Below are 121,896 nucleotides of genomic sequence, written 5' to 3'. Positions count from 1 at the left end.
TTTGCACAGGAAAAATTGGCAACAATTGCAGTTATGTATGTGTAATTTAACATTTTAAATTATAACTGATAATAGAAAAGTGTTTTAACTATACTATTCATATTTGAAAAGTCATAATCTTAAAAATCCCTATCAATTTGTGTTTTTCTAATATGTCAGCCATGTATTTCTAGCAACAGATGAGAAACAATGTAAATAATCCTTAAATAGAAATTTCAATTTACCCTTTACATAATTTTATACAGAGGACACAGAAACTACATTATTGAAAACAGCAGTACAGGTAGTCCTCAATTTACAACCATAATTGAGCCCAAAATTTCCTGTTGTTAAGTGAAACAATTGTTAAGGAGTTTTGCCTCATTTTATAACTTTTCTTGCCACAGTTGTTAAGTGAATCACTGAAATTGTTAGTCACAGTTAATTCAATCAGGGTTCCCCATTGATTTTTGCTGGTCAGAAAGTCCTAAAAAAATGATCACATGACCCCAATATGAGTCAGATGCCAAGCATTTGAATCTTGATCATGTGACCAAAGGGATGTTGCAACGGTCATAAGTATGAAAAGTGGTCCCAAGTCCCTTTTTCAATGCCTGTTCATAAGTGAACAGAATGAACAGTCACTAAATGAACTGTTGTTAGTTGAGGACTACTTGTAATTCCTATTGCCTTTATTCTGCCTAGTGTCTGCTATCAAAGTCCTAAAGTTGTTTGTGCAGTGGTTGTTCTTCCAATTTAAAGAACTAAGAACGTTGTGTCCTGCAAAGTCTATGAGAGTCAGATACGCTAGGTAGGCAGGTAAGACCAATACCAGGATCGCTTATTAGTTTAGACAGCCACTTGGTTTGGAAATGAAGCCAATGACACCAGAGAATTACAACTTGATAGGCTGAGGAATTGAGTCTAAATGCCTGAACCTTTCTGTATGCTACGTATTTAAGTATAATTTAAACATCAACAAGTTTCCAAGGATCTTGTGCCTGCCTGCACTACTTATCATTATCAATATATCAATTATGCTATATACCATGTACAAAATTAGGTTTATAATTCACAAATATAAATTTCTCATTTAAAAAAATATAATTCATTTGCAACCAAAGCAGCCATAAATAAAACTTTTTATTCTTGATGTAATTTACAAGCTACCAGGTATCATGTATTGTACACTGGTCACTTTAAAATTGATGGAGTCACAGAATAGTCCAGACCGAACAGAAAACTGTTCATGAAGTAAAAGATCTTAAGTTAAAAGTGAAATAATACGTAACAGGTAAGTGGCAAAAAAGCAGGTTTGCCAAAATAAATCAGACTTGTAATGTTGCACAAATTCTGGCTGACTAGGAACTGAGTACCATGCGATTCTCAGTAATATTGTCTGCAGTCTGGCTAATTTCTGTACAATCCGCTTCTTTTCTTACATTATTAAAATGAAAGAGTTAAAACTATAGCAGCAACAAGCAAATCCTGTGACAGGAAGGCAAGGATTAAGAATAAAAACAGTTTATACAGTGTGCTTAAGAAGGTCTTCCGTATATTATCTTCCATCAGCTGGAGTTCGGCTGAGGACAACATGATTCGGGCAAAACGCTCACACAGTTCATTGGTAGAATAAGAAGGTAATTTTCGGTGAGTCATTGAAGCTTTTAATTTCTGTAGAACAATCTAGCAATTTTGGCAGAAAATCCGTCAATTTTTCTTGTAATTAGCTGTAAAGAAAAAAATGTAGGTTGGAATTATTTTTCCTCAATTATCAAGGAGCAAGCAAAACATCTTATAAGATATCTCAGTGATGACTGATTCTAGCTAGTTATAAAACTGCTTCCTGTGACTGCAAATCCATATGGTACTCTGATGAGAATAATTATTGCATTATAACGAGCAAGGTTAATAATAAGAACAACTTTCCAGTGTCAGCCTATCCACTAAAGCTAATGGATCGTTCAATGGATCACCTCATGACAACTTAACAAGAGGTTTTAACAGTAAAACATGGTGTATGTCAAGTGTTATCATACAGAGTTTGTATCCTTACCAAATGTAAATAATACAATACATTAAATTTAATACCACATTTTGGACTATAAGATGCATTGGAGTAAAAGATGCACCAAGAGGTAAAAAAATTTTAAAAGGTTTTGCCCTCCCTGGCCCCCAGGAGCACTCTATAGGCCTCCCAAACCCTCTGCACACCGTTTTTTTGGGGGGGAAAGGGGGGGGCATGTAGATAGTTGAGAGGCATGTAAGTGCTCCTAGGGGCTGGGGAGGGCAAAAATGTGACACATTGGGGGCTTTGGGGAAAAAAAATGGGCATACAGAGGTCGTGGGAGGCCTGTAGAATGCTCCTGGCAGCTGAGGAGGGCAAAAACACAGAGCCCAAAAAAGCCCCCTTTTTTGCAAAAAAAAGAGGGGTGTGAAGAGGATTGTGGGAGGTTGAAGAGTACTCCTGGGTCCTGGGAAGGGCAAAAACAGCCCTGTTTTTGTGAAAAACAGGCCTATTTTCCGCTCGTTTTGCCCTCCTGGCCCCTGGGAGCACTTTGCAGGCCTCCCAAAACCTTCCATTTTTTGCGAAAAACTGGATGCGTTGGGCAGGGTTTCGGGCCAAATATGGTGTATTCAGTGTAAGATGCACCCAGATTTTCACCCTCTTTTCTGGGGGGGAAAAGGTGTGTCTTATGTTCCAAAAAATACGGTAAGTATGTGTTTTGCTTTTTGGTCAACCTGACAGATTGTGCCTATTAATGGTAAAATATGTTAAATTTTTCATCATGACAACCCAATTTCTCTCCCCATTTCCAATACATTAACTTTAAGGATATATTAAAATCACTCCTACCTAAATAGAAATTCAAGATATTTTGCTTTGTATTCAAGTAATATGTGCAAATTCAAGAAATGCAATTTGTTCAAGCAAATTATAATCATATAATTTGTATATACTGTATATCTAAAAAGTTATATCTAGAGGGAACTTACGCTCCATTTCTTGTCCAAGGTATGAACACCACCTGTTTCTCATATCTTCCACAGCAACAATATCCTTTTCCTCCGTTTCATCCACCAGCAATAATGGTAGACAAGGGACGATAAGCTCATTCATAATTTCCAGGCCCTTATTTACCTGTTGATCATCTCCAGATTCAAACTGTGCAGCAGCACACCTCATTTAGTTTCTTCATGCAATAAAAAACAACCACAACAGTAAATATTTATACTACTTCCAGAGAGATCCAATTTTTCAAATAGACATTTTTCCTCATACAAAGGTATAGAGTTACCTTCAGTATAAGTAATAAACAACTGTAACAAAAACGCAAAACAGTCCAAATAACATGATACCAAACTAAATTGAAAAGCCTAAAGTTGGCTCAATCCTCTCGTCTTAATAGCAAGATTGGTATTAAATTTCATACAATTATTGAGAGTGATTTTGAACTGATTATGATTTTATTAAAAAAAATAAAAATTATACCCTACTGGAATCATGGGAATCAAATATTAATTTTACTTACCAGCAAACATTCTCTTCTGTAATGGGATATCAGTCTTCATCATGCCCCCTATACAAACCATTTGCTGATAGTTCTTTATTCTTGTGATATGCACATATTAGATATAACAAAGCTTCTTTAAAACTAGAAAACAAAAATATTTTCAATGCCATTAAGATCATTTTTATAATAATGTATATACATTTGAAGTATGCCATCATATAACCAATATTTATACATATACAAAACACTGGAATAAACAACACATTGCTTAAATCTTTATATTGGAAAGAAAAAGTACAGTGGGGCCATCCATCTAATCCATCCATCCATTCAATGCAGGGGTGATTTCCGGCTGCTGGTTTGCACAGGGATGCACTGTGCACACGCGCTTCATGCACACTACATGCACAGTACTAAAAAAGTTTCTGCGCATGCACAGAAGCAAAAAACAAGATGGCAGCGCCTATGGTGCTGCCAAGAGAACTGGTTTGGGGGGTGTGGCAGGCCAAGTTACTACCTACTCGGTCAAACCAGTAGGAATCCACCTCTGATCCAATGTATGAAAAGCTGGCATTGTATGTGGCGTTTTTAGGGAAAAGTCTGTGTTGTTTTAATATGCCAGATATTTTCCTAGGCATTGTATAGAGTACCTATGCATTATGCAGAATGACAAGAACTATACAGGCAAAGTATGAAAGGGAATCATGAAAAGGGTTAGGGTTGGTGTTGAAGGTGTATCTATTTAGTCAAGTACAACTCTTGGCAATTCTATGACCCAGATCACATTTCGTGATCTTGCACTATTTGAGTTTTTCTAACCCTAACCCTAACCCCCTTCATTGAAACATGTATATGAAAATGAGAGAAGAATTGTAAAATAAAGAATAGAACTTTTTTATGAAAAGAGAGAGAAAAATATCAGTACCAATCTACTTATTGCAACAAGGAAGGCTAGAATGGCATTTTATCAGGAGAATTTTATACTTTGCTGGTTTGCCTTTTGGCATTTCATAGAATGCTTACGAAACATGTGAAATATTCATACTCCGAAGTTCTATTTTTGGCATTCTATAAAATGTCTAATTTCACACATTGACGGTAACATACAAAATTTCATCTATCATCTTTCTCTCTCTCTCTGTCTCCTAGTACCAGCACCTGAAATTATAGTTGGAAAACAATCAGTGTATGCCCATAGGAACAGTTTTGTATAAGGATACTTAAGTGTCTGAACCTTTTACATTTTCAATATTTGTGCATGACTTAAATGAGCTTTATTGTTTTATTATTTTACTATTTTTGTGAATAATAACTGAACATTGCTTCTGTCATAGGCTTCTCTACCCTTTTACATATTAATTTATCTTTTGGTTTGGGGTTCTGTTCCAATTTCTTTCACAAGCATTTTCTGTTTTGTTAGAAATAAAAAATATAGTTTAGAAAAAGAAAAATAGAAAAACAAGAAACAGAATCCACTGGTCATTGTTTATAGAAGAAATTAAAATTTGCCCGCTCTGGAATTGTACTCACTTATACATCCTCATCCTTTAAAGAATATAACTGATACACTGTCTACATTAGGAATCCTTCACCATTAAGATTAGTTGCAGTGGAGAAAAATCTGAAAACTTTGTACTATTTTATAAATTTTCTAAATTTAATACAGTATTTGTAATGTTTCAATATAATAATCTTTCCTTGGGGGTATACAGTAGCTTCAAATATATTGTATAACTTTAATAAGTGTTTGGATTCTCTTACTTCCTCTTTTGAAAATGTTCCAATCCCACCATGAGATATATTGTTGTCTCTCTGAAATTTATGTATTCTTGGTGCCACCACTGCACAGAAATGACAAAAAGAGAAATAAATATTAAATTCACTAATGTCACGTACTTAAGGCAAATCTGCAAAAACTCTGCAGCCATTCACATCAATGAGAAAAACCAATAGTTTTTAAAAGTACAATACATTTTACTGACTTGATTTTTTAAAATATGTCTTCCACTCCTTTTTAATTCCTGTTTTACACATAAAAATAACTGCAAGAAATTTAAAATTAAAACCAGGTAGTTCTAGCCACTAGTTTTATAAAAATGTCCAACAATTGGTTATAAATTAATTGTGGCTGTATTGAAGCTTTTGTCTATTCTGTAGATTAAAATACAATTTACTAAACAAGTTTCAAAGCAGAAGCCTAACCTCATAATCTTCCATGTTGACTTCATCTGGTTTTATCATTTGAAGTTTGGCTTGAGCCACTTTCATCACATTACGGCACCTTAGGAAGTAAAAGAAAATGAATTAATGAAGATAATATTAGTCATGCTTCAGAGCAACAAACATAATTGTAACATTCCAGGCAAAGAATTCATAGCTTTGGTTTCAGATATATCTGCTATCCCCTACATTTATTTTACAATAACATCAACCTATTTACAGGGGTGGTGCCATGGTGAAGTATTACAGACTGACTGAGTCTGCCCACTGCCAGGAGTTTGATCCTAACCAGTTCAAGGTTGATTCAGCTTTTCATCTTTCCAAGGTCAGTAAAATGAGGACCCAGATTGTTGGGGGAAATATGCTGACTCTGTAAACCACTTAGAAGTTCTGTAAAGCACTATGAAACAGTATATAAGTTTAAGTGCTATTGCTATTGCGAACAAGGGTGTATTTTGGTGTGTGAAAGGGTCAGCTTGACTTTTACATCTATACTAAGTTAAACACAATGTAGTGTCACAAGGTGGGTCTACAGTTGCAGTATGACAGTTTTTCTTAAAGTTTTGAGTATTACTGAAAATGAAACAATAGTTCTTTCAAACAAGAATACATATGACTTCATATATATTTCATATATATTCCTAGGGTGTGGATGGAATGTTCAACATATAAAACATATTAATAATACACTTTATTTCACTAACATTTAGCATAAATAAAACATTAACTACATTCAAATTTGGTAATGGAATAGTCTGGATCAATATGAATTAGAAAAAATAACTTTTTTTTACAGAATATTTTTTTTAAAGCTGATCCATTTAAACCAATGATACTTACAGTTCTTTACTCCTTAAGAATCTTTGTTTAAATTTTTTTGATGCAAGCCTGCTTACAAAATTACCTTTCATCAAAGCTTAAATTGTGATCTGCAAACTGCTCCAACAATGTTCGCTCAATTATTTTCTTTGGGGCCTGATTCTGGATGAAGTATACAATTGCATGATGCAAACGATAATCACGCTCAGGTGGTGTGTCTTCTTGGGCCAGTTTGAGTAATCTTGCATATTCAAATTTTATTGCCTTAATACAAAATGAAAGTGGATGTTATTGAACTGTCCATTTTCAAAACTAAAGATCTTATTGTATTAAAACATATGGGCCATAGGCATATTAAAATTATATATAAATGTTAAAAATAACAAACAGGTTGAATTGTGTGATTGAACAACCTTTAAAATATAGACTGCAATTAGCATTTCTTTAGAAATAATGTTGGATTACAAATTTTGTTTTTGTGTTAACGTATAACAAAAATCTATTTAAATTAAATCTATTTTTTTTTATTTCTAAGTAAAATGAATTTTTTTAAAAATAAGAAAGCATAGTATCAGACCAATGTTTTATACTACACTGCATAGTCGAAACATTTAATCAAATTTAGTTCTATATTAGCACTGGACTGCATCCAAACAGTGTTTAATAAATATGCATCTGCTAGAGTACAATTAACAAGTTACAATACATACAATCTTTATACACAAAGCATAGAAAAGAACTACTGAAGTATTTTTAAACAAATGAAAAATAAACAGATTCATTAAGAATGTGCTGTCATTGTCTCCTATACAGTCATATACAACACTAATACAATTAAAAATATGACACATAGACATAAAACAAAAACGTAATATATCATTGAATCAATACAATTTGAAATACGCATCTGGAATCTTATTTGTTTAGGAATATAGCTCAGTTTCATAACATATATATTTATAATGAAGATAATGTGATCATTTCCATGCAGATTTGCTAAGCTATGTTTTAACTGAAAAGCAAGTGTGTTTTGGATTTATATGGTAGGCTAAAACAAGTTTATAAGTATACATATGATTCTTTTATCACTCCTTTGTGCTGCTATGCAAATATCAAGGAAGATCTTAATTATTTCTGTTTCACATTAAAGCTGAACCAGGAAATGACTGTTAACAGTTTTGGAACTACGCTTGATATAATGCATCCATTTATTATATTTTGAGTTAAATATACTCAGATTTTAGTAAAAAAAATAAACAAACATGTAATAATATAAAATGCATGTGTAAGAGAAAAGCTGTGAAATGCTTCAGAGATATATCATTAATCTTTATTACACATACTATCTTCTATAATGGAGTAGAAACAAGAAAATAAAGAAAATTTCTTGCATTATGGGAATAATCCATATTCCATCGGCTCCAATCAGCTTTCATTGTCATTTTATTTACACATGTAACTTTTCTGAGGTCGTATCTCTTAGGGATTCATAATCCTTCCTTTTATTAATTTCTTCAGCTATCTCTAATGCAAATTTCTTTATTTAGCTTCCATAATTAGAACAAGAATATGAATTCCATACCATGTTACAGGAACATTGAATTCATTGATCTTCCACTTTAAGATAAATTTAGAATAAATTTTACACTTAACTTTTAGAATGATCCAAACCAGTGGTTCTCAACCTTCCCAATGCCGCGACCCTTTAATACAGTTCCTCATGTTGTGGTGACCCCCAATGTTTGTAATGTTTGTTTGTTTGTAATGTTTATTAACATTTGTAGGCCGCCCTTTTCCCTGAGGGGACTCAGGGCGGCTCACATAAAATCAGGGAGGGGAAGTACAAACAGTGACATAGACACATATAATAAAAGTAATAAGCAACATACATTCATCATTCGGGAGGGGCAACTATCCTTGTCCCCAGGCCTGACGGGCTAGCCAGTTCTTAAGGGCTGTGCGGAAGGCCTGGACGGTGGTGAGGGTACGAATCTCCACGGGGAGTTCGTTCCAAAGGGTTGGGGCTACTACTGAGAAGGCCCTCCTCCTTGTAGTTGCCAGCCGGCACCGGCCGGCCGATGGAATACGGAGGAGGCCCAATCTGTGAGATCTAATTGGTCGCAGGGAGGTAATTGGCGGTAACCCCCAACCATAGGAACCAGTGTCTCGATTCCTAAGACCATCGAAAATATGTGTTTTCTCATGGCCTTAGGCCGGGGTCTGCAATCTTAAACACTCAAAGAGCCACTTGGGCTCATTTCCCAGAGAAAACAACGGGAGCCACAAAATCTGAGTCGGCATGGCCAACTCGATGTTACTCACTGCCACCAAGTCACCTGACTCCCCTCTAGCCATGGCTTCCCAGGTTTTGTGGCTGTTTTCTTTTCTATGGGAAATACACACACACACATTTCTCCCTCTGCCCTTCTCTCTTTCTCCCTCTCCCATCTCTCTCTTTCTCCCTATCTCCCTCCCCCCAATCTCTTTACCTGTTTCTCCCACCTCCATTTCTCTCATTCACCTCTCCCATCTCTTTTTCTCTCTCCCTCCCTCCCTCCCTCCCTCTCATCTCTTTCTCTCTCCATTTCTCTCTTTCACTATCTCCCTTCCTCTCCCTCTCATTTCTCTCCCACCCTCTTCCCAACTCTTTCTCCCTCTCTCCCTCCCGGCTATCTCTCCCTTCTTCTCCCCATCTCTTTCTTTCTCCCTCTCTCTCCCTTCTCTGTCTCTCTCTCCCTGCTGAGGAACAATCGCCAGCCATGGTGGAAGCCTCCCTTCAGGTGGCTTCCTCTCCCTCTCACAATCCCCCAGCCTTGCTGTGTCATCCCTCCCCCTCCCATGAGAGGAGGAGGAGAGGGAGGAGGAGGAGGGTCACCAGAGCCTTAGTGAAGAAGCGAAGCAGCCCTGTACCTCACTTTGCACCACATTCGCCCATTAGGCAGCCTTCTCTTTCTGCAACTTCAAGTTTGAGCTTGTGCCCTCCGCTCTCAGCCAAAGACATGGAGGACACAGCAAGGTCATGGCTGAAGCCTTAGTGCAGGAGAGAAGCCACATCCTTTTGTGCTCTGTCAAGACCCTTCTTAAGCAAACAGCCAGCCGCCCCGCACACACCTTTGCTGCGCTTTGGAGCTCGCTTTTGGGGGGGTCTCCTCATGTGTGCCCACCCTCCCAGCCCCACCACAGCTGGTCAGGGGGTTGTGAGAGGAGGAAGAGGGGGTCGCACAAGAGGAAGTCTCGGCCGGGAAACGGGGGACGGACGGGAAGGAGCACCGCTTCCCGCCGCTGCCTCAAACCAGGTGAGGAGGCGGAGGGTTGGCAGGGCACATGGGAAAGCGTGCGAGGGGTGCAGGACGGGCACCAAAGTGAGCTGGCGGGTCACTGGGGAGTCCAAGATGCGGAGCAGTGCTTCGAGGTTCTGACGCTCCAGGCCCGATGGAAAGCAGAGCACCGCGGCCAGACGATCCGGTGAGATGGGCAGGGGCTGCTGGGCAGCTCTCCCTCTGCCTGTTCCCATGGCGACCACTTCCTGAGCTCCACTGAGCTGCCTCATCTGTAATACTCCAGGTCCCGCTTGTAGTGCCGGTTGAAGTAGGGCTTGGTGCTGAGGGCACACACGCCTGGGTGGCCGCGGATGAACTCCAGCACGGTGCAGGTGCCTCCCATGTTGACACCCCCAATCAGCGCATGCGGGAGCCTTTTGGCCACTGCTGCCTTGGCCTGGTTGCTCCCACCGCCCCTATCGCCCACCGGCCAGCCAAGGGGCGGAAGGTGGGTAGACGCGTCACTTCTGCAGAAGTTTCTTTGGGCAGTGGGCACTGTCAGGGGGTGGCTGGGGGAGTGCAGCAGAGGAGTAGCAGGCTGTAGCAGAGGCAGGTGCCCGAGAACGAGGGCAACACGCCCAGCAGAAGCACCCAGCAGCGCTGCAGCTGCCGCCTCTGCCAGTCGAGCGCCATGGCTCCATTTTCAGCCCCCCGACCGGCACCAATGCGGGGTCAGGGTGTGCGGGTTGTGAAAGAGCCACACTCAGGACTCTTAGGCGAAAGGGTTGGTTGACCCCCCAAAGGGGTCACGACCCACAGGTTGAGAACCGCTGATCTAAATCCACATCAATTTTGGGATCAAAACTGTATGTTTTGCATTTTACATATATGTGTTTTTATGTTTGCTATCAGCAGAAAGAAGAAGAGAAAAAAATCTTATCAGTTGTTATGTGTGCTAGGATGCATAATTTAATTCAAGCAATAAAGACTGATATATCTGTTAATCTATTGACAGATCTATGTGCTTAATAAAAAAATAGAGAAAAGAAAAGGGAGTCACCAATTCAACTGTTGTAACAAATTATTGCAAAAGGCAGGTTTAGGCAATTATAATAGAAAGCAAGTCTGTGGCTGGTTATGTTTAAAACACTTAACTTTATAGCCATAATTATTGTTTCTCCTAGTAAGTAAATGCACTAATATTATATGCAATTTCATCAATTTTCTGTGCGTGCATTACTAGATAACCACCAAACCCTTCATTTTCTCATTTAGGAAATGTATTTGCAACCTACTTTCTTAATGACTCTAAAAGATTAAAAACAGTATTAAAAAATATTAAAAACAAACCCCTATTACTTAAATCATTGTTGTTAGTACTTAATATCTGAATTAGTGTACTAATTCTTAAGCATGTATCCACTTTCTGAAATTTGTACTGAAGTTTACAATTTTACTAATCTCAAGGAAAAGTAAAAACTGCATTAAGTTATAAAAATACTACCAAGTACGGATGATGAAATTTCAACAAAAAACATTTAAATGTAAACAAACTAAAAATTCAAAGACAAATTAAAGTACAAAAACAGTCAGAAAAGGAAAAATTGAAAGTATTGATTGTACCTGAAAGAACCCTGCTTCTGGCCCACACCTGTCATATATATGCGTGGCTTTACCTATAGCCATTATAATACCTTGCATGTTCGGGGTCAGCATAACCTGTCACAGGAGATTCATATATGTATATATTGAGCAATGAAAATATAAATTCAAGTCAGTATGTGCCTTCACAGACTCATGTCATATAGCAACTGCATGCACAAACTGCAGTGGCAAATGTTTAGATTTTGCTTCAGTGGTTTAAATATAGTAGATTATATCACTTTAATTAGCTGAGCTAAATTTATGTCTGAACTAACCTCAAGCATTTAAAAATATATTTATCATTTCATGCACATGCAAATGGTTTTGTAAAGGGAAGTAAATTTTACTACAACGAGCAACGAGGCACAGTGATTTTGTTACAACTAGAATTTATATCTATATTTCTCAAAAATAATATATAAAGAATTACTAACTGTCCAAGATATTCAAACTTTCTCCAACCTTCATAAAATAAGATACAGAATGTAATGAGGGATTGTGTTTGTGTATAAAATGTGCATATATCAATCATTTTTCCTCTCTTTGATATGTGTGGCTGATTGGTATGTATTTCAATTGTGTAAACCATGTGTAAATGTTTTATTTTCCTCTTTCAAGCCTTCCAATGGGAAAACTAACTTAGTATTTCACAATCAAAAGCATCATGGTTTCTGTTTTAAGTTCTATTTCTGGAATTTCTTTTTTATTTGTTGCATTTTCCTCATTTTATTCCAGGTGTTCAAAGTGGCTTACCAGTCTATCTGCCTTTATTGAAATGCCATTTGGACAATCCCCAGAAGGAAGTTCCGCTAAATGAAAATAATGGAAAATAATGGACCTAAAGGTACCCATAGGGTTTTCACAGGCGAGAATGCATTTGAGTGTAGGTTACTCTACCAGTAATATATAAGCTTCAAGGTGAGGATCTATGGAAAGTTAGATGTCCCTGTGAGCATCTCCATGAGCGGGAACTGAACTGTGTTGATTACTTCCATAATCAAAACTGTGTACCCTTTATGGTCACCTTAACCCCCCAAAGCCTCATTTTCTTAAATACTTTTGGATGTACTGTATACAATTAATATATAATATAAGAGAGATCCTGAAAATTCCAGGAAAGAATAAAGAAACCTGGCGAGTTTCCTTGTTTTGAGAATTAAGTAAAGGGGGGGGAAAAACCTCACTATTTTAAAACAACATCAACAAACAACATCAACAAGAATGATGTTGATGTTGATACCATTATCTTAAAGGATTTTGATTTACCAACAGAAAGGTTAAAAAGCTTATGATTTAAAAAGATTTTAAATGGATAAAAGAACACTCATTTTTAACTATATGGTCGCTAAAGCTTGTGTATACAGAAACTCTAAATATTCTGAGTAAAATTTTGGAGGATGGTAACACATTACTTGACAAAGAGATCACTTTTTTGGCATATTCTAATGTGACTGGTGTATGACTTAAAAGTGGCCCTTCTTGTATACAATAACAGAGTATGATTCTTAAAGCATAGGCTGAAGTTTAATTTTTGTATCAAAACTGGCTATGCACTTTTTAGCTTTCATAACTAAAGCTTTATCTTTGAATGTATTATGTCCTGAGCTCTTTATTGTTTTATTTTTTATATCTCAAAAGATATAGGTGAGAAATATTTAGATAACAGTAATGCTTAACTGTGAATTTGTGGCTTGTATATTTAAATATTGTGAGGACACACCTTTTACCTGATTTATAATATCATAAACACAATTTGCAAGTTTTAAATGTATACATCTGAATGATCTAAGTTTAATTTTATATCATGCAAATAAATGTGCCATTAGAAACAAAGCAGCAGCAGTTTCTGGTTTGGTCAATATCAATAAACAAACTGAACTAAGTTTGTTAAAAAGCAAAAGCTAGTTAACTTCTATCATGTGCAAGCATGCCAAAGGTTTTTCAGGCACCTATGTACAGCACATGAAAGATGTAATAGTTTGTGACCAAGTTGAAGATGATACCTCATCATCATACCCCCCTTCCTCTGACTCAACCACGTAAGTCCCTATATCAGGAATCGTCACTTCTACAACTTTTTGATTTGGAGCTGTTCCAATTGGGTCATTATGAGAATTCTGTAGATTAAAAATATAAATGAAAACAAAAATCAATTTGATAATAGATTTATCAAATTATCAGATAAACTGCAATTGCAGTGAAGATGTTATCAGTCTTACTCTGTATTTAATTTTTAATTATTTGGTTTTATCAGGGAGTTATAAATATATAAAATATTTTTAAAAGCCCACAACATCTAAAAGGATACAAAACGTTTTTGGGGAAAGATTTAGCAAAGAAGTAATGGACATATTTCATACACATGGATTTTCAAGGGCAGAGATGGGATAAATATGTTAGTTGTGGGTTTATCCCAGTTTTTGTGAGTTATTCTTTAAAATGACAAAAAACCAATCACATTTATTTTACAGTTTTAACTTTATTAATTTTTTGCTGTCAAAGATGCTGTTTAACTTTTTTCCTTTCAGAGTACTCATTTAAGAATGCATAGTTTAAAATGGAAATGCTTATAAACAGAAATATGCCCACTTATCATTAATATACTGTATGTATGTAGTATATATACTTCATATTCAGAGTACAAGCAATATACAGTAGCTTTGTTTCCCTCTTTCTTAACTGTTTATGAAATAGAATAATTAATTGCTGTTGTTCAGTATTAAGTCATGTCCAATTCTTTGCAACACGGATCATATTATGCCAGACTCCATTGTCAGAATCATCAATAGGTAACCCTAAATAAATTATGCTATATCATTAGTAATAACGAACAGGCCTGCTTATTGTAATCCATATGAATGTTAACATTTTTTAATGTATGAAGACCTCCAAGGCCCCTTCCAACTCTGTCATTCTCTTATGTTCCTGTTCAATTGTATGCTATTTATTACTTCATTTAATAAACAGCTCTAGTTCCAGATGCTCTGAGCATACTTTGTATCAATAGTAAGAATAAAAACATATTTAATATAGTCAAATAAAACTCCATGTTCATTTTCATTTATATTTAGTTTGTAATTTCTTATTTGAAAGTACATATAAGCTTTTGTTATGATACTGAATTAAAAAATGTTACTCAAATTTCCTTATTAATTTTGATCTGTCCTTATCTATAGTTCCTGAATACCTTCCCCTTTGGAACAACTTCCTCCAGTACTTCTTCCTTTGAAGCATAAGATTAGTTTTAAAATGAAGTAATGTGAAATCATTTTAAATGTAAATTTCAAAGAAACTGGTACCTTGTCATTTAGGCATTTAAACCTATAAATTGATATTAGTAAGAATATAAATCCAAGAATGTAACATTTTCTGTTTCAACATATAAGACTTTGACTTCAAGTGCATCAGCATCTGCAACAAGGTCATGCCAGTTCAAGTTATGCTCAAATTTCATTTTTTGGTGGCATTTTGGCTACTTCAGGAAAATAGCCAAATACAGGTGATTTTATACAGCATTTTTTCATCTTATGAGACAACAAGTTTAATATTTCTTTTCACTCATGCAAGGCACTTGTTAGCATCCTAATATGCTATATCAAAAATCCTTTCTCTTTGTGCCAATTTAATGCTTATCGCCAGTGCTTTGGGAAAAAATACTCATGTGCTCAGTGTTCTTGTGAAGAAACTGAATCAGTGGCACACGTGCTTTTGTGCAGTCATTCTTCTCTAATCTTGGCACAGTAGCCTCTCCTAATTAAGTACTGGCTCTGAACTTGCTATTGGACTACAGCTCTGAGTTAATGAAGATGGCAAGATTTTTTTTCTGTCAGCACAGTTACTTTGCAGCTGACCAACTGTAAAATTGTTTCTAGATGTTTCTGGATGTAACATCCAAGGACATGATTTTATTATTTCTAGAATGATTATTTCTAAACTATATCTACTTGCCTGAACTTTCCATTTGAAAATTAGTTCACATAAATTATTACTATGCAGTAACAGATAGAAATATATATTTTGTTGTAACATAATAAAATCATCACTTTTCTAGTTATTTTCCTGTGATCTTGAACAGTAGAAACAACTTTGTACTTGGATATGAATCCAAGTAATGCAGAGGGCATTGTAATGAACATTAATCTCATACTTTTCCTAATTCTTTTGCCTATGTGCCAGGTCAAGAGATTTAAAAATTTGTTAAAAGCATAATTCAAACCAATTTTCAATGTCATCTGCCAAAAAGGACAGTTATTTTTACTTGTTAATAGGATACAAGCACCTAGTCTCATCAAGAAAATTTTGCAAAGAAAAGAGTTTTTCCTTGGTACATTTTTCAAAGAAATCAAGAAATAAATAAATTCAAAGCTTGCCATAATGTGACTTAATTAGCCAATAAACACCTCTCTGAGGGGGCAGAAAATCAAACAGAAACTGTTACATAAGTGTACTAAAACAGAGCTAGTGGGATTGTTTTAATGTAAGTCAAAATTTAAAAATCCATATATTAAGGATCTCACCATGTGCATAATAGTTTCAGGATTCTTATCTTCTTGTTCAGTAAATGCTTTTGTGATTGCTCGTATAGAGTCTTCTTTCAACTGTTTTGAGAAATCAGCTGTTGAGGGTTGTTCCAAATACTCTGGTTCTTCTCCCATTATTTTTGGGGGACAAAAAGGAAAAGTCTATTATAAATATGTTAGCATGGTATCTATTTGGGACTTGATTAAGCTAACAGCAAAAAGAAATATGCTGGCACATTCTATTAGTATTAGCTGCTATTTGGCATAGGTAGAGATAAGGAAATATATATATCAAGTATATCAAGTATAGATGGAGCACTCTTGTTCTTGGGCATTCATGGCACAGCAGGTTATGTTTGCTACTGTAGTGTGACAGAAGATTCACACTTTTCAATTAAATTGTTTTTCAATTAAATTATATATGTTATATTAAAGGTGGAAAAAAGATTCACACTTTGCTAGAAGAAAAAAGCATTGAAAAATGGCTTTCTTTACAAACCTTGGGCAGTAGATGACATAGGCACCCTGGGAACAGGGGATACTTTTCTTGTTGAGCTTTCAAAGAAAGCTGTGCATCCCATTCTTCTAACTCTTTTTCAAAACGTTTATTGTCTTCTTTAACAAAATCTCTTAAATCAGGAGGTAATGTATCCAATCCAAAAATCATATGCCCAGTGTCCTTGTTAAATTCTTCTATAAGAGATAAAGGTATAAGGTCATTTAGAATATCAAATATTTATGAATTTCGTCTATAGGTGACAGTTCAGACTTTATGTTAATGGGAGACTAAAGCTTTATTTAGTCTTTTTTTTAAAAAGAACTTGGTTATTTTTTAATATTATTCTTTATTTTGTTCCATCTATGCAATGGTTTGCAGGTGGGTTAGTCAACTGTTGTGAGAAGGGTCAAACACCCTTCTTATTCATCACCATCAGTGCTTTGAAAAGCTTTAGATGAACAATTTTTCAGCAAGAATTTTACCAGAATTCAGCTGGGTAGTTTCTAAAGTATATATGTGGGTAACTCTACTTTTACAGAACTGTATCGAAAGGGACTGAAGAAAATGGAAGCAATGCAATACACAGGGCACTTCTCTCCTGCCTTCCCCTATAGCTCACAATGTATCATACACGTACATACCTGCTTTACAGGGTTCTTTTCAATGAAAACTCTTTTACAGAGCCCTTTATTTACAATTCAGCAATACCAAACTGAATCACAACAAAAAATTTAAACAGGCATATTCAGATTAAACTATAGTTTACTTGCCTCTCTAGGTCTCAAGCAATATTAAATAGTGATGTTTAGTAATATGAATATTGTAATATGTTATTCACATACAGGGAGCAACACATTATATATTACCTTGTATAAAAAGTGGTTCTTTATCATTGATATACATTAAACAATAAGCACTTGCATTCCTATAACCACCAAATGAGTCACGCTCAAGCTCTTCCCAAGTAGATTTTGTCACAGAAATATCATTGTACTTCATCCACCTCTGTTGATAACTGTCAAAAATATATGCCCAATAATGTCCTGCATTAGCCTGGCCTTCATGAACTAACACCGCATGTAACCGATAAGGAACCTAAATCAAATAAAATCAAGATATGATGGATAAGCAACTCTGTCATAATAAAAATACAATAATGTTTTTCTTTTCCTGCTCATGCAAAGCTGTGCAACTACAATAGTGATGTTTCTACTGTAGACTTTCCAGGTAAATTTTGCTCCTGCCATACAGAACATTGCATATCCCTTTGAACTTATATACTGATTATGAATGGCTGAAACAAGCAATATAAAACACATGAATGAGGTATTAACTATATCTGATAAAAAAATGTCCCATGCATTTTATTTCACTCACCAATACCTGAAGGATTTCACAAGTATTGACCACTGTCATGTTTAAACAGGGTATTAATATCTAGTTTATTTATGATCCAGTTTGAAACTGTGTAAGAATTTAGCAGACTGCGTATAGCAACATGATTCTTGGGAGAATAAATGATACATTCTGTACTTTTGTTGGTAACTAGATTTACTGCTTTCTTAAAATATCAGCTTATAACTGTTTTATATCCACAGAAGTTCAAATTATGAATGGGTGAGCTAAAATAAATTACATAATGATTGTTACACAAACTGCAACTGTAAGAATCATTCTTATCTTCTGAAAAATGGAATTGGAAAGTATATGACAAGGTCTTGTTTGTGCTAAAGATTCATAATCTCCAAAAATACAGGCATTTTACATTGTGTTCATAGTAATGTAAATGTATATGTATTTAGACTCTTAACATGTACAAAATGCATCACGAATAAATGTTGTTATACAGAAAGAGTACTTACTTGCAACATTGATTTGTCAGAGTACATTAACTCAATTGTTCTCTGTATTCTAGCTATGCTTTCTTGCAAATCTAAAGTAACAAAAAAGTGTCATATTCTAAAATAATTACTGTGAATTATCTAAAATTGAATTTTTATAAATAAATTGTATCATAACATTGGCTTGTTCAATATCAATTAGTATGAAATATTATTCTATCACATATCTTTAACCATTCTCCCACTCATCCACCCATCCCTCCAATTTATAAAGTTACCATCCATTTATCCAGTGAACTCCGGGAGATGCTATATAAATTTACTTTTTATTCAAATGCTGTTGTTTTTTATTATCTAAATGTTGTTTCATTCTCAAAGTATGTATATAGTTTAAGGCAAACTCCAAATTTGTACCTCTAGTATCATTTTCCACCTCTTTTCTCCAACGGTGTAAACAGCCCTCTAGTACTGATAGCTCCTCTTCAGTTATGTGCCGTGGTGCTGGATGCATGGGTAGGTCTGGAGGAATCCGTGATTGTGTAAATGGCTTGTGTATAACTGATCGCTGGGTAGGTGCTGCACTCTGTGTTTCTGTAGAAGGCCCCTGTTGTTCTACTGTGCTACATTTGTTAAGAATACAAAAAATTGAGTGCAATGTATTTTTCCAAATATTACTTAATATTAGTAAAATTACCGTATTTTTCGGAGTATGACGCACCAAGATTTTAAACAGGCAATTTTTTTTTAAAGTAGGTAGGTAGATAGAGGGAAAGAGAGGGAGAAATACAGTAGGTAGGTAGGGAGAGAGAGAGAGAGAGAGAGAGAGAGAGAGAGAGAACGTAGGTAGGTATGTAGGTAAGTGGGATAGATAGATAGATAGATAGATAGATAGATAGATAGATAGATAGATAGATAGATAGATAGATAGAAATACAGTAGGTAGGTAGGGAGAGAGAGTTGGTAGATAGGTAAGTAGAAAGAGGGAGGGAGGGAGGGAGAGAGAAATACAATAGGTAGGGAGGGAGAGAGAGTAGGTAGGTAGAGGGATGGAGAGAGAGAGAGAAATACAGTAGGTAGGGAGGGAGAGAGTAGGTGGGTAGGTAGGTAGGTAGATAAAGGGATGGAGAGAGAGAGAGAAAAATACAATAGGTAGGTAGCAGAGGTGGGTTCCTACCAGTTTGTACCTATTCGGTAGAACCGGTTCGTCAAATCTACCGAACCAGTTAGAAGAGGTTCCACCAGTGGACCCAGAAAGCAGGCCACACCTACAGAAGAGGTTCCAAAAATTTTTGAAACCCACCACTGGTCCTTGGATATGATTATTCTACACTATCAAGCTCATATTTATAAAAGTGTCTCTGTGAAAGGTAAGGATGACTACTGCGTTTGTGGTGCAATCAGAACATTGCATGTGTTGAGGTTGTTTTAACGCAAACCAAAGATGCCTTTAGTTTACATCATATTCTTATGCATGCCAGTGCTATGCGTGAGGTAATTTACGGTGGTTCTGACAAGTGTTGTCGGCATCTTCATATACAGTCACATGGGCAGCAAGCCACTCCCATCCAGTCACATGGGTGGCAAGCCACTCCCACAAAGGAGGCCACACCCTCAGAGTAGGTTCAAACAATTTTTGAAACCCATCAATGGTAGGTAGGGACAGAGCGAGAGTAGGTAGGTAGGTAAAGGAATAGAAAGAGAGAGAAATGCAGTAAGTAAGTAGGGAGAGAGAGTAGGTAGGTAGATAGAGGGATAGAGAGAAAGAGAAATACAGTGGGTAGATAAGGAGAGAGAGAGAGTTGGTAGGTAGGTAGGTAGGTAGGTAGGTAGGTAGGTAGATAGAGGGGGAGAGAGAGAAATACAATAGGTAGGTAGGGAGAGAGAGAGAGTAGGTAGGTAGGTAGGTAGAGGGATAGAGCAAGAGAGAGAGAAATACAGTAGGTAGGTAGGGGGAGTGAGTAGGTAGGTAGGTAAAGGAATAGAGAGAAAGAGAAATACAGTAGGTAAGTAGGGAGAGAGAGAGAGAGAGAGAGAGTAGATAGGTAGGTAGGTAGGTAGAGGGAGAGGGAGAGAGAGAGAGAGAGAGAGAGAGAGGGAGAGAGAGAGAGAGAGAGAGAGATACAGTAGGTAGGTAGGGAGAGAGAAAGAGTATATAGGTAGATGTTTCCAGGTGTATTTATCCATGTGCTGGAGAAGGAATCTGAAGCACCTAACACTTGTTTCTGCTGGCACAGCGCTTGATCAATGTAATTCTCATCAATCACTCTAAGAGCTTTCCGAAAGCAAAAAAATTTTTTTTGCACTCTGCAAACATCCCCAAAATGGCCCATTTTTTTTCAAATAAAAGGCATGAATAGCCTGGGGGTGGGGGCTTGCAGAATGCTCCGGGGGGGGGGGGTGAGCAAAAAGTGGCCCGGTTTTTGTCAAAAAAAAATCCATTCATAGCCTTATGGAGGCTTATAGAGTGCTGCTGGGGGTGCAAAAATGGCCCCTTTTTTCTCATTTCTGCCTTCCCCAGCCCCCAGGAGGTCTCTGAAAGCCTCAATAAGGCTATGCACAGCCATTTTGGTGAAGGGGGCAGGGCTTCAGGAGGCAAAAAAATGCTGTATTCGATGTATAAGACACACCCAGATTTTCAGTTTCTTTTTGAGGAAAAAAGGTGCGTCTTATACTCTGAAAAATACGGTATTTTAGACTATATTATATGAACAGACCCATCAGAGGTAGTTTTACCTTGGTATTGCATGTGTTGACAAAGGACCACTAGGAACAGCACTAGTACTAAGATCCTCAATAGGAGATGTGCATACTGGTTTACTTGATGCAAACTCCAATGCATACTGTAGGACATCTACCAATGGGAATCGTTTAGGACCGGAACCGTAGCTTAAATATCTGCCAAAATATATCAAATGTTGTCATTAAAAGTGTTCTAAACACAGTCATTTTATAAACAGGATACATAACTGTGATTTCTAAGAATGAACAGTACAGGTCTACAAAAGAACACAAACAAGACAGATGCCTTTCAGCCGAGTAAAATCTTTGAGATAAGCAGCTGCCATTTAGTAGATTAAAAGATTATTTAATTGATACCTCTTGGATTATTTTAATGCCAAATGCATCAATTAAAATTAGCCTAAACTCATGAGAGACAATACGAAGAACTTCTGGCAGTGAAAGCTACCTATGATATATGAAATATAAATTTTAATAAGTCAGTAAACTAAATTCTATTATCTTCTACTGGTGAATGTTCTATGTTACCTTTCTAATCGCTGCTGCAATACTGTGAGGTATTCTTTCAGTCTCTTGATTTCATCTCTTTTTATTCGTGTAGTTTCTCTGTTTTTGTGCATATACCTATTAAAACAAAAACAATTATGATTCATCTGCAGCATAGTTTAGCAATGTGGGCACTTAGTACTTCTGCTTACCATTAGTGACATTGTTTAATTCTGGAATTTTGTGCGCAATTGAAATAGGTGAAGAAATCTGTTCTTCGTTTTCCAAATATGACATTATATTTTCAATTGGTAGATACATACATAAATAGATGGCCCTTACATGTTCATCTTAAATCATAAGGCAACTGCTTTTGAACAGCTTTTATAGGTATGGCAAGGATGGCAAACTAGTGGGAAAAAATCATGTTTATGTATTGTTTCACCTTTATCCAGATTCAAAGCTTTTATTTCCATCTCCAATATATTTGTGTATAGAATGATTAACAATATAATGCTGGATAATGAGGATTCTTAAGTCAGATGGCAATCAACATTCTACTGAGGAAAGGCTAATCATGTTTACATTTAAAGCTTTCAGAATGTTGACATATAGCAGCGATGGTGAACCTTTTTTGGGTGACCTGTCTTAAGGGGGAGGAGCGCAGGGGGGGGGCGTGCACAGGCGTGCCACACCCATAATGTAACATGCGACCCCCCCAGTGCACATGCAAACATGAGAGGCACTCCCCCCATTTTTCCATGCTTTTTTCGCCTCCCCAGGCTCCAGAGCCTTTAGAGGAGCCTGGGGAGGGTGAAAACAGCTCGCCCCCCCCCCCCCCCCCCCCCGAGACCCTTCAGAGGCTTCAGAGACCTTCAGGAGGTTTCCCTGAAGCCTCCAAAGGGCAAAAAACGACCCTATGAGCAAACCGGAAGTCCGTTCCTGAACTTCCTGTTTGCCCGTAGGGTTGGTGTTTTGCACTCTGGAGGCTTCAGGGAAACTCCTGAAGCCTCCCCAGGGAGAGGTTCTTTTCGCCCTTCCCAGGCTCCTATAAAGCCTCTGAAGCCTGGGGAGGGCGAAAAATGGCTTTTAAAAAGGCTGAACTCAGCTGGCCAGTGCGCACATGTGTGTTGGCCAGCTGACAGGGCAACACCTTGCGTGCCCTGACAAATGGCTCCGTGTTCCACCTGTGGCATGCATGCCATAGGTTCGCCATCCCGGCCATATAAGAAAGAAAACCAAAAGCTGGAAAGCAGAAACATAAAAGAATGAAAATGGGAAAGTGCAGCAGAAAGGTGAAATTAAAAAACTATAAATTGATATCTTAGGCAACAGTTAAATAAAATGGATTGATCAGAAGTTTCAATCTTTCAGTATGAAAGACTATTTCACACTATTTATTACTAAGAACTTAAAACAATGAAGGAATGCATTGCTTTTATAGTTAGGAAGTGTATAGCAAGAACAGTACTTGGTTACAATACAATCAATGATTAAATACCGATTAGATTCTGTGAACAATCCTTTAATGTGATGATCATTCCAGTTTATACTCCAATCACAGATGCAGAAGAAGCAGAGAAGTGTTATGACCAAGTTCACTTTGAAATCAGGAGACAATGCAAGCAATATGTGTTGCTTGTGACTGAAGACTGAAATGCCAAAGTTGGAAATATTAAAAGGGGAATAGAGTAGAGTAGAGTAGAGTAGAGTAGAGTAGAGTAGACTAGACTAGACTAGACTAGACTAGACTTTGGAGTCTTCTAATCCAGCTCCCTGCTCTAGCAGGAGAACCTATACAAATTTAAATAAATGAGTATCTAGTGACTTCTTAAAAACATAAATGCAGTTGGATTGTATAACTTATGAAACTGAAATGAAGGAGAAAACGTTATCAATTTCTGCCACTCTAGATGTTTCTTCCGTTAATACTATCTTAAAACACCGAACTGAAGAGCTCAGTTATAGCATCAAAGACATGGCCAGGTGCTGGCTATGGAACAGATCATAAATTACTCAGGTTTCAAGGTAAGCTAAAGAAAAAGAAAGCCAGACTATTTCCACAATAGGATCTTGAACATATACCCACCACTGACAAAGAAAACATCAGGATCACGAACCTCACTGATAAAGAACTAGAAGAATTATGGTATGAACTTAAGTAATTAAGAATGAATGTGAAACAACAATGCCAAACATGAAGAGAAGAAAACAAGCTGAATATCAGACAGCAGAAATTATCAACAAGACAGAAGTCTTGGAAAGGAACTGAGAATTTCAGAAAACTGTTAGAAAAGATAAGGAGCAGCATTACAGCAATATCAATATAGATACTGATGAGAGAAACACACAAGGAAAAACAAGGGATGCCTTTCAAATTTAATACATAAAGATCTCTGAACTTAGAAGAAGTTCCTACCTCAAATAGCTATGTTAAAGGAAGCCAATGGACAGATAATACTCTATTGGAAGAGTATATTCTAATAGCAAAAAAAGAAAATTGAATAGAGTATGCAAATTATTGCATAATATGCTTAATTTCACATGCTAATAAATAATTGTTAGGACCATCCAATATAGATTAGAGCCCTACATGGAAAAGATATGCCAAATGTCCAAACTCTAATTTTTGTCGTAAGAATAAATGGGGATGAAATGGAAAATATATTTTTCACAATACTATATTAAATTGTAGCAACTAAAAGAACTGATTATTAGATTATTATTCTCTGAATATTACATCCAAAATTATATTACCCTATCAAGTTCTATAATGAGCTATACCTGTCCAGGTATAAAACCGGAGGGAATTCTAATTTGTTGTGTATCTTTTCTGGCCTTCCCAAAGCTTGATTGAATTCAAATCTTGAGAGCTCAAGGTCAAGACCGGAGGTAACTCAGTAAACCAGTGCTGGCAGAAAATAGAAGAAAAAATGTATTTTAATCACATCAAATTTTTTAAAAGTTAACTGTCAACTTAGAACGTATTTCTATATTCTCAGAAAAAAAACATATTTTGCAACATAGATTGATACAATCGAGTCTTACCCAACTTGGTGCCCTTAGATGTGTTGGACTACCACTGTCATCCTCAAACAATATGTTCAAGCTATCCATGGTACTGGCAGATTTTTAAAAGTGGGGGAAATGATATATATGCTTTCAAATAATGCTTCTACTGTTAATAAGATCCGGAACTTAATAAAAATGGCAGTCAATTAAATATATGTTTGAACAATGTTATTCATGAAATTCATACACAAATCCAAAGTATGTTGAAACGACAATTACATTAAAGATTGAACTGTTAGCATACATTGTTTACCTTCCACAATTTTCTGAAACTAAAACCTGTTTTTAGGTTTCCATCCACTAAACTTTCATGTCAAATATTATCACAATGACTATACAAACATAGTGTGGTATCAGTACCTACACTAATATTCTTGTTTATCAAATTGGCTTTATTAAAAAGACTGTACCTTGTCCAAGGTAATAACTGATATCTCTGCAGCAATCTATTTTTATATCATGATCACAAATATGTTTGTTTATTCATTCCCTATTGATAGTTCTGTGAATTGATACTATGCAATCTGACATGTTCAAAGTTAAAAATTGATTAAAGTGCTACAATAACACGTTAAAATTGGAAACAGCACTCCAGACTTTTTTCTTTTTTTTCAGACATATATTTAATCTAATTTACTGACCTTGGAACATTATATCAAAATGTGTCAGATGCATACAAATTTCAATTTTGCAGTGTCTGTTTTTCTAGATAATGAACAGATCTGTTCTCTTATTCCAACTCACTAGGCTGAATTTTGGATGGAGTAATTGCACTGAGAAACTCTTTAGTAAAGGTGTTGTCCTAGAACCTTAGAGAAGACCAGGACAAAAAAATGGGAAAAATGTTAACTACAAAGCCCAATAATTGTGGAGATATTTTTAGACACATTTCAGAAACTAGCGCCTACTCCAAAAGTAACTTGCTAATAAACTTATGCACATATTTTAAGTAGCTACAGCATAATAGAAGTTAGCGAACAAAGTGACATTTCTATTCATTCTAGTTAAAAGATCCAAAACATTGGTCTGGGATATTACAGATAGGAGATTTCCATATCTGTTCAGACATGAAATTTTTCCTCAAGACATGACTGCCGATTTGTTGAGACAAAAATCTATGGTTTAAGTTTCTAACATAATGTTCCATATATTACAAAATTGCACATAATGGTCATTCACGTACAAAGTATGAATCCATCATGAACCAAATAAAAATATTTGACAAACTTTTAATACCCACCATACACACCTGAATGTCTTTTTCATACAATGTTAAATATTACAATAAAGAGTGGGGAGTCTTCTTAAGTCTAATGTTATTCATTTTATTAATGCATTCCTACCTGAACAACCTGGATTTTTTTATGCTGGTTCTAGTAACAACCCTGTCCTGAAGATGACACTCTAAGACACTCTATCTACATAAACAGTGAAGAACAAGAAAACATTCTGACTTATTGGATACATTTAAAACTTCAAAATTTGCATTTTCTCAATTTATCAATGGTATGATAAATTATAAGAATTCCTAGAATATCAATATCTATACATATTATCTTCAGCTCTTAAATTTGGTGTCCTTTTTTTACTATTCTTGGTCTAAATAACTAAAAATAAGATATGGCACCTAATTTCTTTTTAAATAAACTGCCATTGGTAATCGTTGAACATAATTTTTAATATCTCTGCATAATCATGATCTGTTTTCCACATAATTTGTAAAATTATACAAAGAGAACCAATTAAACAAATGTTTAAAATCATACTTAGAAAAGTGATCCTAAGGATATACATGTGTACATATTTTTCTCAATAAATAAATGAACAATGTTTTAGTTGATTAACAGATCACAGGGCATAAATATGAGGAACTATTAAAAATTCAAAAGGGTTCACAAACTTTTAAGCACCACTGTAAATATATGTCAACAAATTTGAAGGACACTGAAATTTATTCTAAACAAAATTTTGACTAATTTATTCCAATTAATATATCGAATTTCTAATACATTAATGTATTGAACGTTTCCTTGCTTCTTTAATATAGTAAAAAATAAGACCAAGATAAATAACTTTGGAATTTTTTCCACCTTTTAATAATATACATATAAGATGTATAATTTAATTGAAAAACAAACCATAACACTAAAAAACTTACAATAATGTGATTGCTTAAATATGCACACCTTCTTACAAATAAAAAGTGGCTGTTTTCAGAGTTAACCAACTGAAGGGGAGATGACCAAGCTGAGTCCAAGGGAGATACCAAGCATATTATTGGTCTCAAATTTCTTCGCCGCCCACAAGAGATCTAAGTCCAGCCACCTTGAATTCTGTTGACTTATATAAAGTCAGGTTGCTATGACTATTAGTGGTTCAGATTCTTGTAGAAATTGTTAGCAGGCATTAAATCAATATTAATTTCAATCACTTTGGGTCCTGATTTCTTGCATATTCAAATTGACGTTAAACAGAGGTCAGTACACATTTGCCAGATGAATGTGATCAAGTCCATTTAAACTTCAGGTGCTCTAGCAGGATTTTTTCTGACATTTACTGAATTGCTTTTTACAGCAAAAACCATCATCTGCAAAGAGCTTACAAAGGATCAAAGGAATCTTATTGTTGGAAGGTATTAATCAAGAGAAGGATACAAAAACAATTTCCCAGACATTGGTATATACCATAGAACACACTGAAGACAGACATCAACAAGTATAAAAAATATGGCACAACAGTGACATTACAAAGAAACTGAATGTTCCTCCAAAACTGATGAAAAAAACAAGAACACTGGGGTCTAGGAGGCTGTCAAGAGGCTACAGCATATTGAAAGGAGCTGTGGCAATTTCTCATTGTTGTACATGTGACAACAATCTCCATATCTTCATATGGGGTAAGGTGTTTTTTTCTTACAAAGAAAAACATCCAAGTCTGGCCAGATTTTGCAAAAAACCTACATCACATCTGACAAAAGCATGTGGAAAATGCTTAAGGTCTAATGAGACCAAGATTGAACCATTAATTCCAAAAAAGTATGTTGTTGCAAAAGCAACACTGCACATCACTAAAAGTACACCATATCCACAGTGAAAACATTGTGGTGGCAGCATTCTGTTTTGAGGCTGCTATTCTTCAGCTAGACAGGAGTTTTAGTCAAGGCAGAGGAAATTTTGAACAGTTGCAATATTTTGGTACAAAACTTTCAGGCCTCGCTAAAATGCTGAAGATGAAAGGAATTTCCTCTTTCAACACAACAATGACCCAAAACATACCTCCAAATCAACAAAAGGATGGCTTCACCAAAAGTAGATTAAATGGCCCAGCCAGAACCCAGACATGAATCCAATTGAAAATCAGGGGTGTCTGAAAGGGCTGATCATACGAGATCCTCTTGCAATTTGACAGATTTGGAGTAGTTTTGCAAGGGACTGCAGTCAAATATTCCCAAGGCAAGATATACCATGCTGATAGACTCCTACCAAAAGACTGAATGTTGTTAGAAAATCAAAAGGTGATTCAATGAAGTATTAGTTTAAGGGTGTGCACACTTATGAAACCATGCTACTTATGTTTTTTATAGTTATTTTTCTTTTAAAAGTTTCAGTTTGTTTTTCAATTGAATTGTACAGCTTATATGTTAAAGGTGGAAAAAATTCTTAAGTGATCTATCTTGGTCTTATTTTTTTATATCTCAAAAATCTGGCCTTTTTACATATATCCTTTAAGTCTATATGTACTGTATCTTTTTGAGTGAACATTATGTAGTGGCCATCAACACTTAATAATAAATCTGAAAGACAGAACACTCATAATAAGAGCATAGAACTACTTTTTATCAATTATCCTATTGAATTATTTTAAGAAGCTCTAGGAAGGTTAAGGAGCAGAGAATGGTTACAAGCTTTTGTTACAAGTTACAATCTCTTACCATTTTGTTCTTGAAATATTATTTTGCCCACTTCATGATTGCTTGAAGAAACACTATGCATAACCATTTCAAGTAAAAATATTTTATTTTCCATCAAATGAAACACACACAAACAAAAATTAGAAACCCTAAACAATTATAACTCTCTTTTTTTCCTGAAGTGAAGAACAATATGGAACAATGATAGGGTGTATTAAGATATAGGTCAAATGAAGCCATACAACACTTAAGCTTTAAATATGCTGTGCAAAAGGAATTAGGTTTAATGAATGATAGAACCGGAAGAAGGCCAACCCTGAACTAGGTAAGATAGCTTGAAGCCATGGCTTGAACTAAATATTGCTTAAATGATATGGAAAACTTTCTGAAGCGCTGCGGACTGAATAGAACATTATATAAAGTTTTCGCTAGGCTTTTCTCTCAAGTCAGCTGTGACTTATTTACAACCAACATTCACAGTATGGTTATATCACAAAAGATATTACACACTCTGAGAAACTACTTCCAATTTTTATATAACTATTTTGAGACAAAATATATAGACAGCTATGTAATAGTGCAGCAATTGGATGTGGAAAAACAAGATTTATTTTAACAGAACATTGATACATAAATGAATTTTAACATGTAAATTTACGCTATTATATCTTGATTTATGAATGTATTATTTTTACTTCTAGTGTGTAAATAATATAATTACTACTTTATTTATTTATTTTCATTTTAATATATGCCAGAATAAAACTGATCACTCTTAAAAGAATTTGAAACTCTGTATGAACGTAAGAATAAAGTTGTTTTGGGAACCAAGAATAGAGCATTTTGAGTAGACTAATTTATTATTTGATTACTGAGACAGTAAATCCCATTAAGCAAATCCCATTAAGAACAAAAAAATTGGCTTAACAATCCACAAATACCAGTTTTAATTAGAAGAATAGTGATGCAATGAAGAGACATTGAGAATCCAAACAATAACAACCAATAAAATTGGAAATGACAAGAGCCAGGTTGGTCTAATGATAAAGGTATCAGGCTAGAAAGCAGAGCTTTTGAGTTCTATCCCGCTTAGGCACATAAGGCAGCCAAGTGACTCTGGGCCAGTAGTTCTTTTTCAACAGACAATATCAGGCTGGGAGAAAAAGCCTACAATTCTTTTCACAATCTGTAGATCAACACTCAGTTGAACTGAAAAAAAGCATATCCTCCACATGGTCACATGCTAGGAGGAAGAAAGAATAGAAATTGGGAGTGACATAAGAATAGCAATAGCAATAGCAGTTAGACTTATATACCGCTTCATAGGGCTTTCAGCCCTCTCTAAGCGGTTTACAGAGTCAGCATATTGCCCCACAGTCTGGGTCCTCATTTTACCCACCTCAGAAGGATGGAAGGCTGAGTCAGCCCTGAGCCGGTGAGATTTGAACCGCCGAACTGCAGCTAACTGCTGAAGTAGCTGCAGTACTGCACTCTAACCACTGTGCCACCTCGGCTGCTAAGCAGAATGGCCAGAATATAAAATATGCTGATTCTGAAAAATGGGGAGTTTTTTATATGCTGAATAACATTAGGCCTTTAGCTTTTGTCCCAAAAATGTCAGGAATAATTTTTCTTAGCTAACATACTGTATTTTTCTCTTTTTACTTTCTTAACTTTCTCTGCACTTTTCTCTAAATTTGAACACCATGTAGGAATTTGCAACTAATATGAAGATATTTTCCTTTATGCTTATATATTTATAACTTTTAAGTATGCATATGTAAGTGCAAGTTGGATATAGTGGTTAAAGACATCAAGTTAGATACCAAGACTTGCCTTAGGAATAAAGCAGCTGAGTGACTGGCCCAGTTACATTTCCCTATGTACATTCACATTGGAATGCAAAAAAATAAACTTTTAGCACTTTAAATATTGCATCATATAAATTAATCTGCCACTGATTATGCTTTGACTAGTTTCTCATTTATTTGAATTTAATCATTAAAATCATCTGATTTAATATTTTATTTTATATTATAAATTGTATGAAGAGTTTTATATGATTTCATGTTTTTCTCTGATGTCAACAGTATGTTGACATCAGTTATTTTTACTAGGTATAAGTATTGACTTCACAGGGTAGAGACTAACTTGATTCTGCACCTAATAACGGCAGCAAGACTGTTGGTGGCGCTATACTGGAAGAAGGAAGACTTGCCTACAATTCAAGAATGGACATTGAAAGTTACAAACTTAGCCGAGATGGCTAAAATATCGGCATATCTTAAAGATCACTCAAATGAGAGATATAAACGAGACTGGAAAAAATGGATTGACTATATACAAAATAAATACGGGACCAAGAAATTCCAGTTAGCCTATGCTTAAGATCACAAATGATTTAAATTGTTTAAAGTTAGCTCAGCAAGAAGAAGCTAAGATCAATGTAGAGATGTCATTAATTTCTTTATTTCTTTTTTCTCAATAGATTTTAGACTGTGTTTGTTAAAAATCCATACCGTGTACGGGTTCTGGGAAGTCGGGGGAGGAGGAGGGGGTTGGGGGGGAGGGTGGAGGGAGGGAGGGAGGGGTATACATTAGGCTAGACAAGAATTTGGTGGTAAACTAGAACTATTTTGACACACAAAAAAATGTACTCCGATGTCTCACTGATTGAGGAATGATGAAATGTTTTTTTAAAAGAAAATAAACTTTTGAAACATCCAAAAAAACCCAAAAAAACCCAAAAAACCCAGTATGTTTCTAGTTCAATATTGTTTTTATTTACTTTTTTTGTGAAATTTTGATTCAATGATTCCCTATCAGGTTACTGGAACAACTGAGGATAAAATAGATAAAATAATCCTGCTTCCATATTTTAGACACAAACAGACATTCTTAAATTCCAGAATTGGTTGAGATCGAAATAAACATAAAGTGCATGAAGCTCATCTTTGTTTGGATAAATAAATGATTTGCCAAAATATTTTGTGTTATCTACATTTTGAATCATGGAAAGGGTTATGGGTATTGCCAAATGTATAATCACTTACCTCCTGACCAGATTTTCCAGAATTTTCTGAGTGTAAAGATTCAATTTCTCCCTCAACCATGGCAGCTTCTAGGCACTCATGAAGATCTTTGAAGCCATTAACTTGAAGTGGATATTGGCCAAACATCTCCGTATTTTCAAATTCTTCCTTATCAGAAGAGGGAGATATAAGATTTCAACAGGAAACATACATAGTCAACCCTACTACCTTTTATAAGCTGTTTAAAGATGACCTAACTGATCTATCAAATATGATTTCAAATGTCTGCTACAAGTGAACCATTGTAGCAATAGCATAGTACTTAGACTTATATACAGCTTCATAGTGCTTTTACAGCCCTCTTTAAGCAGCTTACAGAGTCAGCATATTGCCCCCAACATCTGGGTCTTCATTTTACCCATTTCGGAAGGATGGAAGGCTGAGTCAACTTGAGCCAGTGAGATTTGAACTGCCGAACTGCAGTTAGCAGTCAGCTTAAGTAGCCTGCAGTACTGCTCTCTAACTACTGCACCACTATGGCTCTGTACATGATATGTGAAAGTTGTAATTAAATACTAGGTTCAGCCTCCCTTCCAATAAATAAAATCCCAGAACCATGATAAGAAAGTACAAGCTGGGAAATGTATATAAAAATAGTATAGTATATAGTATATATAAAAATAGTTAAGTGGGACATGTTCTTTGGGTAGGATAGGGGATAGAGGAATCATTTTTAAAACCATGTTAAGGCTATTTTAGGACTTTATTATTAAGTAGTATTTAGTACTACATTTTGTATTAAAATATTAGTAGGATAATTGAACTACAAATACACTCAAGAGTAATACCTTCAAGAAATCCAGCTGCTAAAAACCGGCCATAAAACAGTTCTACCATTGGGTTCTTTGGCTTTTCCCCATTCCTAAAGACACACTTATCTTTGTTAAAATTAATGCAAATTATTCCACATATTTTAATAAAATGGTTATACATGAATATTTGAATTCAATGGAACTCCCTCCCAGTATATATATTCATAACTTATAATTATTTTGAGGTTAATGTTATTATCGCCATTAAATTGGTATCCAAATTTTCATCCAGAATCCATGAAGTGATTTCAACTATATTCAAATATTAATTTCTTTAAGCTATTTTAATTCAAATTATTTTCTTACATAAAGTATTTATAATAAATCTGATAAAGTGAAGCAAACCACTCCTAAACTGACCTTGAAATAGCTACATGATGAATAATTTCATACTGTATTCACAATACTCTAGAAGAGGAGAGCAATCCAGATAATCTAGGATAAGAATATGAATTTACATCTGCCTGCTTCACTCTTCTACCAGTTTATCATAGATGAACTGTAGAGATAATGTTTTTCATCTAAGCTACCCTTATTCAAAAATAGTGTGTTGTGTTGAATTGAATTTCAGGATCATAATAGAATTTACAAGAGTTGGACTACATAAGATTTTTGATGCTAAATACTGAGTGAACGACTTGTCAAAATACATTCAATTATAAATTAATCTTTATTATTACAAGAGTACTTACTGTTCCTCTCAGCCTGGATTTGAAAGGCATCTTCCAGCCAATCCAGCAATTTATGTGTGAATTCACTCACATCTTGCTGTTGAGAAATAATAAACAAACACATTAAGAGAGGAATATAGGAAAAATCACGCATGTGCAAGACTTGGAAGTGCAAAAGGCACTATAATAACAAATGGAACTGACAGAATTTTGTCAATGGAGCACTAACAGGAGTTTGACAATGCAATTCACTGGGATGTTCCTAACGTATTTTCTAACCTGAAATTGGATTGATAAAATATAAATAAAAGTATTTCATTTGTGGTGATGAAGTGAGAACCATAATTTCAAATGGCTACTGTCATGCTATTTTTCTTTACCAAAATAGCTCAGCATATATTTGTAGCAAGCATAGTTCTGAAGAAAATTATAATGAATGGAGCTCTTAGTGGCCAACTCATTAAAGTGGACTATATTTTACTAAATCAACAGGAGCTGAAAGATGAAGCAAATTTTTAGAAGGAAAAAAATCAGGTGGACAAACAAACCCAGTGGGACAAGCCCAACAACCAGAAACAAGGCAGCAAGATATTCTGTACTTCATGGAAGAAGACAGCTTTAAGAAGAAAAAATACAGAAGAGGAAGAGGAGGAAAGAATAGAATTTGCAAAACAGGACAGGTAACTTTGCCCTGAATGAATACTTAGAATAGCTGGTGTCAGTGTTCCAACTGATGGCCTAATTAAATCATGAGCCTCAAGCCAAGTACCAAAGACAAATTCTTTGTGTGTCCAATCACACTTGGCCAATAAAGAAATTTATTCAATAAAGAATTCTATTCTGTTCTGTGTCAGGTTTCCAAATAGCATCCAAAAGTAAATCAGAATCCAAGGCAAGCTATCGCTCAAAGTTCCAATTGATTAAGAGAGCCATGTTGGCACATCTGGGAAAACCGTACAATCCCTATTCCCATTTTCCCACAATAGAAAAAGGCATAGAACAATAGAAAGTGTGGCAGGCCAAAGATCCAAAAGAAAGCTGCAGGTCTGACATTCTGTTCTATTCTATTCTATTCTATTCAAATAAATCCAGTTATTTATTAGGAGCTTCATGTCGGCATGGAACAAGTGAAGCCAACTCTGACCTCACTTAAATTGGGCCTTGGCTCAGATCCTGTTTCCCCCTCCCTCCAAGGTGTGTCATCAGTCACATTTCCCAATGAAGCAATTTTGTGGCTTTGCAGAAGTCACTCCCTCTGGCCACTGGGGATCTCTGTGGAGATGACCTTAACATGGCTGGCTGAAACGTGCTTTGTTTTGACTGAAATACAAGTTCCTTGATTTAGCTGCGAGACTCAATTCCCCATCCCCCTGCCTATGACAACTTGAAGAAAGCTTCACGAGTTGACAGCTGGTGCCTCACTGGTCTGAGGATCAGACTATGTGTAGCCCATCAACTTGTGAATTATCAAGTTAACTGAAAATACATTTGTGTAAAAATGATATTGTATAGTGGTCTGTGAAAATGTCCTTCTTGAGAGAATTTTCTAACCCAATTAAGAAGAGAAAGAGATGCTGCAGATTAGGCATCGGGCAGATAAGAGGCAACTTATTTGCAGAAGGAGTGGTACTGTTAATGTCAGCTCCTCAAGGCAACTGGAACAAGAAACATCAAAGATGGATGTTTCTTTTTTGTAAGGTTGCAAGTAATTGCAAGTCTGAAAGTGCACCTTTCCTCCCTCACACTTTTATAGTCCAAGAAAGTAGAAAGGGGCCCTTCTAACATATTTGCTACACCACATTCCTTCTGCAAGCTAAGTTGCTCCTTATCTGATTGTTAACCTAGTTTGCAGCTTCTCCTATCCATCAAAGGCATTCCTACAGATGATTACATGCCATAAAAAGTAGCCATACTCACATCATAGTAACTTGAACTATCTAGGAAGTAAAATCCTGAAGTCTCAGCTTTAGTTCTCTTACATAATTTATGTCCATTGAAAGGACAAGAAATGAAAAGATGAATATAACTTACTTTCAGAAAGGATGTGAAAATGAGACACATAGCCTGTTATCTAAAGAAATTCAAGGAAGAATTGATATAAATTGTATTTTGCCTCATAAGGATTGATAAATAATATTTACAGAAAGATGGAAATCTCAATTATATCTTGTTATTGCATTGGAGATCATTCCATGCAATAAGGACAAAGATTTATACCCTATCCAATGTATTCCATTAGGACAATCTGCTTAAATCAGGAAAAATATTGGCCTACAAAATTCATAGCTTGTGTTGTATATTACTAATTGCCCAGGGTCTGGGAAAAGATAGACATGAACTAGTAGTACAGAAATGCTGTTTTATATAACATAAAAACATAACATAAAAATGGTGGGCAGACTCCCATGGGTTACATCAACTGAAGACCACAATTGTTAAAAGAATTGAAACAGGAAAAAGGAAAGAATTGCTTGTATTCAAACCGAGCCCAACCCCCAAAACAGAAACTATGATTTTGGATTTACAGCTGGATATTTTTTTAAAAATGGAAGAATACATAAAGTGAAAATCTTGATGGGATTACTAACCCAATTAAGAAAATATGTAGTCTTCCATAAGCAAAAACAAAACAAAAACAAACACCCCATGAATAAGAGTAATAAGAGACTTATCTGCTGTTTATGTGTACTGCTGTCTGAGAAAAAGCAAAAAACAAATTCTTTCACAGAATTGGGTAAGGGTATAAGAAGGTCAACTATTTTTCATTGTAACCAGTATAAAAAGGTAAGTTCATTGCAAATAACAGGGTAGCGTAAAATGCTGTAATTTTAAAGGAAGCTAAAGTCTAGTATAATTGAACAATATATCTGGAAACTGTATTTGATCAACGTTTAACTTGTTTAAGATTACATAGCAAGTGCAGTTAACAAGAAACAGCCTGGAATGTCGGTGGAAGTTCTTAAAACAGAAGGTATTACAAATGCAAATAATTCCAAAGAAAAGGGAAGGGAAAGAGGAAATAAATGTGATTGAGCAAAATATTAAGAGAAGATATAAAACAAGACAGAAACAAGGCAGAATGAGGTAACTTATGAAAGAAGAATATACAGTAGTTCAGAATTTTCCAGCACTTCTGGAAAACGTAGAGAATGAAAAAAACTGGTGTTTCCAAAGAATGCTAAGCTAAAGTTCAAAAACAATTTTACAAGTAATTAACAGTACCTTTTTAGATAGATTTAAAATAAGGAGATCTTATATACACCTGCATCCCAGACTACTGAAAGAAAGTGCTTTTGATATGGTTAAAAATTTGTCATCTTTGAGAAATCTGGGGGAACAGCAATGTGTCTAATTACTGGAAACCAATTTTTTTCTATCTTCAATGAAAGATACTGACTCCTAAAAGGCTCAAGAGCAGATCATAAAGATATAGATATGTAAGCACCATGAAATCAAAGCATTAATAGCAATAGCACAAGACTTATATATTGTTTCACAGTGCTTTTACAGCCCTCTCTATGCAATTTACAGAGCCATTTTACCATCTCGGAAGGATGGAAGGATGAATCAACCTTGAGCCAGTGATATTTGAACTGCCAAACTGCAGCTAGAAGTCAGCTGAAGCAGCCCGCAGTACTGCACTCTAACCACTGTACCACCTCAGCTCTCTTAATAAATCATAAACAATTCTTCATACAGTAAACAACTCTCTTTTTAACTCAGCAAGTTCCTAACAGATTGTAGGAGTGCTATAATAGTAATATACATTGGTTTCAGCAAGCATGTAATAAAGTACCACACAATTTTCTGATTACAAAGCATTTTAAATCATAGCTGGTTGGCATGACAATAAAACTGGCTTGAATTACATTCTGAAAATGCCTACCAACAATTCCTTATCAATATGAAACATAGCAATTTAGGTGCCATAAAGTTCAGTCCTGGATAGGTATTTTTAATACTCATGGACATTAATTACTATAGTAATACAACTATTAATAACTTGGGAACATGATAGAAGGAAAAGTTAGCAAAACTGCAGATTTGATTAATGTTTTAGTAGAGATAGCAAAGTAGAATAAAAGTCAAAATATTGAAACTCCTCAATATTTGAGGCAGATAATCTCCTATTTATTGGATGGAGTTGTGGATATTTTTATCTGAACATAGAATGGTAGGCTATGTATCATTCCACCTTTGTGGAAGAAAAGAAAAATAAATGATTCCCACCCCACCCCAAATGAACGTATTCACAAACCTACTAATATCTGGACAAATTGACAACCTTAGCTAGATCCTTCATTAGTTGAAATTCACATAATTTTTTTAACAAAACAGTCAGTCTGAAAATTTCATCAGGTAAAAGTACTTTTGGTAATGTTTTATTGGTATCATTTCTCCAAATTTTGATACAATTTTTATTTAAAGTAAGGTAGAAAGTTCTTAAATTACCTGCTGAGAATCATTTGATTTAAATGCATCTTTAAGAATTTCAACAGCTCTTGATGGGTCAACGTATTTTCTTTTCGAGCCAACAAGAAGTGCAAAGAGGTATCTTAATTCGCGCATAAAAGGTAAATTTCTATGTTCCTGTATTTGAAATAGTTATAAATAATGAATTTTGCATTTTTATGAATCTGTAAAAAGTACAACTATAAATCAAATACTCCATCCTCTTAAAAAGGCTAAATGTTCTAATCACAATATTAACAAACTCCAATATGGTTATATTATTTTAGAGTAAACCATTATTTTTTTTCACCTCCCAAAAATCAACAAGTTTGACGAGTTGATGGAGTTGATTGTATAAACTATTATTGATTTACAAATTTGTTTACTCCCTACTCCATGGAGTTCATGCTCCATTAATTATATCTGGACTATCATTTTAATAGCTTGCATCTACTATGATCTGATTTTTTTTATCAGCAGTAATTTCATATTAAAAATCTCTGGAAAAAAATATAATTATATTATAAGCAAATTATTTCTCTTATTTGTGTTAATTCAAAATAGACACTTAGGCAGGTGCAGCTCATCAGCACCATAAGAATGCAAATGGTTAAGGTCAAATGGATATGGCAAGGGCTGGAGGCTGACAAAGATAGGTGGAAGTGGAGTGGAAGACATAGAGATGGAGCAAAGATATGCAGACCAGGGAAGTTGAAATAAAGGCAAGTGGGGCAGGTCAGGAGAAGCAGGAGCTCTTCGCTTAATGACTGCAACTGGGACTACTGGACTAAGTGGTGCTATCATGGAATGTTTCACCTAACAATTACTTCACTTAGTGACAGATATTCTGGTCTCAAATACAGTTATGTTATTAGCCTTTAAAGCACTGTAAAATTATTCTGTAAACTTGTAATAGCAGTTAGTAGTTAGACTTATATACCGCTTCATAGGGCTTTCAGCCCTCTCTAAGCGGTTTACAGAGTCAGCATATTGCCCCCAACAATCCGGGTCCTCATTTTACCCACCTCGGAAGGATGGAAGGCTGAGTCAACCCTGAGCCGGTGAGATTTGACCCACCGAACTGCCAAACTAGCAGTCAGCAGAAATGGCCTGCAGTACTGCACTCTAACCACTGCGCCACCCCGGCTCAGTGTAAGCTAGTATATATCATCTATTATCATCTATAACATCTTTGAAATATTTATGTATATACATATATACCTACACACATACCTATATACAATTGAAATATAATGAGACTACTTTTCTTGTCAATTCTACACAATAAATCTACTGATAAATTGCAACTGTCTACTTCCACAATTTGTTTGTTTCTGTGTTTATTGTTCACATTTCTGTCTCAAAGAGGGACTTCTGGGCAGTGTAAAATAAAAGACAGTGTATATAATTATACCTTTTGGTTTCGGGGGAGATCTTGAGCACTTGCTGGTAAATTGTAATTCAAGACTAGCCTTCGAAATTCCAACAGGTTAAATAATGACTGAAACAAAAAGGAAATAAAATTTAGCATTATGTCTTAGAATGTGTGTTAGGTATACTATAATTCACAAAAGAACTAAGAAACAAAGAACTGGTTCACAGGTTGTAATCCATATATGATACTTTTTATGTAAAAAAATGAAAAATGTAAACTAATAAAGAATGATTATGGCTCTAGCAATTCACTAATTGGTATATTGTGATTTGGAAGTAAGTTCCATTTTGGGGGGCATTTGGAGACATACTTACAAATAGATAACAATTTTGTATTTTATGTGAGCAAGATCTAATAAATTCAACTCTGATCATGCAAAAATGCACTAGAATGAGTGACAAGGATATTTTAAAAACTTTAAATATAGAATAACATTGCTGCTACTGTTCTAATGTAATGCTGACTGTGGCTTCCAACATATTATGCGCTAACTGGAGCCTACATGAAAGTTACAGCTTGTATTTCAGGAGGAAAAAAGCAAGCAACAAGAAAATATGAATTATCCATGGTTCTGTTTTTCCTGCTTTCTTTGGTAAGAAAAGAAATACATGAGTGGATTCAGGGGACCATGCAACAAACTCTATTATGCTAACTTATCTCTCTACCTATACATACAGAACCTGACATATCTATGCATATAGAAACCAAATAAACTGATATCCATATACATGAAAATAATTCATTTAATTATTTTATTCATATTCATAAAATAAGCATTTGCCTGTTAAAAAATCAAGAACATAACAAATTAGGAATCAATTTTTGTCACTGTAATATTTCAATAAGATTGTGTATACAATTGCTTACTAAACACTTTGCTAAGCACTTTTAACTGCCAATCAATGTATACCAAAAACATGTTATGGTACTTTCAAAAATATTTTTTAAAACATTTTCCTACATTAAACGTAAAAAAAAAGGAGTGAAAATGGGGGGAAAGTCAAGAAGCTGAGACTGAATATTATCTATTATCAAAAAAGTGGAGTCATTATTGTTGCTTGCATAATTACGAAGGATAAAAATCTAGTTAGAAATTGTACAAAGAGTAGAATTTAACTCAGATATTAATATAATCTTTGAAAAAAATCTTAAGGAGATATTTAAACAAGTACTGGTTACATATAAATATATAGCAAAATTAGATAATGATTCCTAAGTTGTAAGCTTTACTTATCTATAAAATTTACACATAATCACATGGAATTAAGTCATCTGTAAGAGTATACAGATTCACAGATTTGTGCTGCCACATCGTATAACAGAACTTTGAAAGTAACTTTGGTTATCTGGCATACATGAACATAGTGTTGAATAAAAATAAATCTTTGGCTCATATTACAATGAAAAACAAAGGACATGATTCATAAAAGCACATACCAATGCAACTAATATTCCATGAAGCCACATATACTAAAGGAAATCTGCATCTGTAGAAAATGTTTGTTTTGATTTTAATTTTAGTACTTTTCCACATCGCAAGTCACTGACTAATAAAGGTAATGTTACATATTGATGACCCCGAATCAGATTTCAAGAGACCCCTGATGAAAACATGAAATATTGTCACACAGTTGATGCAACCTAAGGAGCCTATCAATCCTGTGGTTAAATAAATACTGTAGTAGGTAATGTCCAAATTTATCACATATGAAGTAAATTAAGAAAGTTAGCTGAAACATTAGCCCACTAAGCTAGGCAAATAAAAAGGAAGAAGCAAACCTATAGATATTTATTTTCATTACCACAAAATTAAAATATTAATATACTTTTTCAAGTATTAATTTTTACCATATGTGCTGGACAGTAGCTGCTATAACATTTCTATGAGGTATAAGTGAAATATTAGTTCTTAGTATATTTTAAATCTTCAATTTCTGCTTGTTGTTTGGTTAGTAACAAGGTTATTAAGTGATTTTGGCTTCCCTATTGACTTTGCTTATAAGAAGACTACAAAAGGTTATTACATGGCGCTGGGACACTGCAACCATCATAAATGAGTCAGTTGCCAAGCATATGAATTTTGATTATGTGATCACAGGAATGCTGCAATGGTCTTAAGTTTGAACAACAGTCATAAATCACTTTTTAGTACTGTTGAACAGTCACTAAATGAATTATTGTAAGTTGAGGACTACCAGTAGTTGTAATTATGTAAGTTATGTTGCTTATTTTACAATGAATTACATATTATATATGTATTACATATTAAGCCTTTTTTTAAAAAACCTTACAATTATAACCCATAATATTACTCTAAAATAGGTATATTTCTTAGAATTTCATTTGATTGATAGTATTCAAGTAGTCAAGAGCTCAAAAATAGGAGATATCAAAGTTATTATTTCCAGTGATCTTTGTTCACTCTCAAACACCAAAAGCTTTGATACATGTCCAAAACAACTGGCTATGTCATCAGAGTTGTTTAGTTTAGCATGGCAATGGTGCATATAAATTCTAAATGTATTATCCAATAATTGCATCTTGCTAATTAGAATATATTGACTCATTATCAAATAATTTTGATTTAATAACACAGTATTTCAGGGTCCTTAAAAAATAAAAAGGTACCGTATTTTTCGGAGTATAAGACACACCTTTTCCCTCAAAAAAGAGGCTGAAAATCTGGGTGCTTCTTATACACCAAATAGATTTTTTGCCTCCCGAAGCTCCCCCCCCCTTCACCAAAATGGCTGTGCATACCCTTATGGAGACCTTTCAAAGAGCTCCCTGGGGGCTGGAGAGGGCAGAAATGAGCCAAAATCAGGCCGTTTTTGCCGCCCCCCCCCCCCCCCAGCAGCACTCTATAAGCCTCCATAAGGCTATGCATGCATTTTTTTTGACAAAAAATGGGCCCATTTTTTGTGAAAAAGGGGGCCATTTTTTGCTCCTTTTTTGCTCTCCCCACCCCCCCAGGAGCACTCTGCAAGCCCCCCCCCGGTCTATCCTTGTTTTAAAAAAAATACAAACCAGGCCCGTTTTCGCGAAAAACGGGCCGGTTTTTGGGAGGTTTTGCAGAGTGTAAAAACTTTTTTTTTCCTTTGGAAAGCTCCTTAACTGATTGATGAGAATTACATTGATCAAGTGCTATGCCAGGAGAAACACTTACCTATCTACTGTATTTCTCTCTCTCTATCCCTCTACTTACTTACCTACCTACACACACACTCTCTCTCCCTACTTATTTACTGTATTTATCTATCTGTCTGTCTGTCTGTCTGTGTGTTGTATTTGTGCTATATAGTATAAATATAATATATATATTTCTATTTGTCTCTCTCTATCCCTCTTCCTCTACCTACCTACCTACCTACACACTCTCTCTCTTACCTTCCTACTGTATTTTTCTCTCTTTCTATACCCCTCTATCTACCTACCTAATTTTTTTAACTTTGCTTCTTCAAAACCTTGGTGCGTCTTATACTCCGAAAAATACGGTATACAGAAAACAACTTCCTGGAGACTTTTTATATTAATTTATCCAAATCATTAAGTTCACTGTGCCTTTCAAGCAACTGTCTTTTTATTATAATAAATCCAACAGCTTAATAAAATTAATACAGAATTACCTGTATAACAGCACTGAACCAGCATGTATTACCAACATTTTTTAATCCTACTGGACAAATATCTTGACGTTTTCTATCGTATGGATTTGGAGAATCACTCCAGACTTCTGGATGTGTTCTTTTCAGACTTGCTTTGTTTTCTGCTATGCTGGCTTCTAAAACTCTTAGAAAATAATGAAATAATTAAAAGAAATAGTCTAGCAATTTGGATATACATTTTCACAAATCTTCTTATGCCTTTTAATAACATTTATTAGTCATAAAGTTACTATCAGACTCCTGATTTTTTCTTACACTACATAATCTAAATTATAGATTATCTTAAATAATAGGTTATTTAATAATTGCCATATTAGACCATTGTGAGTTATATTAAGCAAGATTTTTAGTACATAAATGTAAATAAAAGATTCCAAAATTAAATTTGGTGTTTTGAAATATGATAATGTGTCATTTTACCTACAGTCAAGCCATGGTTAAGAGTACTGTACTCTATAAACCATAGCAAAGCATCGTTGAACAGCTCACTTTAGAAAGAGGCAAAGCCACACCTAATTCTCAGAACAGCAGTTTTAGGAGGTGTGGTCATACTGCAGCAAAAGCAATTTCAAAACAAGTATTATGGCACAAATACTTGTTATAACCACAATGTGTTCTATTATATAACTATTATCATTTATGTATCTTTGAATAACTTGTGCAATAAATAAATGAACAAATTTTCCATGGAAAACAACATTTCAGATCACATTTATGCTGATATATTGAAATTCAAGTGTTCACAAACTGTTAAGTATCATTATATATACAAATCAGTGGGAAATCATTCAGAATAGTAAATTACCCTTTTATAATATAAACTTTCCCCTAATAATTTCTATTTCACTGTACTAATGCATAAAATTACAAAAAGTGTACAAAAAGTGTTGATCTAAGACTGTATTTTTCTGAAGAACTCTGAAGAATTGTTGTTTGGAAAAGCAATTTTTCTCGCTATCTCTCTGGACCATATCCTTCTAGGTGGAAGGTACAGCAATTTCTGAAAGTAATTTTTCCAAACCAGATACAGTACAACATGTACTAGATATATGGTTTTAGGGCAGTGGGTCTCAATCTTCCTAATGCCGCCACCCTTTAATACAGTTCCTCATGTTGTGGTGACCCCCAACCATAAAATTATTTTATGTTTTCTGTATTTTTTCAAAAATAGGTGTTTTTCTGATGGTCTTAGCGACCCCTGTGAAAAGGTCGTTCAACCCCCAAGGGGTCCCGACCCACAGGTTGAGAAACCACTGTTCTAGGGGAAACAAGATTATTTTGATTAAGAATGTTTGCTGGTTACCTAATACCAGTCCCAGTTTAGAGGATTTATTTCTGGAAACTGCCAATCAATCCCAGAATTGGACAGTTCAGGGGAACTAAGTCATATTCTAGATGGAAAAGGAATTATTTTAGATTTCAGTAGGACAATTCATTCCGAGATTGACATATTTTGCATATTCCTAAGGAAGAGTAAGTGCAATTTTGCCATATGACCTGCTGTAATTTTTTTAAAATAAGCTAGCAGAATCATGCACGGATATCTTGGCCTATGTTCTTCACACTACAAAAAAAAAAAAAAACCCTCATATATCTACAAAATAAACTCTCCAAATATTTTTCCCTTTCATTTCTCTTGAATATTATTGTATTGTTGTGAGCCACAATATGGATTGTTTAGATTTGATTTGGGGAAGACCTAAGGCCATGAACTGTGATATGTAAACCATGATTACAGATTTGTCCAATATGAATCTAAACATTATGATTTATTGACAAAGCAGGCTTAGTGCAGCATGTGATGTCATACAATACAATACCACATTATAATAAGTGTAGAAGGATTTTGGAAGACAAATCAATAACAAGAATAGAATAACTAGTGGCTTTAATGCCAGTACAGCTGGCATTAAACTTTACTTTTATGGGAGGTGGGAGTGGGAGGCACCGTCTTAAGGTGGTTCTCCTCCTACCTCTCGGACAGGTCGCAGTCGGTGTTGGTTGGAGGACAGAGATCGACCCCTAGGCCCCTCAAATATGGGGTGCCACAGGGTTCGGTCCTGTCCCCCCTCCTATTTAACATCTACATGAAGCTGCTGGGTGAGATCATCCGGCGGCACGGGATTAAATATCATCAATATGCGGACGATACTCAATTGTATCTGTCCGCCCCGTGCCAACTCAGCGAAGCAGTGGAAGTGATGTGCCAGTGCCTGGAGGCTGTCAGGGTCTGGATGGAAGCGAACAAGCTTGCACTCAATCCAGACAAGACCGAGTGGCTATTGATGCTGCCTCCCAAGGTTAGTCCAGACATTCCATCTCTTAGCCTGGGGGGTGAAATTATACACCCCTCAGAGAGGGCCCGCAATTTGGGTGTCTTCCTGGACCCACAGCTGACGTTAGAGCACCATCTGTCGGCTGTGACCAGGGGGGCTTTCACCCAGGTTCGCCTGGTGCACCAGTTGCGGCCCTACCTGGACTGGGAGGCACTTCGAATAGTCACTCATGCCCTCGTCACTTCAAGACTGGATTACTGTAATGCACTCTACATGGGGCTGCCCCTGAAGAGTGTTCGAAGACTACAGTTGGTCCAGAACGCAGCCACGTGAGCGATATGGAGTGTATCCAAATACACCCATATTACACCTATCCTCCGTGAGCTGCACTGGCTTCCTATTGGTCTCCGGATGCGCTTCAAGGTGCTAGTCATTACTTTTAAAGCCCTTCATGGTTTAGGACCTGGCTACCTGAGAGACCACCTCCTGCCACTTACCTCCCAACGACCAACAAGATCGCACAGGTTGGGCCCCCTCCGGGTGCCGTCAGCTGGACAATGCCGGCTGGCGACTCCCCGGGGAAGGGCCTTCTCTGTTGCTGCGCCGGCCCTGTGGAACGATCTACCTGCAGAGATCCGGACCCTTACCACTCTCCCAGCCTTCCGTAAAGCCGTCAAGACCTGGCTGTTCCGGCAGGTCTGGGGCTGTTGATTGATATCCAGCCCCGCTTAGATGGAATGGGTGACATGAATTTTAATACTGTATTTTTATTTTTTTTTTATCTCTATTTTTTAAAACTAAATGTTTCTTGTCTGTTGTGAGCCGCCCAGAGTCCCTATGGGAGTGGGCGGCATACAAATTCTAATAAACTTGAAACTTACTTCAAAAAATATTAAAGAATAACTTTTAGAATTTTCAGAACTTAGAGAAGAATGTAATAAAATAAATTTTAAAAAGACCAAAAAGCAGATAAATATATGCCTGTGTAGAAAAAAATAAACATACAGTATATTTTTTTTAAAAAAGAAAAGAAATTCTCCTTATGTAAATTATTTACTTACCTACTAATGGCCTGTTCCTCGTCTGTTATCCCAGTCTCCCTGAATGTCCTGTTCGATTCCTCTAAACTGAGGGCAATAGCTCTCTGTAGATCATCTTTGTCATCTCCTGTGAGATCAATTACATCTGGAAGGCAAATTTTTGTTCCTCAACATTAAAAATGCATAGAATGAAAAGTCAACTATATTAGCAATGATCAACAACTAGCTTAGATTTATCTCCACTGGATTTTAATTTTATTCACTCAACATTTTACTTATTCCAAGCACTATAGTATCATTCATTTGCATAACTTGAGTTATTAATTACATTTGAACAATCAACTAAAATTTCATTAGCTATTGTACTTTCTATTACTTTATCTCTTTATTGGCATAAATTTGCTGACTCATGAAAACTCTCATCTGCATTAAGCCATAGATCTTTGTCATTTGAAACTAAAATAATGTAACTTTAAATCAATAAATAAACAGCAATAATAATTCTAGCTAGGATGTCTATAATAAAGCAATGTGAAAAGAAGGAAGACTACAAGAAGAACAAGGAGACTGCATAAAAAAAACTATGAACAGAATGTTTCAGCCCACCATGTCATCAAATAAATTTTCATTAAGCAGTTTCATCATGGCTATTATACTGGTCTAGTATGTTTAACATGTTTATCATGAAGAATTTTAAAGTTCTAAACAGCATCATATTGGCCAAAGAAATTGGATGCTCTCAAAAATCTGGGAAACTGTAAGAAAAACGGGATCTCAAATATATCCAGAAATAGAGATAAAGCTCTTTTCTTACAATTAGAGATAGCTGGATAGCTAGATAGCTAGACAGACATACAGAGAGACAATCAGCTTTAGCTTTGCCATCACAAAGTTATGCTTGTCAAACCTAAGAATTTCTTTTTTTAAAAAAAGTCATTATTAGACAATATCTATTATCAAATATGAAATCTGGAGATATAAAAAGTTCATTAATATACAGTAGAAACTGAGATTGTGGCAGGTTTTTCTAGTTTTTTTTAGTTGCGTAGTTATATGGTGAGAAAAAAGCACTTACTTGTATCTGCTTGGCTTCCTACACTTATATATCTGTCATTACCAGGAAGTGCTGTTTGATAGTATGTTGTTTCTTCTTGCTGAGGAATCTTGGCATTCTTTGCAGTTAGGAGGGCTACTGCTAATTCTAGGTTCCCATTGCTATCCTTTAAATTCATAACAATGAATTATCAGAATGCCATTTTATGATCAGCTTGTAACATCAAGTCCAGATACATTTAAATTTTACATATTGCCATGAATATAGTTTTATTATTAGAAACCTAATCAATTTAAAAATAACATATTAATTAATAATGTGAAATATGATAAGCAACTTTAAAACAGAATGCAATAAAAGATGAACTTTAATCCGAATCCACTGATTTAACATAGTCGTATTCTGCAGTGGCAAATGAAATTGTTTAATAGTTGAATTAGATGAATTAGATGCTGCCCATTGTATACAAGTTTCCTAAATAAAACATTTGCAAGGAGTTTTGAAATCAGTTTTGTAACTTCTGTTTTCAACATGAATTTGAATAAATGATCAGTTAAGCAGGTAGAAAAATCATAATTACAAACCACCAATATATCTATATTTAAACCCAAATGTATAAAGTATAAGGTTAAGCTGCTTAATTAGGAATGGGGAAATCCTGTTTCTAGTCCATGCTCAGCTCTGGATATTCAATACACAGGTCTGCAAAAAAAAATTTTTCGAGAGCAGTTTTGCTTATTCCATGTAATCTTTATGGTTTTTGGTGCGTTGAATCCAAAAATGACCTCCATTTTGTCATAGGACATCACGTTTCCTGACAATTTAGGTAACTATGTTAAATAAAGCAATACCTCAAAATAAATGGAAATGGACGTATAAAATTAAGGTTTTATTACAATATTTTCCTGAACATCCTTTTCTGAACTGAAATGAGTTCACCTACAAACACTAAACTCGATTCTTCTTCCTTGTGAGGCTCCTCTTGGTGCATTTATGCTTGTGAGTAGCATCTGGAATGTTTCTCTGAAGCATCCAACAGTAGTCTGCCATCATTGTAATGCTCCATTTTCCCTGGTATCTCCTTTCCATCTCTTTAATGTCTTGGTGGAATCGTTCACCTTGTTCCTCACTCACAGCTCCCAAATTTTCAGGAAAGTAGTCAAGGTGGGATTGGAGAAAATGCACTTTCAAACTCATCAGGCAACCTAAAGGTTGAAATGCTTTCAGCATTCTTCCGACGATCTTTTTGTAGTGAGGATCTTTGTTATTGCCTAAAAATCTCTGTACGACGTTTTTAAATGCAATCCACCCTTCTTTTTGAGGATCTGTCATGGTATTTACAAACTCTTGATCAACTATAAGCCTTCTAATGTCTGGTCCGACCAACACATCTTCCTTCAATTTTGCCTCCGACAGGCATGGAAACTTGGTGACCAAGTATTTGAAGCATTCTCCATCTCTTGGAAGTGATTTTACAAATTGCTTCATCAATCCCAAATTTATGTGGAGAGGTGGTAGAAAAACTTTATGGGAAGGTACCAAAGTTTCTCGGAGGACATTTTTTTCATCGACTGTTAGCACCCTCGGCTGCCAACTCTTCTTGGTCCAGTGATTTTGTCGGTCTCGACTATCCCATAGACACAGAAAACAAGGATATTTGGTGTACCTAGCTTGTTGCCCGAACAGCATGCACAAGACCTTCAAGTCCCCAAACACTTGCCAACCATGGCCTTCATATTTAAGTTTACGAAGAACCAATTCCAAGTTCTCGTAGGTTTCCTTCAAGTGTACGGAATGACCTACAAGTATGGAAGCATAAAAACCATTGTGGAGTAAAACTGCTTTGAAACTTCTTTTTGAAGTCTCCAATCATATTGGATTTTAAATTGACCCATCAGACCTTTGACATCGATGCAATAAACCAACTCGTCTTCCTAGGCAAAGTAAGGAACGAACTCCTTTTCACGATGTCTGAACCATGAAGATGACACTCCTGGCAACAATAAATTCCTGCTTTTTCAGCCTTGATCCGAATAACTCAGCGGCATCTTGGGAAGATTCAAGTCTCTTACCAAATCATTCATCTCCTCCTGAGGAAAACAATTTTGGTCTTGTATCATCTTCAAAGTCAGAACTTGATTCGTCATCTGGTTCAGGTATGACTTCACCTTCATCGGAGCTAGGTATATCTTCCAAGGTAGCAGGGGGCTTGAGTACTGATATATCTGTGCCATGGGGGATGGGACGAATTGCTGAGTGAAGATTGGGGTATGAAATGGAATGCTTCCATTTGGAATTAAACCCTTTCACATCGCATGAACAAAATTAACAGTCATCACTATGGTTCTTTTGCTCTCGACATACCATAGGAATCCCATAACGGAAATATTTTTTCTTACCCTTGAACCAGTTTCGGAGGTCCTCAACACACCGTTTGCACACTTTATGAGGCACCCAAACTTTATCTTGATCTCCAATTTTTAGTCCAAAGTATGCAAAGTATACTTTTTTCACAAAGTCTGTAATATTCTGCTGTTGCTTCAACACTGTATATTCACCACAGATGAAACATAAACTGTCTGGCAAATTAATACACTTTCGCGGAGCCATAACATAACGGTTGAAGAATGACGAGCTAACATGAATTGCGATGAAAAAGTGTGAACAGCCTAGAACCAAGAACCTGATGATGATTCGTGCATAAGTGTGGCATGCTGGAGAGAGCAGCTCTGTGTATGTACACGAGATGTCATAGTGCTGGCCACGCCCCCTGCACTGACCGGAGATGCTGCTATCTGCCCTGTGTCTCCCTCCCACTGGATTCTTCAGAAAAGATTAACCCATTCTACCATTAGAAGCACAGACTTAAAACTTGCAAGCTTATGTATATATTGCTGACCATCAGATTTACAATGCTATATTTTTTTTTTACATAACTCGGACAAACCCTTTAAGGTTTTTTTGGCATTTTATATCTTAAATGCACTTATGTGAATTAATTAATAGTAATTTGGACTTTAAATTTGGCTAAAAACCCATAATATAAAAAAATACTAAAAATTAATTGTTTTTGATAAATTTGAAGACAATTATGCATGTTGTGGCAAATCATGACATCTAGGAGTTTTTTCAATATTTTATTTGTTTTCAGCACACCAAAATACATGGAAATTAGATGAAAATAATCAAACAGCTTTTTAGTCGCAGACCTGTGTAATGATTCTGGACCAGTCACAATTTCCCCAGTTCACCTACAGTTTCAGCCTATTTGCAGGCCATTCAAATCAACCTTACAATCTTGTATTGAGTTGTATTGAATTAAGCTCTGTTACTTAAAACATACTTCAAAAATTTCAATTTAGAGATCTAAATTTAGTTATCTTTCAAAATCACTGTACCTTCAAGGCTTGCTGCAGTACTTGGGTGTCATTGATACCTGTGATTTCTCTCAGCTGATTCAGAAATATCTGCTGGTGCTGAAGAATTAAAGAGCTGATCAGCATAGAAAACAAATTAAAGTAAACAAATAAACAAAAAAGCTAGTTAGTGGAAAACACAAGATTCCCCTGCCCCCCGCTTTAAAGAAATGTGTCTAACAGTATCAATGTGTACAATTTCAAAATGGAGCATAGGAAACTTAAGTTTAGAGCAGCTGCTACAAATTCCATTAACTCTAGACAACATACCCATGATAAATTACAACAAAACAAACTAGTATGATTGTTGCTATAGATATATGAACTTTCACATCAAATATATATATTTGTAAGGGTATGGCTAGCTGATGAGAGTAAGGGTATGGCTAGCTGATGAGAGCTAAATAGCTTGAAATAGATCTATACTAGTCTCCCTTTATTTATTTATCAGCACAAATAAACACACACACACACACACACACACACACACACATACACACACACACACATATATATATATATATATATATATAATACAAATTTGAAGTTTTAAAATTGCCTTTTCAAATTTCTAAATCATCAGCAAGCTAAAAATAAATTGAAATTGCCAAGGAGCCATAAAGTATCACAAAACAACTTGAGAAAAAGACTAGTTCCAAGAAATATTTTGTTTTGTTTTGGTTTAAAATTTATAAGCCTTTTTTTTTTTTCAAAATACAACTTTTGTTAGGGTAGCATACACCTATATTTAAATTTCTATCTGCATTAAACTGTTAAATAGAATAAACAAACAAAAAGAGTTTCTGTTGTATGAAATAAAGTATGGCAAATAACACTAATTGGGATTTTTTGGGGGGGAGGGGGGAATGAAGAGGAACTAATTTTGTTGATTGCCTCTATAAAGAATTCCAAATGGGTTTCAAAAGCATCTTGCAAGAAAAGTAAAGGGAAATTACACTATTGCCTTCTTTGAATGATTTAAGACTCATATTTTATAGATTCTGGTTGAAGTATAAATCTAATGATGACCGCACCCTCACCAGCAGTCACAGTTTGGGCACTTGACAATTGGCTCATCTCTACAGCCATTTGTAGCATCCCACATGACTGCATTTTTTTACTTTCTTCATGAAGTTGCTAAATATAATTGTAAAAAATGCCAATTAAATGCCAATTAAAATAATTCACTTAATGACTGAGATATTTGCTTAACTGTCAGATATTTTTTGTCATCTGCTCTGTTTATCTAACTGTATAAGCTACACACTCTGCATTGTTCACAATTATTAATTATTTAGTTATTTCCAATATATATATATATATATATATATATATATATATATATATATATATATATATATATATATATATATATATATATATATATATTAGATAGAAAGTGATGCACTATTTATCATATACTGCAGCTTCTCATTTTCTTGACTTAAAACTTTATGAACTGATTTAAAAACCCATCTTGTTATGGCTAATTCTTTTTTACATTAGCTCAACATTGATTTATAAACATGAAATATTAAGCATAGCCACATGAATAGTTTAAATAGAGAGTAACCATGTAAAATGTCAACCCAGCATAAAGGTACCATAGAGTTTCGTTTTCCAGACTCCCTCAAGACTTTGCTAACATTGTAACTGTGTGCTGCCTGTGTAATATGAAACATCAAACAAACTTTCCCACATAGGTTGCCAAAAGAGAATCAGTGGATACTAACATTATTCATTCATTCTAAACTGCATGAAACAAGTTCAAAACAAAGATAGAAACACAACACTGTCTCCATTGTCATAATCATAAGTGACCCATCTAGCCCCTAGTTAACAGCTATGTTTGAATATCACTTGCTGAAAATCACTTGCAGAGAGAAAAAGAAGTATTGCCTTCATACACCTATTTTTACTTTCCCCTATACAACTATAAGAAACTGGATACCTGAGAAAATCCATGTGAGGGGCAACAAAGAACACTTGGACCAATCAGTGCGAGTCCAAGCTTTTTGGAGCTTGTGAACTTTTTGGACAATACATGAGTGTAGGATGGACTACAAAAACTAGGAGAGCCAAAACATTCTATTTAAACGTTTATAATATATATCTAAACTACCCTCTAAGGAGAGATTTTCTGCTATGTTAGAATCCACAAAAAGCCAAAAAAAAAAAAAAAAAGACTCAAGTCATGATGTCTGAGATCCTAATGATGAACATGTATTTGCTAAACTGTACAAACTATTTCAAAATTTGAAATAGAAGAACAGTGTAGGATAAAGTGAGCTAAAAATTGACAGATTGACAGACAGACATTCATTTTCTCAATGGGAAAATATGCGATTAAGAGTGGACATATAAAAAAACCCCTTAAAATTGCGTTCAAATCTATAGTTTGACATAGAAGAGATTAAAGATCAATGTTAAATTGAAGCTGGGATTTTCCTTTTATTATTAGTGGATAAATGATTAGGGTGGAAAACCATGGGAGATTATTTCAATATATGATTATTGTTGTGAGATTTCTACAGGCAGAGATGAAAAGATTAAACACTACCTAACACAGAGGAATGGTTAGCGAAGTTGACAGATTTTGCTGAAATTGACAACAACTTCTTTTATTATAGAAATAATTTGTTGGTGAGTGGAAGCCTCTTATTAACTTTTTCATACAAAACACAAATATGAACATGATTTATGATTTTGATAATTATACAGGTTGCACTGTTGAAAGAAAAATCTAACTTTGCAGAGACACATTAAAATATATTTGTACTTATAACTTCGGCCTGATGTCAATCAGAAATTAAATGTAATAAGTCTATGCCATGAATGCAATACAATTGCATTGCTTTTATTTTGAAGGCAACTCTTTTTTTAAATATACATTTGTGTTTGCATCCTTGCCAATTCAACTGCATAGCCCAATTGGTTTGGTCCTTCACAACAGCCCCAGTTTCTCTTGTGATTCTTTGAGAAAATTAATTGTTCACCCTGACTTATAGTATTTCTGTTGAAAAATCCTTGTTTTTTGTATATATAATCCTCAATTTATCACCATCTGTATAATACTGATTCAAAGTTATAATGGCCTCAGAAAAAATGGCAGTCAAAATTATGACAGCCCCATCACATGATTACAATTTGGGCACTTAGCAATAGGCTTGCATATATGAAGGTTGAAGGGTTTTCTGGTTATATGTTTGTGATTTGCAGTGTACCAGCCGGCTTCCAACTGACGAAGTCAATTGGGAAAGCTAGATTCACTTAACAACCAAATGATTGATTTATGACCATATGATATGTTTAATGACCATGGTGATTCGCTTCATGACTGTGCTAAAAATGGTTGTAAAACCTGGTTACGGGATAATTTGCTTAACTATATTTTGCTTAGTGATGAAAATTCTGATCCCACTGTGATTGTAAGTCAAGGACTACTCATATGACATTTGTATCTAGGAATGACTGTATCCTACCGATTTTCTGGAGCGAGGGGAGGCAGCTCCAGTGGATGGTATTGACATGCCCATTTGGCCACGAGATTGGGATGAAGCTGAAGACACCCCTCTGTGCTTCACCCTTTCTTCTCCACTTCATCTCAGTCCGGCTAAAGACGATTCATATTTTTAACTTCTGCAATTTCTATCTCTACTGTAACCTCCTTGCCTCTGCAGCCACCGTAGCTAGCTCTCTGCTCTAGCCTGTAAGTAGCTCTACTTGGTTTTCCTTTCTAACCATCAGGGAGTGTTACTTTGTATCTTTGGGATCAGAGAGAGCACTGAGGTCCTGGCAGCCATTTCCGGCTTTGCCAAGCACGTGGTGCCAATCCCTAGGGTTTTTTATGCGATCGGGAGGCTAGAAGCTAGGGATTCCCAGCCCAGAGCCCCCCCCCCCCCATCGCCCCAATCTAATGGAAATGGCTTCGGCAGCTGGATTCGAGCTATGGAAAGCATGGAGCGCTGGGAAGCATGCAAAGGTTTTTTTTAACTGTGAGAGCGCCGCAGAGCAGAGGAGAGCGCACGAAGCGACCCGGGCCGAGGCAAACCTCAGCGGCAACCCTCACACACACCATTCTCGGTGCTGAAGCAGGGACTGCCCAGAAGGGGAGAAAGCAGCATTCATTCAGTTTGTTTTCTCCTTAATTATTGCAGCAGAAGAGAGGGAGAGCCAGGAGGCTGCGCAAGGAGGGTGAGTTGTTTTTTTCTTTATTTCCCTTAATCCCCCACGTGGCCAAGCTGGCAGAGGAGGCGGGGGGTCTCCTTCTCACCCATGCTCCTCTGGGGAGGGACCTTCAACCAGCTGCTTCTGCCAAGGCCCTTAAGTCTGCAAACCCCCGCCCCTCTCATGCCACCCAGAGGGACGAACTGAGGAGGCACAAGGCTCTCTCAAAGACCTTTTCCAGGGCTGAAAAACTGAGGTAGGCTTAGTGCCTCTTCTCGCCCGTTCCAGATCCCCATTGGGGGGTGAGTTCCAGCCTGGACTCCCTCCAGATTCCCCACAAAGATTTTGGGGGGAAAGGTTTCTTTTCCTGGAAGACCAGGATTTGGACTTGGAAGATTCCTGTGCCCACCTGTATCCTAGGGAGGATCAGGCCCTGCCCAAATCGAGTCTAGCTCCCCAAGCTGGGGTAGCTCAGGAACCAGAGAATTCTGGCTGGGATTCTCTGGATGTAGATGATCTGCCAAGTGGGTTGCAAAATCTCATCGAAAGAGCCATTGGCTCAGGAATTGCGCATGGATTGCAGCAGCAGACTGATTGGTCCTTAGCACCAGATCAAGGTGGGAATCCTAGGGCCAGCTCATCCCAGGCTCGGCCTCAATCCAATTCTGTGAGCTGCCCCACCTCTCCTTCCTTCATTAGTAAAGGTTCAGTAGCAGGGGACAGACCCCAGAGAGATCCTGACCTGTCTGAGGAGAAAGATGACAAGCTGGAAACTCTGGCATTTACTGAACAACTCCCCCCAAATTTATTCCGATCTCTTCTATGCAAAGCATGTGCTACTACAGGGGTAGAAGAGGAGGGGAGATAGATGGAGCTAGGGAGGGGGCCAAGGAAGGCTCCTCGGACGGGCCTACAGCAAAAAAGCCCCGGGGCCCAGTCTTTTCTGAACCCAAGGTGGTGAAGGAGGAGATTCCTGCCCCTCACCTCTTCCTGGAAGTCATCAAGAAGCAATGGAAAAAGCCCACTGCCTTCCCAAACCCTGGCAGTAATGACAGACGTTTTTATAACATTGATCCAGATTTTTCCCAAGCATTACAGTTACCAGCCGTGGACTCACCTGTGGTGGTCCTGGCATCGCCTGCATCCCTGGTGGCCAAGGACGTCACAGACAACCTTAAGGCAGATGACAGGAAGGCGGAGATGACCCTGAGGAAAACATGGCCTGGGCCATCAAGACAGCAGCATCGGCTTCATTCTTCAATCGCACGCGATCCTGTGGATGGAGAAGATCCAGGAACGCATTCCTCCAGAGGATATGCGACTGCATCAGGATGTGAACAAGTTAGTGGCAGTGGCACAGTTTTCGGCTGATGCCACACTAAACATGATGAAGTTTGCTTCCAGGGCTATGGCGTCATCTGTGAACTCCCGTCGCCTCCTCCGGCTCAGGGGGCGCAGGCGGACAGCAAGTCCAAATGGCAGCTGGCATCGGCTGACTACTTGGGGGGGGGCTCCCTCTTCGGGGCAGCCTTGGAACCGCTCCGTGGAGGACAAAAACAAGAAAAAAGTCTTACCCATCTCGGCGAAGAAGGCGGAACAAAGGTCAACCCTGTTTTACCGCAAGCCCTCGTACTGCCCCTGGAACAGGAGGCTCAGCAGAGCAGGTATTCTTTTCCCAGGTCAGAGAGGACATCTGACCACAACTTCAGTAGGGACAGATCCCACTTCCAGCCTCAGAGTAAGTGGCCCTTTCGAGGGGAGGTGGGCGCCCCTACCGCCGGGGCAAATAGGCCGAACCTAACCCCACCCATTGGCGGTCGCCTGGCTCTCTTCTCCGAGGCCTGGGCGAGAATTTCCTCTGACGCCTGGGTAATTAGCACTATCTCGCACGGGCTTTGGCTAGAGTTCCTCTCCATCCACCCCAACCACTTTCACACATTTCCCCGGCGCAAAATCTAGACAAACACAGGCAGATGCGTCAGGCCACTAAGCATCTGCTTGACATCGCTGCGATAGAACCAGTCCTCTCGGACCAGTAGAGGTTCTACTCAAATCTGTTCCTTGTGCCAAAAGCTTCGGGGGGTTGGAGAGCTATTCTTGACTTGAAGCTCTTGAACCAACATCTTGGGTACCGCAAGTTCAAGATGGCCTTGCTTAAATCCATTCTAGCAGGCATACGGGAGGGGGATTACATGACTTTTATAGATCTCATGGAGGCTTATCTCCATATTCCCATCCTTCCATGCCACAAGCAGTACCTGTGGTTCTCCTATCTGGGCCACCACTTCCAATACAGGGCGCTTCCCTTTGGGTTATCCTCTGCACGTAGGTCATTTACCAAGGTACTGGCAGTGGTGGGAGTCTACCTAAGGGGCTTTCCCATTAGGCTACATTGTTACCTGGATGACATCCTAGTCCAGGGGGCATCCCCGGGTCAGACAAGGGCGGACCTCTGGCAGGTCGTGGACACCCTTCAGGGGCTGGGGTTTTCCGTCAACTTCAAAAAGAGTTCCCTCACTCCATCAACTAGAATTCTCCATTTAGGGGCGGTCATAGACTTCCATGCAGGAAAGGTTTTTCTCTCCCTGGACCGCAAGGCCAGTTTGGTTAAGATGATTAAGCAGGTCCGTAGGGACCGTTATGTTCCCATAGCCCTTCTATCCAGCTTGTTGGGGGAACTCATATCCTGCATCGAGGTAGTACCGTGGGCATGGTTGCATGCCAGGACTCTGCAGTGGCGACTGCTATCGTTCCAGAGAACCAACACCAGCAGCTCACCGGCCAAGGCCACCTCTCAGGTATGGATTTTCCTCAAGTGGTGGCTGTCCCCAGCCTTGCTCAAGGGGTATGAGTTCAGGGACCAGGAGCCTCATTCTCACCACGGATGCCAGCCTCTGGTGTCCCAGTTGGCGCAGGGCCGGTGGTTCTGGCAGGAGCTCCGACACAACATCAACTGGCTGGAGGTCCGGGCGATCCAGCTGGTGCTTCGATATTTCTGGACTGCTGTTGAGGGTCATCACGTTCTGGTACTCACCGACAATGTGGCGGCCAAGGCCCAGATCAATCGGCAGGGCAGTACACATTCCAGGGCACTGCACACCAAAGCGATATCACTGGGCAGATAGGCAGAGACATCTGAGGTCATCCGGGTGGAGCACATCACGGGGATCGACAACCATCCGGCCGACTGACTCAGTTGAGAGACGATGGACAATGGAGAGTGGATCCTGTCTCAGGAGCTGTTCCAGAGAATCTGCCGGAACTTCAGATGGCCAGTAGTGGACCTCTTTGCCACTCCGGCAAACACCCAGATTCCACGGGTCTTCTCTCGGTTCCCAGCTCGGGGAACAAAAGGAGCCGACGCCCTTCGCGCAAGGTGGCCAAAGGGACTTCTGTATGCTTTTCCTCCCCTCCCCCTCCTTCCCAGGGTAGTTCAGAAGCTAGTCAGGGAGCAGGCATAGCTGATCCTGGTGGCTCCTCACTGGGCGAAGAGACCCTGGTTTGCGGACCTCAAGATCCTGTCAGCACAGCCTCAATGGCGGATACCGGAAGGGGAAATAGAGCAGCACCAAGGGAAGCTGATGCACCCAGAACTACACTGGCTGCAACTAGCCTTGTGGAGATTGAACGGGAGCGCCTAAAGGGAGCTCAATTTTCTCTGCAGGTGATTAGAACCATAGAGGCCTCTCACAGAAATGCCATTTCGAGGATCTATGACTCTACATGGGTGGCTTTCGTTTCCTAGTGCCAGGCAAAATGGATTGAGCCCACCAGGGCCTCGGTACCGCAGGTCCTGGAATTCATCCAGGATAGCCTAGATAAGGGTCTCAGGCGGGGGACTGTGCGCAGGCAGCTAGCCGCCATTGCCACGATCCTCCCAGGCGAGGGCCCAGTTCCTCTCACCCAACTTCCTACTGTGAAGAGGTTCCTTCGAGGGGTCTCCAACCTGCACCCCCCCAGTGGTGTATATATTCCCCACATGGAATCTTCCCACCATGCTACGGGCTCTCATGGAGGAGCCCTTTGAGCTGTTGAGAATGGTTAGTCTGAAACACCTAACCCTTAAGGTGATATTCCTAGTCGCCATCACGTTGGCTAGAAAGGTGTCAGAACTAGGAGCACTCTCCTCTAGGGAGGACTTGTGCATGTTCCACAACAACAGGGTCGTGTTGAGGTTAGACCCAGCTTTCCTTCCTAAGATGAATTCCATATTCCACCGTTCCCAGGAACTTGTTCTTCCTGATTTCTGCCCTAATCCGGCTAGGGAACAGGAACAGCAGTGGCACCGGTTGGACGTCAGACGGGCCCTGCATATTTACCTGAAGCAGACGGCCTCCTTCCGGAGGTCAGAGGCACTCTTTCTATCTTTCCAACAATCGTCTCTGGGTAGGAGGGTAATGCCTTCCACTATTAGCCGGTGGATCCGCTTAGCCATCTCCCTAGCATACGAATCACAGAGGTTGCCGGTACTGGCCGGCATCACGGCACACTCGACGAGGAGCGCTGCCATCTCAGTGGCTTGGGCCTCCCAGGCCCCCATAGAGGACATTTGCAGAGTGGCTACATGGGCATCCCCATCGCCATTTATCCGACATTACAGGTTGGACGTGTTCGCATCGGCTGATGCAGCGTTTGGGCGCAGGGTGCTACAGGAGGCTATTGCAGAGCATGAGTTCCCCACCCATGAGACTTAGCTTTGGTAGGTCCCATCCACTGGAGCCTCCTGTCCCTCGCTCCGGAAAATGACAGTTGGTCTTACCTGAACTGCTATTTTGGGGTTCAGACAGGAGGCTCCAGTTCCTGCCCTAGGTAGTATGATAGCTGGGGTGGTGGGAGTTCTCATTTGTGCCTTGTTTTCAGGTCTGAGGGGAGCTCACTTCGATGAAGTGGAGAAGAAAGGGTGGAGCACAGAGGCATGTCTTCAGGTTCATCCCAGTCTCATGGCCAAATGGGTGTGTCAATACCATCCACTGGAGCCTCCTGTCTGAGCCCCGGAAATGGCAATTCAGGTAAGACCAACTGCCATTCTCTTCATTTCACCAGAGTTTTCACAAACCTTATCTATATTCTCATTTGCACCCAAATTTACTCATTTAGGCTGTCCCATCATAGCTCAGAGGCAACAGGAGCTGTACCTTTGTATTTTGCAATTGTTGTTGAAATAAAAATTTTGCCTTCAGTTATAGGCACCTGTTAATCTACTTTCAGCAATGGCCCTAACCCTAACTAATAATATTTTCTAAAGCACATACTTATTTCTGAAATGAATGCTGTCCATACCTGGCAGATTTCCCAGCAAAACCTCTTTAAAAGTGTTTTGATCTTATGCCATTGTAGCCTAGTTCCATTTTGAGTTAAGCGGAACCAATCTGATATGTATAGAATTGGCATTTCCAATAGTGCCCCAGGACCTAACAAATCTAAAAACTATTTATCTGGTACCACTTCTCTATAAGTGCACTAAGATTCCTGGAAACATTACATAAAATTGCTATCTTATGGACCTCGGTGGGAACAAGAGATTAAATGAATCTTTTGATATTATCAAATGTAGCTCTTAAAGATAATAGCTATATTTATGTCACTTTAAGCCAGAAATCCTGATATTAAAATACAAATTATATGCTAGTATATGATGCCAACACAAAGAAGCTAAGAAAATAAAGAATGGGGTAGGGGGAGAATTATCAAACATTTGAATAGATATTTTTCATTCTTTTTTTTTTCTTTTGAAATGATGTTTTTTTTAAAAAAGGGAACAAAATATTTCTCATGTACAAGAAATTATTCACAGCATTGCAAATGTTTTTACTTGTAAATACAAACTCAAAGACCTCTTTATTCTGTTAAAGTATAAACAAAATTATCTGCTGTTTCCCAGCAATAGTAACAATCATAGAGCAAGAGAAAGTATAAACTTTTGGAAGGTTATGTTAATGAAACGTACAGTGGGATAAAAAAATAACAACCTCCAAAAAGGGTCACTGTTGATACAGATAGTTGGAAGAGGATGATGGTCTTTTTCTATTTGTCCTGAGTGATCACCATCAGAACAGCTTCACGTCAAGAAATGTGAAAGTCAACTGAAAATATGCAAATTGCCATACTGCCTTCTTAATAAAAGAAGTCTAGAACTTTGTATTTTGCAAAAGATAATAATTTTCTATACTGTGGCTGAGGCAGAATAGGAATTTGTCATAAAGGAAATCTAATGATACAACAGCAAATATTAATAAGATATACGCTCGGGACAAAAATAAAAAGCTTCTAGTTTAATTCTAATCCAACCATTCTTTTATTTTTAAGAATGAGTTCAAAAGTCAGAATCAGATAATTCTAAGATAATAAGAGAAAAATGTCTGTTTCTTGATTATATTGGGAAATTTTCAACATTAGAAACAAGCTGGGTAAAACAACAAAACATTAAAAGAATAACTCCATTCTGGGAAAGAAAATATTCTAGTAATAGTGCTGGTACAAGTTGACAGAAGAAACAAATAGCCTTCTGAATTAATTAGAAGTTTACCATGTACTACAGAAACCTCAAATCTGGTGAAATTGCTAGTGAATGCCATTATTCTTACAATCATTCTCCCCAGTAGAGTTGGAAAAGAGCCCAGGCCTCTGGGGTGTGGTAAAGGTCTAGGTCCTCTCCTTGGCCTAGCATGCCCAGGAGACCTGGTCCTTCCCCCCTCCCTGATGCTCTAAACTACAACTGAATGAACCTTCTTTTCCTTTGCCTTACTCACTGTTCCTATGATAGCATAGCCAGAGAGTGTTGAGGAACAAGTTGCAAGATCATTACTACACTGCTTAATGAAATAACCAGAGGCAGCAAGGGCATTACAAACCTCCATTTAGGTGAGGAAGCAGCAATCATCAGTTATTTCAGCTGCAAATGCTTGAAGACTTTCTAACAATCAACCAAGGACATGCTATGTTGGTCATCCTATGAATACATAATTGTGCTAGTTTTCCAATCATCCTCTCTTCTACACTCAGTGCATTTTATACACAGATGATAGAATAGTTATTGAATGACCCTGAGCAATGCCGTTGTAAGCAAATCCAGTGACCAGAAATCAGATGAGGTTTGCTGTGGGTGCAACATTCAATATGGTCAGGGGTGAGATGCTACCAGTTTAACAACCTGTTCAGAGTGAACTTATATCGCTTTACAGCCCTCTCCAAGAAATTTACAGAGTTAGCATATTGCCCCCAACAATCTGGATCCTCGTTTTACCAACCTCAGGAGGATGGAATGCTGAATCAACTTTGAGCCTGGTGAGATTTCATCTGCCAAATTGAAAGCAGTCAACAGACGTAGCCTGCAATACTGCACTTTAACCACCGGCTGCCACGGTTATGCTGCTGTGCTCAACAGTAAAATTTTAACCATGCTAGCTTCAAATTGTTACAATGACAGAATCAAAATGTCAGCCATCAAGGTAAAGAACTTCAGGCTATGATGTGGATCCTAAGCACTCCACTATCCAGCTCCTAGATATACTAGCATACCTACAACTAGAAATGTTTTCTTGCCTCTGTTCCAGACTGACTGGAGACCATCAGATGGTAAACTCATCAATGATACTGTTTGCATTTAGAAGCCTGGCAATAAAGCCAGCACGAGTTCAATTCTGGACTTTAAAAAAGTCTGTAGGCAAAGGGTTTTTTTGTTCCTAGGTGTAGTGTTGAGAGTGCTAGTATCTATAGCACTAATAAGCTACTGCTAATATATGCTACTGAAGATTTCATTGAAAAAAGCACAACCAAAGACATGTTATATCCCAACACTTTATAGTCTCTTGCACACAGGGAGTTGGGGAGTACTCTCCTGTTCAATATCAGTAGCCTTTAGGTACATATCTAGAGAATTAAAGTATTCATTTACATTATGCTATAACCTCCCATTGGATCTAAAAATCAGTTTATGAAAATGGATATTGAAGATATTCATGTACTTGCTTAATTGCAATACCACATACAAGCAATTTCCTAGAACACTATTAGAAATGTGGGAGTCCATTAGGTTGTCTAATGTTGCTCAGGTTGCAACAACCAAGTACATAATGTAAAACTTCATTCTGGGGGAAAGTGCACTGGGGCAGGATGCATTTTATATGTTTGCCTCACTAGCCATGCAAGGTTGACGCTGAACACCATCCCCCCGGCTTTTGGAGCCACTACTGAAACAGAGATAGGTGGAGAGAGTGGCCCTGGATCACAAACTCAGAAGGAAGCAGATACTGCAAAAAAAGGAAAGGAGAATGTGTCCGTGTGTATAAAAATATTTAAGGTGTCCTCTCTTGCAGTAGAGAGAACAATATCTCAAGCTGGTGTCACTGCTCTATGCTCAATACAAAACCATAGGAATTTTTAATATTTGCTTCCAAATGTGGAGTGCTGGTACCTGAACAGATAAGGTATTTCACATTGCATTGTGTTTCTAATGTCCAATTGCATCATTATGCTTCTCACAGTATTTTTCTTTCCCCCTGGTTTAGTCCTAGACGAGACTTTCAAACCTCAAGGGAATGGGAAACTATGAGGGGAGTATGCAGTAGGCCTTAAGAAAGGCCAATACATCACCCCATAACATCATCCAGTAGTGAGTGGATGGCAATCAATTTACTAGGAGAATTACACACAAGATAAAACAGCTAGGCTTCTACATTTTCTTTTTTTTGTGGAGTGTGATATGCTTGGCCACACAATTCTTAATTCATGCAACAGTACTTCTAGCTTCTGACATAGAAGCATCTGCAAAAAAATAGTAACATACAGGAGAGAAATGCCACTGGCAATAATTCTAGCTCTCAATACCAGCATCAATATGCTGGCTGCAAATTCTGCTGAAATGGAAGAGGAAACAGATGTGGATGCTGTGGTTAGAGGTGTATGAGCCAAATGCTTAGAGAATAATGCTCACGGGGAGACTACAGTTAATTCATGAGGCAGTCCAAAGGCATCAATAGAGGTGGTTCTACCTTGCACACATTAAATGGAGAGATGAATGATGGCTAACAATCTTCAGGATAACTCATGTGAATCTCCTTTAGGTTTCCAAATGTTTGGGGTGGGGGGAGATGTCCAGCTAAAAGCCCCTAATCCAAATAGATTTCCAAGGGAAAACCATTTCAACAATTAAACATTTAGCATGCTAAAAAATCCCTGACTATCTTTTCCAAACCTATCAAGATTTTGAGGCCTTCTCAATGTTTTAAGTCTGAGCTGCCATTAACCGATCTATTTGCACCACTTGGAAAGAAACTGTCAGATGGCACTGTTAAGAATCCAGTGTTAATTTCTGCAGTCCCACCGATATGTACTTGCAGAATTATACAGCAACAAGGCACTATCCCAATACTTAGGTACCTGTTGACTCCTGGCTGTGGTACAGTGATGATACTATTCCTCTTCCTTTAGCTGCTCTGTGTGTGGATGAAAAAAGCACTTTCAATTTTGTGGTCCAATATAATTATGGAAAAGTTTTGCCAACTATATTTTATTATCAAAAGATATCAATATCACACTGAGCTTCTGTTGTGTGTGGAGTGCAGTATGTCATTTAAACATGCAGGGGAAGAAACATTAAAACTTTTCCCTGGTTTTACTACTATAAATCTCACTGCAAGACCAGTACACCCCCCCGCCTTATGGGCATGAGTAGAGGCAGAGATTTGTTAGCAAGGAGAAGCAGAGTTCCATGACTTGAAGCACCAAATATGAACATACAGCAGTTTCCCACTGATATACAGGTAGTCCTTGATTTACAACAGTTCATTTAGTGACTTTTCAAGTTACAATGGCACTGAAAACAGTGACTTATGACCATCTTTCAGAGTTACCACCTTTTTAGCATGCCCATGGTCATGTAATCAAAATTCAAATGCTTCGCAACTGGTTCATTCTTATGACTTTTGCTTTGTCCCAAGGTCATGCAATCACCTTTTGCAACCTTTCAAAAAGCAAAGTCAATGGGGGAAGCCAGATTCACATAATAATTGTATTAATAAATCAACTGCAGTGATTCGCTTAACAACTGTTGTAGGAAATGTCGTAAAGTAGAACAAAACTCACTTAACAACAGAAATTTTGGGCTCAATTGTGGTCATAGGTCAAGGACTACCTGTATAATATTGTGAAGCAAAAATTGGAGGGTGGGGCAGAGAGGAATGCATATCATCCAAGTTGTATCCCTTCAATGGGATCATAGCTACGCCTTTTTCAAGAGGATTTACATCTAAGCCTTTCCTCATGCTTAGTGAAGAGATTCTGCTACTGCCTTTCAACTTTCTTCCAGATACACAATTTCATTCAAAGCTAAACAATAAAGACTGCACCAGTACATTACAGTGAGATACGGATTAGATAGCTGTAAGTGATAATCAGTTCCTATGTGATATAAGCATTGATGCAAAAGAGCCAAAAAAGATAATTAAATTCTATCTAGAATAATTGTGAACACTATAAAAGTAGATTTTGATCTAATTATTAAACGTTTGAAAAATATATTTCTAAACCTGTGTTAAGTTCTTTCGCTATAAACATTTTACTTTTATGTGCAATTTTTAGAATTAAGGATAAAGGGCATAAAGAATTATGACAGCATAAGTAAATATAAGGGAATTGTACTATTAATAGAATAATTTATAGTGTAGGAATTCAATTTATAAGCAAGCTGGATCATGAACATACCTATATTTTTCACATTACTTCAAAAAATAGTAGCCATTTTATTGATTACCATAACATATAATGGCTCAACCAAATTTCAATTTATAGAGATTCATACTATTACCAAATGATCAAATATGATTATAACAATCTGACTTTGTAGCAATAAGACTTATATACCGTTTCTTAGTGCTTTGCAGTTCTCTCTAAGCAGTTTACAGAGTCAACATATTGTCTCCAACAATCTGGGTCCTCATTTTACCAACCTTGGAGACATAGAGGCTGAGTTAACCTTAAACTGGTCAGAATTGAACTGCTAACAGGCAGCAGAATTAGCCTGCAATACTGCATTCTAACCACTGCGCCACCAACTGCTCAACAAATCCAAATCTCAATAGCTCTCTAACCATACATATATTGAACAATGCATTATTTCCTATTATATTAAGAACAATAAAGCACAGAATTACCAAGTTTTAATAACATAGATTCAAATCTATGTGCAACGACAGTTAGCTTAGGAGAGCCGTTCTTTTTCAACCTGATCTACTTCACAAGGATTTTATAAGAAAGTATAATTAGAAACTAAACCATATAAGCTGTCCCATATCTCTAAAAAATAACATGTAAAGGTAGACCTTTACCTTTATTTACAGCCACAAATTCTTTTCAATCACAAAGAGTTATTCTTGAACATAGACCACTCTGTTTGAGAAAATTTTGTTTCCAATACTTTTGATTCTGTTTATAAACACACTAACAGAACCTTCACCAAAATACAACTGATTTTTTTTTTTCTATTCAATTATGTCAGATTCTTGAAGATTGTTTGTACAATTCCCTGCAGTTCTTTTGGCAATTTCTCAGAAGTGGTTTGCCATTGTTTCCTTCCTAGGGCTGAGAAAAAGTGATTGGCCCAAGGTCATCCAGCCAGTTACATGCCCAAGACAGAACTAGAACTGTCTCCTGCTTGGTGCTTTAACCATTACATCAAACTTGCTCTCCCTTTATTAATTAGGCCATCCTTTACTATTTAACAAGTCTCATCTTAAACTCTACACTAGCAAACGCCAGATTAAGAATACTGAGTGTAATCCATTTTCATCTACTCATTTGATCCTCCAGTTAAGAAATAAACAAAAAAAGTATCGTTTTAATACAAACTTCTCTCAAGGGAACACGTTACTGGTCCCTTTCAGAGCCCAAACTTTAAATACATCTCTCTGTCAATGTTTACCAGACGTCTGTAAGTATTACAGAACTTTGCAGGAGGGACGTGACAGGATACAAGAACTAGGGGAGAATATGGATGAACGTCTCAATTCTTCTGTTTAGAAACAGTGTCACTTTGGAGACAGGAGATGACACAGGGAGCAAAAAGGTGAGACAGAAATGCCTAATGAGTCAATGCTTTGGCAGACTCCCTTAGGCGCTTCTGACAAGACAAGTTGGGAGTGGGGAAACGAAACAAACGAGGGACAAGAAGAGCTTTACAAGCAACCAAAGGGTAAGGAAGAAAGAAAACTCTCCCCAAAGCAGTTTATCCAAAAGCCACAACTACCTTCCCTTCGCTAAACAGGTCGGAAAGAACAACCCCAATTCCATCACAACTTCCCCTCCATACGCAAAGGTCACGGAGGAAGCAGGGGGAAAAAGGGAGGGGTCGCAGACCCGCCTAGGTGGAGGCTCCAGAACGCGAGGCCCTCGCGCAGCTCAAGGGCCCGCGGCGGCCTGAACGAAGTGAGGAGGGGTCTCTTCACCCCGTCGCTTTCCTCCTTCCCGGCCGGCTCTTCCCTTACCTTCTGGGAGTTGCTCTGCTGCAGCACATTCTGCTCCACGGTCATGGCCCTTTTCCCAGCTTCGGCTTCCCTCCCTGCCGGCCTAAGGGACTGACGACGACGACGACGAAGAAGAAGAAGGGGCGCTGGCGAGGAAAGGCTGAGAGAACCAGAGTGAGCGCCAGGCCTGAGCGGACCCAAGAGGAAAAGGAGGAGGGCTAGGAGGCCGCCGCTGAATCAACGCAGCCGTGACGTGACGCGCCGCCCAAATAGCAACAACCCCGGGGAAGAGCAGCGCGCTTTTGGGCCGGCCCTACGCCTGCTGAGAGGAAGGCGCGCCCACGGCGTCGCGGCCTCAACCAAACCAGGCCGGCTCTGCAATGGGAGTTTCGGCTCCTCCCATCTCGCCGTTGTTTCTCTTCATTACGTCTTAGAGCGCGGTCGTGCACACAGCTCTACTCGGTTAATGAATAATTGAAACTTTATTTAAAAGTAGCAGTGCGTGAATGGATAGCGTAAGGGGTTATGAGCAGTTTCCTTTTAAACAGATATACTAGGAATTTTTATTTATTTGATAAATAACACCCCTCTGCGCTTAGTTTGTACGAGGTTACCCTATTTCCCGCCCCCCCTTTTTTTCTGCTACTAAATGCCGTGATAATTTCCTTTCTCCCTTCTTTTTACTCGGCCCGATTATCGGCTCTTTCTTCTCGTTCCTCTTCAAATTCTTTTATTGTAAGGGCGTGTCCACTTTTTAAAAAAATGATAGTTAACCCCTTAGCCGAATTTCCAGAGAACAACACTTTCTTTTCATCACATAAAAGTCGGAGAGGATTATGTGCTTCAGGTACTCAAAGAACACTGGATTATTTTGTGTTAACAAAAACATGGCAAGAGAAAGAGGCTGATAAGTGACTATATGGAGATAATGCTGTTCCTCCAAAAGACTTGTTTTGGTTTCTGTAGGGATTCTCCATTAAACCATCCTGTGCAAGCAGATTCAGCCAGCCATTGAGGAACAATTGGAAGATGCAGCCGTAATTTGCTTAATTCTTGCTGTTAAAAAAAAAGTCACTCAACTTCATACTTATGAGGAACTGAACAATGATCTGCTGAATTAATGCACTCGCCTGGTTTTGCTCTACACATTAATTTATAAATTTCCCAAATTGGCTGGCTTGATGTGTCACACTGAGCCACAAAGTTGCCAACCTCAGTATTCTGTGAACTCATGTATAAAGTGTTACATTGTCTCCATAAAAGGCACTAACTGGAGGATGGGACCTAATCTGTTACTCCCAAATCTAAGCATAAGGACCCAAATCACTATTATTTTGTCATCCTAAAGTGAATCATAATTGGATGAAGAGTAAAAGTCCTGCTTGGTATGATTGGCCAGTAATGCTACACTACCAAGAGAGAAATTATTAAAAGGGCCACTAAAAGTTATGTTGTACTCCTGAACGTGTAAAAAATGGATCAAGACTTACAAAGCAGGTACACCTACCAGTCTGTCCTAGCAATAGCACTTTGTTTTTTACTATTTTTAATGGACTATTGTGAGCTGCCTAGAGTTGTCATATGAGATAGATGGCCATAGACGTCCTGTAATTAAATCAATGAAATTTGGGGGGAGAACGACAGGCAATGTCTACATGCCATAATCACAAGATGGGCCCATAGACATTGAGGTCTGCTGCCCCTGGCATTTTCATATATAGATAGTTCTTTGCTAACAACCATTTGTTCAGCAATTGTTTAGTTACAATGGCACTGAACAAGTGATATTTACAACCAGTACTTGAAATTTCAGCCATTGGTCACACGATTGCCATTTGCACCTGATCTGTCAGGTTCCCAAATGGAAAGTCAAGGGGAGAGCCAACAGGGAAGTCTTCCCCTTTGTACTGGCACCATAACTCACAGGCCCCTCATGCACCCTCATACATCCTGTAGCAGCCATCCCAAGTCTTGCCATACTTGTTTGATAAGGTCCCCGTTGGGAGAGCGAGTGCATTCAGAGAATTGTTGTGAGAGTTGTGTTGGAGAACACACAAACCAGCATACAGAGACACTGCAGTTTAAATAGGCTTTTACTTTCATGGAAATAGACGTATCAGAGTCCATCAAACAGTCCAAGTCATACATGGTTAAGACAGTCAGTCATCAGCGTCTTTCAGTTAAGGGATAATCCAAATAACATAGTCCATAATCATACAAACAGTCCGGTACACAAAGTTTGCTAGCAGTTGCAAAACTTACAATAGCTCACCTGATCACAATACGGCACTTCTAACAGCCAGATCAGATCAGATCAGATCAGCATCTAACAGTGATTTTGGCTCCATCTTATGGCCAGTTGAGGAAACAGCAACCAATCACATTTTACAGCATGATTTAAAGAAACAAGTACAGCATTGTTACATGATTTATATATTGCCAACTCAACCATTAGATTATATTACTAACAATACTCATGCTGTGCTAGCTCCTCATGCACTTGCAACAGCCACTTCTAGCCCCCTCTGTGCTTCAGTGGCCACTCACACACACTCCTTGCACCTGGCAGCAGCTACTTACCTGCCTACCAATTTGCTTTTGAACCATCTGGGTCTTGCAATGTCTTCCTGGCTTCCTCATGACTTTTGTCAGTGTTCCAAATATCATCCAAAATTAAATCAGAGTTCAAGGCAGAACTTTCCTCAACTTCCAATTTATTAAGAGAGACATGTTGGTACATCTGTGGAAACGTGAATCTGAGCTTCCTGGGTTTCCCCACCCGGTTGAAAGTTCATAATCTTGCCCCCCACACCCACAAGTCCATCACACAGTCCAATCTTCCACTGCCACACTGGCAGTTCCACCCATCCAGTTCCAGTCAGGCTCAGAGGTGCAGAGACAAAAGATGACCTTGGGCTTCTAGAAAGGATTTTTTTTTTATTTTGACAACAACACATTCTATTCCTTACTATTCCCCTCCCAATTCCCCACTAATGAAAAAGAATAGTAAAATAATAGAGAGTGTGGCAGGCCAAAGATCCTAAAAGGAACTGGCTGCATGCCTGACAACTTTGCTTGTTGGAAGCTGAAGAAAATTGTGAGGCAATTCTTTAATGAGGGCAATGGGGAATGCGAAGATTGCTGTTGTTGAGCAGTACACTTATGTTGTAGTTTACAACCACATTGCTCAGCAATAACTTTTGGTCCTAAATACTGTTGTTAACTGAGGACTACCATTAATGCTTTTTTTAGAACAAGAAGAAACAATCACACTAAATTTCCGGTTCCACCACAAAACCGCGATGCCCTTATCCGCGCCGACATAAGCGCAGAGGCAAATCCGCGGCGTCTGAAGCGCTAAGAAAAAAACGACCCTACCGCCGCGACAACAGCGCAGCGACAGAAGGGCGTTCTACATGCTTCGTTCTTTGCCTCCAAAGGTAGCCCCCCTCCTCCAGCTGACAGCGGCAGCGGGCACGGGGCAAAGCAGGCTGCCCAGCAGCAGCAGCCCGCGGGAAGGGTCCAGCTCAGCCGTGGGGGGCAGCAGGAAGCCTGAGCGGGGCCGCCGACACCGGCGGTGGAGGAGGATGCGGCAGTGGCGGCGGCTGAGGCTCTCCCGGGGCCGGCGAAGCGAGCTTGCCCGGCAGCGGCCGCTGCCCGTCCAAGGAGATGTTGTTGAGGAAGAAGAGGGCGGCCTGCCTCCGCTGGGCAAGCCCGCTTCGCCGGCCCTGGGAGAGCCTCAGCGCCGCCGCTGCTGCATCCTCCTCCGCCACCGGCGTCGGCGGCCCCACTCAGCCCCCCCGCAGGCTTCCTGCTGCCCCCCGCGGCTGTGCTGGACCCTTCCCGCCCGCTTTGCCCCGTGCCCACTGCCGCTGTCAGCTGGAGGAGGAGGGCTACCTTTGGAAGCAAAGAACAAAGCATGTAGAACGTCCTTCTGTCGCCGCGCTGTTGTTGCGGCGGTGATGACGTCGCGGTTTAGCGACGCGATTTAATCTCCGCTATTTTGCGTAGCGCGGTTTTGTCGTGCCACAAAATTTCCAGCCTTAACTGTACCTTAAATGTATCACCATTCCTTTTTAATAGAAAAGACTGTTTCTTTTAGCTAGTCTGCCACAAGTGTGACCAAACCCAATTTTATTCCACACTATTTTTTGCTATCTAGGATATCTAAACAAGAGATTAGATTTCAAGCTAATATATTTTTGTCCATGCCCCACCAATTAGAAGACATGTGACGTGTACTGTCACACTTAAAATACTAAGATCCAAAATCAGTCACTTGCCATGAGAAAAATTATTTTAATAAGTTGTGAGACTTGACATTTTCTGAGTTTTTCCTCTGGTTTCCATGCAGCAATTGCAGGACCATTCTCAGAATCTTTAAGCACTTTTTTTCTTTTAGGATTTATGAAAATCGCATCTATCTGAGCATATTGTATCTGCACACATCTAAAAAAAGTGTAAAATGCCAGTAGAAATTTACACACACACAAAAAAAAGAATAATTGTGCAATTCTGTCAGCTGGATCTGATATTGATTCAATTCTATTCACAAGCATGTGAGGTAGACTTTTTTTTTTAATCTTCAGCTGTCACTATTATTTGAAACAAGGACATGAACAAATAGCTATAATGTTAGTGTTTGGGCCACAGCATATGAAGTTCTCAAGTATAACAGTTCCTTTCCAAATTTGTGAAACATGCCAAGTTTCAGGGGGGCGGGGAATACAAAGGAAACCTCTATAAACTGACCTTTCTTTCCTACCACAAGGATTGCTGGTTTGTATATAACACTGCTTATTTCTCAAGGTTTTTAGATTAGCCTCTTTTCTCTACCACATCAGTGTCCTTATGGTTGAGACAAGAGGATAATACATCAACCTAAACTCTGCTGTCTCCATAGTTGTCCCCATTGTTACGTATTATAATAGTCAGCTGTGAAGCTAAACAGAGATGCTAGCCCCATCCAATTCAATATAGAGCAATTTCAAGGTAGTGATGGGTAAACTTGATTATAACAATGATGTCGTTAAGGCCAATCTCTTCAACACTTTTTTCAGTTCGGTCTTTGTCAACAGCAATGGCATCTCCCCCTCATTTCCTAGTCGTACCACAACCAATTGCAATGATGTAATCTACATTGATTTTACTGAAGATACTATCAAAAGGGCACTACACAATCTAAAGCCATCTCTTTCTATTGGTCCTGATGGAATAGGTGCCTACTTTCTAAAAAAACTCTCTGCTCCCTTAGCTGAACCTCTAAGCACCATCTATGAAGTATCTTTTAGAACAAGTTCCTTGCCTGACCTATGGTCATTAGCAACAGTCATACCTATCTTCAAAAAAGGAGACCCCAGCCTTGTTGAAAATTACAGACCAATCTCCATTTGCTGCATTGCCTGTAAAGTCATGGAATCCACCATAAATCAATCCATCAACCTCCACTTATAGGCAAACAGTCTAGTCTCTAATAAGCAATTTGATTTCAGGAAAAAATTGTCCTGTAATCTGCAACTCATACACTGCAAAAACATTTAGATCTATAAACTTGATCAGGGTAAAGCAATAGATGCAATATAGAGCAACAGGATGGAAAAGGACAGATCAACAGCAAACCTGCTGGGCTAATTTTAGTTGAGGAGATTTGTGATTCTCTCACTTCAAGGCATTTCATTCATGTTCATTATATTTTTTACTTGTGAATTTTATAGTAAGAGGAAAAATATCAGTTTTAAACTGAAACACCATAGCCAACTTCAAACTCTCAATTTTGAGAAGGCAAGTCCTCTTCACAAAGTTATTGTTTCATAGTGCCATGATATTTGTACAGCATTAAAAATGTCAGTTGCCAGCTCCCAAGTTCTGGGGGAAGGGGTTGGGTGGGTGTAGATATATAATTCCTTGTCTTCTTTATTAATTTGCTGTGATTTTTAGTCATGCAACCATGTCTGGCATGATGATGCTTACTAATCATTTTTAGAGAAAATATCCTTACAATGTTACTTCCATTTTTTGCTGGCCAATCAGCGAGGCAGTTCTAGGCCATCTTTTCCTGATTTGATGTAGAAATATTGTTTTCTCTTTTATCTTGCACAAGATTTCCTTTGTGCAAGGAATGATGTAGGAATATAGAAAGCATTCTTTATGATGAGCAACAAATCCAGATCACTTGGCAAGTCAGCTATGGCAAAATGTCTTCCTGTCTGGTTGCCAGGCAATATTCTTGTTCTGCAATGTTGTTATTGGCTGTGAGACAGACTAATACCCCAGCTTCTGTAGTTGCTTTATTAGCTGGGGTTTGAAAGGAATATCAATTTAGTGGGCTATTGAATAATTGCTGTTGAAGCTGATATATCTGAGAGCACAGAAATTAACATGTCTTTCACGCAGACCAAAACTCCTTTCTTGAACAATTGCTGTTTAATAATCATTACTAGTGGCTGCATCTCAGCTGAACAGATATGGATGTCCATTAGAATTAAATTTTTAAAAGTTTGCTTTCATGTAGTGGTCAATATACTAATAACTTTGGGAGAAGGAGGAAGGAAGAGAAAGATATGGAGTAGGGTATGATGAATGCTGGACTTCATGAAGCATACAAACACTATTCAAGGTTTGTATGGATGATTAATAATGATAGCTTTTCCAATGGTTGGTGATTTTTTTCCCTTTATTTTTTTATGTATTATGCATCACTTTGTGTGTTTTCAGGGTCTCAAGCTAATATAATAAAATATTAATAACAGCAACTATGACTATGTAAAACAGGGGTGTCAAACTCACATCATTACGGTGTTGTCAGGTGATGTATTGGGACTTTTCCCCCTTCACTAAACTGGGCATGGGTGTGGCCAGCACTTGACGCATCTACCCCATGTGCCGGGAGTTAGATAGCCCTGATGTAAAATATTCAGAATAAGAGCTTGGCGACATATATTTTCATACTTCAAGCTATTAATTAGAATGATATGTTGAAGATGACAGCTCCTGATATACATCAGTGGTGGGTTACAGATCCTGTTCTAACTGGTACAGTTGGAACGGGCCCGTCGGTATCCAGTGCGCGCATGTGTCTTAGCGCCTCCACGAGCCTCCACGACGCTCCAGCTGCTCAGCAGATGTTATGTAGGCGCTGTATGTGCCGTGCGCATGCGCGGAAGCGCTGAAGACTTAAAAGACCAGTAAGGAGTTTGGGCGGGTGGGTGGGCCCTCTGGAACATCATACCGGAACAGCATCCGGTGCTCTGGGCAGACTCCGGTACGCCCATATTGGGGTGTACCACCTGAAACTCATCACTGATATACATGTAACATTCCAACACATGTAAAAAGGAGAGGAGGCTATACAACAGCACCATAATGCAATTGTCATTTTCAATATATTTTACTCACAAACAATGGAAGGCTCTGGCTGTGCATCAGGCTGAGCATCAGGCTGAGAAGTAGAGGAAAATACGATAAAATGCAGTGACAAACTACTTCCTATGAATGCCAAGAAAACTGGGTATTTTCATTAAGCCAGTAGATGTTAAACTTAAAAAACTTTTACACAAAAAGTAATCTTTCTTTGAAATAATTAAACAACTTTCTTTTGCAAGGTAATGTGATTCCTTTAAAAGATAACCCTCTATGCATGCATATAGAATACATCTGCCAGCCAAACAAAGCCATGTATGCATGCAAGTAGAGACACAATTGCATTTGAATCAGGCATGCCAGCCTTGTAAAGATACAGCTGCCTTCATGATTAAAAATTTGTGCTTCATTTTCAAAGCATCTTCTTTTCCTACTTTGCATACCTGTAATATTGATACTACTACTCAAATAATAGTTTGCATATTTAATCACAAGCAATTTTGACTGTTTAAAGGAACCTACTCTTAATAATTGGACATATACTGTATAGTTTTAACTGTTCCTTTGTCTCTTCAGAAAGACTAGAATTTCTATCTAAAATCTGGCAAAGCAAATTTGAAATCACTTATTGAAGGTTCATAATGTGATGGTAACTTGATGAATAGTACTTCCATATACTATACTGGAATTTCCTACTAAGGACATTTTAAAGATAATTAATTCAAAATAATATGTCTAAATGTCAGATGCAGTAACACGTCTTTTTCCTGATCTTCTGTTTCATGCTCCACTAACTATAAAGTTAAATAATACACTAGTTCATAGTCTCTCAAGATGCCAAGTCAGGAATTTCTTCATCAAAGTATTAATTGCAATGACTTTATTAAATCATGTTATGACTGTAGTTGTAAGATTACTTAAATAGAAATAAGATTTGTAATTTGTTGCAATGGCCCTTGAAGGGCAAACAGAAATTTGTAGAGTATTAATTTCCAGCAGTAAAACTATGTGGAAAAAAATCAGATACACTTTTGGATATTATTTATTTATAAATAAAAAACTAAAATCTATTTGCTAAATGACACCACAAATATATAATCTTTTCTATATCATTCTCAGTGACATTTGTAGTTGACTATCTTTCCACACTGTCATAAAGCAGAGTTTATTTAATATACCAAGTTACTATAAGTATATTCACATATGGTGAACCTTGTTTATATGTATCAGAAGCATCGCAATTAAAAGAAGGCATACTGTACAATATACAATTTAAAATATAAAATACAACAGTAAAACATGTACAAGTTAAACAGTTATTGCCCAGAAAAATAGCAACACTAATTGCATTCTGACGTGCTGCCATGAAGTCCTGAAGTGCACACTGATCAGGACACAAAGGGAAGGTGTATATGTGTGTGTGTTGTTGTTGTTGTTGTTTATTTTTGTATGCCGCCCACTCCCGAAGGACTCCGGGCGGCTCACAATAAACAGGGAAAGGGAAATAAATAAATAATACCAAGAATTTAAAAATGCACAACATTCACAATTGAGGTGGGGCTGGATATTTCAACAGCCCCCAGCCTGTCGGAACAGCCAGGACTTGGTAGCTTACGGAAGGCCGGGAGGGTAGTAAGGGTCCGGATCTCCATGGGGAGCTCATTCCAGAGGGCTGGCGCAGCAACAGAGAAGGCTTTCCCCCGGGGGGTTGCCAGTCGACATTGGCTGGCCGATGGAACCCGGAGAAGACCAAGCCTGTGAGATTGAATCGGTCTTTGGGAGGTAATTGGCAGGAGGCGGTCTCCCAGGTACCCAGGTCCAATGCTATGCAGGGCTTTATAAGTAACGACTAGCACCTTGAAGTGTGTCCAGAGACCAATGGGTAGCCAGTGCAGCTCGTGGAGGATAGGTGTAACGTGGGTGTACCTGGGTGCACCCACAATCGCTCACGCGGTTGCATTCTGGACTAGCTGAAGTCTTTGAACACTTTTCAAGGGCAGCCCCATGTAGAGCGTGTTACAGTAATCCAGTCTTGAGTCAACGAGGGTGTGAGTGACTATCTGAAGTGCCCCCTGGTCCAGGTAGGGTCGCAATTGGTGCACCAGGCGAACCTGGGCAAAGACCCTCCTGGTCACAGCCGACAAATGGTGATCTAAAGTCAGCTGTGGGTCCAGGAGGACTCCCAAATTGTGAACCCTCTCTGAGGGGCGTATAATTTCACCCCCCAGCCTGAGAGATGGAATAGTTTGCCAGTCTTTGGAAGGGAACATCAATAGCCATTCAGTCTTGTCGGGATTGAGCGCAAGCTTGTTTGTTCCCATCCAGACCCTAACAGCCTCCAGGCACTGGCACATCACTTCTATCGCTTCACTGAGTTGGCACGGGGCGGAAAGATACAATTGTGTATCGTCCGCGTATTGATGGTATTTAATCCCGTGCCGCCGTATGATCTCACCCAGCGGCTTCATGTAGATGTTAAATAGGAGGCGGGACAGGACCAAGCCCTGCAGCACCCCATAATTTAGGGGCCTAGGGGTCGACCTCTGCCCCCCAACCAACACCGATTGCAACCTGTCCGAGAGGTAGGAGGAGAACCACCGAAGAACGGTGCCTCCCACTCCCACCTCCCGCAATCGTTGCAGAAGGATACCATGGTCGATGGTATCGAAGGCCGCTGAGAGGTCAAGGAGCACCAGGATAGAGGACTGACCCCTATCCCTGGCTCACCAGAGATCATCGATCAGCGCAACCAAAGCAGTTTCCATGCTGTAACCAGGCCTGAAACTGTACTGAAAGGGATCCAGATAATCGGTTTCATCCAAGGACCGTCGGAGTTGAGAGGCCACCACTTTCTCAACAACCTTCCCTACAAAGGGAAGGTTGGAGACTGGACGATAGTTGCTCAAGATGGCTGGGTCCAAAGACGGTTTCTTCAGGAGGGGTCTCACCACCGCATTCTTTAGGAGGAGCGGGAATTAATACCTCTCTCCTGGAGAGAGGTATTAATTATCATTTGGATCCAGCCACGTGTCACCTCCCTGCTGGTTGAAACCAGCCAGGGGGGGCACGGGTCCACTATACAAGTGGAGGCACTCACTGCTCCCATGGCCTTGTCCACTTCCTCAGGCATGACAAGTTGAAACTCAGTCCATAAACTCCACTCAAGACCTTCCCCCGGTACCTCGGCTGGTACCGTGCAATTGGAGTCCAGGTCTGTCCGAATCCAAGTGACTGTATCCGTTAAATACTGAACAAATTCCTCAGCTCTACCTTGTAAAGTTTCATCCACATCCTTCCCTTTCAGGAGGGAGCAGGTTATCCTAAACAAGGCGGCTGGGTGCGATTCAGCAGATGCAATAAGAGCGGCAAAATGTGAACATTTCGCCGCCCGTATTGCCACAATATAGGCTCTGATGTAGGCTCTCATCAGTGCTCGGTCTGACTCAGATTTACTGGCCCTCCAGCGGCACTCTAGGCGTCTCTTTTGGCGCTTCATCTCCCGGAGTTCCTCGGTAAACCAAGGAGCTCTCCTGGATCCGCTACCTCGGAAAGGCCGCAAAGGCGCAATCCAGTTTAGAGCCTCCGTCGCCACTGTATTCCAAGCAGCGACTAAGGACTCGACTGGACTGTGGACGAGAGTGTCAGGTATCACCCCAAGCGCCGTCTGAAAACCCATGGGGTCCATCAGGCGTCTGGGGCGGAACCACCTAATCAGTTCCTCCTCCCTACAGTGGGCGATTGGTTTCCGAAAGTCAAGCCTCAGTAGGAAGTGATCAGACCATGACAAGGGCAAGATCTTAATACCCCTCAACTCTAGATCACGCCTCCACTGCTCCGAGAGGAATACGGGGTCAAGTGTATGACCCGCTGAATGAGTCAGACCCTGGATTAATTGGGTCAAGTCCATGGCTGTCATGGAAGCCATGAACTCCTGCGCCCCATCAGAGCGTTCGCTGAGCATAGGCAGGTGGAAATCCCCCAGCACCATAAGCCTGGGGAACTCTACCGCCAGCTCGGCAACCGACTCGAGGAGCGAGGGGAGGGCTGCTGCAACACTGTTGGGAGGTAGGTACGTTAACAACAAGCCCACTTGACCCCCAAGGTCCAACTTCAACAACAAGGACTCACACCCGACAAGCTCCGGAGCAGGGATCCTACGAGGAACTAATGACCTTCGGACGATGACGGCCACTCCCCCACCCCTTCTCTGGGGTCACGGCTGGTGGAGCACCTAAAATCCCTCTGGGCACATTTCAGTGAGGGGGACTCCTCCCTCCAGGCCCAGCCAGGTTTCAGTAATACATGCCAAGTCTGCCCCCTCGTCTAATATTAGGTCCCGGACGAGGGGAGCTTTATGAACCACAGACCTGGCATTTAGCAACAACAGCCTGAGACCAGGGCCCTGACAATTCTCACCATCTGGTCCTGGAGTGGAACTAGCAGGGCCGGAAGGGGGGATCGCTGTGATGTAGCGGACCCTCCTTCCCCGGTAATGGCTAGCCCTGAAGTTCCCATCATACCTGCCCCTCCCAATATGACCACAATGCTCCGGCCCACCCCCGCAACCATAGACCCCACTTCCCCTCTCATGGCTTCCGCTCCTTCCAGTAGGCGATTTATACCAGTCATTCTACGATGGGAGATAGACCTGGGCCCACCTACCACTTCTGCAATCGCACTCAGTGGAGGAGGCACCAGGTTATGATCCCAATCCTAACATACATACACAAGCGCTCACCCATACAGTCCCCACAGAGTCAGTTAAAACACAAAAACTACAACAATAATATGATTTAAAAGTGGGTACAGACATCAAACAGGCACACCATCCACACCACATTCATAAAAATTAGCAGACCACTGCGCAAGTGCGATTTAAAACAACGATGGTATAAAGGGAAAAGGGAAAAGGGAGAGCTGCTCCACTCCTCTCCCTTCCTCAAGTCCCAGGAAGACATCCAAGGCCAAAAGTCCAAAAGTCCGTATTGTGCTAGGTGGTTGTGGCTGGAGGGGAGCAAGGCGTAAACACCAAATGTTAGCGAGCAACAGCTTCAGAGTCCCACACCCTCCAGATCTGAGGCCAGGGGGTCCAAAGTCAGGAGGTGGCTGGAACAAATCAAGAAGGGGGAAGGGAAAGCGCCAGTTGTTAGGACGCCAAATCCCCACCCCTGAAACTGCCATCCTCTATCGCTCCTAACCCTAACCCTAATCCTAGCCCTAACCCTAGCCCTAACCCTAGCTCTAACCCTAACCCTAACCCTAACCCTAACCTTAACCCTGGTCCGAAACCTAACCCTAACCCTAACCCAACCCTAACCCTGACCCTAACCTTAGCCCTAACCCTAACCCTAACCCTAGCCCTAACCTTAACCCTAACCTGAACCCTAACCCAACCCTAACCCCAACCCCAGGGGTGGGTTTCAACCGGTTTGCGGTGGTCCCTGCGAACTGGTTGGTCGGCGAACCCGGAAGTAAGTAACTTCCGGGAACGGCGACTGGCCCACCCGCCCACCCGCGCTCCTTATCCGGTTTTGACGAGTTCTGCGCTTCCACACATGCGCAGGACGCATACAGCGCCTGCGCGATCCTCCAGGAGCAGCTGGAGCATCGCACAGACGCTAGTACGCATGCATGCGCCGCGTGCGTGCACGAGGACGCCGCCGGCCCCGTTCCAACCGAACCGGTTGGAACGGGGCGGGAAACCCACCCCTGCTCAACCCCCAACCCTAACCCTAACCCTAACTCTAACCTCTATCACTCCTTCCCACAGACCGGGTGCACCATCAGATGGACGCTGCCCAGGTACCTATACCTATAAATCTATCTACCTATACTTATCTATACCTATCTATCCTATCTATACCTATCTATACCTATCTATCCAAGGGCAGTAACGGGTGGTGAGCAGTCAAGGAGGACAGCTGTTACAGGCCAAAGCAGATGGTCGCAGGCCAAGGCAGTGGAGTGGAGAGTCAGTGCTGGGTAGGGAAACAGGCAAAGGATCCACAGCAATGAGGGCAGCAGGAGGAGAAATGTCCAGCATGCATAAAGAGTGAAGGGCAAGGTTGCGGCGGTGAGGAAGGCAAGCAGGATGGAGGAGGAGGGGGGGGCGTCCAGAAGAGCTACGGCAGCGGCAACCTCAGCCAGCCGCCTGATCCACCTGACCAAGCCCCTATAGAATCCCCACCTCTCTGGTTTGATGGAGGATAGTAATAGTCATTTATGGGGTCCACAAGGCTCACCACTTGGCTGAAAGGTCCAAAAAATGCTGGAGGATTGCACTAGGACGCTGCTATCAGTGCAGCGCCGCCATCTTCCTATCCACGCCGCGAGTATAAATCCGGCCGCCGAGGGTTTCACCGCTCAAGGACTTCAGATGTCCGATCCTCTCTCCTCTCTCCTCTCTCTCCCTAAACTCCAAAACTCCGAAAACACCGAAAGTTGTAAATAAATGCTGCTGTCCGGCTGGAGGCTGTAGTAGAACGCTGCCGTCAGCAGCGCGGTGCCGCTGTCTTCCTCTTCACACCACAGGGTGTGAATCCAGGCCACAGAGAGTTTCCCTCATTCACAAACTTCAGAAGACTTCCAGGTGCCTGGTCCTCTCTCCTCTCTTGCTCCCCAGACTCCAGTCCTCCTCGGGGGACCTTTGGTAATAATTTAACAGGTTTTGAAGGCTCTCTGAGGTCTTTTTTCATCCGGCTTTCTGCAGAGCAAGAAAGCCAGGCAGCCATTCAGGTCTCGCACATGCACAGTGTGAGTTGTCTGCATGTCAAAAGGCAGATACTACTGGGTAGCCCTATTTGTTCAGAGTGTCTCTGGATTTTGTTGTACCCGTGCACAGTCTAGTAAATTATTTCCATACTTTCCCGCTTTTGCTAGATCCAGGCATCAGCTCCATTGTTGGTTCCATCTGGTGTTCTTTGTAGCTTTCCATAGTTCCACTCTGCTTTCAAATTCTTCAAAGTTTTCTGTTGACCAAAGGATGTTAATCGCTGATGTTAATCTCTGATGGACTGGTTTTAGTCCATAGAGGGGTGTTGTCTAGATATATAGACAACTGTGTATGCTATTGCTTCTCTGCAAACAGAAGGTGGGACAGTTAGGTGCTAGATCTTATCTAGAGGAGTAAGTTTAAGGCATTTGGTAATAATTCTGCTAGCTACATTTAGAGCAACATCTACTTTCTCAGTATGCGCTGATTTAAACCAAATTACTCAAACTGCCTGCTGAGTAGAAAGAATTAGAGCTGTTGTCTTAAGGTCCTTTGGTTTGACATCCCAGGTAGAGCTCATTAATTTCCTGAGGATGTTATTTTATCCACTGATCTTCAGTTTAGTGTCTTAGTACAGTGCTACTTATATGTTAGGGCTCTATCTAGAGTGACCGCTAAATATATAGGGTTGCAGCAATGTCCAATAATGTTCTTCTTCATATAATATGCAGCTTCCAAGCAGCCTGTTTATTGCAAAGATGGAAGGCACATACAGTACCTGAATTTCTGGTGGAATTTGGATTTAATTGGTTATCACAATAATATCAATCAAGCTCCACCAGGGTTTCAGTTAATCATTATTCAACGTCCTCAAATGTTTCTCCCTGTAAAGTCATTGCTCAATCATCAGTGTACATATAGTTGTTAGTACCTTCAAGGAGCGGCTAATCATTGTTATAAATATTAAAAAGAGTTGGAGCCAGTATACTACCCAGTGGTAAGCTTTTCTTTGGTTTCTATGTCTATTTCACCTTCCTTGAAACTCTACAAAAATCATATGGTTCTAAAGCAGATTCCTGATATTTGTAAGTTTAATATATGTAATCCTATCATAAACTTTCTGCTTCACTCTTCTACGGATGCACATGGAATCATATGCATCCATAAGATCTATGAATACAGTTCCTGTAAAATTGCCCATTTGTAATCCATCTTTAATATATTGGGTTAAATTCAGGTTCTCCACACTGCAGCATTTTTCAGGGTGAACTCCAGCCTGCTGTCTTTTGAAAAGGGATTCTACAGCTCCAGTGAGGTGATTTTGTATCATTCTTTCAAAGATTTTGTAAGTATGGCACAATAAAACCATAGAACTAACACTTCATACAAATAAAAAAACAGGCAAGCTACATGATGGTTTAATGTAACGGCTGAACCAAGTAAAAAATACTGAAGACTAGAATATGAATGTTTTATTATGAGATCAGAAATTATCTATATAACTGTATGATTTTTTTGTTTTTATGTTTATATGGCTTTGACTCAGTCTTGACTCCAGTTAACTGCCTGGACAAATCTCTGAAGTTTTCTTGGCCAGGTTTTTAGAAATGGTTTACAATTGCTTCCTTCCTAGGACTGAGGGAACATACTTGCCCAAGGTTAGCCAGTTGGGTTTGTGTCCATGGCTAGTCTAGAACTCTCCCATTTTTAGTTTGGTGCCTCAACCACTGTACCAAACTGGCTTTCTTGTCCTTATGGTACAAAAATAAAATATGGCACTAAAACCAGTACTAATTATTAGATGTACTAAAGTTTGAAGGCAGATACACAAAATAATTACCATAGAGGATTTTGTTACTTATAAAATATTCTTTTTTTATGTCCACCAAATCGTGATTGCTGCATCTCTTTGCTATCAGGTAATGGTTGCCCCAGGTTTTTGCAGTATGGAGTCAGGGCTGCCAGTCCTGCCGGTTCTCACGAACCGGTTGGTGACTGGACCCAGAAGTAAGCTGCCCCGCCCCCAGCCCTGTATACCCTTCCCCGGCCGGATGGTATTTTGTCCCTTCTGTCTCCCCGTTGCTCAGAAAAGTAACTTCGGGAAGGTCCTTTCCTAGCAGGCAGGTTCTAGGATGCCTGCCGCCACCAAAGGACCTTCCCAGAGTTGCTTTTCTGAGCAATGGGGAGACAGAAGGGACAAAATACCATCCATTTTCCCTGTGCTCAGAAAAGCAACTTCAGGAAGGTGCTTTGGTGGCGGCAGGTGTCCTAGAACCTGCCTGTTAGCAAAGGACTCAACCGGGCTTCCACACAAACTACCGCCCGTCGCCCCATGCTCAGAAAGCAAGTCATAGTAAGGCATAGTACCGGAATGCTTGGCTTGCTCTCCCCGCCCAACGCGATCTCCTTTCATTCTCCCTCTGCCTCATTCACTCGTTCGAGCAGCAGAGAACAAAAGGAAATCGCATAGCCGAGGACAAAGGACCCTGCAATCAGCCTCCTTCATTCAAACGTTCAGGCAGCGTGAATGGGGGGGGGCTTTCTCGCATGCCTTCTTTCTCTGAAGCCATGCCAGATTCAGCAAACCGGGCAGCGCATACCCTTGGGCTTGTGCAGCAGCTGAAGAACAGGAGGAGAGAATTCGGCTGCTGCACATGCCCACAGGCACACGCTGCCCTCTTCTCTCTGATAGCCGCCTGGTTAAAAAGGAGGAGGCAGCTCTGCTGGTCCAGAGCCCATCCAGGAAGATGAGGAACGCGAGGGAGATCCCTTCCCCCGTGGATGGGCTCCGGACCAGTGGAGCCTCCTTCTCCTTTTTAACCAGGTGGCTATCAGAGAGAAAAGGGCAATGCGAGCCTATGGACTTATGCAGCAGCCGAAGATCATCTGGTTAAACAGATCGCCTGGTTAAAAAGAAGGAAGAGGAGGCTCTGCTGTTCTGGAGCCCATCCACGGTAGCAGGGATCAGATCATCTGGGGGCTTCACGCACCTGCTCACTTGCATGGCCTGTGTGCTTCTAGCAGGAATGGGAAACACAGGGATCTTAATGTAGTAGGGCAGGGGAGACTGGAGCAGGAGGCTCTCCGATGCTCACAACCACTGCTTGGGAGAAAATCAGCTGGATTCTTGAGTGAGAGCTGTGGGGCTAGACGCAAGCAACTAAATGGGTCACAGCGGGCATAAAAAGCACTGTCGGATCGCCTCCCATGGTCTCGGAACCAATCAACCAAATAAATAAATAAAGTTGGCTTTGCTTCCTTGTGTGGCAAGAGAGAAAGTTGCCTGAGATGCCGCTGGGAAAATGTCCCCTTCAGGTTGCCGGGACAACATGTTTCAAGGCAAAATGCAGCTGCTGGAATCGGTGCACCTGCAAATTAATGTTCTCCAAGAATCCTGTGTTACTGGGAGCAGCAGCAGTAGTGGGCACTACCTCCACCTCCTGGTGTCCAATGTCCTCCTCGGGAGGTTCATGGCCATTTGTGCATCTCTTCTGAGCTTATCTTGGGAGGCGACCGCCAGCAGAGTCTCCGGGTGGAAGACGAGTGAAGGGCGCAGTGGCAGGAGACCCTGGCTGACCTTGAAGCTAGCTCTCAATGAATGAGGCAAAGATGAGGCCCACGGCTCGCTTCCCTGCCTCCTTCCTCCGAGAGCTGCGGGCAGCAGGGAAAACGAGGCTTCTTTGCCAGCTCCCAGCTGGCAAAACAGAAATTTTCACCAACTGGAAGGTATGTGTGCGTGTGAGAGGGGGCAAGAGAGAGAGAAATAAAGAGAAAGAGTAAGAAAGAAAGAATGGAAGGAGAGAGAGAGAAAAAAGAGAGAAACAAAGATAAAAAGAGAAAGAGAAAGAAGGAAAGACAAAGAAGAGAGAGACATAAGAAGAAGGAAGGAAGGAAATAAGTAAGTGGGGATGAGAGACACAAAAAAGAACGAAAGAAGAAGGAAGGAAGGAAGGAAGGAAGGAAGGAAGAAAAAGGAAAGGGAGGAAAGAAGGAAAGAGGGAGAGAGAGAGACAAGAAAGAAGAAAGAAAGAAAGAAAGAGGAAGGGAAAGAAAGAAAAGAAAGAGAACTTATAATCACAATTGAGCCCAAATTATGGTTGCTAAGCAAGAGTGTTATTAAACAAGTTTCACCACATTTTACAAGTTGACCACCACTGTTCCCTCTAAGGTGCGCGCCTGCGTGGCCGCGCACGTTGCTAGAAACCTCCCGCGCAGAGATTTCTAACTGCCGCGCAGAGCTTTCTACCAAAGCAAACGTGGGAAGTCCTTTGCAGGCAGCTAGAACTGGCCGCCTGCAAAGGACCTCCCCAGGACTTGTTTTGATGAGCCGCCCGTGGCAGTGGTGCCTCTCTCTCCACGCGGAGCACCTGAGCTGGCCCCCGCGTTATCCCTCCCCCTTCCTCCTCTGCCGTGCTTTTGAGGCCGCGGGAGCTAGTAGGAAGCGGCGGAGGTGGATGGCGATGGCAGGGATAACCCAGAGCCCAGCTGAGGTGATCGAGCGGAGGGGGAGGCACCACCGCCGCTGCTTTGCCGGTGAAGGAGAAGGAGCAAGAGCACTGGCGGCTTTGAAATGGTCCCGCTGGCTGCAGATTTGATTCAGCGTAAGCAGGGGCCGAACACATGCTGAGCCGACTTTGCGCAGTGAGGTGGAGTAATTCAACCCCCCCCAAAGAACATGTGTGTGTGTGTGTGTGTGTGTGTGTGTGTGAGAGAGAGAGAGAGAGAGAGAGTTGGATCAAAATTGGTGGCCAAAGGAGTGGAAGGAAGGAAGGAAGCCCTGCCCCCTGTGAAAAAAACTGAAGATGGAGCAGTGAATGAATAAGCCATAAAAGCAACAAACAGTTAATGCGTAAGTAAGCTGAGGAGGAAGTTCTCAACTAAGGAAGCAATATAAGAAAGAAATATAAAAAGCTCAATATGCCAAAACACTTATTTTAGTCTTCATTTAATTACTTGTATTGTAGTCTGATGTAACATCTTTTTAAAGTTAACGTTAGTTAGAAAAGATAGGGTACAAAACTTAAATAATAAAAAAAATTCTACATTCATTTTGAAAAATAAATGCAATACTTGATTAATTTCATATCTTTATTTAAAATAGTTTTGGCATGGCATATCATTTTATTGACTCAGTTGGAAATGATGTGGATGTTGTATCTGATTCTGAGGCATATATATTCTTGTAACATAACATATAGCATATTGTCCAAACTTGCTAGACTATTTAATTGATCTTATTACTTTAAAGGGGGAGAGTTTCATGATAAATTATTTTATTACATTTATGTTGTATTTATATATTATATTTATTACATTTATATTCCACATTATATATTTGTATTGTTATTTTAGTGTTATTGTCAATTTTGCTAGATATATTGATATATCAATACTGATTTTAATCATACTAAATAACAATTACTGCTATTATTTATCAGCATTAAATATTACATTTTTAATATCGAGTTAGTCCTATTTAGAATAATAGATTATCTTTTAATAGGATAATTGGCAAAATCTAATTCAATGTGATGGGTTGCATTCCAAAGGAATGTGAGAGGACAGGTTGCCTGCAAAATGCCAGGACCAGGACTGTTGGTGCCATGTCTCTCTTAGCCAGTCTAATGAATCTAAAAGCTGAGCAGAAGTCTTTTTTTTTTCAGGGTGAGCGGAAAAGTATAGTGTTTGAGTAGCACATTTCATGCCTGGCATCATCAGGCTGAAACCTCGCTCACAATTGGTGCTTGGCGCTTGGAATGTTGCGCAAATGTCCAGCAGACGAGACAGACGTTCAACTGTTGCTCTCTTAGGTGCTCAGGCATGAAACTGTGCCGCTCAAACACTATACTTTTCGCTCACCCTGAAAAAAAATTAGAGGGAACATTGTTGACCACTCCCACCCAATCACATGACCACCAAGCCACGCCCACAAAATAGACCACACCTACAAAATAGGTTCTAAAAAAATTTGAAACCCACCACTGTATGGAGTAGATAGCCCTAATTTACTACAATGCAAACTGCTAATATTACTTTTTTTCAGTCTGCCAAAGCGTTGTTAGCTAGGTTTGTCCATGAAATGATAAAAATAGAAGTGTTTTGTTTTGAGTTTAGAATAATGTACCCCATCTAGAACTTTCCATGGGATACATTGCAGTAGAACATATTGTTGAAATGTTACATGTTTTATCAAAATTAACATTTTCTGAGTGTTTGGTCTTAGAAAGTGATAAGGATTGGTATCAGTTCCTTATTGTATTTTTCATCCCAATGCTACATACAAGAGTAGATAGGATGGCAGTGCATGGTGACAGCTACTAGCCAGCTACGTTAGAAAAAAAGTCAAATGGAAAATATTGATTAATTATTTACAGACACCTGTCTAAACAAAAAATCCTCTGTTCTTGGCCTGTCTTAATATCACTATTTCTTAATTAGGAATTAATTTCAATTTTTCAATTTCAATTTAATAAAATTTGTATGCCGCCCACTCCCTTGGGACTCTGGGTGGCTTACAGACAAGATAAAAAAGCATTTAAAAATTTAAGATAAAAAATACAATTATTAAAATTACACACCATCCATTCTGTCTAAGTGGGGCTGGATATTGATCAACAGCCCCAGGCGTGATGGAACAGCCAGGTCTTGGTGGCTTTACGGAAGGCCGGGAGAGTGGTAAGGGTCCGGATCTCCACGGGTAGATCGTTCCACAGGGCCAGCGCAGCTACAGAGAAGGCCCTCCCCCGGGGAGCCACCAACCGGCATTGTCCGGTCGACGGCATCCGGAGGAGGCCCAACCTGTGCGATCTTATTGGTCATTGGGAGGTAAGTGGCAGGAGGCAGTCTCTCGGGTAGCCAGGTCCTAAACCATGTAGGGCTTTAAAAGTAACGACTAGCACTTGAAGCGCGTTCGGAGACCAATGGGGAGCCAGTGCAGCTCATGGAGGATGGGTGTAACATGGGTGTATCTAGTACACCCAATATCGCTCGCGCGGCTGCATTCTGGACCAACTGCAGTCTTCGAACACTCTTCATGGGCAGCCCCATGTAGAGCGTGTTACAGTAATCCAGTCTTGAGGTGACGAGGGCATGAGTGACCATTTGAAATGCCTCCCGGTCCAGGTAGGGCCACAACTGATGCACCAGGCAAACCTGGGCAAAAGCCCCCCTGGTCACAGCTGACAGGTGGTGTTCTAACATCAGCTGCGGGTCCAGGAGGACACCCAAATTGCGAGCCCTCTCTAAGGGGTGTATAATTTCACCCCCCAGGCTAAGAGGTGGAATATCTGGACTATCCTTGGGAAGCAGCATCAATAGCCACTCGGTCTTGTCTGGATTGAGTGCAAGCTTGTTCGCTCCCATCCAGACCCTGACAGCCTCCAGGCACTGGCATATCACTTCCACCGCTTTGCTGAGTTGGCACGAGGCGGACAGATACAACTGAGTATCGTCCGCATATTGATGATATTTGATCCAAGGTCCATCGGAGTTGAAAGGCCACCATCTTCTCAACAACCTTCCCTACGAATGGGAGGTTGGAGATTGGGTGATAGTTGTTTAAGATGGCTGGATCCAGGGAAGGTTTCTTAAGGAGGGGTCTCACCACCGCATCCTTTAGAGGGTGCAGGAAGGATCCCTCCTGAAGAGAGGTGTTAACAATCCTCTGGAGCTAGCCACGTGTCAAGACCAGCCAGGAGGGACACGGGTCCAGTAAACAGGTGGAGGCACTCAGCGCTCCCATGGCCTTGTCCACTTCCTCAGAAGCGACAAGTTGAAACTCGCTCCACAAAATCCAATCAAGACCTTCCCCCGGCATCTCGGCTGGTACCGTTCAAGTGGAGTCCAGGTCCGTCCAAATCCGAGCAATTTTATCCGACAGAAACTGAACAAACTCCTCAGCTCTACCCTGTAAGGGCTCATCCGCATCCCTCCCTTTCAATAGGGAGCGGGCTATCCTAAACAGGGTGGCTGGGCGAGATTCTGCGGATGCAATCAGAGCGGAAAAATGAGCACATTTTGCCGCTTGTATCGCCACTAGATAAGTCCTAATAAAGGCTCTTAATTGTGTTTGGTTAGATTCAGAGTTACTAGCCCTCCAGCGTTGCTCTAGGCGTCTCTTTTGGCGCTTCATCTCCCAGAGTTCCTCGGTAAACCAAGGAGCCCTCCTGGATCCACTGCCGCAGAGAGGCCGTAAAGGCACAATCCGGTTTAGAGCCTCCGCCACCGCTGTATTCCAAGCAGCGACCAAGGACTTGGCCGGACTGTGGGCCAGAGAGTCAGGTATCTCACCAAGTGCCATCTGAAATCCCATAGGGTCCATCAGGCGCCTGGGGTGGAACCACCTAATCTCTACAGTGGTGGATTGGTTTCCGAAAGTCAAGCCTCAATAGGAAGTGATCTGACCATGACAAGGGCAAGATCTTAATGCCCTTCAAATCTAGATCACGTCTCCACTGCTCCGAGAGAAACACGAGGTCGAGCGTGTGACCCGCTGTATGAGTCGGACTCTGAATTACCTGGGTCAAGTCCATGGCTGTCATGGAAGCCATGAACTCCTGTGCTCCATCAAAGCGTTCGCCGAGCGACGGCAGGTTGAAATCCCCCAGCACTATAAGCCTGGGGAACTCAACCGCCAGTTCGGCTACTGACTCGAGGAGCACAGGCAGGGCTGTTGTAACGCAGTTGGGAGGTAGTACATTAGAAACAAACCCACTTGACCCCCAAGGTCCAACTTCACCAGAAGGGACTCACACCCGACAGTCTCCGGAGCAGGGATCCTACGAGGAACTAGTGACTCTCGGATGATGACTGCCACTCCCTCTCCCCTTCGTTGGTGTCGCGGCTGGTGGAGCACCTGAAACCTTTCTGGGCACATTTCAGTGAGGGGGACTCCTCCCTCTTGGCCCAGCCAGGTTTCATTAATACATGTCAGGTCTGCCCCCTCGTCTAATATTAGGTCCCAGATGAGGGGAGCTTTGTGAACCACAGACCTGGCATTTAGCAACAGCAGCCTGAGACCAGGGCCCTGACAACTCTCGCCATCTGGTCCTGGAGTGGAGCTAGCAGGGCCAGAAGGAGGGATCATGTGACATAGCGAACCCTCCTTCCCCGGTAATGGCTGGCCCTATAACTCCCGTGAAACCTGCCTCTCCCAACTATGACCAGGATGCACCGGCCCATCCCCGCACCCGTAGACCCCACTTCCCCTCCCGTGGCCTCCGTTCTCCCCGGCAGGCCATTCATATCATACATTCCGGGATGAGAGGCGAATCCTGCCCCCCATCCACTTCTGCTTGTGCACTCAGTGGTGGGGGCTCCGGGCCGCATTCTAAGTCCCCCCATCCATACCAGCCAAGCATTCTGCACATACATACCCCAATAATTAAAATACAGTAATACAGTACAATAGCTAAGAGAAAATTCATTAAATTAAAAGCTGTGGGAACATTCAATCAAACACATATTTACCACATGCACTCCTCACACAGAAGAAAATTGCAGTTGTTAAAAGATGTGCAAGTTCAGATAAATTTGTGAGTGGGTTCGCAAGAAAGTACAGTCCAGTCCAGTGGTAGGGAAATATAGAAGGAGTCGTTCGTCTTCTTTCTTAGATGGTATGACAAAGGGGGGGAAAAGTCTGAATGGTTGAATTGGTGTCTCTAGAGTAGTAGTGGCGGCAGCAACTCCTAGCTTTGTGTTCAATCAGTTATTACATTATGGAATTCTTTAAATACTTAAAAATTTTTGATTAAAAAAAGAAAATAAATCTGTATCACCAGCATCCAAATCAATAATAGTTAAACTTTATTTTTTCTTTCATACATCACTAAACTCAATATAAAGAAAGCACACAAGGATATATAAACATAAAAACTTAATTAAACCAATATGCAATCTTTTTTTACAGGCAGCAGATATACGTATATTAAAGAGTGCCTTGAGCAACAGTTGAGTCTTAGGTAGTTTGCATAATTCCTAGTCTTTGTTCAGTGTCTCATTAACAGCAGAGCCAGAACCTGAATGAATTCCTACATTTTGTTCTAATATTTCTACCTGGATAATTAAGAATCCAGAGAATGTTGCATATCCCTATCCTTTTACTCCTTCATTTTAATTTATTTCTTTTTTCTGATTAAGTGGACGCCGTTCCAAACAAAACCTTGAGTTAATGTGACTATCATTCCCCGCATCCCAAATACAATCAGAAATCCAGAAGTTCCCCTGGAAATAAATATAATAGTTGAGACTTGCTTTGCACATTCCACCATCTTATTTACTTTTATTTATCACGTTAAAATGCATGTACACCAAAATGCATATAAAGAATGCTATTCAGTACCTAGCCCTATATTACAGACTCAGAATGTACATATTTTACCACATCTTTGGAATGAAATTCTACTGATTAACAATTCCACTCTTCAGTTTGATATTAATTTCCTAGAAAAGTTAAATCGACATGATAGGTATCTGGGCCAAAAAAAAGCCTATTTACCGTCATAGTTTAATTAATCTTTCCCCCTAGATTTCAAATGAGAGTTCAGTTAAGTATTTTGCACTGGATATTTTTGTCACTTGACCCTGGAGAAAAGCTATATGTCAAGCACCAGGAAAATCAACAGTTCCAATAGGTATAAAGATTTATTGTAAGCTTGAACTCTCTACAAGAATCTGAACTACTAACACCAAGGGAAATTAGCAGGAGATAAGAGTAAAAGGAATTCAGTTTGGGCTGGACTTAGATCTCTTGACTGATGACTGATGACACATTTGTCTCTATCTCAAGCTCAACTTGGTTATCTCCTACATTAAGCTTACAATAACATAGAGTAAATTTCCATTCTTTTGTTAACAAATGGCTGAGACAATTAAATGTAGAATTTTCTGTGGGAAAATTGTTCCTGGCACATGCAAATATATATTCAATGGTATTCAATGGTACCATCATCTATAAATATATGCTCAACACAAAAAAATTCCAATACAATTCAAGGCTGACTCTATCCTCACTAAGTATGTGAGTGTAAACCCATAGCCTTATGAACAAACACAACTTTTGTTTGTCATATTTAGCAATATGCACATTTGGTCACAGGAAAGTTATGTCACACTTCTGTATTTTCATACAGAATAAAAATGGAATAAAGTTTATCTTCATTTTTCATCCACACAAGCTTCTCCTCAACCAGGACACATAGCAGTGGTCACTGAATTCAAAATGGTGAACATGACTTGACAATAGAAGCCCTACCTCTTAAACTAGGTGATTGTCCTTTCCAGTTTAAAGCCAGTGCCCACTATCAACCTCATTTAAGAAACTCTGTCTTGTAGATATCCTCTTCTTCAGTATTATCCCCTCTTTATACTAGCACATTCTTATGATATAATAATTAAGCTTCTGCAAATCCTTAAAGCAGCTTTGTTGAAATGCCCCCTTATACTTCTCTGCAAAACAAACACTACTTCATTTGAGCCTTGTATGAATGTACAAAAGACATTTCAGTTAATAGAAAAGTAACTAGCTCCCAAATTCAGATTTTAAAGCAAAGCACCTTGTTTCTTTTTATGAAGGTCTTGCTTCAAAATGAAGTATGATTTCAATGATTGGAATCTAGGATGTCCCATTTTCCAAATAAAACAAATATAATATGAACAAATAGAATGCAGCTTTCATAGATCTTTTTTTCTGATTCTTTTTTAAAAAATTCTTCCTTTATCTCCACATCTCCACAAATGTGCGCAATTCTTTTGTCTTACATTTTAATTTATTGGGCACTACAGTCACTGTCTTTTGGATTTCCTAGGTTAATCCTGGTCATTTGCACAACTAGCCAGCATAGCAGCTCCCAAATGTATGGCAGGAAACAGCATTCTGTGAAAAATTGTAAAGGGAAACTATCAGAAAGTTCTAGCTCTGTAATTTTAGTGATTAGTTATACATTTTAAAATTCATTTCTATATATAGAAATATCCCTCTCTTTGCCCACCAAAGAACTGAAGCATTATCGTCATACATTCTGATTTACAAAATATAGATAGAATAATGTGAATTGTTTAGATTATATCTACACATGATTCTATGCTAACAATATCATTTCTCAAACCTTCTTACATGTACATAGGTAAATTCGTACCTTTAGAAGCAAATAATTTCTTTAGTAGAAGCTAACACATTTGAAATGTACTTCCACAGCTGTTCAATCATAATTAGTTGATAATGGCTATATATTTATAATTTCATAAATGTAATATGTTTTGCTTTGGAATATAAAATAAGGTGGCCCGGAATTTTGATTAAAGGGCTGTAAGGGTTAATAATGCCCATAAGAGTTAATATTTTGTACACAAGCTAAACTATTCCTAAGAATATTTTTAAATGAATATTGCCATTTCCAAAACTTTGCGGTTTAAACACAGTGTTTGTCAGTTTTGATAGCTTTCTTCTGTTATCAACCTCTATTTTTAAATTTCACCCCTGTGTTTTCAACACAATCCTGATCGTCAGAAATAATAAAAATTTAAAAGCACAAAAATCATACATACATGCACATATACAGTTCATACATTAAGATGGAATATAGATATACAATCATGAAAGAATTTAAAGTCTGTGAAGGAAAGCCCTGCAAAATAAAAGTTGTTATTTACGGTATTTGTTTAAGTGCCCAAACAGATCTTGCTGAACAAGATATGTTATGTTGGAATTTATGTCATCATTAATAATCAATTTCTGTGATCTTTTTGCAGGAACTATGTTTATGAACTGCTGTTTCTTCTGCTACTTTGCACAGTCTGAATTTTGAATAATTTGACTTTTTTTCCCCACATCTGGTCTTGATTGCATTAATTCACATACCTTGTTCTTGAGCAATCAAAATCAAGTCTTCAGTTTCTCTTTTTAATGTTCCAGTTATAAACCATTGCCGGATTTTATCTTAATCTACTTTTCTCACAATCTTTTGACTATAGAATATTTTCCTTGCCAGCATTCTGTTCGTGTTTTCTTACATTATTTCAATACTCACTTTTTGTTTCTTATACATTTAGTAAGTTCCAATTTTTAATTTGCAACAATGCTTGTTTTTGGTTGTCTTTTACATAATTAGTCAATACACAGTTTTCTTCTTCAACGTTTTGTTTGACTTGAAGTAAGTCTCTATTCCTTTAGGACAGGTATAATCTAGCAATGTATAGTAACTACTGAGATGCTAATAATATAATCCAATTTTTAATAGCAGGCCATAATGTTGCAATTTTTGAACACACAGTTTACTTTTCTCTTGTCTATGGTTGTTGTACTTCCATTTATCCTATAGGGCTCCGGAGTCCCACTGTCCACTTGTCAGCAGATGCCCAGGAACTCTAATACCTGACATGATCCTTCTTGAACTGGGCAACAACCAATCTAGTATGCAATTCTTTTTCTGTTTCCTCACCATAATGAATGGGTTGATAAATACACTTAGTATGGATCTTCTGTTGAGACATATCTAAATGAATAACTCTTCTAGTAGAATTCACTACCACAGCATCTCAGTATCATAAGAACACCACAAAATCTTCTCTCATGACATAGGGATATCCATGGGGGCGATTATTAGGGTTGGTTGAATAGCCAGATAACATTTTTATCCACCTAGTGAGTCTTTCCCAAAAATCTGATATAGACAGATGTTGTTTGATAGTGTTAAAAGTATCATTACAGAATGTAAGTTATTTCAAATAAAGCTAACTTTTCTGATAGGGATTTTATCATAGTTGATGGTGTTTTGGTCCAAGGCAACTATTTCTATTGATAATATTTTTGCTTCCCACCCCCCAGTAATTCTATGTATTTCTATTTGCACATCTTTATAATTTGTGATCTTCAGTTCTTCCTCTTCTATTCTGTTGCATCCAAATACTGCCAAGTCCACTAACTAGACTTTTTTTGTTTGTTTTTTATGTACAATTGTTAAGTCTGGGGTGTTATGTGATGGGTGACTGTAAGTTTGAATTCTACGGTCCCAGAGCACTGTCACTTCTTCATTTTCTATTACTTTGTGTAGGAGATAAACAGGCAGAGCCTGAGGGTGGAGCAAATGAGTCATCAGTTTGGATTCCCTACACCCCCACAACAAATCCAGCCCCTCCCCTATTGACCTTTATTTAGTGCCAATTTTGTTTGACCATTAATAGATTAGATTCTTGTGTATAGGTTGCAAGTAATAAATTTTAATTCTTTGACTTCAACTTCCGTTCCTGGTTACATGTGCCTGACAGTTTGACTATTTTGTGGAGATTATTTTCATCCAGACTCAATGTTATTTTCTTCTTATTATATACTGAATAAAGTGAAATCACAGCTGACAGTTCTTTAGCTGCTGTAGGGCTCCATACACATACAATTCTTCCCAAAAATCTAGAATGTTATAATATATCAACATAATATATTTGCAATTCTATTATTCGTTGGTGGCACAATTAGCGAAATATTCACATGTACTGTTATATTATCCACCTTATATTACAAAGATCTAAACAGTGCCTTCTTAAGATTGGACAACATCAGAAATGAACAATAATCAGGATTACCATCAAAGGAATAAGTGCTAAGAGATCATGCTAGATATAAAGAATAAAGAACCAATAGAACCACACAGGAACCAGAAAACTTTAAAAGTGTACATTAAGAAATATTTTTATCTTCTTTCTGTAAGACTGCAATTCTCTGCATAAATATTCCATTCAATCATGTCTAATTCTTAGAAACTGTGTAAACAAATCCATGAAGTTTTCTTGGCAAAAATTGGTTTTCCATTGCCTGCTTCCTAAAGTTGAGAGTATGTGATTGTCCCAATGTCACCCAGTTAGGCATAAGGCACAACTAATGTTAAACTCAGGGTCTCCTGATTTCTAGCCTGATGCTTTAAGCACTACAACAAGCTGAGTCTCTTACTGTTATATACAGCACAGAAAAAAGAAATAAGCCCGTTTTTCAGCAAAGGATTGGTTTGTGTTTTTTGCACAGGATTATGAAAAAAAACTTACAAACAATTTTGGAGTTCTGTTTACATCATAATTTCCCAGATGTTTTCTCTTTATATCTTTCTTTACTTTAAATTATTATTGTGGTTTAAAGTTTTATTGTTTAATTAACATTATTGTGTGTATTTTTCTTTCCTCTTGTTAATTGCTTTATCAGTAATTTTTTCCTTGGTCTAAGAAGCTTAGAGGGGACAGATTATTTGGCAAAGTTGTTCTGGAGAGCTGACATATTATGGTTATTGGGTTTCAGCAGTATATTTACAACCTCAACTATTCTTAGATTGAAAGCAATATGTAATTTCGCAACCAGTTCAAAAGACCCGTTTGAATTTCTGCTTATTAAGCTAGTAAATTAATTTTCTTAATTGAAGCACTTGCAGTTAGACTTTCTAGATATTGGTACAATTCACTATATTTACTACAAAATAAAGTTGGTGTTATTTTGTAATTCTACATTTGTAAGACAATGGAATATTTTGAAACTGTTTAGTATATATGCAATACAAGGATTTTTCAATAAATGACTTAAGTGGCAAAATCAGGTAGATTTTAAATGTTATATATCTTATTTAGAGAACTAAGTAGTTGGGGGGAAATCTATTAGCGTATCAATAACGTTATGTTTGAAACCATCTTCTAAAGCTGGATCTTTTTAAAATACACAGTAAATACATTTTTTTCTCTTTGTGTATTCTGAAAAGGCTTGCACTTTAAACAAGATAAATGTTGAGATCCAGCTGTGGGAGGTGAGAGAAAATGGATGGATGAGAAGGAGGAGTGATGATAGAAATATATCTTAACATGAAGAAAGTCAAGTTGATATATCAAGCTGGTAAACAAACTATTGGGTAGCCTTAATAGCTTTAGAAGAACATATGATACAGTTTTTGTTATTATTAATTTAATCTAATGATGCTCAGAAAATGATTGTACTTTGAGAATGTTTTCAGTACTTTAGGTTTCCCCCTTGTTTTATAGGGATTATACCATTTCACATAAGAATCTTCCTGTCCCGTCTAGCCTCTCTAAATTTTCTCTTTTGTCTACAGTTAACAGTGCTATAAAGGCTGAGTGCCACATAATATTTTTTAGGATCCACGAAGTGTGGTGGTGTTGTGGCAGTTGTAGGGTTTTTTTTTACGTCTTCCATCAAATACTATAAAGAGCCATTTTAAAGTGCAAAAGTATAGCTGACAAAATGATTTTGGTACATAGTCTTCTCCTTAGCATTACTTACATGTCTTAGGACTTTAGCACTTTAGCTAGAATTCTGCAGACTTGCAGTCTCAGATCTTTTGGAAGACAGGCTAGGGTGGATTGGCAAAAGGAACTTTTGCTCCACATCACTAGCATAGCATAGCATTATTAAACAGTAAAATATCTATTTTGCAGGTAAATGCTGACATCTTCTGGACACTCAGCAATAGTATGGCCACTACTGGGTTTGAAAAAAAAAGTTTAGAGATCCTTTTATTCACTAGTGAACATTGTATAAACAGTGGATATAACAATTACATGTAATATTCCATATCTTTTACTAAAAAGTCAAGTCATACACATTTTAAAAGAAGTTCTTAAAAGTATACAGAATTTTATTATGGAAAATAAAGTTCAGAACTAGGTCTTCAGCTCTAAAATGTGTGCCTCTATATTCACTGAAAATTAAAGGAACTATTAAAACTACAATTAAGAAAGATAAATATATCTTGCATATGAAACCAATCCAATTATCTTTTAGTTAAAGCCTTCCCTGTATATCAAAAATGCATATGCAGTTCACCACTAGATGTCCTCCTCATCTTAAAAGAAAAATAAGATTTTTAGGAAGAAATGTTAGGTATTTAAAATAATTTCAAAACTGTTTAGGAAAGAAAAAGGTATATAAAACCATTTGAATATGGTAAGATCTAATGTAATGTATTTCTTAACAAATTTTGAATGTAGATGTTTCTGGTTCATAATCTGTATTAGGTCAAAATAAAGGTAAAGGTTCCCCTCGCACATATGTGCTAGTCGTTCCGACTCTAGGGGGCGGTGCTCATCTTTGTTTCAAACCAAAGAGCCAGCACTGTCCAAAGACATCTCTGTGGTCATGTGGCTAGCATGATTAAACGTCAAAGGTGCACGGAACGCTGTTACCTTCCCACCAAAGATAGTTCCTGTTTTTTCAACTTGCATTTTTAGGTGTTTTCAAACTGCTAGATTGGCAGAAGCTGGGACAAGTAATGGGAGCTCACCCGTTATGTGGCACTAGAGATTTGAACCACTGAACTGCTGACCTTTCTGATCAACAAGCTCAGTGTCTTAGCCACTGAGCCATCGCGTCCCCTATTAACCAAACATTTATGCACCAATCAAGTGTTTTTCATTAAAAAAGATTGAATGTGATAATATTAAATTACACAACATATACTGCAAGAAGTTAACTTTAGACTTGTTCTAGCTTCTTAATTTTGCATAACAGATAACTTTATTTTGAGTAACATTTTAATTTTATTTGCCCAAATAGCAGCTTAAAAGACAGTTTAAAAACTATTAATAACTAGAATTGATAAGAAATAAATTTTGACAAATTTTATACTAAAAATGTTAGCAATATTTTATTTACAGGTATGTGGATGGGCAAGTGTAGTGTGTGAATGTGTAAGTGTACAGATATACATATACTGTACATTTCCGTTCAATTATATCCAATTCTCAGAAACTGTCTACACAGTCCATACAGTTTTCTTGTACGATTTTTCAGAAGTGGTTTGCCACTGCCTCCTTCCTAGGGCTAAGAGAAAAAGACTGGCTCAAAGTCACCCAGCTGGCTATGTGCCTAAGTCAAGATTAGAACTCATAATCTCTCCCTGTTTAGCCTGATACCTTAACCTCTATGCCAAACTGATCCCCAAAAGTGATTGAGTAACCGCAAACGAGGGATGAATCTGGATTGGCCAGATTCATACCTCATCTTCCTCTAGTGATGCTCTAGATCGGTGATTCTCAACCTGTGGGTCGGGATCCCTTTGGGGGTCGAATGACCGTTTCACAAGGGTCACCTAAGACCACCGGAAAACACATATTTTCAAAGAAAAATATGGAAAACATACAATAATTTTATGGTTGGGGGTCACCACAACATTAGGAACTGTGTTAAAGGGTCGCGGCATTAGGAAGGTTGAGGCCCACTGCTCTAGATGTTTCTTGACCCTTTTCAACTTCCTCAACTCCTCCATAAATCTTGCAGAAAGTTGGGAGTGATGAGTCAAGAGAGGTTGCATAGGCATGATCCTATCCAAGGTTTCTTATGTGATGTATATAAATTTGCAGAAAGAAAAGTAGATACAAAAGTTTAGAACATCAGCAACTAAATACAGAATGCATTTTAGACAGTAGACAGTAATAGCAAAGAATTGTATAATATTGTGATACACGTATCAGTAAATTGTCAGGTGTTTGTTGTTGTTTGCCTGCTTGTAGTAAATAAGTCAGGATCAGTATTTGGTTGGCAGATGTGACTTTTGTAACTTGGCTAAAAAAAAAAAAACCTCTAAATGTGTTGGGAAATGCCCAGCCAGGCAAGGAGGAGGACTCAATTGTCGAATTAGCCTTTTAATTGTTGTACAGCCACAAGAGATCCTGGATTGACCCCTAAGCTCCATGAAATCTTATCTATCTTTTCTCAAGGGAAAACAAGCAGTCTGGGCAGATACATGTATTATAGGAGGAAACCAAAGAATTAGCTTGAATTCTACACATGTGGATTGGGTTGCTTGAACCTGACAAAATGTTATAACACGATGGAAAGAATTACAGAATCATTTCGCCAGCAACAGAACCTAAGATGGCTGGGAAACCTTTAATACATTTAACAAAATCTGCATTTCCCAGATCCTTAGAAAGGATTTCATAGGTTCATAACAATGCAAAATACAGTTTAAATAACCAAGCACAATATGATTTCCTTATAAAATATACTACATATAGCACATACACTCATAAAGGAACCTGCCCATTACAATTATAAGTCCTAATGGATATAAAATGGGTCAGTCACATCACATGACCAAACTGTTTTTATAACTTTTTTGGGGATGGTCATTAAGTGAAAGCAATGAACATAGTAATCATTAAGTAAATGCTACGGTCATTAAGCAAACATCACAATCACGAAGCAAATCAATGGGTCTCTATGGACATGATTTTGCCAAAAAACAGAAGTAACTGCAAAGTCCCTAGAAAGCACAGTCATGTGATCGTGGGATGCTGCAAGCACCCATAATAATGGCTGTGTTGCAGAGTACCCAAAATGCAGTCACATGACCCTGTGGGAAGGATTGACAGTCAGAACTTTGGATCGGGGTCGTAAGCTCCCTTTTCCAGGTAGGTTGTAATTTCTAATGGTCTCTAAGCGACCAGTTGTAAGACTAATGCGAATGCAACTTTCTTTAGCTTGGTAGTATTCAAATATGATGAAAATATATCTCCTAGCCAATATGCTGGCCTGAAATTCCAGGAACTATAGTTACAATAAATATGAAAGATTCCAGTTTGGGCAAAGCTTCACTAAGAGTTCATTCAAATTGTGCTATTTCAGAGTACAGAAAAATGTCTTGTTTAGATGCATGTCTGTGTATCTTTCTGAAGTAGCATACAAAATATTTTTCTCAAGAACAGAACACTCTATCTGTATTTGGAAAGCACAGAATAGGAACTGCAAACATTTCTTGACTAATAGAATTTGAAGCATATGTGTCCATGTCATGTTTCAGTACTATCAGTTTGGATACAGCTCTTTAAAAGATCAAGTATTAGATCATGCTTGCCCAAGGGAAGGGGTATGCATTTCAAAATTTAGTGTGCTTGGCTGTGCTCAAAGGACAAGCAATGTGAATGTAAGCAGACCCTTTGCACTTGCCATCCACACTAACTTTAGTGTATTTGTGCCCTACCCAGCAATTTGAGAAGCAAAAAGAAAAAAATATCTTATACAGTGAAAGGATTTTAAGATGGTTCAGTAAAAGTTTATTTCAGAGGTAAAACTATCCAGTACTAGAGAGGAGTTGCAGAGAAAGCTTGCTTTTTAGTTTTTGATTGAAAAAGAATAAATTTCTCCACCAGATATGCAAAATACTATCAGAATCAAGGTAGTTTGAAGAGAGTTGTGAATTAGATCCCTAAGCGATTGAACGACATAGTAGGCATTTAACAAATCTATATTTTAAGTAGTTTATAGTTTAACTCTAATTTCATGTATGTTCACCTTTTATGAATGGACAGTGAGAACTTCAATTGAGATTGTGCAGTTTCAGAATTATGGTTATTCTGGAAGCCCATCACACTTCACAAATGCTACACAATTAAATGCAGCTCCTGCCAACTCCCTTCAGTTTATTTTCCATTTCCACTGCACTAGTTCATTGGCTCATAAACTGATTCTCCTTCTGCTTTATTAATTCTCTTTAGTTTTCATTATTATTATTATTTTTAAAAATCTTGTTTCAACCTCTCTCGTTTTCAGAACTCCTTAGAATTGTTTGTCAGGACATTTTATCCTCCAGTTTCAAGCATTTGGCTTTTAGCCTAATGATTCTAAGGTTCCCACTTTGGAAATGCCAACAATGCAAGAGCAAATGTTTGCCCTTGGATAGCCACATACTTTGTCTTTATTGCCTTTGTGAAGGTCATGCACTAGAGCCCTGGGAGGCAGTTACTAAGCAGTGTCATTGCAGTAGTTTATTATTATTTTTTAAGATTTAATCTTCAATTCAATTAACTGTCCGGGACTGGTAAAAACATAACAGTTCAAGTTCTAACCAAAAATCTAAGAGCTGTTAAGCTAATATCTGATTATACGGGGGCGCTTTTCAAAGTCATAATATTCTGGTCTGATAAGTTTAAAAATTTCATGTATCTAGACAATACCCTTGAGTATTGCTCCAAGGGCTTCTATTACTATTGGCACAACCATTGATTACTTCCTCCACAGTCGTTCAACTTCAATTTGCAGATCGTGGTGTTTCATCATTTTTCCCCCTAGTTGTTTCTCTTCAATTCATGCATCACCTGGTTTTGCAAGATCTTGACCTGTCCATTTTCAAGAACTTTTGTCAATTTGGTGTCCCCAGTAATGTTTGATGCATTTGGACCTAAACTTCTGGCAAAGCTTCCAATATAAGATTTTGGCAACTCAATCATGACATTGTAGATAATCAGTTTGTGAGATTTTGCTGCAGCCACTGATAAGGTGATCCACTGTTTCATCTTTCTCATTGCATAAGCAGCATTTTGTCCTCCATTATCAGTACTAAGAAAACTACCTATTACATATTCATATACATCTATGGTTACCTGATTCCCACTAGAGCAAAATAAAAGAGAAAAACTCTCCCAGTTCTTGCTTCAGCTCCAAGTTCCTCTATCTAATGGCCTTAGGTTTTTCTTCTAGAATCCTTGGTTTGAATGCACAACCATATCTGGTTTGGAATAAAAATAAATTTCCATCAAAAGAGAGATATTTTTTTGTTCCTAAGATTTGGGTAATCGTTTTTTCATTACTGAGCATGACTCTGTGCTAGGGCACATTTTCCCGTAGAAATAATGTCAATTCAGACCTACTTTCACACATACGTTGAATTGATGCTCTCACTCATTATCACATTTATTAGTAGACATGTCAAACAAGGAGGTGGCAATGAGATAAGACCTAAAATTATCTTGTTAAAACAAGAATGTGATAAAACTCATTATAAGACAATGCATTAAAAAAAAGAAAAAGGATTGATAGAAATTGCTTCTGAAAATTCTCTACTTAATATGAAATCAGATTAATTTCTTTAGTCAGTTTATACATCCACCCACTTGACATGTGACTCAGGCTGACAATTAAAACAGAATATAAAAATAAAATATCATAATGCAGGAAGACTTAATGGACATTATGCCAGAAGCAAGTCCACAATCAAGATCAATAAATCCACAAGTTCTCCTGGCTGAAATTTTGGAGAAACAGCCCTACAATCAAAATCTAAAGGCAGAGGTAAAGTCAAGTGATCCAAATATGGGCATCCTATTCCATAGGACAATAGACAACAACCGAGAAGGCATCTCTCCTGGATCTTTCCACATGACACTGCACAGAACCCAGAACGTGCATATGTCAAATATTATTAAATGGCTAAAGAAAATCAGAAATAGATGTCTCTCCAAATCTTCAGTCATTTTGTCATGCTTTAAAGGGGGTAATCAGCATCTTGAATTGCCCACATGTTCACAGGTGATTAGTGCAGATCACAAAGTAATGATGTTACACAGGCATTCTATCATTCTACCTATTGTGGCCATAACTACCGTCACTGGATTCTGAATCAGCAGTAGCTTCTGAATTGTCCTCTTGGACAGCACCATGTAGTGCTCATTGCAATAATCCCAATAATAGGTGACTAACCCATGAGTGATCCTGACTAGGCCTCCCAATCCAGGAATGTAATTAGCACATAAGGCTCCCTAAACCATGATTGCTATGTGCTCTTCAAACAGTATGGGAGACCCTTCAAATTGTGCATTGGCTCTGCCTGAGCGAAGGCATCCTTGTTCAGAAGCAAAGATAAAACATCACTGTATGTCTCAAAATCCACACACACACAGTCTTGTTATGAACTTCACATCTCAAGACACAGAATCAGAACTTTGACAGCTTGCTTGGACAAGCAGGAATGAGATATATAATTGGGTATCATTAGTGGACTGATGATATTTAATCCCATAATGAAAACAGACTTTACTCAACTTATAGAGATATTAAACAGGGATAGGGGGATAATTTAAGGAATCCCCAAAGAGCAAAGGTTGAAGGCTCACACAAACTATCAACACTATTAGAATTGGCTCTAGAGTAAGGAAAGTAATCACTACAATACCATACCCATTCCCACCCCCGAGCTGATCTGTAAAATACTATAATTGATGGTATCAAAAGCTGCCAAATATGGCCAGAATGTGTGCACTACCCAATATCAATCCTGTCACAAATCATTCTTAAGCACAATCAATGCTGTCTTGGCATATGCCCAGGCCTAAAACTTTATTGAAAGGGTTGAAATTAGTGATTTTTTTCCAAACTCTATGAGGCTACAGTCCAATTTTCTTCTCTACAACATTCTCCTAAAAGAAAAGGTTGGAAGCATTAGAAATGATCCAACTATTAGTGATGGTTTTTTCAAGAGAAGGCGAACTGTTTCTTAAGTGCAAGTGAAACTACTCCCTCCTTTAATGATAAATTCAGCATTACATGGACCAGTGGTGGGTACCAATTTATTTTACTACCGTTTTGCTCGCTGATGTGCAGAAGCATCCGGGTGGGTGGGCAGAGCCTCCCACTGTCGCCACTACCGGTTCGCCCAATCTGGGGCGAACCAGCATAAGCCCACCTCTGACATGGACCCAAACACATTTCATTTCCTGGAAGCTATAACCAATCAGGATAGACATTATTCTAATAATCAGGTATTCATTCTCACAGCTCTAACACTTCATCTGGATCAACAGGGTCAAGGTAAAACTTTTTCCAAATAACTAAACCACACCATGCTTCATTCAACTCAAAGGGACATAAAGATCTGGACTCCAATTCAAAGCAAATAAAAGGGATTTTATCCAACAGATGCCCTGGAAACCTCTGCACAATCGGTCCATCAAAAGACCCTCTGACCCATCCCTGCCTAGAGAGAAATAGGGTTATCTTAAGCAGGGTGACAAAATAACAATCCATTGATAAAATAAGAGCACAAAAATGTTTACATGATAGTGTATTGTTTAGTCAGATTCATATTTGCCTAGCTCCAGTATTTTTAATTCATAATGAGAATTATGAATAATGAGATGAAAACAGCTTTATTAGGCTGACATTAAGCAGCCTAAGTCCAAAAACACTAAGGAGCCAATGACAGACATTGTGATTGAATCCAATGAGCTAGAAGGCAAATCAATACAAGCTATGGATACTTATCTTGAGATCAGTGTTCCCCTGATTCCTGTCATCTCTCTCTTTATGCCACCCCCATGAAAAGGTTATTCCCTGTCCCTTACCTTTTGAACAAATCAACTGCTCAAAGAAAACTAGGTCCAGTGATACCAGCCAACGGGCATCAATGACTCTGAGACCAGATTTATATTTCAATAGAAGTCTGTTAAAGAAAATGAGATGTGTAATGCTAAGGAAAAGAAAGAAAGAGAAGCAGAAAGCTATATGGACAAATAAAGGTCCTTCTTCAGTATTGCTAATTGAATAAGTCACAAAGAAGAACACTAAGGCAAACTCCCCCATGCAGGATGGGAAAAGGTCATCAGTATTTAAAAAAACCTTATAGAGAAAAATAAACTGTGTATGTATAAAAATTAAAAATGTAACTATATAAAGCATAAACTTAATTTAAATCAAAAAGGTACAGGCATGTTATGCTCTGCTTGTCTATTGTAACCATTGCAATCCTGATATCTGCTCTACAGGAGAGGTCAAGCAATTGGTGTTGAAGGAACTTTTTTCTTTATCTGCTGACCTCCTCTACCTATTGGGCACAGAATTGCTATTGCATAAACCCTTAACCTGAAGGCTTTTTGAGCAGAGGCAATTGAACTTCAGATATCAACTTCTACAACCATTAGCCATTCTGCTATGGACTTCTGGGAATAGGACTTACACCTCTGTAATAAGTGTTTATCACACAGACTGCTTTGACATATGATATTTTAAACTTTGGGCAGTTTGTTTCAAGGCAATGTTTTTGATAAAGGTAGATATTAAATCTAACCTATTTCTGAGAGTTTTGTGAACTGATTCTTACTGGGATACATAGAGTATAACTGTTACTCTTTTGTGCTGCACATCTTTTGAATCCATTTAAGTCATGCTTCCCAGGCAGACAATGCCCATTAGGAAGGGTTCTTTACTGTATTAAGGCTTTCGGCAGGAAATAAGCAGAAGTATGAAAAATCAGAAAGACTGCAAATTGCTCATGAGATAATTTTGCTGTGAATAAGAAGATCTGCACCTCTTGGCCACCTTACAACTAAATAAATGCAAGAACACTGCATCCACAGTGACTCTCTGTTCTTTTGTGAAATGCATTTTGAAACAAATTATCTTTTTCCTAATTGAATGAGATCTACTTTGGGAAAAGGCAAGAAATTTTGTTATTTTTGTATAGCAATATATTTTTTTAAAAAGCTAAATGATTATCTTTTTTCTCAAGTACATTTTGCAAATTATAAAATAATGATGTTCAATTAATTAATATTATATCATTAACTCACACATAGATATACTGATTCCAGTCTCTCTTTAGAATAAGCAAGTTTTTGCAGACTAGATAAAATGTGTAATACATACTAAGCCATAGAAATTAAAAAACTGAAATAAGAAAAAGAAAATGAGTCATAAATACAAATTATTTATATCAGTATTATTCATTATACCTCTCCATAACTTTCCTATCCTTGCTTTTACTTTGTCCATATACCATTCCATGCATTCTTTTATTCTGTAAAACTCTTCATTTCTCTCTTTTAGAGGATCTCATTAATGTAAATAGCATTATTTTCTCAGTCTATTGCTTTTTTGACCCATTCACTCTTTATTAATATATTTTGTGTTATTATTGGGCCTAATTATTTTCTTTTGAATGCTTCATTATGACAAGGTAATGGATGAAACTGGAAAAACAAAATGAAAATGGTATATAAAGACATACTATTTTGGTAATGTCATTATAGTATTTTAAATAAAGTTTCACCTCTGTACTATTTGATAACACAGTAAACACCACGATTTTGAGTAGGAAATACAACTTATATAAGCAAAATCAGAAACGTTTATGAAATATTTTTTTAAAAAATCATAGCAATTGAAATATGCAATATTTGCCATTCAAAGAAAGTAAATGTTAATCATATGCCACTGAGGTATATAATCAACTCTACTTTTTAGCATGCCTAATGGCAGTTTCTTCTAATTTAGCTATACATAGCTATCAAATTAAACCTGAATGTCACTTAATTATGTATTATACTCTTGCAGGGAATTGTGGAATTCTTAAGTTCACTATGTATACATAACACTTCTGTTTAGGCAACTAGACCAAGTAAAATTAAAAATGCTGCATTCTGTTACACTTATTGTTCCAATTCAATAAAACAATGCTAAACTAAAAGAAACTTTTTTTCTTAACATAAATAATGAAATAGGGCAGCAGGAATGTACCGTAACCTGTAGATTTCAATGTTGTGAAGAGATAGAAGAACACTGGGTTCATACCCTACATCAGGAAGTAGCTCCATTAGAAATCTCATGTTGAGAAGGAAAATCCATCTGGTTCAGCAGGGAGAAAGGCACTGGAAATAAGATGGAGGCTGGTGGCTGATTGGAAAGTAGGTCCATTTATTGATGAACAGAACCACAAGGGTTTGTGGGTCAGCTGAACAAATGGTTGAATGAGTGAATGGATCTTTATAGGTTTCAATGACTTTGAAGTTTGGACTGTTCTGGGGGGTTGTGCAATGAAGAGGTTTGTGTCTTTTGCTAAATGGTGTTGGGTTAATCCTATTATGTCCTAAAGGGTCATGTCCTGTTCTTAGAATCTGGATGGAGGAGAATATAAATTTTAATCCCATCCTTGAAGGTGAAGTTCTATTGTTTTGTGAACAAGCTGGCCCAATCTTTCTTAATGGGCACAAAATATCTTCTGGAAGCTATTAAGAAAGATTGAGTCTTCTGCAGCTAAAAATATGTTTCCCCATTTTTACCTTTTTTAATATTTTCCAAAATATTTCATCCTTGGGGGGGGGGCGCTTCCCACACCAGCAAGGAGATAATGTCTCACCCCAACTTTTAATTTAACACCTTGTGTCACTCTCATTATGATGGCCTTATGTCTTGCTTTATAAAATAATTCTTTATTTTAAATTAGGTCAGAAGATATTCTGTCTTTCACATTTGTCTAATCCAGTATAAAGGATTATAGAACAGATAATAAAAGCTTTGAAATTAACAGTTCTTCACAGCTGCATAGTAGATGGAGACACACAAGATGTCCACTTTTCCTTCTCCTTATTTTTTAACAAATCAACTGGTATATCGACACCTGGCAATTGCTAGCACTGATGATGCTAACTAGTTTGGGTAATGAAACGTCTGCAAGAAAACAAGCCAACTCACAGAGCACCAAAAAACCCTCAATATCAAGATTAACAGATGCATCCTAGATAGGAAATCCATATTCACTCATCTAGACTTGAATATTTATTATTAAGAGGGAAAGAGAATCCTTGCTCTGCTGCATATATATAAGAAGATCCTTTACACCTCTCTCTAGCTAAATAGATTTTGTGGTACTTTTAAATCCAAGCTTTACAAAGAGATAACTTGACAAGAGAAAATGAGGAAGCTGAATGCTGAGGTGGCAGAGAAAGACAGAGAGCCAAGATACTGTTCTAACCTCACATTCTATATTCAAATTTCCAGAAAGCCAGAATAGATAAAACTGAATCAGAAAGGAACATCAGATTCCAGGAACTGTTACTTGATCAGGCAGAGATAAATGTCTAGTTAACATGGCACTAAGGTTATTCTTTGGTTCTCTGAATATTTAAGGTTAATTTCTGGTCTCTGTGCATGCTAAATCTTGTATGATTTATGCAAATTAAACCTTTTTAGAATAGAGTGCTTTCACAGTGGAGAAAACCAGCATCATCCCAAAGCTTTCTTTATAATCATATATTATTTTGTATATTTTCCACGGGAAATACTTTTTAAAAATTGCTCTGATTTGAGGCAATTCTATATTTTTCCATCCTAACGGAATATTTCTTTAACTTCTAGTGAATCTACCTAAAATTTAAAAATGAAAAAGGGGGATGGCTAGACATCCTTTTATTTCCCATTTTCCTCACAAGAAAAACTGTAGACACTGAAAATCATAAACCAAGATTAGGTCGGAGGACATCAAATAAATATTTCTCAAGAAAATTGGTGATGGCAGTTATAAAGCAGAACCAATCATCCGAACCTTCTCATCTTTCACTTTTTTATAATGGTTAGCCACTCAAAATATTAAATTATTCTGCTCTTTGCCTATGGTACACATTTTCAATGAATTGACATTGACATTGTATATAACTGTTTCTTCACATGTGTCTATTTTGTATCAGAAATACATTTGTATTTAAGGCTAGTTACCAAAATATTCTGTAAAGATGAAAAAATTATTATTTCATGCAAAAGTCTATACAATTTTGCCTAAGCGCATTGGGGTTAAAACACACTAAGCAGCTAGAAATAAAAAGGTAGCATCCATTTTGTATTATCTTGCACAAAATGTTAATGAGGATACAGGTTATCTAATATGGCAAAAAAATCTTTGCTTAGTCTTATCAAAAGCTGGGCAAATATTTCTAATACCAGTAATTCTAATTTCATATTTGGCTCCATTGACAAACCACGATCTGAGCTAATATTGGCTTTAAGATTATGCTGAACCCTTTATACTGTAATCACTTGCACACTTCTCAAATGTTTATTGTTCAGCTGGCACAGACCTAGTTGATATCAATAGTAGCAAGCCAAGAAGCTTTCTTTTCAAATTGGATAAATCTATTACTAGTAATTCTGATCCAAATCATTTAAAAGAAATATTTAGAGATTAGGGAAGAGATTCATGAGATTTTCAGCAAATAGTATCAAATAAGAAGTTGGAAATGGAGAAAAGAAAAGCCAAAGGCCCAATAGTCTGGGTACGTATGTTGGAAGAAATATCCATCTGGTTCAGTTCTAAGGTGGGAGAAAGACAATGTAAATATGGAAGCTGATTGGAAAGATGGTTTAATGATGAACAGAACCACCAGCATTTATGGTTCTGGTGCAAGTAACAAAATGGAGTTAAGAGTGGGTGGTTTTTATACCTTCTTTGGGCTTTGTATTTGAGCATCCTGTTCCTGTGCAAGAACATATCCTTTAATTATCTATTGGATGTTGTCAGATTCTTATGGGCTCATGAAGGGGTTATGTAGGGGCCATAGCTGGCTCTATAGGCAAAAGATGAAATTTAAATCGTAGGTGCTTCTCTGAGCTAATTTGGTTGAAGTTTGGACTTCTCTGGGTGTAATGAAGGGGCTTTGGATTGCTCTGAGCTGCTTCTAATCCTACCATTCTGCCTTTGTTTCAAAATATCCTGCCTTGAATGGATTACCAAATCTGCATTTCTAAAAGGTGGCCTCCTCAGTTTCTGCTTGGGGGCAAGAAGACCGGGGCTGGTTTCTGAATAGGCTGGCCCAATATTTCTTAATGGGCACAAAATATCTGCTGGGGACTATTAAGGAAAGACTGAGTCTGCTTCCTACTTCTAAAAAAATATGTTTCTCCATTTGTCATTTAGGAAATAATATTCTGCCTTTTGTAATATTCCTCAAAATATTCATTCTTCTAGAAGTGGGGGTGGTTTTCCCACAAAAGAAATTTAGTATGTAGAAGAAATTGTGTTAAAAATAAATATTATACGTACATGCATTTCTTTATTGCTACTTCGCTTACACCTTTCTTGATAAACATATGAATAGTAAATTATTCTACAATAATAAAAGAACTTGATCTTTCCTCTGGCCTGCTTGAAAAAGAGAATTCAACAGTTACAGTTACAAATGATACTACTTCTCTTCCCACAACAAACATAGATACAAAATAGAACTTCTGTTCAGTTCAGTTCAGTTTATTGGTCTTGTATGCCGCCCATCCCGAAGGACTCCGGGTGGCTTACATAAACAGGGGAAGGGGATAAATAGACAAAACAACAATTTAAAATACACAACATTCATAGTTACTGTGGGGCTGGATACTTCAACAGCCCCCCCGGCCTGCCGGAACAGCCAGGACTTAGTGGCTTTGCGCAAGGCCGGGAGAGTAGTAAGGGTCCGGATCTCCACGGGGAGCTCGTTCCAGAGGGCTGGAGCTGCAACAGAGAAGGCTCTCCCCCGGGGAGTCGCCAGCCGACATTGGCTGGCAGATGTGATCCGGAGAAGGCCCAGTCTGTGCGATCTGATCGATCTATGGGAGGTAATTGGCAGGAGGCGGTCTCTCAGGTACCCAGATCCGATGCCATGTAGGGCTTTATAAGTAACGACTAGCACCTTGAAGCGAGTCCAGAGACTAATGGGTAGCCAGTGCAGCTCGCAGAGGATAGGTGTAACGTGGGTGTACCTGGGTGCACCCACAATCGCTCGCGCGGCTGCATTCTGGACTAGCTGAAGTCTTCGAACATTCTTCAAGGGCAGCCCCATGTAGAGCGCATTACAGTAATCCAGTCTTGAGTCTTCTATTCCAGTCTTCTATTCCAAAAGTATCATTGATGGAACATTGATCACCCAAGAGATCAATGTTGACCCTCAAGGGTTGATATAACACTAAGAAGTCAGTAAATATCTGGTGCTCATAGACTGAATTTGGACTTAAAACTATATTTCACCAATTTCCAACCAAATATCTCTGCTCAGGCATCCTTCCTATTAATATACCAATAGTTTGAGTAAAAAAGGGATGTTAAATCTTACACATTTCATATTTTAAATATTATTTGAAGGGTCTTAAATGCTTTCCGAGCTTGGTTTTTTTTTTTGCAAATTCAGTAACATCATCAGTGCAATAAATGTTATCTATTTTTATGAAGTCTTCATTATTATCTTACTATGTATAGTGCTGTTAGTTAAAGCTGTATTTATTTAATTATTCACATTAATAAATGTTTGGGAGTTGATAAATAGTCTGAAACTTTATGAAGGAATTGATGAGCTGAAGAGTTTGGAGACCCCTGCTATAAATAAAAGCAAGAGAGCCATTATTATTATTTTTGCCTGAACCGAATAAAGCAAAGAAGATAAAACAATTTACTCTACACTGATAAGCATACAATAGAATTGTAAGAGTTGAAGGGAATATTATAGATCATTTTACACACCTTGTTTCAGGCTGCAAAAGATGACTCTCTGATCCCTGTTTGAATACCTCTGTCAAGGATAATCCTTGTTGACTTCCAAGGTTTTTCAAAAGTTTCATCAAAATCTGTCCTGAACAGCGAAATCAGCTCTTGTCTTCAAGAACTTGCATTAATACAAATGTCTTTACTTTTTGACAGAAGATGATGGCCATTGATACTGTAGATACTGGCCCTGATAATTATTTATTTAAAAGATTTATATGGCCACCTGTCTTAAATAACTCTGGTGATCACCTAAAACAGGTGTGTCAAACTCACATCATCATGGTGGCATCACATGATGTATCGGGGCTTTTTTCCCCTTCACTAAACCGGGCAAGGGCATGGCTGACACATGACACATTCAGCCCATGGGCCAAGAGTTTGACAGCTCTAACCTAAAACCTCTTAGATCCTGCATTCATTTTAGCACAGTTTAGAGGCTTAGAATAAAGAGACAAATATCCAAAATGAATACAAAATTTTGATTGTTGCAATTTGAGCTGGGGGCATATTAAGTGGTAATTTAAAAATATAAATTGATTTACATGACAAAATATTTTCTCTGGTTTATGGCAAGTTTAGCTGCTGCTTTTTTTTTTTTTTTGAGCCAGTATTTTTCTTTCAATAGCCTTCTTACATAAGTAATAAAAAAAAACCAGCATGCCAGATATATACATTAAATAGTGTTGACTAAGGAAATAATTGAGTTATGGGTTACAGTAAGTAGGCTGAATATTATTAAAAGTGAAATCAATGATTTATTTTTAATGAGTTCAGCCATTTGGCTATCATTCCTCAAGTAGTGCAGTTGTTAATTTAAACAAAATTATAAAAGGCATCCCATTAATCGTATTTGTTTAAGTTAAGTTGATCTCTATAAAGATTTTCACATTTGGAACTGTAGAACCAAAATGCATTTTGTTAAAGCACTGAAAATGAATAATATGCAGCTCATTTATGCATGTTACAGCTACCTATAATGAAACAACTTTTATTACGCTGATTTTCATTTAATGCAGAAGATAATTATTTCATTACTGTGTTTGTTTGTTTACTGGGCAGTAAATTACATTATTGTAGTATTTTCCAAAATGTTTGGAATTGAAGAAGAATTGTTATATAACAAATATACACAATAGCGGTAGGATTCAATTTTTTACTACTAGTTCTGTGGTGTGGCTAGGTGGGGGATGTCATGTGACTGAGTGGGCATGACATCACTAATGGTCACACCCATTCAGTCATGTGACACACACCCCAAACCACACCCACAGAAAAAGGTAGGAAAAAAAATGAATTTCTACCTATCTACCCTATTTTCTGCTCAGGCCTGGCCTAATCTGTCAAAGGCCTCCTCCTACATGCTGTCCCACCCACCAACACCTGAGTTTACATTACCCCAGCTTTGTGGAATAAATTCCTTTCAAATTTAGATTAGCTCCAATTCATTTAGCCCTCTGGAAAATGTTTAAAATGGATTTTTCTGTGTGTGTTTGGGAATATTAGGAAACACCATCCTTTTTCTGGTTATTGATCCAGTAATTTTTATGATGTGTTTGTCACTTATATTCACTATAGATGTTTAACTTCTGTTTCACTTTGCAAACAAACAGATGTAATTGTGAGAAACAATGTTGATATATCACTATATTTAGCTTACTTGTCACAGACAATAATATTGCTATTTTGAGTACAAAAATTAAAAGAACATGAACATTCTTATAATGTTTTATATCCATAGAATTATAAAAGAAATAAAATGTGGAAGTTAAGAGAGCCTTATTAGGATAAGAGCCATCCATATGAACAACACTTATATAAATATTCTACTTTCTGGTAAGACTTCATAGCATGCCTAGACTCAAAAATGCAAATCTGATATAGAACTTTCTACTCTATTATAAGATGGGTGGCCAATAAATATAATAAACAAACAAACAAACAAGCTGTAAAACAGATGTAAAATTGTGCTGACACGTGTGATGAACCTTTGCAGGGGATGTCTTTGTTCATCAACAGTGTATTGAGCATAGCGCAATGACTATAGAGCAGAAGGCTGAAAGAAGGAGATAATTCTTCCATGGAATTGTTTTGTGATCAATTTCCATGTATGAGTTGTGGATGCTTTAATTCAGTGTTACTCACCAAAAATCTTTGGATATTTTGGTATGATCCGAAGCAATCCAAAACAAATAAAATAGAGTTACCAATAGCTGGGTTATTGAAATCCAAATGATCAAATAACAAAAGCATATAGTTTCCTGTGATTCTTTATTTCTATATAATTGACATCTAGATTTTTGCTGTTTGCAGACATAGCATAAAGCAGGCTAATTTGGAAAAAGAGGTTTGATCTCAACACCTTGATTTCCTTGGCAGAGTTCTAAACAGAAATCCCCGGCCTTTATCTTTAACAAGATTTATTAACAGAGAACAGAGTAAAGTTACAGAATTTCTGCAACTGGATAGATTTCACTTAAACTTCCTAGCTCATTAAGATGGAGAATTGATTAGACTCTTACAGCCTCTATGTGAATTGGTGAAAATGCCATATTAACTGATAAGAATGCAGAGGAGGGTGGAATGTAAATCTTTCTTAGGCTTTGAACATACCATGAAATTTTCATGATTCAGCATTTATGTAGACAGAAGCCATAAATATCAATATTAATAACGTGAAAAGAAATAGTTTAAAAATTAGCTATCACAACAGAGATGTGTAAAGTCAGATGAGTTAACTCATCAGCTTACGTGATAGTGTATCTTATTTGATTTTATTCTATTGAGTAAACTATGAGAGCAATTGTGTAAACTATAAGCTATGAATCAGTCTTAACATTTGATGTGATATGTAAATCTGCTTCATGATAAAGATGTTAGACAGAGAAGCACTGCAGATAAGAGCAGCATTATGTATAGTTCAGAGTTGAATCATGAACAAAGCTTAAGCTGTGCCAAAAGCCTCTTACCATTGTTTGAAAGAATCGGTGCATCAGCTAATAATACAGCCAGCCAAATAGTTGGCTTGCTATAATAAAATTAAATCCTTCGAGGTTTTGTTTTGTTTGTAGGACTCATAAGGAAAGAATGGCTGCATAATTGTTTCTATTCATTATTCATGTGCCACATTTTTTTTCAATGACACAATGTGTAAAGAAGGCAAATTGCAAACATGGGGCTATGAAACAAATAAGCAAACAAGCAAATCTTTGGGAATTTCTATTTTAAAATAATGAAAATGTTTGCAACAGAGAAGAGCCAGGTTTTTTTTTCCTTTTTTAAGCTTATTTTCTACCAATTTCAACTTTCTTACAAAGCAGACAATATTGGACACAAATAAGGGGACCAATGGTAGGTCATTTCTGAAAGTGTCCCCTTCACTATGAAACAGTTCTGAACTCTGCCCCACCCAACTTCCCCAAAATGAAGGCTAATCAGTTGCTTCTCCTGACATGATTGAAGTGGTTGGGCTAACTCTTGTTAGGAGATGCAATCCTGCAGATAACCACACACTAATTACAATGAGAAATAAATCACTATAAAGTCTTAAATTTAATATTTTTTCTAATGGCTGACTCTTTTTGACTGATAATTAGATATGGTTATAAATTGTTTTCTTGTATTGTTTTGTATTGTATTACTTTCTTGTATTCTTTTCTGTTTTTAGCTTTTCAGTTGAGTGTTTATCTGACTTCTGATACTTACAATTAGTCATTTCAGAAAAATGTCAATCTACAACTGATGTATATCTAGGTTGTTATGAATGAAGATAATGTCATTGCTACTACTTTAAATCATGTACTTATCAACCATGGAAAATCAGGAGCCAAGGCAGTTCAAATGAATATGGGTTTATTGCAGGTGAATGCTCTCTACAAGAATCTGAACAATTAATGGTCAAAGCAATTGGCAGTATATAAGGGTCAATGAAACTCAAGGCTTAGATTCCTTGTGGGTGTGAAAGGGATTTGAGACTGATGACATGTTGACCCCTCCCTCTAATTCAGCCTAGTCATCTCCATAGTACCAATTAGTACTTTTTCCTAAATCCAGTAATTCTTTAAATGCAATAAATAAAGATGTCTCACTATTTCATAACAATAATGAAATGTCAATGTGAATTTAAGTATGAAATTATACATTAATTATTTTTGGATTATATATTAATTATTGTGGATGAACATTTCAGTAGTAATGACAGTAATAATGGAATCTATCTAATATTTTTATTATTATTTTCACATAATCCATCAAAGATGGGGCTCTGGGCAGTATACAATAAAATGTTAAATATAAAACTTCCCACATGAAGTTGCAGAACCCTGTCTTAACTCCTTTTTAGAAGGCCAGGAAAGTGGGAGCTTGTCTCACTGCTGGAGAAAGAATATTCCATTGGGCAGGGACAACAGTGGAGAAGACTCTCTTTCTAAATCCCACCAGTTGGAATGCTTTAACTGACAGGGTATGCAACATACCTTCCCTGCCTGATTGGATGGGCTGGAGTAATGTAATGGGACGAAAGCAGTTCCATAGGTAGCCTGGCCTATGCCATATAGGGCTTTATATATCACAACCAGGGGTGGGCTGCTGGGGGTTCATAGGAGTTCGAACTTCTAGCTAAGATTCTGTACAGTTCAGAGAACCCCCAAATCCGACTCCTGGCTGGTCCCACCCTCCCTGCCTCTCCCCTCCCAGGAGTCCCTACGCAACCTGTTTTGGATGCAGTAAGTGCAGGGTGTGCATGGAGGCTGGGGAGAGCAAAAATGAGCCTACCAGAAGTTCAGGAAGCCTGGAAACGGGCCAGTTTCTTGCCTCCAGATGGCCTCTGGAAACCTGGGGAGGATATTTTCCGCCCTCCCAGAGGCTGAAGCAAAGCCTCCGGAGCCCAGAGAGGGCAAAAATGCATGGATGACTAGGACACACCCTCAATGGCCACGCCAACTCAGCAGTCGGGCAGAGAACACCTTGCTAAAATTTTTGAAGTCCACCCCTGATTACAACCAACACCTTTCACGGGACCTGGAAGCATCCAATGCAGCCCACAGAATAAAGGTATTACATGTGTCCTTCTTTGGGAGCCTAAAATTGCTTGTGCATCTGCATTTTGTACCAGTTGGAGCTTCCGGATATGTTTCAATGGTAGCCCTATATAGAGCTCATTGCAATAATCCAAATTAGATTAAAATCTACTACATAACATTGTGTTGGCAGCTTTTTTTGACAACTGAGCTAAAGGAAGAAGGAAGAAACAGATGGCAAAAGCACTGGTTGAAATGTCAATAAGAACTATACTTCTACATTCCTAAATATACAAAATAATAATAATTTTTCTTCCATGTTGGATATGGGACAGTAGGTAAATTTAAAAGATATCAAACATACCAAATCCTGTTTTCCAACCGAAGAAGTCAATAGAAATGGTTAAGAAAAGCAAATAATTCAACTTTTTAGTATTTGCTATCTTAGATGGTACACTCCCTAATGGCAGAGCTCAAACACTAGCTTTGTTTGTTTAAATTTATTTGTTTGTTTAAATTTATTAGCCTCTCAGCTCCAGTTTATTCTGAGCCGGGTACAAAACTAGGAAAATATATGAAAAAAACTAAAAAATAAATGAGACAGATATCCCAGACTAATATAAATTGATAAACAATAGCAACAAAACAGAGGCCTTAAACAAATCATAAATATCAACCCAAGGTCTAGGATCAAAGTGAAGTTTTCAACATTTTCCAGAAGCCTACAAGAGAGAATGCTATCCAGGGGAGATGCCCAGGTTTAATGAAGGGGACCTGAAGAGCAATCACTCTGTTGGAACAGATATTGTTGAAGACATGCAGACTCTCAGATATCCAAAGTCAATGCTATATAGTGATTGGCAAAATAATTAATGTTAGTAAAATACAAGCTTTATCCTTGATTAGACCATAACATCTCACATTTTTTCATTCTTCAAAAATTAAAATCTCTTATTCAGCAATCAATACTTTCCTGCATTTAGCTATACCGCTTAGTGTTTAACGTTCTACATGCATGGTTATTACCTAAGAATTAAATAATTCTTGATCGAACTAGTGATCAGACTAGATTCAAAAATGCAAAATTTGATTTTGATTCTGAAATTTGATGTTAAACCATTATATTTATTGTTAATTAAGGGACATAGTAATAACTTATAAAAACATGTAATAGTTATTAAAAGCAAAACAGTTAACAGAATTCTGAGAAAAACTCTCATAGTTATAACTATAAATAAGAGTATTATTCCAAACCAAAAGTAACTAATCAAAAAATTAGAAAACACAAAATAATAAAATAATCTAATTAAAGCTAATATTTAAAAAGAGTGTGAACCAATTGGGTGCCAGCTCACCCAGATAAACCAGACAGAAACACAGTTAGATGAGAAAATAATTTCTGTAAGTCAACATTAGTAAAATCTTGTAATCCTGAAGGTACAAAATCTCTTTCCTTTTTCTTCTCTTGGCAGCATCTCTTTTCTCACTTCTCAAGGAGAGTCCTACATACTATTACATTAGAATGGGACATGCTAAAACCACAGCTATCTCATTCTTAGTCCTTTCTCAGCAGCAGCATTTAAAGGAAGGGGGAGGGGCATAAAGGAAAAAAGGAGGAAATGAAGGGAGAGAGTGGCACCCTACCAATATCTTTGTAACAACCCACCAGACCAATGAATGATTTTGTGTGCCATAGTACATCTGCAGCAAACTAAGTATAGTTTGAGTTAGTTAATAACAATTTCCAGGTCACAGACTTTCTTCATACAGTACCAGGGGATAAAACCTTTTGATGTATCTGCCAACCTGGAAGGTAGATCTCTGGAAATAGCATGAAAATGCCTATGTTTTTATTCCTGAGCTTTACATCCCTGGTTTCTGGCAGAATACTAGCATAAACAGACTTCTGAAAAAATCAATTATAACAGATTGTGAAGGTGCTCACATACCAAGCAGAATATTAACACAGTCGATCTGAAACACGTCCTGACAACATTTTGATTTCAGCCAAATTTTGTCATCTTCTAGATAAGCAAAATTTAACAGTCAATTTCCCCCCCAATTTCTTAACACTGACCTAGTCTGGATCTTTTTCAGGCTAGTTTCTTTTTCTATCTTTACATATTTATTTCTTTGTTTGTTTTTACCTTGGGTAGCTTAATCTGCAATTTCATATTTTCCTGTGTCTTTTTCTTTTTCTGAATATTGCATATTTTCCTCATCTTATCAACATCAGCAGCCTATTCTGAAATGCAAATGTTATTGCTGGTAGTGTGACCAAAATTTCAAGTTTACTTCCATACTGAACTCTTATATCAGAGAAAATTTCAAGAGTTAAAATGCCTCTGTATATATTTCCCATGTAATCTGAACTTTCAGTAAAAGTTCTGAAATGATCCCTAAGGGTTGGGGAGTGGGTGGGCAGGAGAAATATTGACACTGCCTGAAAGAATACAGATAGTTCTCAATTTATGACCACAATTGAGCCCAAATTGCTGTTGTTAATAAGACATTTGTTAGTGAATTTTGCCCCATTTTATGACCTTTCTTGCCTCAGTTATTAAATGAATCAATGCAGTTGATAAGTTAGTAATGATTGATAAGTGAATCTTCCCTATTGACTTTGCTTGTCAGAGGTCCAAAAAGTGTGGGCACAACAGCAGTCACAAATATGAAGCAATTGCCAAGCATCTGAATTTTTATCACAGAATCATGGGGATGGTGCAAAGGTCGTAACTGTGAAAAATGGTCATGTCACTTTTTTCAGTACCTTTATAAATTTGAATGTCACTAAATGAACTGTTGTAAGCTGAGGACTACTTGTATTCAGAGCAATAGAGTCCATGAAGGAGGCAAATGACAAATGTGGGCAACAAATACTACAATTTATGAGTCTTCGTCAGTCATTGGGATGCAAGTTCATAAAAAGCATTTGTGTGATATTAGTCTGTGCATACAATTGCTTTAGCATCAATGCATTTGTTTTGATTCAAAGTCTCTCTTTTTTAGACCCAGTTATGTTACTGAAGCACAGTATCTTTACACCCCAAATGGTTATGTAGCTATCGGATTTTGATATGCTGATACCTTGTGTTAGTCAAGCATTCTTCCTGCAGTTCTGGGACACATAGGTGCTGTTACAGGGCTAATCAGAACTTCATTTTTATGTCTTTTAATTTGTGTCTTTTAAATGTCTTCTATAACAGAGCGATTTTAAACATCTTTCAAATTGTTCCTAGGAAGACTTACTGCCAAGGAATTTTTCCTTGCAAAGAATATATTTTGGGTATGAGTCCTAAGCTCATTGTTTCAGGCTCAGCAAAACCTCTGAATGAGGCTGGCCAGTAGAATTCTTGTCATTTTATCAAATGTTCTTGGCATATTGTCCGTTGAGATTCTTGATTCTTATGTAAAGACTATGAGATCTCATCTGCAAAAAGCTAGATAAACATTAGAGGGCAGCAAAGAAGTGCAGAAAATACAGCTAGTACAATTCATATAGGTATCCAGTTTTTGTTTTTTTTCAAATATGGATCTCTGTTCTTGAGTCTGATTGATACACAGAAGGTAAAGTTCCATGTGTTTCCTTAAGAATATAGTCCAAATTCATGTTAATGTTCCATTCCTTCCAGTAGAAAAAATAGCAGCATGGCATACAAAAAGTATACATCTTTTTTAAGTTCATATATAAATTTAATTTGATGTACAGAGATTTTTATTTTTCAAAATTAGTGCTTATTCTTAATTGAAGTTGCATCTTAATTTTTTTTGTTACCTGTGATATTTGTATCGATTGTCATCTTCTGATTTCATATTTTTTTATTATTAAAATCAAAAACAAACTTTTCAACTGTCTCAGAAGAGGGCAATTAAACCCATTTATTCTAAAATAGTTCTATTGGTTTGAAGAGACGTTCCAGTGTATTGGGTCATGGATCATAGACCAATTGTCTGCAAGACTAGTTTTATGCAACAGTTATTTCCATATCCGCCAGCAACTTACAGAGCTTAAGAAGTGTAATGTTTGCATAATTGCTTCTGTGATATTCAGTAATGGATAGCTTCAGATTTTGTTAAACTTAATATAGGCAAAACAGAGTAGTTATCGATTAGGTTAACTGAGGCAGAGGTCTCAAGTGTCATCACTGGTAGTTTCCATTTGTGGTTGTTCTTTTATTCTTCAGTTAATGCTTGTGGACCTGAGGGTCATTGTGGATCTGTGCTTTCTTTTGAAGTCCACATCAATCATGTAATTAAAGTATCTTACTACCATCTTTGGAATCTTGCCACACAGAGACCTATGTTCTTTCTAGTCCACTTGTTAAAACATTTAATCCACTTTCTTTTATTTTTCTCTCTCTTTCCTTAGACTTTATAATTGTCTGTCTGGTTATTTGCTTCAGTCTTTATATGTAAAAACAGTATTCTAAATAAATAGAACGTAACCTCATCTTAATTATAACAAAAAAACCTGACCTTTTGTCACAAAGAGAGCTATGGATTTATGCAAATAGGAATTCTTTTTTACACAGGATGCACTCATATGAGAAATATTGAATGTGACTTCTAGAATGCAGAATGCTACATCACTCATAGTAAGCTGGGTGTCTTTCGGCCAGTCACTCTCTCTCAGGCCAAATCCACCTCACACGGTTGTTGTGGGAGAATAGGAGTAGGATGGTGTGTCGGATATTGTTGCCCCATTGAGTTATTGTAAAATAGACAAGATACAAT

At 38.4% G+C, this 121,896-nt stretch overlaps 1 protein-coding gene across 1 annotated transcript; it reads right to left on the bottom strand.

Annotated features, from left to right (window-relative positions):
• Positions 1–1,109: 1,109 nt before the first annotated feature.
• Positions 1,110–67,345, bottom strand: USP25 (ubiquitin specific peptidase 25). Its single transcript, XM_032219347.1, is given in 31 exon segments — positions 1,110–1,569; positions 1,572–1,626; positions 1,628–1,709; positions 2,973–3,157; positions 3,159–3,173; positions 3,513–3,547; positions 3,550–3,635; positions 5,256–5,335; positions 5,697–5,775; positions 6,619–6,797; positions 11,417–11,512; positions 13,441–13,554; positions 15,955–16,165; positions 16,500–16,650; positions 17,323–17,551; positions 18,319–18,389; positions 18,712–18,917; positions 21,031–21,192; positions 21,565–21,660; positions 24,307–24,400; positions 24,403–24,433; positions 31,558–31,703; positions 32,382–32,458; positions 33,097–33,176; positions 37,532–37,669; positions 38,946–39,032; positions 42,593–42,755; positions 45,969–46,092; positions 47,023–47,167; positions 50,400–50,477; positions 67,064–67,345. Coding segments are annotated over 31 exon segments (3,372 nt in total). The 5' UTR covers positions 67,109–67,345; the 3' UTR covers positions 1,110–1,537.
• Positions 67,346–121,896: the final 54,551 nt, after the last annotated feature.

This window comes from Thamnophis elegans, chromosome 6 (genome assembly GCF_009769535.1).
Source record: "Thamnophis elegans isolate rThaEle1 chromosome 6, rThaEle1.pri, whole genome shotgun sequence".
Lineage (NCBI taxonomy): Eukaryota > Metazoa > Chordata > Lepidosauria > Squamata > Colubridae > Thamnophis > Thamnophis elegans.
Note: the sequence above shows the minus strand (reverse complement) of the source record. Positions and strands in the feature narration are given on the sequence as shown.